At 46.4% G+C, this 138047-nt stretch overlaps 4 protein-coding genes and 1 long non-coding RNA gene across 14 annotated transcripts in view; all 5 read left to right on the top strand.

Annotated features, from left to right (window-relative positions):
• The window catches only part of LOC135921852 (zinc finger protein 555-like), a 108493-nt gene extending 100419 nt beyond the window's left edge, over positions 1–8074 (top strand). Inside the window, exons 9-10 of the transcript XR_011508763.1 lie at positions 3388–3530; positions 6949–8074. The gene's annotated coding sequence lies outside the window, so the exon portion shown is untranslated. The remainder of the gene's footprint in view (positions 1–3387; positions 3531–6948) is intronic.
• The window catches only part of LOC135921857 (uncharacterized), a 203794-nt gene extending 169364 nt beyond the window's left edge, over positions 1–34430 (top strand). Inside the window, exons 2-5 of one of the 3 annotated variants that reach the window (XM_065456248.2) lie at positions 12658–12841; positions 24660–24879; positions 28358–28421; positions 33793–34430. In XM_065456248.2, coding sequence (XP_065312320.1) covers positions 12738–12841; positions 24660–24879; positions 28358–28421; positions 33793–33941 — 537 coding nt within the window. In that variant the 5' untranslated portion in view covers positions 12658–12737 and the 3' untranslated portion in view covers positions 33942–34430. The remainder of the gene's footprint in view (positions 1–12657; positions 12842–24659; positions 24880–28357; positions 28422–33792) is intronic. The other 2 variants (XM_065456250.2, XM_065456249.2) reach the window with 2 other exon arrangements.
• On the top strand, positions 15705–20126 carry LOC135921861 (uncharacterized). Its single transcript, XR_010570657.2, has 3 exons — positions 15705–17588; positions 19000–19209; positions 20029–20126. It is a non-coding gene; the product is annotated as an uncharacterized lncRNA (long non-coding RNA).
• Positions 34431–40140: 5710 nt separating the features above from the next.
• LOC135921856 (zinc finger protein 2-like) lies at positions 40141–51765 on the top strand. Of its 2 annotated transcripts, XR_010570651.1 has the most exons (4): positions 40141–40409; positions 43100–43243; positions 49695–49795; positions 50669–51765. XR_010570651.1 is itself a non-coding variant. In XM_065456247.2 (3 exons), the coding sequence occupies exons 1-3, from the start codon at positions 40306–40308 to the stop codon at positions 50985–50987; spliced, it is 567 nt and encodes a 188-aa protein (XP_065312319.1). In that variant the 5' UTR covers positions 40146–40305; the 3' UTR covers positions 50988–51765. The 2 variants fall into 2 exon arrangements, 1 of the variants encoding a protein (XP_065312319.1); XM_065456247.2 differs by lacking the exon at positions 49695–49795 and having other exon boundaries at positions 40146–40409.
• A 6720-nt stretch (positions 51766–58485) lies between these two features.
• LOC135921853 (oocyte zinc finger protein XlCOF6.1-like) lies at positions 58486–133655 on the top strand. 7 transcript variants are annotated; one of them, XM_065456235.1, is made up of 5 exons: positions 58486–58687; positions 63317–63454; positions 121940–122080; positions 124730–124870; positions 132586–133655. In XM_065456235.1, the coding sequence occupies exons 1-5, from the start codon at positions 58584–58586 to the stop codon at positions 132983–132985; spliced, it is 924 nt and encodes a 307-aa protein (XP_065312307.1). In that variant the 5' UTR covers positions 58486–58583; the 3' UTR covers positions 132986–133655. The 7 variants fall into 7 exon arrangements, with proteins under 7 accessions (XP_065312307.1, XP_065312306.1, XP_065312311.1 ...); XM_065456234.1 differs by having other exon boundaries at positions 58490–58687; positions 124727–124870; XM_065456240.2 differs by lacking the exons at positions 58486–58687; positions 63317–63454 and adding exons at positions 93301–93459; positions 97217–97398 and having other exon boundaries at positions 124727–124870.
• Positions 133656–138047: the final 4392 nt, after the last annotated feature.

The raw sequence follows: 138047 nt of genomic DNA, 5'->3' as shown, positions 1-138047 counted from the left end.
TGACCGGATGTGACTGAGTGGACGGGACGAGCTGTAGTCAGTAAAGTAGAGTTCTTTATAGCGAAGTTGAGAAAAGGGCCGCCCTAATATTCTTGAGCCTGGCTGGTGACATTATCAACAGTTGTGGCGCCCTGTATTGTAAAAAACTGTTAAAATGGTACACATTTGTTCGATGGTGGAAGCTTAAGACTCTGCCAGGAAACACGTGATGCTCCAAGCGGAAAAACAGCTACACTTGTTGGCTTATCTCATGCATGTAACTAATGATCAAAGAAGACATTGCTGTGGCTAATTTACTTTATTGATGATGCTTCATTGGCATCCCCTTCATAACGATGTGGAGACAGTCACCTAGTGTGCTTGGTTTGCTCAGGTGTACTGTACGTGCTTTCATTCTAGTCTCATTGTATAAGTCTCGAAAATAATTTTTTTTCTCAAAGCTTCTCCATCTGTCTTATCGCCACGTAGACATGCAACGAATCAGGTCGCATCAATTTCCTTTCTGCTTCCACGTAAACTCTTAACGTCTCTTGGTTATCGCCATTGTGGGGGGGGGGGGGGGGGGATTGATGCTTCCAGCCATATTTTTGTTGAATATCCATTTACACTGAGAGCATGCCTTGATTTTTTTTCGCTTAGGCACTCTGTTAATCACTTGGTTTGTGGATGGCAGGCGGCTGCCTTCCGATCAGCCGTTCTCCTTCGAAGCAAGACGTGATCTAACAGTGCAGCCGTGAATGGGGTTGCTCGGCCCGCTATTACGACGGTTGGTGCGTCATGTCGCAGCACAAAGTGCTCAATGAAAAAGTGCCCCACCTCGGCTGCTGTTTTCTGTGGATCGGCTTTGTTTTAGAGTAACGTGTGGGATAGTCGGTTGGGACAATAACAAAGGGATTCCCCACAGCGTAAGTAGGAAGCGGGCCCAAAATGTTCATTCCCATTGCATGAAATGTTCTTCGAGGAAACTGGACGGGCCGTAGGAAGACGGCTGGTTTCGAGGGAGGCGACGTATGCCCACGGCAGTGTTATTTTATGGCTTCACGTTCTCTGGGAGTACATGATAAGGATTTGGCGAATTGGCCTAGCCGTATGCTCTGTGATCATTCGGTGCTCGGTTGGAGGCCTCCGACCGACGCTAGACGTCGGCGCAAAGAAGTAGTTGAACTTGGCCGATACCGTAAGAATCCGTTCTCGTTCATGCTGCGACAAAGCAGTGCTTACGTCAAGTACAGGAGCTGGGGCTTGCGTAGGCGCTTCTTCGAGTAGCGAACAGCAGCCGTTACAGATTCACGGCAGCAGCTTTGAATGTATAAACATCCCCAACACGATCAAAATAAGCAACAGCCGTGCCCTATGCACGGTGCCGTTACTCTGTGCTAAAGTTTCTTAGCGACAGGTTCATGCACTTGTTGGTGACATTCACGATTCCTCATGCGACTGGGATACCATGAGTAAACAACGTGGGTATTGGCCGGCAACTCCTTCGTAATAAAACGGTGCGTTACATGCTGCCGAAAGATGTGCATATTCGAGCTGGGATGACGACGTCGTCTTCTGTTAGACGAAAGGAGCTGTGTGGCGGCGATAAGCAATGGACTGCCAGGGCTCTTGAAAAACGTCACCATGTGGTCTGGGATGATAATTACGGTGTGATATACTTTTAGGAAATTAATTTCAATATTCAAATCTTTACAGGACACAGGAAGAACGAGGAAAGGGGTCGTGAAAGAAGAATGCCCGATGGTAATTCTTGCAGTAGATATTCCAGTAGGCATAAGTAATTGGCCGCCTGCCGTCCTTATGTGAGTCCATGGAGTCTTTCCTCATTCCTCAAGGCGGCACCAGTGTCGACTAACGCTGTCACCAGCTAGCCGCCCATCCGCGAAAACATCAATGTTGGCCCTCACAATTTCTTGGGTGTCGGTGTTTATCGGCTTCACGGCTTTCTGCAGGGTGAGTGTTGGGGGCATTTTACTGTCTTGCGGAGGGCCTTCTACCTTACCCCTTATTTGTTCAACGAAAGCACGCTATAGAGCAGCAGGATCTCACTGCGCAAGCGCTCCGTCCCGTGAACACTTCCAAGCACCAACCTTGACTATGGTTTTTCTAAAGCAATTGCATGTCACGCAAGCATTATACCTGCAAGTTTCCAGGTCACCAACATCCCCGAGACACCACCATGGACATTGCCAAGGCTACTAGTGAGGCTTCAGATACCCGGAATTATGAAGCAATCCCAAGTTTCCTCCATTGGGTCGAAACAGCTCACCCTGTCCCATATATTTACATAGATAGTGGGACTGTACATGTGTATACCTATTGTTTGGTCACGCCGTCTGCCACAATGGCCGCATTTGTCATTCCACAACTTGGAATTGCTCGACGATCTCGATGAGACCACAAATTTACAGCTACGGCTTCGGAACTTGCGGGAATACGGGAGGCTTTCCGTTTTATGATAACGCAGACACCTCAAAAAAGGACGATATTGTGCGATGCTAAATTAGCTCTACAGACCCCAAAATGCTTTTTAAACAAAGGACCATACCATCTGATCGTGCTGGAAATCGCCGAAATTCATCACAGTGCCGAGTGAAGCGGCCACGATATCACCTTTCAATGGGTGCCTACTCATTGTGGTGTGATTGGCAATGAACTCGCAGACAGTGAGGCAAGATTGGCCTTCTCTTCCTCTGAAGAAGTACGGATTGCCTACTCGCGACCTGACACCAACTCCATGATCAAGGCCCTCATGCAGGATCTTACAGAGGCATACACAGCCCACGATGACAACACTCACAGACGCCTACATATGAGCGACCCAGACGGTAAATTCTGTTTGCCCCCGAACCTTCCAAGAAGCAAAGTGTCATTGCTCTGTGGAATAATGGAACCTCTGTGGAATACAAGCATAAGTATTGCATAAATAACACGCTGCAGAGTCCGAAATAAAGCAAATGTGTAGGCATCGCGGTCAGTTATAGAGTATTCATTGACCGCTTTGAAAATACTTCGTTTCACTTTAACTAGAACATGTGCTTTGGATTTGAATATTTATATGTCACAAATAGGTGCAGCTTGTACACCAGGTCTCTTAGCCTTTCATCAGCCACCCCTGCATACTTCGCTCGAGCACTATGAAACATGGCTACACAGGTCGTGATGAAAACATAGTGAAATCTGGGAACACGTACCAAGCTGCGTTTTATCACCTTCTGATACGGCAAGAAACTTGTCGTGTTAGGCGCAAAAGCTAGAAAGGACGCGCATGCGCCGTACATGTCTCTACACCAGGCGGAATTTAGGGCAGAGGGTGCAGGAATGTGTCTTGCAACGCCCCTCGTAGATTGCGTCAAATTTGACCGCGCCTGCCCATCCGTGCCCTAGGAAGTCATCCTCTGCACCGTCTGCACGGGACACTCGATTATGGCCGGGAAAGAAACGGTTCGACCCTACTTGACGATGTCGGGCGGCAGCTGCAACGTGGACCAGGGTGCAAGGAGTGCAGCGCCTGATCTGGACTTTGGCAGGTGAGCGTCCATTTAGCATTTACTTCGAATAATGTCAAACCTAGAAAATCTGTTACATGCTGACTGCCAAAGACTTAGCTTCTTTTACGGTAAACCTTTCTACGCGTGCTCTTAGTGCTTTGCTCGCCGTGGATGCTGCTGCTGTCTCGGGGAATACGGCTCACAAAAGAGTCATTTGCAATGTGGAATTGGCCAGCACGTAGCCCCTGCATACCGGCCGTTATACCGGCTTTAGCGCCTACGAAATTACTCAGTCAACGACCGCTCCGTACCCAATTCTTTTAATGAAACGAAGCTTTCTACGCGTTATGGTTTCATGCGCTTCCGGTCAATTTATTGACAAGTATGATGGGCCAGTCCAGCAGGTATGGCAATACTAAACCTACACTAAAGTTAAACTCTGGGGGTTTACGTGTCAAAACTACGAAGTGATTATCAGGCACGTCGTAGTGGGAGACTAGGGATCACTTTTGACCACAAGGGGTTATTAACGTGAACCCCCCGAAACACGGGTTTTAATCAGGTCCTCATCGAAATGCGGCCGCAGCAGCCGTTATTTGATCACGCCACCTCTGGCTTAACAGCGCAGCACCAAAGCCACTAGGCCTCCACGGTGAGCGATATTCCATTTGGCTGATCGTGGGAAAGGCGTGCTGTAAAGTTGGCCAATTTCGGTTACAATAAAATTTACGTGTCGTGTGGTTAGGTTGTTCGTGTTCTAGTGTTTTTGTCAAGGACGTGCAAAATTGTTGTGTTGCTAGAAGCTTTGCAGAAGAAGTCTTATAGCCCGCCGTGAATGCTTACCTTCATATAGGCTTGAAAGAGCTTGCTGGTGCCCTATGCATCTTTGTTTAAATAGAAAAAGGCCCAGTTGCTATTTTGCACCTCATACATGCGCATCTGCGCGGGCAGACAAAACGTTCGCGTTCATAATCGTCAAGTTGCTTACGCCCCTTTGAGGGCGACGTTAGATACATTTATCTGGATTGGATAAATGGGTCTCCGTTCGAGGTGTTTAACTACATAAAGCGGCAAGAAGGGCGTTCTAATATGTGATGACACATCACACATTGCACTGCATTCGAGGTATGCAGCGTAAACTTGCGGTAAAAAGGCATTGTTAAAAATATTGGTGTTAGTCACTAAAGGAGAAATGCAATTGGTACGAAAATGTATTCGATCGCAAACTTCGCATATCATTATCTCGGACCTGGTGACAGTCTGAAAATTCGTTCGAAGTTGATACGCCTTCACAACTCACCGGATAGAATTCGTGCATTGCAATACGTGCCGTCAAATAATTATGAAGTTAATTAGAACTTTTTCTTTATAAGTCATATATACACAATAATTTCTAGTGCAAGTGATGTTTACCTCTTGGAGTAACTGAGATTAATGAATAAAGTTATGCTATGGGACATAACTGATTTTCTTTATGTGATTTTAAGAAAGACGGGGTACATGGCAGGCTTAGAAATCTTCAGAACAGCAGTTTCTGATTGTTCCCCTTTTTACCGGTCTTCATCCTAGCGTGCGGCAAAAGTGTTCCGGATAATTTCTAGCATAGATTTGTCTCTCAGTGACTAGGCAGCGGGCGAGAGATTTTCATCTGTATACAAATACAAGCGAAGTTTGTCTCTTTAAGCTTTGCAAGCCAAATGCCAGTGCAGTTTTAATGAGCACCGAAATCAAAGGTAAAATCATAGGCTGTGGCTTGTTCAATTGCGGCAGAATGCTTATAAGGGCAGCATCCGCTACATTCGTGAAAGAAACATAGGCTAAATTTATGATTTGATGACGAATGTATGATGCCCGGCGATGATATTTGCTGAAGGTGTACTGAAATGACATTTTTAGTGTGTATTTGTTGCACTGAATTATAATGCTAGACCTCTAAATCCTTATAAAAATGGTGAGAAGGCTATTTTTTAGAGCTCCGAGAGGTTTCAAGCTCTAGGACCTTGAAAGGAAGAAAATGAATTGTCGAGAAGATGTCAGTACCTCTTTAAAGGTCTAGACGTGTATGGAAATGTTGTTCTAGACGCTTTGCTTCAAAACAACTTTTTCTTGAACCTTGTATGTACAGGAGTGTGGAAATATCGGAAACGCAGATGTCTTGCCCTGCTGGTTCTGGCGTTGCGCCGCTAAGCGTGAGGACTCGATTTCGAATACAGGCCGTGGCGGCCACACTTTGCCGGAGGCGTAATGAAAAAACTCCCGTGCTCTCAGTACACGATAAAAAACTCCAGCTTGTCAAAATTAATGCTCTACGGTGTGGCCCGTATGTATATCGCCGTTTAAGCACAAAAACACCACAGTATGTTAATACATACCGACGCGAGAAGACGGAAACAGCTGACGTTTCATGCGCACATAGTTTCTTGCTAATCCGGAGCCAAGTTTCAGTTTCCTAGCAAAAACATGATAGTATCTCGTGCGGCATAATCTAGAAGGATTTTTCTTCTGATTTCAGGCTGAGAAGGGATCACGCCGCCAGTAGGTGGAAATTTCAGTTAGTAGCACCATAACTGCTGTGATTAAACGGATTATATATTGTTTTGCCGAATTAGGAAAACAGAAGGAACATATAGCCTGTTTCCAGACATTTACGTTGCCGGTAGATCAGTTTCTCAAAAATTGTACTGATCTTGAGCACGCTTTATGGCCAGCAATTTTCGCCAGACTTCCTATAAACACCACGTATGCATTTCCTCCGTGTTGGCTTCAGTGGACGCTCTTTTGCGGGGAGGGTGCGAGGCCGAGTTAGTGATGGGAAAAGAAAGTTGTAGAACTCGCTTAATGTATACTCTCAAATCGCAGATACAAAAAGATGAGATAGCACTGTATTGAAACGCACACTCTCTTTATCGCTAGTTTATGCCTTTTGCAGGTGACGCGTAATGTGACACCTATGCCTAAGGGTGAAGCTCATCCCTCGATGTTCCCTTATCTTTGATTCGTAGACTATGTGGCAATATATATATATATATATATATATATATATATATATATATATATATATATATATATAATGTGTGTGTGTGTGTGTGTGTGTGTGTGTGTGTGTGTGTGTGTGTGTGTGTGTATGTATACACAATGAAAGGCCTACAGCCATACCACTGGCTTTCCTTCGCCTCGTTGCGTTTTAGCATCGTTCAAAACTGCTCGATAGCTCCAAGTAAGAAGGTGGTTTTGGAATTTTCACGAATCCTAATTTTCGATGAACAAGCCGATTGTTCCTTTGTGCGAAATCCATGATCGGAAAGCGTCGGCACTGTCAAATACAAGTGTCCGTTGCAAAGACGGCAGCACTCGAGAGGAGTAGGTTTCTCCTGCAACCAGCTACACGATCCCAAATTTGGGCTCCTTACAACAAAATTTTGCTAATGAAGTGCCCTCCCTATGTGTTCTCTCGCAGAGTTCCCGAAAAAACCAGAGAAGCAGCGTGGCAGCAGCGAGAGAACCAGGCTGCCAACAGAATCCTACAGTGCCATGTGTGCCAGTTCGCTTTCACCGACATGGAGGCCTTCAAAAACCACGCCTACGACCACTCGCTTGGGAAAATCCAAAACTGCTCGGATTGTGGGAAACTTTATAAGAGGCATTACGACCTCACGAAACATTTGCTTACGCACGGCGAACCATCCTTTCAGTGCGGCGTGTGCGGCAAAACATTTTGTACCAAAGTTGGCCACCAGAACCACATGTTTGTATTCCACGTAGGCACACAGGATTGAGAAGCCGTTGAAGGGTCTGTTTAACACGGGTAGCACAAACCACGAAATTGGTCCGGCACGTCGAGAAGCACCATCGCAGGTCTCGCATCTGCGTCGGTGTAGCCGGATGTTCGTCCGCGAGGAGTGACTTCTCTGGATGTCACCCTGGCGCCAAGACGTGTCGTGTGCCTTCGCAGAAAAAACTTGCGATCTGCGCCTCAACTGTTCTAGCTGTGCGCTGACTTCTTGACAAACGAAAGGGGGCTAATCTTATTCCTTCTGACTACAGCTGTAGAACGGCTGTGAATAAAATTCTTAGTGATTATCTCCAGGAACAATGTACGCAGCTCTGTAGTTTTTTTCGAAGAACGCACCCGTTCTTCGCAATATTGTAGCCATGGTTAAAATAGCTTTATATGCCTCCAGGATTGAACAAGGTAGTGAGATATCTTTTTTGAAAAAATAATAGTACCGATATTGATAGTACAGTTCTTAATAGTGAAGTTGAGTAATGTGCCGCCTTAATATTCTTGAGCCCTGCGTGTAACGCTATCAATAATTTTGGCGCCCTCAATTGTAAAAAAAAAAGTTGTTAAAAATGGTACACATTTGTTCAACGGGGGAAGCTCAAGGCTCTGCCTGGTAAAACGTGATGGTTATAGCGGAACACCAGCTACACACGTCGGCTTGGCTGGTGAATCTAACAGATGATCAAATAAAACATTGCTTCGGCATATAATTGACTTTAATGATGATGATGCCTAATTGGCATTCCGTGAAGAATGCCTGCGAATAAAATTATTACAGTGGTTATCTCGAGCAACACTGTATGACAGCTCTGTGATTGGTTTCTTTGAAGAACACACCTGTTCTTCGCTTTACCAGTCGCACCAGCTTTGCCAGTCGGCTTGGCTGGTGCGTAGTATTATCAAATACAGCTGTGCTTCGTATATGTAATGGACTTTATTGATTATGTGGTGTTGGCAATCCTTGTCAAGGAGAGATGGTTGGCCTAGGTGGTCGAGTTTTCCAGTGGATTTCCCATTACCTTTTCAGGAGATCGTTTGCGTGTATCGGCGATGGTCAAACCGTACGACACTACACCTACCGAGGTGTTCATGGCGGTGTACTAAGTCCTACCGTATTCACCCTCACACTCATTGGTCTCGTTGATCATCTGCCAGCTGCGATCAAGATATCAATGTACGCAAACGACATATTTATATGGACTTCAGGTGTCACATGTCCTCAGATAGGCGCAAGACTTCAAAAAGCTGATACTTATGCACACTGCATGAGTATCATGCAGCGTGCTTCATGCAGCGTGCGTCCGCAACCAAGGTCTTGACATCTCGTCAGACAACTGTGCACTGATGGCATTCACTCGCAAACGAATGACACCCTACGGCCATCTCAATAAATGACCACATAATTTCTTATGAGAAGACGGACAGAGTTCTTGGCATAATCATTCATAGAGATCTCGCATGGAGCCCGCACATGACCTACTTCAAACAGCGTCTGACAGGAATCTCCCGGGTTTTCAAGTTTCTGGGCGGAAAGAGTTGGGGAATGTCAGTGCATGCAATGTTGGAATTGTATAGTGCCCTTTTTTTGGCTTCTTGAGATACAGTTTGCCTGTACTGACCAACACTTTCCAGACAAAACTTCATCCTCTACAGGCAAATAAAGCTCGGACTCTCAGGGTTTGTCTTGGTTTGCCTAAATGCACATCGACAGTAGCGACTATTGCGATCGCGTGGCGCCAACCCATACAAACACACATTGCGGGGGAAGTGTTGATAGTGCACATTGGGCACTTTGCCCGTGCCCGTTCCCACCATCTGGCAGCACTACCGTCAGAAAGGCCACAGGCTTCATTTTGTACTACGATTTCGCAATATTACACCTGCTTTCCATCAGGCTTCGCCCCCGCAACTAAGCTATCGATTCCTCCGTGGAGCTTGGCTCAGCATGCAGAGCACCTCACCCTACCAGGAATCAGGAAAAAATCTGAGCTGTCATCACCTCCTCTTAAACAACTAAATCTGCTCCTTTTGCATGAGAGGTACGCCTACCACGTACACAATTATACTGACGGATCGGCAGCTCTCCAGTGTTCCTCTGGAGCCTTAGTTTTCCCAGCGAAAGTCACCACCATCAGTTTCAAGACATGTGACCCAACGACACCGATGGCTGCGATCTTGCAGCTCTTCGCTCTGCACTTCGACTCGTCAGCAACGAACTACCTCGAAGATGATCAATATTCAGTGACTCGAATGCAGAACTGCAGTCGTTGCTATCATCCCTGCGGCGTGGACCACACTAACAGCTGGTATTCGAGATTAGAGAACTAATCGATACCTTGACTAAGGAAGGATACCACGCAACATTTCAGTGGCTTCCAAGTCACTGCGGCGTCATAGGAAACGAACACGCCGATAACGCTGCTCGGTAGGCTCTTCAGGGATACGAAGAGGAGCCGATACTCTTATCAAGGACAGATGCCGCTAGAAAACTTCGAATGCTCAGCCGCGATATCACGTTCTCTTTGTGGGACGCAAGAATTTTTCAAAACAGCCCGTTGCACAACCTAGACTTGTCTCTATGCCTTTGCATTCCTGCTGCAGTCTTCCGTCGCGAAGCTCCCCTGCTTTGTCGAATATGGCTAGGAGTAGCCTTCACCAAGTCTTTCGCTTTCCGAATCGACTTGGCCAACGACGCCTCGTGGGATGACTTGTCTGTGACTGCCCTCACTACAATTTACAGAGACCATCACTCGCAATCGCAATAGCGCGCTTGTACCGAAGACCTCTAAATGAGGAACTAATTTTAAAATGCCACCATCACAAGCCATCACAGCGGAGGAGGACGAGGGTGCTTTTGCAGTATTTTAAGGCAACAGAATCGGACAAGCGGCTGTAGCCGAAGAGGTGTTTATAGTGCTGCAGGGGCCACTGTGCTGTGTGTTGACACTATGCGGCGACAGCGACCGACTGTGATTGTATGCCTATGCTCCTTTCTTTCTTTATCACTACTTTGTTATCACTTTACCTCCCCTTCACTCTCTACCCAGCGTAGGGCAGCAAACCGGATCTTACCCTCTAATTAACCTCCGTGCCTTTCCCCTTTCCTATCTCTCTCCGCCGCGTGTCGGCCTAGCATTGCACTGTCTTCGGGATCAGAGCTCGTATGGGGAATGCTTAACGCCTGCTTCCCCTCTGCCGCCGGTCGGACCAGTATTGCACTATATTTCGATCGGCCAACGTACGATGAGGGCTTAACACTTGCTTCACGTCAGCCATGGGTCGGGTCGGTATTGCACTGTCTTCTGGACCAGTCAACATATGGGGTGCGCTCAACGCCTACTTAACCTCCGCCGCTGGTCGGCCGGCATGGCACTATATTCGGGATCGGGCCATGTGTGGGGAATGCTTAACGCCTGCTTCTCCTCGGACGCGGGTCGGGCTGATATTGCACAATATTTGGGATAGGCCCACATAAGGCGAGGGCTTAACACCTGCTTCACCTCGGCCGCGGGTTGGACCCATATTGCACTATCTCAAGGATCGGCCCGGGTATGGGGAGTTTTTTGCTTACTACAGCAAAATTTTCTTGGAGGCTAGAGGTATACAGCCTCACTCTAAAAATGCCCTTGTACCGTGCATGAGGTGTACAATATTGAATCCCAGGCGGTCAACGCTATATTTCTGCTGTGCAGCAGCAGCTGCCTCACGTGCAGCGTCAATACATTACGTCATACCCACCTGTTATTACCACGTCGTCTTCAGGCATTGCACCAGTTCAGCAACTGCAGCGTTGCGGAGCTGGATTACGCTGGTGCTATCCCGACCAAGGCTACCGCTTTGAGAAGAAGGCGGAATGCAAAAAGGCTTGTGTAGTGCGTAGACTGAGCTACACGCTAAGAATTCTTAGTGGTGAAAAGTGTGCTGGAAATATGCCGTGGCTGATAAGCAGATTACGGTTCTGGCACGTAAACCCTTCAAATTTGGGAATGCCTCTTAAGGGGTTTCGAAAAACAAAGGTCATCCTTCTGGCGCCGCTTCCATAATTTTTTTTTTATCCAGCAAACGGGTGCTTGCACGATTTGAGCAATCCAGCAAAGTTTCAATTAGCTGGATTGCGGAAACCGGAAACCGGAAACCGCGGAAAGTTCGGTAATTTAACCTAATAATGTTTTATGGGGAGAAATTGTCTTAGTTACTAAAGGCTATTGCTTAAAGTATGCGTTCGGTTCAATTCGCTTACGACGTGACTTTCATATTTAAATTCCTGGCTCAACCTATGTGGAACATCCTGTATACGGCGGCTCAAAGGCGTCTATATAGGACACTGACCTGTTAATATAGAAGTGAATTAGAGTGAACAGATTCTATAATATACGTCATTTGCGTAGGTTTAGCCACTGGTTGTTTGCTTGTTTATGGCTAATCCTCCTGAATGGCTATAGGGACACAAGAGGTGCAGATTACTTGAACGTTAAATGATACGCGTCCTACCTTTCGGTGCACGCACGTGTCATAAACATTCTCCTCTCCACAAGTATCACACATTACCTTCGTCATCGTGACATCACTGAGACGTTTCGCACTCGGCATAGGCCTAATTCGCAGTTGGCATTTCGGCATAGCTTGCGAGTGGTTTATTGCATAAACAAAGAAATTGCTAGAGAATGATGCGGGAACCCCTGTGGCTGAAAAGCATAAATACTGCATAAATACCTAACACATTGCACAGGACGAAAGAAAGCAAAAGGTAAATATTATGGGCTTTTACGTGCCAAAACCACTATCTGATTATGAGGCGCGCCTTAGTGAATGACTCCGGAAATTCCGACCACCTGGGGTTGTTTAACTTGCACCTAAATCTGAGCGCGCGAGTGTTGACGCATTTTGCCCCCACCGAAATGCGGCAGCGGGGACCGGGATTCGATCCCACGACCTCGTGCTCAGCAGTCCAACATCATAGCCACTGAGCAACCACGGTGGGCAGAAAGGCAAAAGGGTTCGCATCGCGGTTAGTTAGGGAGTATTTAAAAACCTCTTTCGACATGCTTTGTTTCGCTTTAATGCTACCATGTGTGTTTGATTTGCATATTTATTATTTGACAAAAAGGTGCGGATTGTACACGAGGTCGCTTAGCCTTTCATCAGCCACCACTGCATGCTACGCTCGAGCAATGCGAAATATGGGTATGCAGGTCGTGATGAAAATTTGGTGGCATCTGCGAACACGCGCCATACTGCGCTTTATCGCCTTCTGATGAAGCGAGAGATACGTATTGTTAGGCACGCAAGCTAGAATGGACGCGCATGCGCGGTGACATGTTTCGACACCAGGTGCTGGTTTGGGTAGAGGGCTTAGTAATGCGCCTTGGCACGCCCTCGTAGATTGCGTGAAGCATGACCGCCCCTGCGCTGTCCTGTCCTGGGAAATAACCGGCTGCACTGACCGTACGAGGCAGGCGACCATGGCCGGGAAAGAAACAGCTGGACCCCACTTTACGATGTCGAGTGGCAGTTGCAACGTGGACCAGGGTACAAGCAGTGCAGCCACTGATCTAATTCATGGGAGGTGAGTTTCCATTGAGCATTTACTTCGAATAATGTCAAACTTAGAGATGTTGTTACATGCAGATTGACAAACATTTAGCTTGTTTTTCGGTACACATTTGTAGACGAGCTCTTATGGGTTTTACTCACCGTGACTGCTGCTCTATTGGTGAATGCGGCTCACAAAAGAGACATTTGAAATGTGGAATTTGTTTGCACATAGCCCCAGCACATCGGCAGTCAAAACGGAGCTTGCGCCCGAGAAATTACCCAGTCAACGAACACGCCCTACCTAATATGCTCTACGGATCAAGCGCAGGCTCTAGAGTGTCTTATTCTTTTGATGAAACGAAGCTGTCTAGGCCTTAGGGTTCCGTGCGCTTACGCGGTTAATTTATTGACACGTATGGTTGGCCACTCCTGCACTTACGCCAATACTAAACCTACCCTTCAGTTAAAGTTTGGGGCTTTACGCGCCGAAAGCACGATATGATTATTAGGCTCGTCGTGGTGGGGGACTTTGGATCACTTTCGACCACAAGGAGTTCTTAACGTGAACCCCACGGAACACGGGTTCTATCAGGCCCCAATCTAAATGCGGCCGCAGCAGCCATTTGATCACGCCACCTCTGTATTAGCATTAGCAACGCAGCGGCAAATTCATAAAGCCGCCACGACGAGCAATATTAACTTTGTCTCATCGCGGAATAGTCGTGCAGTGAGCCTGGCCAATCTCGGTTACAACGTAATCTACGTGTTGTGTGGTTGGGGTGTCCATGTCTTTCTGATTTTGTGAAGCAGTTGCATAATTATTGCGCTCCTAGAAGCTTTGCAGAAGATATCTTATATCCCCGCCGTGAAATCTAAGCTTCATATAGGCTTGAAAAAGCTCGCTGGTGCTCCATGCATTTTTGTTTAAATAAAAAAAAGGCCCAGTCGTATTGTTCCATGCGCTTGCATGCAAAATACATGCGCTTGCACATGTACATGCGCTTACACGCGAAACGAAACAATCTTCGCCTACCTAAGCGTCAATTTCTTGCGCTCTTCTTGGTGCGACGTTAGACAGAAATTCACCTGTAAAGGAAAAATGGCTGTCACTTCCAGGGTTTTTGATTAGGTAAAGCGGCAAGATGGCCGTTCTAAAATGTGATCACATATCACTGATAGCACGGCATTCGGTGTATGCAGTGCGATATTTGCGGTAAAAACGCACTGTTGCGTTTACTTTTTTAAAGAAAATTGTTGTTATTCACTGAAGTACAAAGATAACTGGGACAAAAATGTATTTCACGGACAATCTCGCAAATGCATATCTCGAGTCCGGTGACATCCTGAAAGTTCGTTCGAAGTGGATAGGGCTTGATAACGCACCGGATAGAATTCCTGCATTGCAATATATGCCGTCAAGTAATAATGAAAAATAATTATAACTTTTTGTTAAATTGTCACATACATTTTGATTGCTTCTGCAGAGACACAGAGAGAGGAAGCCCAAGGAAAGACGGGTGGGTTAACCTGAGATTATAATCGGTTGGTTACCCTGTGCCGGAGGAGGGGCGAAGGGATGCCATTGGTAAGAGCGAGAAAAAGAGTTGAAAAAGACACACATATACATTCGACATAGAATTGTTTATGTGGGCACAGTGAAACAGTTTGAGAAGGTTCCTATTGTTACGCAGTGTCGCCGTCAATCCAAGTTTCAATTTATCTCAAAGTCCAATCTCTTTTAAGCAACTCAGCAGACGCATTTATGGTGGATCGGGCTGATAATCGCGTAGGCTAATTTCCAAGGATTTTGTCTTGTGTTATTCGGCGCTTGTCCAGTTGGTCTACGGTGGCTGAGAGGGCTGCTCTTTGAAGGATGAAACGAGGGCACTCACAAAGGTGTTCGATTGTGTCGTTGCACCCACCGAAGTCACAGAGTGGGCCGTCGTCCATCCCGATGAGAAAGGAGTACGCATTTCAATATGCTACTCGAAGCTATAAACTGATTTGCAGGGTGGAGTTACGTCGTGGAAGGTCGGGCGGAACACGGAACTGAAAATTAGGGTCCAGGGTATGAAGGCGTGCACTTGGGAATTTGAATGAATTCCCTTGAGCTAATGTTATTTCACGCACAAGAACGAAAGTTTTTCGCTGCGTCGGCTCTCGTAGACGGCTCGTGAAATTTACGTTAGCATCTGGCAGTAACCCAGCTCAATGAATGAAGCTATGCTATGTGACATAAGTGATCTTTTTTAGAACTCTGTGATTTAAAAGAAAGACAACGTAAATGCCAGGCTTAGAAATCCCATACAAAAATGCTTCCTTACTTTCTTTAGAACTCTTATCAACATCCTATCAACTTTAGTAACATCCTATTGACTTTTACTTTTTAGTAACGTTTGTCAAAAGAAAGTTGGTTACTTCTTTTCTAACTTCAGTATGTAAAAAGAAAGTTACTAGAAAGTTAAGACACACTATTTTAACTTTTTAAAAACACGATTCAATAGGAAGGTAATAAAAATAATTATGTTCTTAAAGTACATAACCCAAGTTACAAAACATGCATGAATATTATTCAATAAGGTTATAATTATTCAGTGAACATAGCTGGTGCAAGACAGTGTTGTTTCATGGACAGGTGTAACTTTCCACAATTTGCAATCAACTTTCTAGTAACACTGGTTACTACAAAGTTGTTAAAAATGATTTAGTGAAAAATGAACATATAACAGCATCTGAACTATAAATGAATATGCAAAGACTGGCTGCATTAAAAAAAATGTTTTTTTTGCACAGTAACTGTTTTCCTAATTTTTAATCAACTTCCTAGTAACAGATGATAGCAGAATGTTCATAGAAAAAAAATGCTTCTAATACCGGACGCTAAGAGAAAATATGGTCTCACCAATTCAAGATGTGGGCACGTATTCTCGAAAACACGAGAGCTAGTGCCATGGGAAGCGTGTATATGAGCGGTGATCATGAATTTGTGCTCAGTAGGTGTCAAAGAAGCCCGTAGGCCATGCACCACCGCACTAGACGGCGCGCTGATCGGCTCGTGTTCGCCAACTAAAGCGGGAGACACACGGTCCGATTTGGTGTCCGATCCGGCGTCTGACGCGCCGAAACTGCAGCCCGAATCGAGGTGTTTTGCCGTGCCGAAGCGCCGGATCGGACGTCCGGCGTGCGACAAACCGGGCAGATTTTCATCGTTCGACGTGTCCGACAACTGCACCGTCGTCTGGCCGCAGCCATTGGCAGCGCGGCTGGCATGTGACGTTCTCTGACGTTCCCTCCACGGAGGCGGTGCTGGCTTTCCGGTTTCTCGCAGTTATTCTTTTTCCTTGCCTGCTGCAGTTTGTTTCTGACATGAAATAGTTACCAGTTCAGTAAAATTATCTCGAACGTGTGCCTGTTACGCAAACCAGCGCCTTGTACACTAGCGCTAAGCTACTGGTGAGATCGGGAGCTGCGACGCGAGGGCATTTCGCGAGCAGACATCACACACCGACCGTCTGAGCGAGGCCGCTTGCACGTTTGCCCTTCGCAACGACTGCGTCGAGTAAACCAATTGTATTTAATTACGGCCGACCTAAGTGTACAGTGTTCATTGTTTTGGCAAAAATAAGCACTCTTCGACGAGCTCGGACTGGATCGCAAGCGCCGTCGGCTGCAGCGTCCGCCTAGCTATGCCTACCGGCCCTATCGCTGGCTTTAGCGGAGCCGTCAGTGGACAACGCGCCGTCGTGAAGTGTTCTGTCACTCACAGGGGCATAAGTTTATCGACAGCCTTCGCGTAAAGCGAAGCAGTGTGGTGCAGAGTTGTTTATATTGCGTTTCTCGACGTGGATATCAACTCAAGCTGGGGAGTTGGATGTGGGCGGAGCTTACGCGCCGCTCATGCCGTAGCATGCAGCGCCGCACGTCGGATCGGACACCGAATCGTACCGCGTGCGTCTGTATAGCTCGCTCATGGTTCGGCTGAAGTCCCCGTATACACTTTATAAATAAGGAAGCCTACCTAGGCACTGTAAACCCAATTATTGGGGCCTAAATGCCTCTCCGCCTCCTACTACGGCTTCCTTTGAGTGACAGTCTGATCTCGAAGGCCATGCTTTTGCAACCTGCATGCACCTGAAGCAATTGCGAATCTTGAAGGCAACATCCGCTTAGTTTTTATTATATATACATTTCCTTAAACTTCGTATCACAAAGTACAAAGTACACACTTCTGGACCAAATAAATTTATTAAAAGACTCTATCAAATGTTATTAGGAAAAAACACGCAATTTTTTCATTTAAGATACATTTTTCTAAAAAACCGCAGAGTGGCGCTACTGTAGTATTTGTTTGGTCGACACACCACGTTGGTTGTCGTAAGTGCTCCCTGCAGTAAGGTGGTATTTGAGGTAAATTTTAGAAGTGCCTAGACAAAACGTGCTGCTTGTTGTGTGCAGTGACCATCCCAAACCCTCCGGACTCGTGTAACGCCATTAGTTCGCCGTGTGTTTCGAGCGATCCACCAGTGTCGTCAGTGAGTGCCCTAGTACAGCTCCCGTCCGAACTGCCTTTGTTCTGCCGAGCTGCTGCCGGCGCTGTTCTGCCGGCGCTCTCGTCAAAAGTCTGGTACTGGGGCTTCGAATTGTAGTGTTTGGAAGACTGTTGAAGGTTGTGCTTTTGTGTAGCTGGAGTTCATCGGCAGTTCTACAGTGCTTGCGCCAGAGAAACGTCGGTGCTTCTGTACCTGTTAGACGAAGGAGCGTTTGCCAAGTCTTGAAAGGTAAGCAAGTTTGGCGCTTGCGCGCATTCTTGAAGCTTATGATTTGCGTAATGAGCGTTGTGTAACTAGCTAGAGCAAAGCGCTTTCCTATCGTATGTTAGCCATGTTGCTGTGCACATTTAGCAAGCAATTTCGCGAAAGCTTCCTCTGATGTTACAGCGTACTTGCATTCTGCTACCCGCCTTGATTGCTATGCCTGAATGGGCACACAATTATGAAAACACATTGAAAGTTTGTGTTCGTTCGGCAGTGCGTAATAATTTGAAGACTGCGATTTTGTAGCAATACTTACCCCTCGATTCTATATCACTCTTCTCGCCCACCGCTAACGGCCGGCAGCTGCAGTACGTAGCACGGGCCGGGGCGTCGGTCAGCCTACTAACGAATAGCGCAAAGGAATACCATCGCTACAAAATCGCGGTCTTTAAATTATTACGCAAATTTTGTGCACAATGAGATGTTATAAACACACCTTGCATGTACATGAAAAAAAGGTTTACAACAGAGATGACATATATGCATGGGCACATATATGTGTCAATAAAATACTCGAGCCTCTTTCTGCCTACAGAAAAAGAAGTTATGTCTTACTCGAGGGCATGGCTGCTTGTAATAATGAACCTCTAAGGGAAGGTTTTCTCTAATCCCTATTTTTGATATCTAAATGCTTATGTGGCATGTACAAACTGCTTGCATCCATTTCTCATTGGGATGAGCTGTCTGAAATTTATTTTCAGTAATAATTGCAATAATTAACTACTTTCACCTGTCTTCTAATGACTAAAGTTCTATGCTTCTACCTTGACAAACCTTTTGTGAAATTAGTTTGATGAGGCCCAATATACAGCGCTTTCTAAATTGAAGGTATCAGTACCTATTAAAGACTACGCTAACTATGAAAATGCTGCTTGCGTATATTGTTTATTCACTCTGTCAGACAAAATCTTTACACCCAAGTGCAGTCAGTAAATTTAAAAGTGCATGCCTGCAAGGGGAAGTCAGAATTGTATTTGAAGACAATTGCATCTTGTTTGATAGTTCTTGAGCACTTGTGCGCCACTAATCGAGCACAGCTTGGCCCTATACTCGATGAGGCTTGAAGCTTTCAATGTCTGCTAATCACTAAAACAGCACCAGATCTCACTCTGTGTCAAGGGGTGGCACACATTTGCTTAGTTCTAGGCAGATGCATGTCTTTCTTTCGCATTGAAGTTCCCAATACTTTCTAGTCTTACGTAAAAGTACACAGCTCAGTACAATGCATGTATGGTATACGTAAGGCTGCTTTGTTCTTTAAACCGAATCAACAAGAAGCAGCGACTTCCGTTTTTGCAAACCTTACCCTACTTCCTAACCATTCCTTGATCAAATGCGTATAAAATGAATCTTTGGTTGTTGTATTCTTTCACAGGTAGACATCGGTGACGGTGTATACGTTGAAAAGGGCCTGCTGAAGAGGCCGGTCCTGGATGCTAACAACTCAGGCTTTCACTTCGCAGAGGGCCTCCTTAAAGCTCCTTTTTCAATAGAAGACGTTGAAGGGAGGTCCTTCTTTGGGCGGCTGTCAAATGCCTTCCACAGAAGGATCTGTTGGATTCCAAGAAGGTCAACACCATAGTAGGTATGTGTCACAAAGAAGCATCTTAATATTCTTTGTGCAGTTTTCAACAAAACTCCTTTCATGCTAATTTCAATGCTATCTTAGGGTATACTCCTTTCTTTCCTGCTAAAATAGCTATTAACCTGATTATAATAGCATATTGTAATGCAAGCTTTGCCACCATAACTAGAAAATTGTCATTACTGTTGGCATGTGTATTTTTGTGATAGAGGCCCTGGTCATGTGAATGCACTGATAATATAATATCCTGTCTTGTGGAAAGCTAACATGTTTAGTAACAAGCTCACTTTGACAATGTCTGCCTGCACAACAAAGGCATTTTGTAATCTTGCTGTAGAACGTCCGTAATGCCTGTTCAACTGCTTACATGTTGCTTGTATCATTTCGTGTTTCTTAAGTGCAACATAAAAATCAACTCTTCTATGTACCTGTGCCCAAGCAAAGCTGCAGCATAGTTATGACTGACACCTTGCCTTTCCTAAGATAATTCACACATGAAACTTCCATGTACTAGTCACAATACGAATATCGAAGTTCATTAAACTGAAGTTGATTTACAGGTTTTGTTTGTAGATGACAATTGGTACGATAGAGTTTATGTGTCGTGCATCTGTTGGTGTTATGCACATCCATCACGCTCCCAGCTTTAATGCACGAATTCAGTCATTTCATGCATTTTTAGGACTTTGCACAAAACAGCTGGAGATGTTTATAGCTCACAGGATTGAAAGCTTGTCTCTTGTGCACTTCTCATGGCATTTCTTGTCTCATGTCACTGTAGCAAAACTAATATATTGCCTTTTTTCTTCTCGTTTCTAGACTACACAACGCAACATTTCAGCCTACTTCCAGGGCAGCTGGAGAACTCGTCCCCCTTACTAGCCCGGGGATATTAAATGGATGTGTTCAAGCACAAATGGAAACCCGTCTCCTTCTGTTGCATGCCACACCTAGCCACTTGGCAATCACTATTCGCCAAAGACAGATAGTTGACAGGATGTTACTAGCAAGTCGTTAGGATATATAAAGGTGGTTAATAGTCATTGCACAGTTTTTAGGAAGCAAATAAAAATTTTATTCAGAGATAATCAAAGCTTACTTTTGCAATATATAATTGCAAAAGTAATTACCTCTGGATAAAATTTTTATGTACTTTCTAAAAACTGTGAAGCGACTATTTATTAACCACCTTTATACATCCTAACGACTATCTAGTAATATCCTGTCAACTATCTGTGGCGAATAGTCGACAGGATGTTACTAGCAAGTAGTTAGGATGTATAAAGGTGGTCAATAAATAGTCGCTTCACAGTTGACACTTTCTAACGACATAAGATAATAAGCAGTCGGTAAGAATTCTATCGACATTTTATATCTATACTTTCAATTCAATATCGGTGGCCAATAGTCGGCAGGAGGTTACTAGGAAGTTGTTACGGTGTCTAAAGACGTTTTATAGAATGTCGATAGGTTTTAGTAACATTTGTCTAAAGACGGTTTATAAAATGTTACTAAAATTTTTTGTAAGGGATATTAAGAAGCGTAGTTTGTGATCGTAGCACATGTTACCTGTCTTCCTCTGAGCGTGCAGCAAACGTGTTCCCGTTAAAGGGAAGCTGAAACGGTTTCAAATTTCCATGAATTGCTGGGATTGGGAAGAACAGACCTAATAATTTACGGTTCCGAAATTTTTTCTTCGTTTTTTTAATATAAGGGGCGGAAAACGCTTTCTAAATCACCCCCGCGAACACGCCCCCATCGCTTCCCGGAGCACCGGGTGAGTTGGTTGCCAGATGAGAGAACCGGCGAGAGTGACGTCATTCGCGGGGACCGAGCTGCCGGACCGGCGTGCTGGCATGCCTCTTTCCGTCCTGCGCTTTGCTGAACGACGCTACGAGAGATCTGCCGCCGCCGCCACCGCTCACGTTTGTTTTCTTTTGCGATTTTCGTAAACTGTTCATTCCTTCTGTGCTGCGTGAGTGCCTACAGCCAAGGGCGCCCAACATGCCCTCGTTCTGTGCAGCATTCGGCTGCGCGAACACAGGCGGGCGAGACGATGTGGTGTTGCACAGGTTCCCGAAGTACAAGAAGCTTGCAGCGCAGTGGGTCCGTGCGGTGAGGAGATAAGTTTGTGCCGACGAAATCAACTGTGCTGTGCTCGGACCATTTCCGCGACATTGAGTCTCATCGGAGGTTGACAACGATGCGGGCAATCGGTATTCCAATTAAATCGGCGCGACTGAAGCCCAGCGTTGTTCCGTTGTTCCGCTTGAGATACTTCTTGCAGTGGCTGCGTTCGCACTTAAGAAAAAGTTCGATGTTTCCTGACCCGATTTTTGAGAAAATAATCCATATATAGGCTCAGTTCTGAATGAAAAAAAAAGAATTTAATCATGGAAACAAAGCATGTACTTATACGTCTGCTAACACGTTCTTTTAAATCAATTTTCTTGTCGGTATTTTTTCATTGCAGCCCGTCGCGGCAGCTTCACGTGCATGCTCGCGCGAGCAAACGCCGCTGGCACGCTGCGAAGCATAGACGGAAACGCGCGCAGTACTAAATTTTGGTGACCGGACTTCGTGCGTATCTTCCACAGCGTTGCACCTGAGGTATGAAATGGTGTATAGGCTTGCCTACTGACATTCGACGTACGGTTGCAGTTATCGTGTTTGCCACACGGCGGTGCTAAAACTGCCTAATATCTTTATGTCAACACTAGCATGGAGCACGCATACCGATTCTTCATGGAGCCACAATCGCAACGTCGTCGAACCATAGTATGAATATTGCACATATAATACCTCTGGCCATCTCTGGATGTGTATGATAAGCAACTTCCATGACTGTACCTCGCAGCACTGCATGTGCGCGCTTTGAAACGCGGCACTTAGTTCGCGCTCGTGTATCAACACTCAAAAAAACGACGGGACTTTAGACAAGCAGCGAGAAGGTGCTTGAAATCGCGGAACTGCACTCGCGTTCACAATCTAATGAGAAGTTAGTGCTTCGGCATTCTTCCAGCAGCAAGTTCCCAGTGACACTTTAGCGCATTTTTTCTCCCGTCATTGGAACGTGCAGCTACATGAAAAAAATCATACGTACCAGCTAAAATTTCCAACGTGCGAGAAGGTGCACACATCGCTCTCGCTTTTGGCACACTCAACATCGTCGTTGCCGCCGTTGCCGCCATCATTTTCCGTATCAGCTGTCGGTTCGAACATGTACTGCGAAAATACAAGCTTTCTGAGACCGCGAGAACGTTCCGTAATGCTTACAACTCAGCTATGAAGCCAGAACAGAACAGCGTGCTACAGTGCTACGCTCTGAAACGGCGGTGACGACCGGCGACTGCCGCGAATGACGTCACAGCGGCCCCGACCAATCACGGGCAACAGCGGCGTTCGCGCGATGCCCTGAGGCGCCGGTGCGTGTTTTCTTGAATAAACAGCCGCTTGCGTTTGTTTCCAGCCTTTTTTAACCAGATATTTGCGTTCAGGGGACTCGAAACTGCAGAATGCCGGAGAACACTCATTTTTTTTGAAAAGTGTTTCAGGTTCCCTTTAATGTCTAGCACAGCGTTGGTCTGCCTACGGCTACGCAGCGGGCGAAAGATTTCGTCTTGCATATAAATGCGAATCAATGTTATCGCTTTATACTTTGCAAGAAGAATACCTGTGCTGTTTTATTGAGCACACAAGCAAAAGGGTAAAGTAGCAGGCTGTGGCTTGTTCCATTGCTAAAGCTTGCTTAAAAGGGCAGCATCCACACATTTGCTACGTCGCGAGATGTTTATGGTTTAGCTACGCTCGTGAAACAAAGGCTAAAGGTATGACTTGACGAATGTATGGTGCCCATCAATGATATTTGTTTGAAAGTTGTACCTGGGAGGACATTTTTGAGTGTTTACTCTTTGCGGTAAATCATAATGCTGTACCTATAAATCTCAATAAAAGTGGTGACAAGCCTATCTTCTAGGATTCTGACAAGTCTGTTTTGTAACACTTCAATCTACAGGGCCTGAAAAGCAAGAAAACGAACTGTGAAAGATCTTGTCGGTACCACGTTAAAGGTCTAAACGTGTACGGCGCTTGTGTCTTAGATGCTTTGCTTCAAGAGGACTTCTTTCTTGAACTTTATGCAGACAAAAATCTGCAAATATCGGAATCACAGATGGCTCCTGCTCTTGGTTCACGCGTTCCCCGCTAAGCTCGAGGGCTCGGGTTCGAATACCTTCGGCGGCGACCACTTTCCGACGGAGGCGTAATGGAAAAATGGCCGTGCACTCGGTACGAGGTTGAGGGCTCCAGGTTGTCGAACTTAATCCGGAGGCTGTCAGAATTATTACACTAAGGCGCGGTCATAATCACGTCGTCGTTTTGGCTTTTAAATACCTCAGAGTTCTAATAAACGCAAACGCGAGAACACGGAAACAGCTGACGTTTCATACGCGCGTGGTTTCTTGTTCATCAGAAGCCAAGTTTCAATCTCTTAGCAACAACACGAGACATTCTCTTGCGGCATAATACAGGGGAAGGATATTTGTGTGATGGATTTTCAGCTGAGAGGAGATCACGGAGCCAACCAAGAGAAATGTCGCTGTCAGTGGCAGCTTAAGTGAACTGATTAGGCCGATTATTTATTGTTTTACCAAATTAACTAAGAAAACACACACATAACCTGTTTCCCGACGTCTGCCGTTGCCGGTACATCTGTTTCTTAAAAATCGTGCTTATCTTGAGCACGCTATATTTCCAGAAATTTCGGCCAGAGTCCCCAAAAACACCATGTATGTATTTATCTGCCTGTAGACTTTAGTGGCTCCTCTTTTGCACGGAGAGCGCAAGGCTGATATATTGCGGGAAAACGAAAGTTGAAGAGCTCGCTCAATGTATACTCTCCAATCAGAGGTACAGAAAAATGGGAAAACGCTCTTTATGGCCAATTGATGCCTTTTCCGGGCGACGCTTTCCGCCCCACTAACCACTTGAGAGTGTCGCTCAGCGCAAAGCGTGCCTGCATGCATGGGGACTTTCTTGAATATTATCGTATACTCTGTCTGTAGTGTGTTGTCACTCTGTGTGCATATATATTGTCACAGTCGGTAATGTGGAAAGAAGACGACGCTGATGGTGGTCTTGGAGACGACGAAGAAGTGTTTAGCAGTATCGATGCTAAAAAAAAAAAAAGAAGTACGATCACGTAGCGCGTCGCGTTCCTGGTTCCTGCTTGCCTCGACAGAGCGACCGTTTCGTGGAACTGCAGTGGCGTTTTGGCTGAGTATCGGGTGGTTTAAGGTGTCTCAATAAGCGTTTTTTAGTCCCTGGTTGATTGGCATTCCTTGCGTCAGCCGTCTTGAGCTGATGTCGACCAGTTCTCCTGGCCAGGCGCGATCCGCCTGGTCAGCATCCCTGCCACCTAATGAATTGCCCATAGATTTATTTTTTCGCAGTGGCGTCAGCACCATTCCTGTGGCTCTTGTGCCTACCAATGGAGGTTCCATCAGGATCACAAATCCACAGGCTGTCCAGAAGGCACTCAAGGCCACGTCTAACCACTTCCAGACCATCACTGATGTGCGAGCGTTCGGACGGGGAGGTATAGTGTGTCGTTCACCCGACCAGACCTGTGTAGAAGACCTCTTGAAATGCACTTCATTCGCTTCCACCCCGGTGAGTGCTTTTATTCCGCCTCACCTTGCGTGCACCAAGGGTCTTGTACGGGGCGTAGACTCCCGATTAAGTCCTACTGAAACCCTGGACAAGCTATCCGCAGCAGGCGTCATTGCCATCTACCGTTGCAATCGACTGGCCAATAACGAGAGGGTTCCGACAGAATCTGTTATTGCAACGTTTGTGGGCACATCATGTCCATCTGAAATAAAGGTGTGGCCTCTTGTGTTCCGTGTAGAGCCGCTTGCGTCAGGTCCAATCCAGTGTAAGAATTGTTGGAGATTCGGGCACAGCGCAGGAGGCTGTAAATCTAGCTTGCGTTGCCGCACCTGTGGGGATGGTCATTCTTCAAGTGAATGCTCTACTCAATCTCCAAAGTGCTGCCTCTGTGGGGGAGAACACCCAGCGGACTATTCGCACTGCTCAGCTCGCGCTCAAGAAATACAAATTCTTGAAATAATCGACCGCCGTCGTTGCTCCCGAAGAGATGCAATTTCAGTGATCAAAGACAGGGCCTTCGGATACTCTGGTGTTACAGCGCGCAACACTCCAAGCATAGATCTTAACCTCTCAGAAGCAATTGACTCTGCTGTGGAAAAAGCAATGGCTAAAGCGATGGATAAATTGATATCCAGTCTCTCTGATTGCTTAGCCGAAATAATTTCCAGTCACATGATGCAAATAATGCAGCCCACTGGGACACAAATGCAGGGCCCAGAATCTAACGCCACATCTCGAACGCCTAGCAACGAGGTAGAGACGCCTTCCACAGTTGCAGAATATTCTACAGACGCTACTCTGCTAGTCCGAACACGCGAGGATGAGCCCTCTTATTCAGACACTGCTATTGTCACAGACATGGAACTTGACACTCGAGCTCCCAAACGAATGGGGTCCCCAATTTCAAAAACTATGAAACCAAAATAAAAAAAGAGTCAACCAACTCCTGTGCTTACAGAAAGTATTCTAAAGGCGGCAGTTGCCGCTCCTCTGCGTTCAACACCATTGGACAGTTGAAAGTGCTGCAGTGGAACTGTCGCTCTATATTTTCAGCTTCAACAGATTTATCTTGCCTATCTATTCAATTCAATCCAGATATCTTACTTCTTCAAGAAACGTGGCTTTCGCCAGAGAAAAATTTTCATTTAAAAGGTTTTCGATCCTTCCGATTAGATAGAGACTCGCGAGGTGGAGGATTAATGATACTTGTTTCCAGTAAAATTTGTCACAAAGCAAAAATTTCTTTTCAAATCATGGACTGCGACTGTGAAATTTTGGCCATAGATTTATGTCTCCCAGGATACCATCCATTTTCAATTATAAATGCTTATTTCCCCAGCGGTGTGCAAAGTACGCGTCAACTTGATAGGGCTGTGGCTGCATGTAGAAAAGAAATTTTGTTTGTAGGGGATTTCAATTCTCATCATGTGTCGTGGGGACACAAAACAGATTTGTGTGGTAAGCGACTTTGGGAGTGGACTATTGATAGTCACCTTTCATGTCAGAACACAGGACAAGTAACGTTCGTTAGAGGACCCTTCCGTTCAGTGTTAGATTTGACATTTTGTAGCGCTGGCATCAAGGTTTTGTCGTGGGTAGCGGTTGAATCAGCAACCAACAGTGATCATCTTCCTGTGTCTTTTGAAATCAATTGTCAAATAACATCTTTAGATTACCAGGCATGCACATTTATGGACCATACGAAATTTAAGACTTTCTTGCGTTCTGCCGTTTCGAAACTTGCCAATGCCAATGATAAGGAAATCGCTTCTACCATTTGCTCAATTCTAGAGGATTCCCGGAAGCAAGCTGAATTTGTCATCCCTTCGGCTAAAGGCAACGCTTGTCGTTGGTGGAATAATGAGTGTACGCGGGACTACAGAAAAAGAAAGGCAGCTTGGAAAACGCTTCTACATAATCAGTGCCCGACCAATTGGAAAAATTATCAGTTTCATGCTGGTGTATTTAGGCGTACTGTTATTCGAGCCAAAGAGGAATACGATATTAGACATTACGATTATCTATCTAATTCAAAAAATAAGCGTGCTTTATTTTCATTCCTTCGTGCTAGAAAGGTGCTACCAACACCCTTAACATTAAATTCAATTGTCTTGACCCCGCAGGAACTGAGCGCCTCCCTAGAAGGGATTGCCGAAGGCTTAGAAAATCGATTTACGGCCAGGCTTCCGGCTATTCATTCTACATTAGGTCCTTGGGATGACTTTACTCCAATTTCCTTAGCTGAACTAAATGAGACTGCAATATGTTTACCGAATTCAACCCCTGGCCCTGATGGCGTCACAAATGCAATGTTAAAAATATTGTTACATGAATCGCCTAACGTTCTTTTAGACTTGGTGAATTATTCACTTAAATATGCATGGATTCCGTTGCACTGGAAGCTTGCCAAGGTAATATTGATGCTTAAGAAACAAGAAGGAAGGTATGTATTGGACAACATTAGGCCCATTGCGCTTACATCAAACGTAGTAAAATTTATTGAGAGGCTTCTTCACCGTCGCATCATGAAATTTATTAATGATAATTCCATTCTTAGTCCCTGTCAGATTGGTTTCAGGGCCGGCTGCTCCATCTGGCATGCCCACGTCGACTTAGAAAGCCGAATACAACTCGCTCGACGTCATAAGCAATACGCTGCCTTAGTGACGCTCGATATCGCTAAAGCATACGACACTGTGGAGCACACTATATTGATCAATCGGTTAACTTCTTGTGGTGTTCCTGGGTATATAGTAGCGTGGATTCGGTCATTCTTAGGTGAAAGAGAATTCTATTGCTACGAAAGCGGCGTTTCTTCTTCTAGACACAAACAAACGAGAGGCGTACCGCAAGGCTCAGTTCTTTCCCCGGTACTTTTTAATATTCTCATGAGCACACTACCTTGTCATCAAGAAATAACTACTTATGTTTATGCAGACGATATTGCGTTTTTTGCATCTGCAAACGACATCCACACGCTATACCAACGACTGCAAACTTACCTTTATGATCTGGAGAGGTGGTTAGATGCTAGTCACTTCACCCTCAATGCCACCAAATGTGCTGTTCTCGTATTTCCGATACGTGACATAGTGCACATTTCATTGTCTTACCACCTTCAAGACATACCACAGGTGGAATCTGTTAAATACCTCGGAATTATTTATAACGCCTCTCTCAACTGGCGCTCACACATAGATCATTTGACAGGGAAAGGTACCCGTGCAATTGGCATATTGCGTAGGCTGAGCAGTCGTCGAATAGGATTGAGAAGAGATACACTCCTAATGATATATCGTATGTATGTTCGCCCTGTATTAGAATTTGGTTGCGTGCTCTTCTCTGGAGCTCCAGCCTACATGTCCCATCCTCTAATCCTCTTAGAAAGAGAAGCATTACGTCTGTGCTTAGGTCTTCCTAAATTTGTTGCAAATTCTATTCTTTATCTTGAATCCCGTGTTCCGCCACTTTCGTGCAGGTTCCGGCTTTTGACGGTGCAGACGTTCTTAAGGATTTACGAATCACCACTGCGTCATTCCCAAGTAATCTTTATTTCACAACCTGCGTTGTTTTTCGGTGTCATCTGGCCGCGACTACATAACCCGCAAATTATATTCGTGCAAAAATTACTTGACTCTTTGGGCGTGCGCATATGCGATGTTCTTCCTATTACCGACAAAGCTGTTGCCACGGATATTCAATTTGATGACATCTTTCCTAATAATGCAAAATTACTTCCACACCGTATTCTGGACGGTATATTACAAGATCACCTGAAAAACCTTCAAACAAACGTTGTAATTGCTACAGATGCTTCAAACTGTGAAGAAAAGTCAGGTGTAGGAATATTTTCCCCGATTCTCGATTGGACATTTTCTCTTCGGCTGCCAGATTTCATCCCGATTTTTTTAGCCGAATTCATGGCCGTGGTGCTGGCATTACGCAAATTAGGACCATCAATTACGTCAGCCATGATAGTCACTGATTCTTTATCATTGTGCTCATCCCTTACTGCTTCTAGTGATTCTCGCGTGATGCGGACATTTCAATCATTGGTACCTGATTACTTGAGAAGCGTGCGTTTGATTTGGGTGCCCGGCCATAAAGGACTAATCATTAATGAAATTGCAGACTCTCTAGCCAAGGCATCGATAAGTGGCCCGATTCTTCCTTGCTGCCCTTTGACTGCTTATGTAACTGCGGCTAGATTTCGCAGGAGTATCATTATACAGTCAATATCAGGCTCCGCAATTACTAACTCTGTGGATTACGGACATCTCCTGCACCCTTGGAACAGAAATTTTTGCCGAACACGGAAAATGGAAGTGTCCATCACGAAGCTGCGCTGCCGTATACCTGCATTGAACTTCTACCTCCACAGGTCTGGTCTGGTCCCCTCACCATTATGCTCATTCTGTGGCGAAGCGGAGACAATCGATCATTTTTTGTTGTCTTGCAGACGTTTTTCTATTATAAGAAAACGACTACTCGAAATCCCGCTTCGCTCTATTGGTCTGACTTTATCAGTGCCTGTGATCCTATCTTTTGGAGCCTCCATTGTTGGGTTCAGCCACAGAAACCTTTGCTTGGCGATCCAAAATTACCTCATCGAAACTAATCGATTTCCATGTTAGATTGATCGTTTTCCCTCCCAACCATAGCTTTCTTTTATTTCTTATCTTTTATTAATTGTTATTGTTATTATTATTATTATCTTATACCCGGTTTTCATCTGATTATTTCCTTTTTTCTCCAAACACAAAACGCTTCCTTTTAAACTCACACGCCCAAATTGTTAACTCCCTTGTTATTATTATTATTTTAGGCACCTAATTAAACCGCCCGATTCTTGGCCAATCCCCCACTGTGGGTATGTGCCACTGCCACTCAGGACAACAACAACAACAACAACAACAACAACATCGATGCTCTACGCTTGTTGGCTCAGCCATTAAAAGCCACCTGTACATAGACGAACGCTTCTTCTTTCGCGTAACATCATTGGTGGACGTGCGGGTAATCACTTGAGCAAGACGGAGCTCCACAGTGGGCGTAACCTGGCCGCCATGTCATCCGAAGGAGAGAGTTCAACCTCGGCCCCGTCGTCGCCACCGACGGTCACCCTCGCCCAGCCTCGCGACCCTGGCATGTTTTCCGGGATTGACAACGTTGACGTCGATGACTGCTTACAGAATTACGAATGGGTCAGCACACACAACAGGTGGGATGGCACGCTTATGCTGGTTAATATAATATTCTACCTCAAGAAAACAGCAGGGGTCTGGTTCGCAACGCATGAAGAAGAGATTACGAGTTGGGACCAATGTAAACAGAAGCTTAGAGATTTGTTCGACAAACCCGTCGGCCGCCAACGTGCTGCGAAGAAGGACCTTGGGACCCATGTACAGACGTCCACTGAATCTTACGTGGCGTATATCCAGGACGTCCTCGTTCTTTGCCGCAAAGTTTCATCCCGTCGATGTACCGGACGGTTCAGTGGATGTCGCACCGATCTGCGTTCTTTCATTCTCAGCCTTGCAAGACATTGGTGCTGAACAACGACGCGATGAGTCGTTACGCCCCATTATCGAACGCCTGCTCTCTGCTCCGTCTGACCCATCCCTTCACATGTTTGTACTACAAAATGGCATCCTGTATCGCCGCAACATGCACCCCGACGGGCCCGAGTTCGTAACCATCATTCCGTCTCATCTGCAACAGATTGTACTGCAGCAACTGCACGACGTTCCTACCGCTGGACACCTTGGCGTCACGCGGACCTATGACTGAATTCGGTGACGGTTTTTCTGGCCCCGTCTCAACCGCTCCGACCGGCGCTATGTGGCCGCGTGTGAGTCGTGTCAACGCCGAAAAAGACCAGCTGTGCCTCCTGCCGGTCTGCTGCAGCCTTTGGATATACCGGCCGACCCCTTTTTTCTCATTTGCCTTGATCTCCTCGGACCATTCCCTATATCCAAGGACGCAAATAGGTGGATTGCCGTCGCTACGGACTATACAACTCGCTATGCCATTACTAGAGCCCTACCGACCAACTGCGCTACAGACGTCACTGATTTCTTGCTTCACGACGTTATCTTGCACCACGGTGCACCTCGTCAACTTCTCACCGATCGCGGCAGATACTTTCTTGCCAAAGTCATAGACGACCTGCTTCGATCATGTGCTACTAAACACAAACTTACTACCGCTCACCATCCTCAAACTAACGGTCTTACCGAACGCCTCAACCGAACAATAACTGACATGTTAGCAATGTATATTTCCTCCAATCATCGCAACTGGGACATTGCTCTACAATTTCTCACGTTCGCCAACAATTCCTCGCGCCACGACACAGATGGCTATTCACCCTTCTATCTCCTGTTCGGCCGTGAGCCGACTTTGCCTTTTAAGACTCTCCTTTAGACCACACTCGACTCGCCAACAGAGTACACTGGGGATGTAAGAGCCACAGCGAGCCAAGCACGCCAGATTGCCCGCATTCGTCTTCCTGCTTCACAGACGCGCCAGAAGTGCCGTTACGACCAGCGCCATCATGACGTGAACTACGAACCAGGTGCTCTTATGCTAGTTTGGTATCCAACTCGGCATGTTGGTCTTTCCGAGAAATTCCTCTCGCGATACTATGGCGCTTACCGCATCCTTCACCAGGTGACCCCAGTCACATATGAAGTGTCTCCGCTGAATGCCACGGTGCCTTCACCTCTCTCTGACATCATCCACGCCAGCCGTCTCAAACCTTACCTTTCTCAGACCGATGAACCGCACCAATCAGGTGCTTTTTCCTACGGGGGTGATGGCACAGTCGGTAATGTGGAAAGAAGACGACGAAGAAGTGTTTAGCAGTATCGATGCTCTACGCTTGTTGGCTCAGCTATTAAAAGCCACCTGTACATAGACGAATGCTTCTTCCTTCCCGTAATAATAATATATATATATATATATATATATATATAATTTATTTATTTATTTATTTGATACATACTGCCGGCCTGAGTGTCAGGCCTTGGGCAGGAGTGGGTATATATGAAACAATACAGAATAAAGGAATACATTGGTACAAACACTGCTTATCAGCACCATGCTAACATTGCGCGTAACAGCACTTGGGACTGCGCATAACGAAGTGAGCATTCGATATCACAGCTCCCATATATAAAGCAAGGAAGAATACAAGTGAAACAATACAAAAAAAAATCCCGCATAAACAGCATCCCAACGTCGCGCATGACAGCACTCGGCACTGCGCATAACAAAGAGTATTCGATGTTACAGCTCAAAACGAACGCACATAAAAAACGCACAAAAGATGCTTGATAAACAATGCAATTACTTATCGCAATTGGTCAAGCGCGCACATGAAAGACGAAATAGTGGGGCTTTCGACCACCTCAGCGGGCAGGTCGTTCCAATTACGGATTGTACGTGGAAAGAACGAGTATTTGAAAGCATTCGTTTTGGCAAAATATTCACAGACTTTCCTGGAGTGAAACGATCGAGTTTGCCGGCGCTGTAATGGTTGAAAGTATAAATTCTTATCTATTCCTAATTTATCATGATACAATAAATAGAAGAGTTTTAGTCTATCACGATACCGCCTTGCCTCCAAGCTCTCCAAATTGGCTGTCTGTAAGAGGGCTGTAGGGGATGTTGTCCAACTATAGGAGTTATAAATAAATCTGACCGATTTCCTCTGTACTTTCTCGAGTTTGTGAATGTTAGTTTTTGTATGGGGGTCCCACACTACTGCGGCGTATTCGAGGATCGGTCTTACATAAGTTTTGTAGGCCAAGAGTTTAATTTCTGTCGTTGATGTACCTAGAGATCTGCATAAATATCCTAAGCGTTTCATAGCTTTCCTGGTTATGTAAGTAACGTGATTATTCCAACGAAGATCATGATTAATTAATAGTCCTAGGTACTTGAAACTCGATACTTCAGATAGACTGGTGCCATTGAGAACGTAAGTAAACTTAAAAGATTGAACCTTGCGTGTTACCTGCATTGCCACTGTTTTCTTGATAATACTCATTTGCCACGTCAAACACCATGTCTCTACGCAATTTAACGCATTGTTTAACAATTCCTGATCTGCCGGAGTGCGGATTTCTTTATAAATAATGCAGTCATCTGCGAAAAGCCGTGCCACTACAGGAAGATCCCTAATCAAATCATTTATAAAAATCAAGCACAATAAAGAACAAGAACAATATATATATATATATATATATATATTTATATATATATATATATATATATATATATATATATATATATATATGCTTGGAATAGTGTTCTACATTCTGGAAGGCACGCGAGCAAGAAGGATTTCGGTGGACCCTCCAAGAGTGATGTACCTCTATAAGCAGCTGACGCGCCCGACCACAGCAACAGATTTCGAGGATCCATCCATGTGCACGTCCCTTAACGTATTACTGTGGACACAAGTTCACCGCATAAGGAGTCAGTTTTATGACTCGCCGATGTGGCCACCGGCCTCTCTCATCACCGTCAAGGCAACAGACGAAAATAAAGTAAATTTCCGAGCTTTGCAATTTCAGCGGTTGTGAAGCACACACAATGAAACATCATATCACTGGGATTCTCTCGCCTCGTTGTTTTTAGCATCGTGCAACACGGCTCGATTTCGCCGAAGGAGAACGCAGTTTTGGAACTTTCTTCATTCTTAAAGTTTCAGTGAACACGGCGATTGTTCATTGGCGCCAAATCCATTATCGGAAAGCGTCTGCACTGTCAAATAAGTGTCCTTTGCAAGGGCGGTAGCACTCGAGAGCAGTGGGTTTTTCTTGAACCAACTGCACGATACGGAGTTTGGGCTCCTTATGGCAAAGTTTAACTAATGAAGTGCCCTACCGATCTGTTCTCTCGCAGAGTTCCCGAAGAAACCAGAGAAGCAGCGTGGCACCAGCGAGAGAACCAGGCGGCCAACAGAATGCAAGAGTGCCGTGTTTGCCGGTTCGGTTTCACCGACACGGAGACCTTCCAAAAGCACGTCGCTGACCACTTGCTTTGGAAAATGAACAACTGCTTCAAGTGTGGTAAACTGTTCATGTGGCCTTCGGGCCTCACGAGGCATTTCCGTACGCACGGAGAACCATCCTTTGAGTGCTGCGTGTGCGCCAAGAAATTTTATAGAAAAGATGTCCGCAAGAGGCATATGATTACATGCCACATAGGCGCACAGCACTGAGAAGCCGTTGTAGGGTCTCCTTAACACGGCAGCGCAGACCACGAAATTCGACGAGACGTGGTAAAGGACCGTCGCACTTGGAACTGGCACCGGCATCGGTGCAGACGGAAGTTCGCCTCGGAAGAGGTAATTCTCTGGATGTCACCCTGTCGCCAAGACGTGTCGTGTGCTTTCGCAGAAGAATTTGCGGTCTGGGCCTCAATTGTTCTAGTTCTGTGCTAACTTCTCGACAAACAAAATTGGGCTAATCTTATTCCTTCTGACTACGGCTGAAGAATGCCTGTGAATAAAGTTCTTACATTGGTTATCTCAAGCAACAGTGTGCGTCAGCTCTGTGGTTTTCTTCGAAGATCGCACCCGTTTTTCGCACTCCTCTAGCCACGGTTAAAATAAATTTGTCTCCTGGATTGAACAAAATAGGGAGATAACTTTCTTGGAAAAAAAATAGTAGTAAGAATTTTTGTAGTAGCGTTCTTAATAGTGAAGTTGGGTAAAGTGCTGTTCCAATATTCTCGAGCCTTGCTGGTAACGTTATCAATAGATGAAGTGCCTTCATTGTACAAACAAAACTGTCAAAATTGGTACGCATTTGTGATTGTAGTGTAGTGATTGTATTTGTACGTTACATGCCAGGTTGAAAGCAAATCTCTTTGTCGAAATGTTTTCTGAAGAGCCACACTACTTCGTCGAATACTTTACATCACCCGCCGCGGTTGCTCAGTGGCTATGGTGTTAGGCTGCTGAGCACGAGGTCGCGGGATCGAGTCCCGGCCACGGCGGCCGCATTTCGATGGGGGCGAAATGCGAAAACACCCGTGTACTTAGATTTAGGTGCACGTTAAAGAACCCCAGGTGGTCGAAATTTCCAGAGTCCTCCACTACGGCGTGCCTCATAATCAGAAAGTAGTTTTGGCACGTAAAACCCCATAATTTTTTACTTCGCCTAGTGCATCCGACTTCCTGGGAACGTTTGTCTTGTTTGAAATGTTTTAGCTTCGTACTTACTCTCCGTTCTGCTCAGTTCGCTGCATACACACGGCAGCTCCGCAGTAATATTGCCCTCGCGTGGTTATTAAGTGGCTAGGGCGTAGTGCTGCTAACCACAAGGTCGCGGGATAAAATCCCCGCCATGGTGACATGCAAAAAACTTATTGCCCTTGCACTGTGTAAAGAAAGATGACCAGCGAAGCTGCGTACGTGGGCCCCTTAATGACGTACTACACAGCCGCCACGGCTGCGCCTGGCATTGCACTATCTTCGGGCTCGGCCCACGTATGGGATGTGCTTAACGCCTGGATCACCTCCGCCGATAGTCGGGCCGGTACTGCACTATCTTCGGCATCGGAACAGGCATGGGGTGCGCTTGCGCCCGCTTCACCTCCACCGTGGATCGGCCCAGCATTGCACAATCTTTGCGATCAGCCCACGTATGGGGAAAGCTTAACGCCTGCTTCACCTCCGCCATGGGTAGGCCCGGCATTGCACTATCTTGCACGTAGAGTGAGCTGCACGCTAAAAAGTTTTGGTGCTGAAAATTATGGTGGAAGTGTGCCGTGGGAGATAGTCAAATCATTCTTCTGGCACGCAAACTTATCCAATTGGGGAAAGCCCTTCCGCGAGCTGTACAGCACAAAACTCAGCCTGTGCGCACAGCTTAAAGAATTTTTTAACGAGCAAACCGGCGCGTGCATGATATCAGCAAACCAAGCAATTTTAAATTTTGGTGGGCAGTCTCATCAGATGGTCAGCTTAACCAAGGCCGAAATTCTATCCATTCCATTAAAAGCAAATTAAGTCTTATATTTTGAATAACTGGAAACTGTTTTTGACAAGAAACATTAAGCTAGAGCTGCGCTAGACGACACAGTTGTCCCAACACTTTGGGCAGTTTATTCCGAAAGGTGAAAGATAGGACGTGTATGAATGATTCTAGCGGTGCCATGATGCTCCTCAAATAGTAATCAATAAATATACGGGGACATCATTATGGCGCGACTAGACACGTGAAAGTGCAGCTGAGCCGAATAAACGCCCCGCTGGCAGCTATTAGCCATCTGACTATGCTGACCTAAGGCGCCTTGACAGTGCCGCTTCGTATCCATTGCAAAATAAATTACACCCTTAAAATTGAGTAAGATTGCCAGTCAGTCTCACTCGCCCCTGTTCTTGGCGTAAGGATGCCAGCTACACCTTTAATCAGAATTCAGAGTGTATTTTCTCTTTAATATGTGTAAATTAGTTTGCACTGCATGCTGCCCTGCTGAGGAGCCCCCGCCACCATGCTTGCAGATATTACTCCTCATTCAAGCAGGCAATGAGGCTGAAGAGAAATCACCTTCGTATGTAGATTGAAAAATATTGTCCGTTTCACTAGGACCGGTTTATGTGAGGCTTATGTTAGGTTACTGGAAACATCTGGTGATGTTGACGATGTGTGGGGCATTAATGTCGCAATAGCCAAATATGGCCAAAGAACGCAATCAGAAATGCTAGTTCTTTGTAGCATGCCTAGTTATCCTGCGTGTTGCAGGACGTCATAAGACGATAGAAGCTCACCAGGTCGAAGCGACGTGTACTAAGTGAAGATGCGTTAACATTCTTCAACAAAACGGAATACCTCCATTGCTGCTGGTATCTCAATGACATAAGATGCATTCTTTAAATCTTTGACAGCCATATAGAGAGCCTACTTCTACTTCGCAGATTTCTGAATGACCTGAATAATGACAGAGATGTGATCCAATGTAGGACGCACTTTCTGAAAGCAAGCCGTTTGAAGTGTTGCCACGATTCTGTTAGACATTACATTGGTGAATATTTTCCGCATTACTGAATGTTAGTTAATGGGCGTACAATTCTTTAGTTATTTAACGCCTTGCGCTTTAGTATAATATCAGCATTTTTGAATGTCTGTGGTATATACACCACAAGTTGTTAGACATTGCGTATAAGGACTCATAACCTTTTCAAGCGCACTAATTTTTCCTATTATTGAATAGGCTGTTATTCATTATTCACCTCCACAGCGGGACAAGCCTTGCAAGGCTTTTCTAACTTCATCGACAGTTGTTGAAGGAGGCTCTGTATGGTTTTATTCATTACCTTCAATTAAAGTTGCGTGCTGCTGGGCAAGGTGCAGAAGTATATAATTCTTCTGCTGCCCTTACTATGTCATCGAAATTGTTGACGACGGAACCCTGGTTGTCTATGCATCTTGCCCTGTCCTATGCCATGTTTTATTGTGAATGATGTCGTATTGCAGCAATTTTTTCTCACGGTAGACTTGCGATTATCCCTGACTTTCACATTTTACATCATCTGTTGATCTTAGCCTCAGTCAAGGCTCATCGTGAGTTCCTTTATATATATATATATATATATATATATATATATATATATATATATATATATATATATATATATATATATATATATATATATATATATATATGGGAAGGCCACGTATATACTTGCACCAAACAGCAGTACCAGTGCACGGGCTTATATGGCCCCGTTGTGCTATCAGGAAAGCAGTGGCATGAAATCAATGGTACGACTGCAAACCGTCTGGTCGGGAAAACTTATGGCTGTAAAAATCGAGCGTAAACCAATAGTTGAAATCAAAATGAAAAAAAAAGCAGTTTTGACCGAAATGCCAAGCATCGATTCCGAGAGCAAATAAATGGACGGCTATACGAAGCAAATATTTGAGTTTGAATGGTCATAAAAAGTTGTACACATTGGCACTATATCACCAAACTTGGTGTCACGCGCGCAGGGGAAAATATGAACACATCTCACTCGATGACCGCGGAAACTCGCTATCAGAACGCTGGCTTGAGGAAACCCGGCTGAAGCGGTGAGCGAAGTGAAATTTGCGCTTTCCATCGCTTCAACGAAAAGTTAGCTCCGGGAACACACAGCACGCACGAATCTACGAGCTGCCGACGCACGAAGTGAAGCCGCCACATGCGATGTTGCAGCCGGAGTATAACGCAGCCCACGTGTCACCCACCTCCCTCTCCCTCCCCTTCGTCGAGTGCCTCGCAACATTGGGTGCCTCGCGCACGTCTGCAGCTGCCCCCCGCTTTCGTCTGTTCTCTCGCGGGTGAGATTGACCCGTGATCGTCTGCTCCTTAGGGCGGGTGGCGAAAGTTTTATCTCCCTTGGACTTCCCACGGAATCTCTCCGTGACGGCGACACTGACGGCGGAAATGGGCTTGGAGTATCCATATCATTGCTATCCCCATAAAAGGCATTTCAGTTCCACTAAGAGAGCCTCGTTCACAATGAAGGGAATGATGCGATATTTGGGTATTTACGCTTCATAATTTGACGTATGCATCAGGTGCATATCGGGGGCCGATTGCCTGAGTTGCGACTGAACGTCTCAGCCTTAATCTGGATATGAGTGGATTCAGGTAAAGGCTTGCGGTCTTGTTCTTTTCTTTTGAAGTTATTGTCGCTCTTTCCTAGTCGATGCCATGGCGCGTAGACACTGAGTGTTCAACTAACACGTTTGTTGCCATACGCTTGATGCTGACATCGTAGTTGTGCTGTTCCATTCTTTTTCGAAATTGCCCATTTCTCCGATGTACACGTGTTCACAACCAGTGCAAAGAATCCTTTACAACACACCCGCGAACTTCTCTTACGCAAGTTTGTCTTTGACCGTTAACCACTGCGTGTCGGAGCTTGCGCGTAGTGCAACTGAACAGTATAAAAGTAAGCAGCAGACGTAGTGTGACTTAACGCACTACGTCTACGCACTATATATTTGGGCTCACAAGCTTCTATATAGGGTGTTGAACTGTTAATGTAAAGAAATGAAATTATGGGGTTTTACGTGCCAAAAGCACTATCTGATTATGAGGCACGCTGTAGTGGGGGACTCCGGAAATTTAGACCACATGGGCTTTTTAACGTTCACCTAAAGCTAAGTACACGGGTGTTTTCGCATTTCGCCCTCATCGAAATGCGGCCGCCGTGGCCGGATTTAATCCCGTGACCTCGTGCGTGCTTAACAGGCCATTGCTAATGTAGAAGTTGATTAGAGTGAACAGATTCTATGATGTACATTATTTTCGTAATTTTAGCCACTCGGTGTGTGCCTGTTCTTGGCAAATCCTCCAGGATGACCATCTGCTATCGGGACACAAGAGGTGGCAGATTACATAAACATGAAATTGTATGCGTCGTACTTTTCGGTGCATATACGTGTCATCACCATTCTCTAGACACGTATTATACGTCACCTTCGTCATCGTGACATCACTGCGGAGACGTCTCGCACTCAGCATCGGCCCGATTTGGAGTTTGTATTTCGGCATAGCTTGTGAGCGATGTGGTGCATAAACAAAGCAATTGCTAGACAATAATGCGGTCACCTTTATGAAGGACAAGCATAAATATTACCCGCCGTGGTTCCTCAGTGGCTATGGTGTTGGGCTACTGAGCACGAGGTCGCGGCATCGAATCCCTACCATGGCGGCCTCTGTTCGGTGGGGGCGATGTGCTAAAACAGCCGCGTATTTAAATTTAGGTGGATGTAAAAGAACCGTAGGAGGTCAAAATTTCCGCAGTCCTCCCCTACGGCATGCCTCACAATCGCAACGCGGTTTTAGCGCGTAATATACCCCATAATTTTTATTGTATGAATGTTGCATAAATGAGACGTTGTATAAGACGAATGAGAGCAAAAATGTACGGATCGCGGTTAGTTAGAGCTTTACCAACCGCTTTCGTAGTGCTTCGTTTAACTTTTATTCGAACATATGTGTTCAATTTGTATATTTATTGTTTGGCAAAATGTATAGGTGGCCCTGCAGGACTCTTATTCTTTCATCATTTGCGTGCGGTTTTGTTAAACGTGACAAGCCTCCGCTGCACGCTACGCTCGAGCACTATGAAATGTGGGTATACAGGTCGTGATATAGATATGACGGGATCTGCGATCACGTGCCAAACTCCTTTTTATCAACTTCTGATAAAGCAAGAGACTTGTACTGTTAGGAGCACAAGCTAGAAAGGACGCGCATGTGTAGTGCCATGTCTCGACACCAGGTGCTAGTTCCGGCACAAGTAGCAGGAATTCGCCGTGGCGCGCCCTCCAAGATTGCGCGGAATTTGACCGCACCTGCATTACCGCGCCCTAGGAAGTCACCCGCTCCACTCTCCGTACGGGACGGGCGACTATGGCCGGGAAAGAAACAGCTCGACCCTACTTGACGATGTCGGGCGGCAGCTGCAACGTCGGCCAGGGTAGAAGCAGTGCAGCCTCTGATCTGAACGAAAGCAGGTGAGCTTCCGTTGAACATTTACTTTGAATAATGTCAAACCTAGACACGCGGTCGCATGCTGATCGTCAAATATTTAGGCTCTTTTTACGCTGAACATTTCTAGGCGAGCACTGAAGCGCTTTGCTCATCGTGGCTGCTGCTGCTGCCTTTGTGAATAGGGGTGACACAAGAGGCATTTTCAATATTAAATTGGCTTGCACGTAGCTCCAGCACATGCGCCGATATACCGGCACTAGCGCCTACAATATTATTCAGTGAACACGCCCCACTTAATATCCTCTGCGGTTTGAACGCAGGCTCTACAGTGTCTAATTCGTTTAATGAAGTGAAGCTTTCTACGCCTTAGGGTTTCGTGCGCTTACCCGGTGAACTTATTGCACAGTGTCGGGGCCCAGTCCTGTAGGTACGGCAATACTAAAGCTAAGTGAAATTCTGGGGGTTCAAGTGCCAAAACGACGATGTGATTATCAGGCAGGTCGTATAGTGGGGGACTCCAGTTGAATTGTGACCACCAGGAAGTTAACGTGTGCCCCACAGTCGGCATTGGTTTTATCAGGTCGGCATCGAAATACGGCCGCAGCAGCCGGTATTTGATCACACTAACTCTGGCTTTGCAACGCAGTACCAAATTCACTATGCCGCTACGGCGAGCGATATTAACTTTGTCTGACAGCGGAAAAGGCGTCCTGGAAATTTGACCAATCTCTGTTACAAAGTATTCTACGTGTCCTTTGGATGGGGAGTCCATGTCTAGCTGAGTTTCTCAAGCGGGTGCATAAAAGCTATGCTGCAATAAGCTTTGCTGAAGATGTTTTATTGCCGCGCCGTGAAAGCTTAGCTCGATATGTGCTTGAAAAAAAACTCGCGGTTGATGTGTGCATTTTCGTTTAATTAGAAAGAGGCGCACTAGTTATTTGCCACCCAATAAATGCGCGCCCACGGTGGCCGACAAAGCGTTCGCGTTCAAAAATCCATTTAGTTATGCTCTTCCGGGTGCGACGTTAGATGAGGTACCTTCTGGATTGGCAAAATGGCTTTCAATTCCAGACTATTTGAATATATGAAGCAGCAAGGTGGACTTTAAAAATGTGATTACATATCACACATAGCAGTGCATTCGAAGTATGCAGCGTCAAACTTGCGCTATAAACACACTGTTGTTGTTTGCTTTTCTAAGGAAGATTGTTGTTAGTCAATGAAGCACAAACGTCACAAGGATGAAAATTTATTTCATCGCCAATTTCGCAAATCAATATCTCGGATCTGGTGCCACCCTGAACCTTCGTTCGTATAGGATACGCCTTGATAACCCACTGGACACAATTCGCGCCTTGCTATGGGTGCTGTCAAAACACCCGTGTGCTTAGATTTAGGTGCACGTTAAAGAACCCCAGGTTGTCGAAATTTCTGGAGTCCTCCAAAACGCCATGCCCCATAAAGAAAACGTGGTTTTGGCACGTAAGACCCCATAATCTTGCCATCTTGTTCTTTTCTTTTCAAATTATTTTCACGCTATCCCAGTCGATGTCATGGCGCCGTTCAGGTAACGTGTTTATTGCCATATGCTTGATGCTAAAGTCAAAGTTGTGCTGTTTCATTTGTTTTCAAAATTTGCCCGTTTCACCTATGTGCACGTGTTCCCAACCAGCGCAAGGAATCCTGTGCAATACACCCGGGAAATTCCCTTTCGCGAGCTTGTGTTTCCCCGTTAACCATTGTTGTCTGAGCTTGCGTGTAGTGCAATCGAACAATGCAAATGTAAGTAGCCGACGTAGTGCGACTTAGCGCACCTCCCTCTGTATATCCACTCAAACTAGCGCATATTTCGGCTCACAAGCATCTCTATAGGGCGCCCATCTGTTAACATAGCAGTGGAATAAAGTAAACACACGCTAGCACATACATTAATTTCGTAGGATGTGCTACAGGCTGTGTGCCTGTTTGTGGCGAATTATCGAGAATGGCCATCTGCTATCGGGACACAAGAGGTGCAGATTACTTAAACGTTGAATGATTCTCCTCCCGACAAGTATTTTACATCACTTTCGTCATCGTCACATCACTGGGACGTCTCGCACTCGGCATCGGCCTGATTCAGAGTTCGTATTTCGGCATAGCTTGTGAGCGGTGCGGTGCACAGAGAAATTGCTAGAGAATCATGCGTTGGCCTTTGTGACGGACGCGCATAAATATTGCATAAATAACATGTTGCAGAAGCCGAAAGTAACAAAAGTGTGCGCATAGCGGTCAGTTATAGAGCATTCATTAACCGCTTTCATAGTGCTTACTTTCACTTTTTTTGAACATGCGCGTTGGATTTGTATATTTGTTACGTGATAAAAGGTATACGTTGCACATGAGATATCTTGGCCTTTCATCAGTAGTTTGTGGTTCTCTTGAAACTGACAAGCCTCCACTGTATGCTACGTTGAAGCGCTATGAAAGATGGGTATACAGGTCGTGATGACAATTTATTGGGATCAGAGAACACATGCCAAACTGCGTGATATCGCCTTCTGAAGAAGCAAGAGAGTTGTGTTGTTAGGCACACGAGCTAGAAAGAATGCGCATGCGCAGTGCCATGTCTTCATATTAGGAGCTAGTTTGGGCAGAGGGTGCAGGAATGCGTGATGGCACCCCCTCCTAGATTGCGTGACATTTGACCACGCCTGTCACTGTCCTGCTCTAGGAAGTCGCCGCCTCCACGGTCCGTACGGGACGAGGTGACTGTGGCCCGGAAAGAAACAGCTCGACCCTACTTTACGATGTCGAGCGGCCACTACAACTTGGCCCCGGGTACAAGCAGTGCACCCTCTGATCTGGACGGAAGCAAGTGAGCCTCTATTCAACATTTACTTTGAACCATGTCAAACCTAGACACGCCACTACATGCAGATTGTCAAACATTCAGGGTCGTTTCCGGTGAACATTTCTCAACGAGATCTGATAAGCTTTGCTCACCGTGGCTGCTGCTGCTGTCTTCGCGAATACGGCTCACACGAGACATTTGCAATGGGTAATATGATTGCATGTAGACAAAGCACATGGGCTGATACACCACATCTAGCGCCTACTAAATTACTCAGTCAACAACACGCTCTACCTAATACGGATAAAAACGCAGGCTCTACATTGTTATTCCTTTAATAAAACGAAGCTTTCTATGCCTTCGGTTCCCATGCGCTTTCCCAATCAATTGATTGCAAAGTATTGTGGCCTAGTCCAGTTAGGGCAATACTAAACTACACCTAAGTTAAACTCTGGGGGTTTACGAGCCGAAACCACGACTCCAGATCCAGACTCCAGATCTCTTTTGACCACCAGGGGTTCTTAAGGTGCACGCCACGGAAGACGGGTTTATCAGGCCCCCATCGAAATAAGCCTGCAGCAGCCGGTATTTGGTCACGCTTTCCCGGCTTGGCAGCGCAACACCAGATTCCCGAAGGTGCCATGGCGAGCATTATTAACTTTGTGGGATAGTGGAGAAAGGCGTAGTGTAAAGTTCGTCAGTTTTGGTTACAATGTAATCCATGTGTCGTGTAGTTGGGATGTCCGAGTCCTGCTGATTTTGTCAAGAAGATACATAATTGTTGGGCTGGTAAAATCTTGCAGAAGACGTCCTATAACCCGCCGTGAAAGCTTACCTTCATATAGGTTTTGCATATAGGCGTGAGAAAGCTAGCTGGTGGTCTATGCATTTTTCCTTAAATATAAAAAAGGCCCAGTCCTCTTTTTCCACCTCATGCATGCGCATTCTCGTGGGCCGACAAAATGTTCGCGATCATAAGCGTCAATTTGCTTACGCTCTTCTGTGTGCGGCGTCAGATAGAAATTTATCTGTATTGATTAAATGGCTATCAGTTCCAGCTTATTTGATTACATGAAGCGGCAAGATGGCTGTTCTAATATGTGCTCACCCATCACATACAGCACTGCATTCGAGGTATGCAGCGTCAAACTTGCGGTAAAAGCGCTCTTGTTGTGTATATGTGTATATCGTGTTGTGTATAAGTGTATACGCCTTGACAACTCACCGGATAGAATAAGTGCTTTGCAATTTGTGCCGTCAAGTAATAATGAAAAGATATTTAGAACTTATTCTTAATAAGTCAAATATACGTTTCGATTTCTCGTGGAAGTGATATTTTCTTCTAGGAGTAACCGAACTTTAAGAATAAAACTGTGCTATGTGACGTAAGTAATTTTAAAAAAAAATTGTTTGATTTAAGCTCTTATATATACCACAATTTCCCAGAAACTTAATTTCTTCACAGGGTAACCAAGGTTGAAATTGCTGTTATAATTAACTCCTAAAAGTAATGTCTCGTGTGGTTTCGATGGTATCAACGCAGCCCCAATTAAAGCAGTCTCAGATTTGCTATCCGGCGTAGTTTGGCACCTAATGAATACTATTTTGTTGACAGGAACATTTTCTGATAAAACGAAAGTTGCTGGGGTTCTGCATAAAGGTTGTCCTCGTGACTTTTTCCAAATACAGACCAATATTAGTGTTTCCGCTATTTTCCGAGATACCAGAGCAAGTTACGAATTCCAGAATTTCTCAGCATTTCTCTAAGCACAACGTAATATCCGATGTCAGCACTATGAAACCTCGGAGAAAAAATTGTAACTAACATAGAAAATCAACTGTACACAACAGGTATTTTCCTAGATTTTCACAAGGCCTTAGATTCAATTAAAATACAATAGTGTTTGCAAAGTTACCGTATTATGAAATAAGAGGATTTCCACTTAAAATACTGCGTAGTTACTTGACTAACCGTACTCGGTTCGTTGTTATTAATAATGTACCTTCGGATTCGGAATTCATAAATAATGGAGTTTCGCAAGTACCTGTATTAGCACCAAGAATATTCTTGCTTTATATAAGATATTTTGACTTGCGATCTTGAACTCTTGTTCCTTTGCCAGGTTATTTATCATTATCTTTGTCTTCTGCATATTAATCTTCAGCCCTACTTTTGCACTCTCCTTGTTAAGGCCCGCATTCACTTGTTGTAACGCGTCTGCACTGTTGGTGAATAAAGCAATTTTATCGGCAAACCGAAGGCTGTTGAGATATTCGCCGTCGATCTTTACTCCTAAGCTTTTCCAGTTTAATAGCGTGAATACCTCTAAGCACGCAGTGAATAGCATTGAAGTAATTGTGTCTCCTTGCCTGACCTCTTTCTTTATAGGTATCTTCCTACTTTTCTTCTGTAGCATTAAGGTGGCTGTGGAATCTCTGTAGATATGTTCCACGCTATTTATGTAAGCGGTCTGTACTCTTTGATTACGCAATGCCTCTATGTCTGCTGGTATCTTTACTGAATCAAGTGCTTTTTCGTAATCTATGAAAGCCATATGGAGAGGCTTATTGTACTCTGGGGATATCTCGATGAGCTGGTTAATGACATGGATGTGATCCATTGTAGAGTAACCTTTCCTCAAGTCAGCCTGCTCCCTTGTGTTGTCCAGTGTTGTCATTATTCCATTGGAGATTATTTTGATAAATATTTTATATAATACTGGGAGTAAGCTAATGGGCCTATAATTTTTTAGTTCTTTAACGTCGCCCTTTTTGTGGATTAGTATAATGTTTGCATTCTTCCAGTTTTCTGGCCTTGCAGTCGACAGACACTTCGTATGGAGAGCCGCTAGCTTTCCTAGCAATATGTATCCTCCACCTTTCATTAAATTTGCAGTTATTCCATCCTCTCGTGCCGCTTTTCCCCGTTTCATGCCTTTCAAGGCCTTTGTGACCTCATCTAGATTATAAGAAGAGTTTCTGTATACTGATCATTTCTGTTTCGAAAAGAGTGCTCCTGAGTCCTCTGGGCACTGTAAAAGTCCGTATAGAATTCTTCCGCTGCTTTAATTATATCTTTCAGATTGCTGATGATATTACGCTGCTTATGTTTCAGTGCATAAATCTTGGTTTGCCCTATCCCAAGTTTGCTTCTCACTGATTTTATGCTGCGTTCACCTTTAACGTCTTCTTCAGTCTTTCTGACGTTATAATAACTAATATCACTTATTTTCGCTTTTTCGAAAATTTTTAACATCTTCGTGAATTCTATCTTATCTCTTGAGTTGGACACTTTCATTCTTTGTCGTTTCTTTATTAGGTCCTTTGTTACTAGGGAGAGCTTGCCTACTGGTTGCCTTGGCGCCTTGCCTCCCCCTTCAATCGCTGCATCTGAAGCCAGCCTCGTTACGGTTTCATTCATTGCCTCTATGTCGTCATCCTGATCATCTCTCTGTTCTAAGGCTGCATACTTATTTGAAAGTACCACCCTAAATTTTTCGACTTTACCCTTACTTCCTCTAAGCTGACCCATTTTTCGTGACCAATTTTACTCTTTCTCTGTTCAAACTGAGGTGCATACTGGTCGTCACTAACCTATGATCACTACACTTTACCTTACCGATTTCTTGTACACCCTGCACTATGCTGGGATCGGCAGAAATTATGAAATAAATTTTTTGTCTTGTTTCAGCATTAGGGCTTTTCCAGGTCCAACCTATGTTGCTACGTTTCCTGAAAATGCTGTTCGTTATTCTCAGCTTATTCCTTTTTGCGAATTGTGCCAGTACCTCTCATCTAGTGTTTCTAGAATCGACACCGTAGTTGGCGATTGCCTGTTCACCCGCCTGGCCTTTCCCCACTTTTGGATTGAAGTCCCAATTATTGCTGTATAGCGTGTTTACACTTTTCTCATCGCTAATTCAACATCTTCATAAAACTGATCTGCTTCCTCATCGTCATGACTGGACGTTGGAGCGTAGGCTTGTACTACCTTTATTCTATACCTCTTATTGAGTTTGATTACCACTGCTACCCTCTCGTAAATTCTGTAGAATTCCTTAATGTTGCCCGCTATGTCCTTATGGATTTAGAATATTACCCCGTACTGCTTCTTATCAGGGAGACCTCTATAGCAGAAGACATGGCCGTTATTCTGCAATGTGCAAGCCTCACCAGTTCTTCTTATCTCACTAAGGCCGATAATATCCCAAACAATGTGTGATAGTTCTTCGAAGAATCCTGCTAAGATAGCCTCACCCGAGAGGGTTCAGGTGTTAAACGTTGTAAGGGTCAGTTTCCATTGACGGCCTGTCCGGACCCAGGGATTCTTAGCATCTTCTGCTGCGTTGCAAGTCTGGCCACCGCCTTGGTTAAATGCTCCGCAACGGCTGGGGACTGAGGGCCATTGGGTCATTGAGGAGATCATTCAGGAGGTTGTGGCCGAATACTGCAAGAACGAGGCCTATTCCTGTTCTGCTGAGGGAGTGTCTTTGTTCAAGCTTAGTGGGCCTTCCTAATTTGATTGTACCTGGATTAGTATAGCGTTACTCGCTCTCGGCATGTTTTGCCAGTGTCAGGAGCAACTCCAAGCCTGCAAGACAGAACTAGATAATCGAAGTCAGAGCTAGATACGGTATGCAATTAATAAAATGGCAAATTCCGAACATTCTGAATTGTTATTCATGGTTTTTTATATACAATGGAGAGTTCTCCCTCTTTGCTTACTTTGAGAAACTAACTAAAATGTGTTTTTTAAACACTTGTAAATTTGATGTGCATTTGTTTTGGTCTCTTCAGTCCAATTGTAGTCCATTGGTCTTAATAGTTATGTGTCATGTTGATGATGAATATGTTGATGGCTAATTTTGTCATTCTTCCTTATTTGTCTTTATTCCTATCGTATTTGATACTGTGTACGTGCATTTTAATTTCTGTGTTCGTCATAATTTGCAATGTGTTTTGAAGCATGTTACACTCCTGTTGTCTACTCCGCGTGCTGTCTGCTGTCAAAGGCCTAGTCAGGTGGCTTTTAGTGCCGCCTTTTGCTTTGGCACCAAGGCAAACCGCTGTTGAGCGTTGGTTTGTATATAAACCGATAAACAAACAAACAAACCAACAAAAAACACAGGCGGTACATCACAGGCTTAGAAATTTTTAGAACAGCAGTTTGTGATTGTTGCACTTTTTACCGGTCTTTTTCTGAGCGTGCGGCAAAAGTGTTCGGGATAATTTCTAGGATAGCTTGGGCTGTCAGTGACTACGCAGAGGGCAAAAGGTTTCCGCCTGTATATATATAGAAAGCATGTTTGTCTCTTTAAGCTTCGCTAGCAGAATGGCCGTAAATATTTATTGAGCACCGAAGTCAAAGGTAAAGTCATATGCTGTGGCTTGTTCGATGGCAGCAGAATGCTTATGAGGGCAGCATCGGCACATCTGCTACCCCATATTACGTTTCTGGTTGAGCTACATTATTGAAAGAAACAAAGGCTCCATTTATGATTTCATCACGAATGCATGATGCCCGTCGATGGTATTTGCCTGGGAAGGGTACTGACATGACATTTTTAGTGTGTATTTATTGCGGTGAGTGAAAATGCTAGACCTCTAAATTCTAATAAAAATGGTGAGAAGGCTATTTTCTAGAGGTCAGACAAGACACTTTGAAAGGCTCCAAGTTCTAGGCCCTTCAAAGCAAGAAAATGATTTTTCGAAAAGATCTTGTCAGTATCTTCTTATAGGTCTAGACGTGTGGGGCACTGTTGTTCTAGACGCTTTCCTTGAAAACGACTTTTTCTTGAGCCCGATATGTACAGGGGTGTGGAAATTTCGGAAACGCAGGTGTCTGTTGCTCTTGGGTCACGCGTTCCACCGCTTACTTCGAGGACGGGGGATGGACTACCTTCTGCGGCGGCCACTTTTTGACGTTAGGCGTAATGGAAAAGTGCCCGTCCGCTTTGTAGAGGGTCAAGAACTCCAGGTCGTCAAAATTAATCCGGAATCCCCGACTATGGCATGGCCCATAATCATATCGTCGTTTCGTTTCGTGAACACAACAGAATTTGAATAAACGCAGACGCGAGAAGACGCAAACAACTCGCGTTTCATGCGCGCGTCGTCTCTTGCTCATCAGGAGCAAAGTTTCGATTTCCTAGCAAAACCGTGACACAGTATCTCGTGTTGCAGGATCTAGGAGAAGGGGTTTTCTTCTGATTTTAGGCTGAAGAGCGATAACGCAACCCGTTGCTAGTACTTTCACTGTCAGTAGCAGCATAATATCTGCTCTGATTAAACCGAATATTTATTGTTTTACCGAATTAGCTAAACAAAAGGAACATATAATCTGTTTCCCGACATTTGCATTGCCGGTACATCTGTTTCTCAAAAATTGTACTCATCTTGAGCACGCTATATGCCTAGCACTTTCGCCCGAATTCGAAAAAACACAGCGTATGCATTTCCTCCGTGTTGTCTTTAGTGGCCGCTGTTTGGTGGGGAGAGCGCAAGGCTGAGATATAGATGGAAAAGGAAAGTTGCAAAGCTGGCTTGACGCATACTGCCACATCGCAGCATAAAAAGGTGAGATAGCACTGTATTGAAACGCGCACTGTTTATCGCTAGTTTATGCCTTTACCGGGCGGTGCTTCGCAGTGCAGTAGCCACCACCCTGGCTCTGGCTCATCCCTCGAGCCGCCCCCTCATGCATGGGGACTTTCTCGAATATTATCGTTAATTGTGCGTGCGTATGTGCGTGCGTGCGTATGTGCGTGCGTGCGTGTGTGCGCGTGTGCGCGTGTGCGCGTGTGCGTATGTGCGTGTGTGCGTGCGCGTGTGTGTGTGTGTGTAATGGTATTGTACATTTTGGAAGGCACGCGAGCAAGATAGATTTCGGTGGACTCTCCAAGACTCATGTACCTGTATAAGCAGCCAACGCGCCTGACTACTGCACCAGATTTCCAGGATCCATGCAAGTGCACATCCCTTAACTTATTACTGTGGACATAAGTACACCCCATAAGGATTCAGTATTGTGACTACCCGATGTGGCCACCAGCCTCTCTCATCCCCGCCAAGGCAACAGACGACAATAAGGTAAATTTCGGGGCTTTGCCATTGCTGCTGTGGTCCAGCTAACACAACGAAACATCATACCAATGGGACTCTCTCGCCTCGTTGTTTTTTTAGCATCGCGCAACACGGCTCGATGCCGCCGAAGGAGAACGCAGTTTTGGAACTTTCTTTATTCCTAAAGTTTCAGTGAACACGGCGATTGTTCTTTGGCGCCAAATCCATCATCGGAAAGCGTGGGCACTGTCCAATAAGTGTCCGTTGCAAAGGCGCTAGCACTCGATAGCAGTAGGTTGTCCTTCAATGATCCGCGCGATACGAAGTTTGGGCTCTTTACGGCAAAGCTTAACTAATGAAGTGCCCTCCTGATCTTTTCTCTCGTAGTGTTCCCGCCGAAACCAGAGAAGCAGCGGGGCACCAGCGAGACAACCAGGCTGCCTACAGAAAGCAAGAGTGCGACGTGTGCCGGTTCGCTTTCACCGACGCGGAGGCCTTCGAAAAGCACGCCGCTGACCACGTGCTTGGGAAAAAACACAACTGTCCCGAGTGTGGTAAACTGTTTCCGACGCCTTCGAAGCTCACGAGACATTTAGCTACACACGGCGAACCATCCTTTGAGTGCGCCGTCTGCGGCAAAAAATATTATACCATAGGTGGGCACAGGAACCATATGCTGTCATGCCACCTAGGCGCACACGACTGAGAAGCCGTCGAAGCGTCTCGTTCACACCACAGCACACACAGCGAAATTGGACGAGCCCGTCGGGAAGCACCGTCGCACCTGACAGGGGCATCGGCATCGGTGTAGCCGGATATTCGCCTGGCAGGAGTGACCTCTCTGGATGTCACTCTGGCGCCAAGACGTGTCGTGTGCCTTCGCAGAAGAACTTGCGGTCTAGGCCTCAACTGTTATAGCTGTGCGCTAACATTTTGACAAACAAAATTGGGCTAATCTTATTCCTTCTGACTACGGCTGACAAATGCCTGCCAATAAAGTTCTTACAATAAAGTTATCGCGAGGAGTACTGTGCGCCACCTGTTTGATTTTCTTCGAAGAACGCGTCCGTTCTTCGCAGTCCTCTTGCCATGGTTAAAATAAATTTATATGCCTCCTGGATTGAACAAAAGAGTGAGATAACATTCTTCGAAAATATAGTAGTAAAGATATCTATAGTAGCATTCTTAATAGTGAAGTTGAGTAAAGTGCCGTCCTAATATTCTCGAGTTTTCTGGTAAAGTTATGAATAGGTTTAGCGCCCTGCATTGTACAAACAACATAGTACGCATTTTTTTTTCAATGGAGGAAGCTCAAGACTGCCCGGAAAAACGCGATGCTCATAGCGGAAAAAACAGCTTCACTAGTCGGCTTAGCTGGTGCATGTAAACATTGCGGAGGCTAATAAATGGACTTTAATGATGATGCTTTGCTCCCATTCCCTGAAAAATGCCTGCGAATAAATTGATTGCACTGGTTATCTTGAGCTTTGTGGTTCGTTTCTTCTATCTCCCAATTCCACTCGTTTTTTTTATCCCCCTTAACCCTTCCCCTGTACAGGGTAGCCAACCGGAACTACATCTGGTTAACCTCCCTGCCTTTCGCTGCGTTATCTTATCTCTTTCTCTTTGAAGAATGTACCCGTTCTTCGATTTAGCTGTCGCACCAGCTTTACCAATCGGCTTGGCTGGGGCATGTTAATAATGATGGCTTATAATGGACATTAAGGATAATGCGGTATTGGCATCCCCTATAAAACGGCGTCAAGACAGTCACATAACCTGCTTGATCGGATCAGGTGTACTGTACGTGCTATAATTCCAGCGTTTCTATATCAATCTCTATAATCCTTTTTTTATCAAAGATTCTCTATCTGCCTTGTATCGCTACCTAGACTTGCAATGAATTGGGTCGTATGAAGTTTTTTCCTGCTTTTCATACACAAATACTCTTAATTTCTCTGGCTTATCGCGATTGCTGAGCGGTTGGTGTTTCCAGCCACATTAAATTGAAGAGCTTTTGGAACGTTTACGCTACCTCTGCGTTTCATTGGATAAATCCTTTCGGATGCCATTAGGAGTTGGCGAATGGTCTCTGAAATTGTGCTGCAGCATTCACATGCCTAATCTTGTTGCGAATATTTATTCCGGAATGCTTTTATTCCTAGGCAACCAGCTAGAGCCTCAAATATAGCAAGCCCCTACCCTTTTTGTTACCCTACAGGTTTTTCTTCAAAATTTCATTCTTCCCGTTCCTGTAAATGTGTCTTTTCTTTTTTTTATTCTTTACAGCCAATTCGGTGACTATTTCTCTCTTGAGCGACTACGGTGTTGAGCTGCTAGGCGTCAGGTTGCGTGAGCGATCGTACCCCGGCCACGGCGGCCGTATTTTGATGGAGGCGAAATGCGACAACACCCGTGTACTTAGATTAATGTGCACGTTAAGGAAACCCAGGTGGACTAAATTTTCAGAGTCCCTCATTACGGCGTGCCGCGTAATCATTTAGTGGTTATTGCACGTAAAACTGCATTATTTTCTTTGTTTCTTTCCTTTCCGATGACTCCCGCTTGTCTATTGTTTTATTACCCGTTACTTGGTTGCCAACTTTCTGAACCTGTTTCTCCATTCAGTGTCTATGCATTTTTGAATACAGATAGTTGTGCATACTTTAACAGTGCACTCCGCGGTTGCGGAGAGGAGAGCGCCATTTCGAGACTTTGTGATTGGTCCGCCTATTGGGAAAGTGAATAGCCAGGCTGCAACTTTGGATCACGATACGGGGCGAGGTTAGCAAAGAAAACAGCTTGGCACAAAAAAAAATGAAAAGTAGGTATTATACTCGGCAAAATCAGACAAGGAACTCGGTGGCACAATTAAACCCCGCCCGCATTTCAAAGCGCACGCTGATAGCATCGATCCATCCATCCATCCATCGATACAGCCCACTATACCTGCGGAGCACGTCTGAGTATTTCTGAAAGAAATACCAGGTGAGAGTTGAGAATTTTTTCAACAAGCAGAGCTCGACATAAGGTGACATCCTTTAGCCTTCTACCCTGCTCAAAGGCGACGGAACTGGAGGAAAGGAAAAGGTTAAATAATGATGAGAATAGGTACAGTAGGTTCGATTATGACAGTATACGACTTCGTACCCATATGGCCCTTTCAGAATCTCCAATAGAGGCTGTGTTAGTAAAAAATTCTGAAACAGCTTTGATGCCTCGGCAAGTGTGACCGCGGGTGGCAGGCATAGGCGTCTACCTTGGCACCGTTTAATAGCAGGTCGTTGAGTAAATATGCACTGCTGAAATAAAAAGCACGGAAGGAAATGAGGGGATCGTAGTCATCGGAAGCGCAGATATATCGGTATAATATGGGGATAGAGGTTTTAAATACGAAAGGAAGATGGAGATCGAAGGTTCGAAATTGTAGATGCCGATTAATGTAATAAAACCCGAATAAATAAAGCAGACTAGGTGACAATTTCTCTCCAGCGTGTTTCAGAGGAAATGTTAACATCCTTAACATTATTATTAGCATTGCTCGCGTCCTGTTTGCGTTCAGAGAAATATTAGTGATAGCGCTCTTATGTTTCCCTTCTTTTCTGTCGTCCCAACTTTTTGGTTGTTTTTTATTTTATTTTCATTTCAAATGACGCTAAACCACGGTACAGCACTCGGATAGTTCGAGTTCGAGTCACAAAGTAAAGAATATCTGCTTTTCGCCGCCATTCTCATCATAAGCTAAGCATTCGCCTGACGCTTAAGTATGGCGATATGTCGATTTGCTTATATATCATCCGCCTCACGTGCCAGTGGACCATGGTTCGAATCCCGGTGCCACGCAATTTTCCACCGGATTAAAAAAAATGCACGTGTCGATAAAATTGCATAAACAGGCCTGGATGGCGGCCTAATCCGGTGACCAGAACCGGTAATGCCCTCCGTCACCAGAGGAGGACTGGCCACCTTGGTGCAGTACTTGGCCTCAACCTCCTATATGAACACAACAATCAAAACCCGGCCCTCAGTACCCAGCAGCTGCGAAGCAACTGACCATGGTGGTGGTCAGACCTGTGACGCTGCAGAAGGTGCTAAGAATCCCTGATTTTAGACAGGCCGCCATTGGAATCTGAACCTGGCAACGTTTAACGCTAGAACGTTATCTAGTGAGGCGAGTCTAGTAGTCCTATTGGAGGAATTAGAGGGCAGTTAATGGGATATAATAAAGGTCAGTGAAGTTAGGAGGACGAAAGAAGCATATACAGTGCTAAAATGCGGCCATGTCTTGTGCTACCGGGGCTTAGCGGAGAGACGAGAACTAGGAGTCGGATTGCTGATTAATAAGAATATAGTTGGTAACATACAGGAGTTCTATAGCATTAACGAGAGGGTGGCAGCTCTTGTTGTGAAACTTAACAGGTACAAATTGAAGGTAGTACAGGTCTACTCCCCTACATCCAGTCATGATGACCAGGAAGCCGAAAGCTTCTATGAAGACGTGGAATCGGCGATGGGTAAAGTCAAAACAAAATACACGATAGTGATGGGCGATTTCAGTGCCAGGGTAGGCAAGAAGCAGGCTGGAGAGAAGTCAGGGGGGAATAACAGGGGAGAGTTATTAGTAGAGTATGCAGAACAGAATAATATGCGGATAATGAATACCTTCTTCCGCAAGCGGGATAGCCGAATGTGGACGTTGAGGAGCCCAAATGGCGAGACTAGAAATGAAATAGACTTTAAACTCTGCGCTGACCCTGGCTTCATAGAATATGTGGACGTGCTCGGCAAGGTGCGCTGCCGTGACCATAGGATGGTAAGAACTTGAATTAGCCTAGACTTGAGGAGGGAACGGAAGAAACTGGTACATAAGAAGCCGATCAATGAGTTAGCGGTAAGAGGGAAAATCGAGGAATTCCGGATCAAGCTACAAAGCAGGTCTTCGGCTTTAACTCAGAAAGAGGAGCTTATTCTTGCAGCAATGAACGACACTCTTACGGGCATCATCAAGGAGTGTGCAATAGAAGTGAGTGGTATCTCCATTAGACGGGATGCAAGTAAGCTATCGCAGGAGACGAAAGATCTGATCAAGAAACACCAATGTATCAAAGCCTCTAATCCTACAGGTAGAATAGGCTTTACAGAACTTCCCAAGTTAATCAACAAGCGTTAGATAGCTGACATAAGGAAGTACAGTGAAAGCTCGTTAATTCGAACTTCAATAATTCGAATTTATGGATAATTCAAACTGTACGATTTGGTCCGGCCAAGCTCCACAGAAATCTATGTACAAAAAATCCGTTAATTCGAACGCGAGAAGGTTCCCTCACGGATAATTCGAACTACGCTCGCCTGACACACGGCCAGAGAAGCGCGCCTACTGCCTACACACAAGGCTGTATTGCCTCCGAAACGGAGAGAACGGCGAGAGAAGGCAAAATCGGAAAAAAATCTAACCGACGCAGGGTCAGCCAGAAGGCAGCGGCGGCTGCCGCCTCTCCGTTCTACGTAACCCCCGAGACTTCTTGCCCGTTGCGAATCTCGGAGGCTTTGCAAATCTTGTACAGCTGCTAATGTTGTGTGGAGATGGCACGGCAAGCTCCAAAACACAGCGAATCAAGTACGTCGCAGCTGCGCTTGCAATCAAGAACCAACGAATGAGGGCCTTCGCCACCTTCACATGTTGAGCGTCTTTGTCTCGGCAGTCTTCATCGGTTGTGCACCTCTGTTTTCAGCTTAGGAGGTATCGGCCGTCGCGATTCATTGTGATCGTGTTAAGCCTCGGCTAACGTTCGTTTCGGTGGACATCGGTGGTGTGGCACAGTCGGACCCAGAGCTTCGACTTGAAGATGGCGTGTGCCCGCGGCACACGCCATCACTTTCTTACGCGCCAAATTTCTGACATGCCCTACTGCTTCCAAATCGCAGTGTACTGTTGCCCTCCTTCACTTTCGTTAGTTCGAACTTTCGTTAATTCGAACTGAAGCGTCTTCCCCTTGCGGTTCGAATTAACGAGCTTTTACTGTATAACACGGATAGAATTGAACATGCTCTCAGGAACGAAGGAAGCCTAAAAGCAGTGAACAAGAAACTAGGAGGGAGGTGGGCGCCCACGTTGTGCCCACCTCCCTCTCCCTCTCCTTCCTCCAGTGCCCCGCAACATTTGGTGCCTCGCGTACGACGGCAGCTGCCCGCTTTATTCTCTTTTTTTTTCGCGGGCGAAATTCACCTGTGATCGTCTGCTCCTCTCGTACGCTTTCACTCGCACATACAGCGTAGGGGGCGCGGAGACGCTATTATCTCCCGTAGATTTTCTACGGGATCCCTCAGTGACAGTGACACTGACGGCAGAAATGGGCTTGGAGTGTTCATATCATTGCTATCGCAATAAAAGGCGTTTCAGTCCCACTACGGGAGCCTCGTTCACAATGAATTGAATGATGCGAAATTTCGTTATGTACGCTTCATATTTTGACGTGTCCATCGGGTGCATATCGGGGGCAGATTGCCTGATTTGCGACTGAGCGTCTATGCCATAGTCTGGATATGAATTGATTCGGGTAAAGGCCTGCCACATTGTTCTTTTCTTTTGAAATTATTGTCGCTCTGTCCTAGTCGATTCCATGGCGCGTAGACACTGAGTGTTCAACCAACACGATTTTCGCCATATACCTGATGCTGACAACATAGTGGTGCCGTTCCACCCATTTTCGGAATTGCCTGTTTCACCGATGTACACGTGTTAACAACCAGCGCAAAGAACCCTTTACAACACACGCGGGAACTTCTCTTACGCGAGCTTGTCTGACCGGTAACCATTGCTGTCGGAGTTTGCGCGTACAACAACTGAACAGGGTAAATGTGAGCAGCAGACGTAGTGCGAAGGAACGCACTACGTCTACGCAATATATATTTGGGCTCACAAGCTTCTGTGCTGATCAGTTAATATAAAAAAAATGAAATTATGGGGTTTCACGTGCCAAAACTATTATTTGATTATGAGGCACGCCGTAGTGGGGGACTCCGGAAATTCCGACCACATGGGGTTCTTTAACGTGCACCTAAATCTAAGTACACGGGTGCTTTCGCATTTCGCTCCCATCGAAATGCAGCCGCCATGGCCGGGACTCGATTCCGCGACCTCGTGCTTCGCAGCCCATTGTTAATGTAGAAGTTGATCAGAGGGAACAGATGCTATGATGTACATTATTTTCGTAGTTTTAGCCACTCTGTGTGGGCCTGTTCTTGGCCAATCTTCCAGATTGGCCATCTGCTATCGAAATACAAGAGGTGGCAGATTACTTAAACGTGGAATTGTACGCGTCGTACTTTTCGGTGCATACACGTGTAATCCACATTTTCGCAACACGTATTATACGTCACCTTCGTCATCATCCCGTCACTGCGGAGACGTCTCGCACTCAGCACCGGCCTCATTCGGAGTTTGCAGTTCGGCATAGGTTGCGAGCGGTGTGGTGCATAAACAAATAAATTGATAAAGAATAATGCGGGAACCTTTATGGCTGACAAGCTTAAATATTACCCGCCGTGGTTGCGCAGTGGCTAGTGTATTCGGCTACTGAGCACGAGGTCGCGATATCGTATCCAGTCGACGGCGGCCGCTGTTCGTTGGGGATGAAGTGCTTAAACAGCCATGTAGTTAGATTTAGGAGGACGTTAAAGAACCCCAGGTGGTTGAAACTTCCGGAGTCCTCCACTATGGCGCGTCTCATAATAAGAACTTGGTTTCGGCCCGGAATATCCCATATTGTTTTTAATATAAATATTGCATGACTGACACGTTGCATAACACGAATGAAAGCAAAAATGTACGAATCGCGGTTTGTTCGAGCTTCATTAACCGCTTTCGTAGTGCTTTATCTCACTTTAAGTCGAACATGTGCGTTCAATTTATAGACTTACTGTGTGACAAAAAGTACAGCTGGCCTTGGAGGACTCTTATAAGCTCTTTCATCATTTGCGTGCGGTTTTGGTAAACGTGACAAGCCTCCACTGCACGCTATGCTCGAGCACTATGAAATGTGGGTATACAGGTCGTGATATACATATGACGGAATCTGCGATCACGTGCAAAACTGTGGTTTATCTACTTCTGATAAAGCAAGAGACTTGTATTGTTAGGCGTCCAAGCTAGAAAGTACGCGCATGCGCAGTGCCATGACGCGACTCACGGTGGAGGAATTCGCCGTGGCACGCCCTCCAAGATTGCGCGAAATTCGACCGCGGCTGCACTATCCTGTCCTAGGAAGTCAGCGGCTGCACGGTCCGTACGGGACAGCCGACTATGGCCGGGAAAGAAACAGCTCGACCCTATTTTGCTATGTCGGGCGGCAGTTGCAACATCGCAGAGGGTACAAGCAGTGCAGCCTCTGATCTGGACGAAAGCAGGTGAGCTTCCGTTGAACGTTTACTTTGAATAATGTCAAACTTAGACATGCCGTCATATGCTGATGGCCAAATATTTAGGCTCTTTTACGATGAACATTTCTAGGCGAGCTCTGATGGGCTTTGCTCACCTTGGCTGCCGCGGCTGTCTTTGTGAACAGGGGACACAGAAGAGGAATTTTCAGTATCAAATTGGCTTGCACGTAGCCCCAGCACATGCGCCGGTATACCGGCACTGGCGCCTACAAAATTATTCAGCGAACAAACATGCCCCACTTAATATCCTCTGCGGTTTAAACGCAGGCTCTACAGTGTCTTATCCTTTTAATGAAGCGAAGCTTTCTACCACTTAGGGTTTCATGCGCTTCCGGTCAACTTATTGCACAGTATCGGGGTCCATTACTGCAGGTATGGTAATACTAAAGCTAAGTGAAATTCTGGGGGTTCAAGTGCCAAAACCACGATGTGATTATTAGGCAGGTCATATAGTGGGAGATTCCAGTTGAATTTTGACCACCAGGAAGTTCGTGTGCCCAACGGAAGATGGGTTTTGTCAGGTCGGCATGGAAATACGGCCGCAGCAGCCGGTATTTGATCATGCTACCTCTGGCTTTGGAACGCAGCACCAAATTCACTAGGCCGCTATGGCGAGCGATATTAACTTCGTCAGATAGCGGAAAAAGCGTGCTGGAAATTTGGCCAGTCTCGGTTACAATTAATCTACGTGTCCTATGGTTGGGGAAGCCGTGTCTTGCTGGTATTGTTAAGCGTGTGCTCAAACGCTATGCTGCAAAAAGCTTTGCTGAGGATGAAGTTTTATAGCCGCGTCGTGAGAGCTTAGCTTGATATGTGCATGAAAAAGCTCGCTGGTGATGTGTGCATTTTTGTTTAATTAGAAAAGGGCGCACGATTTATTTGCCACTCAATAAGTGCGCGCCCACGCAGGCTGAGAAAACGTTCGTGTTCATAAGTCCATTCGCTTATGCTCTTCCGGGTGCGACGTTAGATAAGATACTTTCTGGATTGGCAAAATGGCTGCCAGTTCCAGATTATTAGATTATGAGAAGCATCAAGATGGCCTTTATAAAATGTGATTACACATACAAAGCAGTGCATTCGAGGTATGCACGGACAAACTTGCGCTATAAACACACTGTTGTTCCGTTTACTTTTCTAAGGAAGATTGTTGTTAGTCAATGAAGCACAAACGTCACTAGGACAAAAATTTATTTCATCGCCAATTTCGCAAATCAATATCTCGGGTCTGGTGCCATCCTGAAAATTCATTCGTAGAGGATACGCCTTGATTACCCACTGGGAACAATTCATGCCTTGCAATGTGTGCCGTCATGTTTTATTTAAAAATGTGTTCTTAACTTTTTGTTAATAAGTCGTATATACTTTTTGATTTCTCGTGCAAGTGACGTTTCCGTCTGGGATAACCCAGCTCATTTACTAAAGCTATGCAATGTGACATATATGATTTTTTAAAGGAATTGTGATTTAAAAAAAATGGCTGTGACTTAGCTAAGGTTAAGCCCAGGATGCGAAGCATACTAGCCTTTATTTTAGTTGTTAAACCACTGTTTAGCCTGGTGAACTGCTGTTGCTTAGCTATATTTGGTTCGGCTAGACGAAGAAACAACTCATGCGTTACTCTGCTTCGCCTTCAAGAGTGGAACGCGACAGCGTTCCTGTCGACCCGCCAAGGGGTGTAAGACAATGGGCTACGGCGCAGCGACTATGCGCCCCGCATTGGACGCGGTGAGCGTCGAGCAACGCAGCGTTCGGCGCGGCAACGAAATGTGCGCCTGAGCAAGCGACGCACGAGAACAGCTCGTTTCTAAGGTAACACCGCATTCACTAGAGGCGCTTTTGTACCGCTTTGAAGCATCGTACTCGTGGCTCAGTGGTAGCGTCTCCGTCTCACACTCCGGAGACCCTGGTTCGATTCCCACCCAGCCCATCTTGCAAGAGTAGAGCCAAAGCCACCTAGAAATTTCGTTGTCGCGCCGAACGCTGCGTTGCTCGACGCTCACCGCGTCCGATCAAAGCCACCTAGAAAATGTCTAGCAGAGGCAAGCGCAGCTGCTTATATACCGCCGCGACGCCGCGAGCGACGGCGCGAGTTGGAGCCCCGTTTCTCCTCTGTCGTGACGTCACGGTGTCACGTGGTATGGCATGGGTTCTAAGGTCATTGAAGGCAACACCGCCGCGCCTGAGGAGCTGGGTTGTGCTCTCGTAATATGCTTCGCATAAAATAATTCTTTGTTCCTCCCAAAAAGCATAGAGGCGATTGCAATAGCAAATTAGTAGATATATCTGCGAAGTAAGGATACTTTTATCAGCCGTGTAAACTTTTAAACGTCGACCTGCAAACTCAATTACCAATCACAGAATATGTAAGCGCGACTCAACGAGGACGTAGAAACACACACCGAGACAGCGCTGTCTTTGTGTGTCTGCTTCTTTGTACGGCTTTGTTCAGTCGCGCTTGCACATTCCATCATGGATTCAAAGCAACTAGCCCATCAATATATTTTAACCAAATTAACCAGCACAGTGTCATGCGCGCGCAGGCATACATGAACACAACTTTCTCAATAATCGCAGAAATTTGCTGTGAAAATTCTGGAGTGAGGAACCCCAGCAGTCATAAGCGAATTGACTTTCATGCATGTCTCGCTTCAGCGCGAATGATACGTCGAAAGCACAGCGCATACGAAGCTACCGGCACAATCCGCCTCCTCCAACTTCGCAGATCACTTTGAAGAAGACGCCCGCGTGGGCGCGTACTTTAGCCACATAGCAGACCGCTTTCAAGACATATGAGCGCAGGCATCGCGTCCTTACGGCGTCCCTCAATGGCGTCTACTACGGCGTCCGCGATGCGTATGGACAATGCCGTAGTAGACGCCGAGGTTGTCTCCACTCTGTAGCAGGGGGGGGGGGGGATGACATCGAGGCACCGTAGCAGCCGCCGGATAAGAACGCCCCTCCTCCCTCGCCTCAACGCCTTCCTCACGCGCCAGAGGAGAGGGCACCCATCTATGTAGCATTCCTTGGTCGCGCACCGGAGATGGAACCGTGTTTGCCGGCTCCTCTTCACACGTTTTCACTCATACGGAACCTAACGGCGATGGGGACGCCAACAGCATAAGTGTGCCTGGAGTGCCCATTTAATTGCTATCGCAATAAAAGACGTTTCGGCCTCACTTTTTGAGCCCCTTTCCCAGTGAAGGAAATTGAAGGTCGGTTATATACCTCATATTGTGACGTGAGTACACGGTGTGTATCGGGGGCAGATTGCATGAGCTGCGATTTAGCGTCTGTGCAGTCACCTTGTTATGAAGCGATTCCAGGAAAAGCCTTGCCGTCTTGTTCATTTCCTTTCAAATTATTTTCGCGCTATCCCAGTCGATGTCATAGCGCTTGGACACGGCGTGTTCAGGTAACGTGTTTATTGCCATATGCTTGATGGTGCCATCATAGTTGTGCTGCTTTAATTGTTTTCAAAATTTGCCCGTTTCACCAATGTGCACGTGTTCACAACCAGCGCAAGGAATTCTGTACAATACACCCGGGAACTTCTCTTTGGCGAGCTTGTGTTTGACGGGTAACCGTCTTTGTCCGAGCTTGCGTGTAGTACAAATGAACACTGCAAGTGTAAGTAGCAGACGTAGTGCGACTTAGCGCAACTCCCTCTGTATATCCACCCAAACTAGCGTATTTTTCGGCTCACAAGCATCTACATTGGACGCAGATCTCTCAATACAGAAGTGGTTCAGACTAAACAGATGCTATGATGTACATTATTTTCGTAGGTTTAGCCACTCGGTGTGTGCCTGTTCATGGCAAATCTTGCAGAATGCCATCTGCGATCGGGAGACAAGAGGTGCAGATTACTTAAACGTTGAATGATACGCATCGTACTTTTTGGTGCATACACGTGTCGTAACCGTTCTCTTCTCGACAAGTATTTCCCATTACCTTCGCCATCGTGACATCACTGCGACGTCTCGCGCTCGGCATCGGCCTGATTCGGAGTTCGTATTTCGGCATAGTTTGTGAGCGGTGCGCTGCACAAAGAAATTGCTAGAGAATGATTCGGGAACCTTACTGTCGGACGCGCATAAATATTGCATAAATAACACGTTGCAGAAGACGAAGAAACAAACGTGTCCGCATCGCGGTCAGTTATAGAGCATTTATAACCGCTTTCATAATGCTTCGTTTCACTTTATTTGAACATGCGCGTTGGATTTGTATATTTATTATATTACAAAAGGCATACCTTGCAATGAGATCTTTTAGCCTTTCATGGGTACCTTGCGGTTCTCTTGAAACTGGCAAGAGTCCACTGTACGCTACGCTGGTGCGTTATGAAATGTGGGTATACAGGTCGTGGTGATAATTTGGCGGGATCTGTGAACACATGCCAAACTGCGTTGTATCGCCTTCTGATGAAGCAAGAGACTTGTGTAGTTGGCATACAAGCTAGAATGAACGCGAATGCGCAGTGCCATGTCTCCATACTATGTGCTATTTTGGGGAGAGGCTGCAGGAACGCGTCATGGTACCCCTTCCTAGATTGCGTGACATTTGACTCCGCCTGGCCCTATCCTGCTCTAGGAATTCTCCACCGTCCGTAGGGGACGAGGCGACTGTGGCCCAGAAAGAAACGGCTCGACCATACTTTACGATGTCGAGCGGCCACTGCCACTTGGCCCAGGGTACAAGCAGTGCACCCTCTGATCTGGACGAAAGCAGGTGAGCTTCTATTGAACATTTACTTTGAACCATGTCAAACCTAGACCCGCCACTACGTGCAGATTGTTAAACATTCAGGTTCTTTTCCGGTGAACATTTCTCTGGGAGACATGTGCTTTGCTCACCGTGGCTGCTGCTGCTGTCTTGGCGAATACGGATCACACGAGACATTTGCAATGGGTAATTGGATTGCATGTAGACAAAGCAAATGGGCTGATATACCGCATCTAGTTCCTACGAAATTACTCAGTCAACACGCCCTACGTAATACGGACAAAACGCAGGCTCTACATTGTTATTCCTTTAATAAAACGAAGCTTTCTACGCCTTCGAGTCTCATGCGCTTTCCCAATCAATTTATTGCAAATATTGTGAGCCAGTCGTGCAGGTAGGGCAATACTAAACCTACACTTAAGGTAAACTCTGGGGGTTTACGTGCTAAAACAACGAAGTGATTATAAGATGCCTGATACTGCGACTCCGGATCCCTTTTGACCACCAAGGGTTCTTAAGGTGCCCCCCACGGAAGACGGGTTTATCAGGCCCCCATCGAAATGTGGCCGCAGTAGCCGGTATTTGATCACGCTACCTCTGGATTGGCAGCGCAGCACTAAATTCACGAAGGCGGAATGGTGAGCAATATTAACTTTGTCGGATCGTGGAAAAGGGATGCTATGAAGTTGGTAAATTTCGGTTGCAATGTAATCCATGTGTCGTGTAGTTGGGGTGTCTGAGTCCTGCTTATTTTGTCAAGTAGATGCATAATTGTTGTGCTGCTAAAAGCTTGCAGAAGATGTCTTAAAGCCCCGCCGTGAAAGCTTACCTTCATATAGGCTTTGCATATAGGCTTGAGAAAGCTCGCTCGTGCTCTATGCATTTTTTCTAAGTAGAAAAAGGACCACTCCTTATTTTCTACCTCATACATGCGCATCTACGCGGGCCGACATAATTTTCGCGCTCATAAGCGTCAATTTGCTCACGCGCTTCTGAGTGCGCCGTCAGATAGAAATTTCTGTATTGGTAAAATGGCTTTCAGTTCCAGCTTTTGATTACATCATGCAGCAAGATGGCTGTTCTAATATGTGATCACCCATAACACATAGCACTGTATTCGAGGTATGCATCGTCAAACTTGCTCGTCCAGTTACAACATAATTGCATTGACGATGCAAAGGTTGTAATTGCTGTTATACTTAACAGCCATTTTTTTCTCTTGCTGTCAATTAAAATATTGTTTATACCAGTTTGCTGTCTGATCCAAACCGCTCTCTGTCTGACTCTTAAAAGTTATGCCTAGCATTCTTCGTTCCATCGCTCTTTGCGCGGTCGTTACCTTGTTCTCAAGCTTCCTTGTGAGCCTCCAAGTCTCTGCACCGTATGTGAGCACCAGTAAACTGCACTGATTGTATACTTTCGTTTATGATAACGATGAGCTCCCAGTCAGGAGCTCATGTCTGCCGTATGAGATCTAACCCATTTTTATTCTTCTGTAAATTTCCTTCTCAAGGTCAGGGTTCCCTGTCATTAGTTGACCTAGGTAAACGTACTCCTCCACAGACTTTGGAGGCTGACTTGCGATCTTGAGCTCTTGTTGCCTTGCCAGGTTATTTATCATTATCTTTGCCTTCCGCATATTAATCTTCAGCCCCCCTCTTACACTCTCCGTGTTAAGGCCCTCAATCGTTTGTTGTAACTCGTCTGCATTGTTGCTGAATAAAACAACAGCATAGGCAAATCGAAGGTTGTTTAGATATTCGCCGTCCATCTTTACTCCTTAGCCTTGCCAGTTTAATAGCTTGAATACTTCTTCTAAGCAAGCAGTTAATAGCATTGGAGAGATGATGATGATGATGAAAAGCTTTATTTATCCTACTTTAAACGGAAGGGGGCAATGGAATAGAGGGTGGGGGGAGGAACTACTTGAAGCAGGCCTCCTTTATCCTCTCAGCCCACTCCACGATGGCCTCCTGAAGATCGGGCCTGGAGCTGCGCAAGGCAGCCTCCCAGTGCTCCTCACTAGATATTAAATGCTTTAAACCCCCCATGATGTGGTTTAAGTCTGCTTTGGGAGAGACATATAATTTACAAGAGGGAGAAAGGTAAATGGTGGGATGAATGCGGTGGAGGAGGTAAGGGGACGGGAAGGTGCGAGTCTGCAGCTGTCGCCACAGAACTTCACACCTACGCGGGGATTTGCCCATGAGTGGCGGAAAGGTTAAGCGGTCTAATCGGTAGTCTGTACAGATGTCGGGGTAAGTAATAAGTCGATCCAGCGCTGTAAACGGCGCCTGCTCCGTGGCGAGTTCCGTCACAACTGATGCCTGAGTCCGGACTGTAAATCCTCGGGCACTGGCATGAGCTGCCTCGTTTCCGGCAAGGCCCGCATGCGCGGGAGTCCAGATTAATGCCACAGTTTGATGGAAAGGATGGGCAGAGGAAGGGCTGGCTTAGAGACCCTACCCGCTCCGAAGTTATGTATGGCTGCTTTAGAGTCGCTAACGATAACTGATGAATTTGGGATTGGGAGGGCCAGGGCTATGGCCACTTCCTCCGCCTCCTCAGAGGAAGAGCCAGGAATGGAGGCGGCCACAGTGACCAGGCTGTGAGAGTCAATGACTGATATTGCGTAATAATTTCTGTTCGCATATTCGGCGGCATCAACATGGAGCACATCTTTAGAGGTGGAGAATTGTTTTTGGAGAGCCCTTGCTCGCTGCCTGCTGCGCTGCTTGTGATGCACAGGGTGCATGTTTTTACGGAGTGGGGGAAGATTGTGTCTCCTTGCCTGACCCCTTTTTTTATAGGTATCTTGCTACTTCTGTAGAATTAGGGTAGCTCTGGAATCTCTGTACATATTTTTCACGGTATTTATGTAAGCGGTCTGTACTCCTTGATTACGCAATGTCTCTATGAGTGCTGGTATCTCTACTGAATCAAATGCTTTTTCGTAATATATGAAAGCCATATAGAGAGGCTTATTTTACTCTGTGGATTTCTCGATAAGCTGGTTAATGACATTGATGTGATCCATTGTAGCGTAATCTTTCCTGAAGCCAGCTTGTTCCCTTGGTTGACCAAATGCCAGTGTTGTCATTATTCTATTGGAATTTCTTTTGGTAAATATTTTATATAATACTGGGAGTAAGCTAATGGACTAATAATTTTTTTATTTCTTTACCGTCCTGCTTTTTGTGAATTAGTATTATGTTTGCATTCTTCCCGGTTTCTGGCCTTGCAGTCGATAGACACTTCCTATTGAGAGCCACCGTTTTCCTAGCAATATGTATCCTCCATCTTTGAATTAATCGACTGTTATTCCGTCCTCTTCTGCCGCTTTTCCCCGTTTCATGCCTTGGAAGACTTTTCTAACCTCGTCTCTAGTTATAGGAGGAGTTTCTGTATACTGTTCAATATTGTTTCGAATACTGCTCCTGAGTCCTATGGGTACTGTAAAGGTCAGTATAGAATTCTTCCGCTGCTTTTATTATACCTTCGAGATTGCTGATATTACCCTGCTTATCTTTCAGTGCATATATCTTGGTTTGTCCTTTGCCGAGTTTCCTTCTTATTTCAGGCTGCGTCCATTTTTAACGGCTTCTCCATTCTTTGTCACGTTATAATTTCTAATATCACCTACTTTCGATTTGTTGATCACCTTTGACAGCTCCGCAAATTCTATCTTATCTCTTGTGTTGGACACTTTCAGTCTTTGTCGTTTCCTTATTAGGTACTTTGCTACTAGGGAGAGCTTGCCTACTGGTTGCCTTGGTGCCTTGCCTCCCACTTCAATTGCTGCCTCTGAATGCAGCCTCATTTCGGTTTTATTCATTGGCTCTGGCACCATCATCATCTCTTTGTTCTAAGGCTGCATATTTGTTGGCAAGTACCAGACTAAATTTGTCTGCTCTTACCCTTACTGCCTCTCAGTTGACCTGTTCTTCTTGACCAATTTTACTCTTTCTGTGTTCAAATTGAGGTGAATCCTGGCCCTCACATACCTATGATCACTGCACATTATCCTACCTATTACTTCTACATCCTGCACTATGGTGGGATCGGCAGAAAGTATGACATCAATTTCATTTCTCGTTTTGCCATTAGGGCTTTTCCAGGTCCATTTTCTGTTGGTACGTTTCCTGACAAGGGTGTTCGTTATTCTCAGCTTATTCCTTTCGGCGAATTCTACCAGTATATCTGCTCTAGTGTTTCTAGAATCCACACCGTAGTTGTCAATTGCCTGTTCATCCACCTGCCTTTTGCTCTTTTTTGGATTGAAGTCCCCATTACTACTGTATACCGTGTTTGCACTTTTCTCATAGCTAATTCAACATATTCATAAAACTAATCTACTTCCTCATCGTCGTGACTGGACGTTGGACTGTAGGTTTGTACTACCTTTAATCCGAACCTGTTATTGAGTTTGATTACTACTGCTACCCTCTCGTTAATGCTGTATAATTCCTGAATATTGCCCGCTATGTCCTTATGGATCTAGAATCCTATCACGTACTGCTTCTTATCAGGCAGACCTCTATAGGAGGACATGGCCGTTATTCAGCAATGTGTAAGCCTCACTGGTTATAATCTCACTAAGGCTGATATTATCCCAAACAATGTCTGATAGTTCTTTGAAGAGTTCTGCTAAGCTAGCCTCACCCGAGAGGGTTTGGGTGTTAAACGTTGCAAGGGTCAGTTTATATCGGCGGCCTGTACGGACCCAGACATTCTTAGCACCCTCTGCTCCGTTGCAAGTTTGACCACCGCCTTGGTCAGGTGATCCGCAACCACTGGGGACTGAGATACATTGTTTTATTGAGCAGATCATTAGGAAGGTTGTGGCCAATTACTGCACCAGGGAGGCCAATTCCTGTTCTGGTGGGGGAGTGTTTTCGTTCAAGCTGAGTGGGTGTTCTAAATTTAGTTGTACCTGGTTAGTATAGCGCCATTCGCTCTCGGCATCTTTCGCCGGTGTCAGGCGCCACTCCAAGCCAGCAAGCCAGAACTAGATCATCCAAGCCAGAACTAGATACCGTATGCAATTATTAAAATGGCAAATTCCGAACATTCTGAATTGTTATTGGTTTTTAGATACAATGGAGGGTTGTCCCTCTTTGCTTGCTTTCAGAAAAGTAACTAAAATGTATTCGCTCCGACAGTTGTGATTTTGTTGTAAATTTTTCTGTTCTCTTCAGTCCAATTGTAGTCCTATGGTCTTAATAGCTGTGTCATGTTGATGATGAATGTGTTGACGACTAATTCTGTCATTCTTCCTTATTTGTGTTTCGTCTTGTCGTATTTGATACTGTGTACGTGCATATTAATTTCTGTGTGTTTAATATTTTGCAATGTGTTTTGAAGTATCTTGCACTCCTGTTGTCTACTGCTCGTGCTGTCTGGTGTCAAAGGCCTAGTCAGGTGGCTTTTAGTGCCGCCTTTTGCTTTGGCACCAAGACAAACCGCTCTTGAGCGTTGGTTTGTCGATAAAGAAAGAAACAAAAAAAAAGGCAAGTGGTACATCACAGGCTTTGAAATCTTCAGAACAGCAGTGTGTGATTGGTGCCCTTTGCCGGTCTTCCTCTGAGCGTGGGGCAAAAGTGTTCCGCATACTTTTTAGAATAGCTTGACCTGTTAGTTACTACGCAGGGGGCCAAATAGTTCCGCCTGTGTGTGTGTGTGTGTGTGTGTGTGTGTATATATATATATATATATATATATGTATGTATATATATATATATATGTATATATATATATATGTATATATATATATATGTATATATATATAATCTGGGTGTGTATGTGTATTCTGATTGCATGCGAGACGCGAATTCTGGAAAAGCATGCGAGCACCAACGATTTCGGTGGATCTTTCCATGAGTCATGCACCTGCATAAATAGCGTTAGCGCTTCACAATGACACCATATTTGGACGATCTATCTGTTCTCATGTCCCTAACTCTTTATTGTGGGCACAGGTTCACACCATAGTCAGTTTTGAGGCTCGTCGATGTGACACAGACCTCTATCATCACCGTCAAGGCAACACGACAATAAGCCAAATTACGGGGCTTTGCCATTTCTAATGTCGTGTAGCAGACACAATGAAAGGCGTACAGCCATACCACTGGCTTTCTTTCACCTCGTTGCGTTTTAGCACCGTTCAAAACTGCTCGATGGCTCCAAGTGAGAACGCGGTTTTGAAACTTTCAACTTCGGTGAACAAGGCGAGTCCCTTGGCGCCAAATACATCATCGGAAAGCGCCGGCACTGTCAAATAATTGTCCGTTTCAAAGGGGGTAGCACTCGACAGGAGTAGGTTTTCCTGCAACCGACTCCACGATCCCAAATTTCCGCTCTTCACGGCGAAGTTTCACTAATGAAGTGCCCTCCCGATTTGTTCTCTCGCAGAGTTCCCGAAGAAACCGGAGAAGCAGCGTGGCAGCAAGGAGAGAACGAGGCTGCCAACAGAATGCAAATGTGCCACGCTTGCCGGTTCACCTTCACCGACACGGAGGCCTTTCAAAAGCACACCGCTGACCACTCGCTTGGGAAAACGAACAACTGTTCCGAGTGTGGTACGCTGTTTAAGAAGCCTTGGAACCTCAAGAGGCATTTACGTTCACACGGCGAACCATCCTTAGAGTGCGGCGTGTGCGGCATGAGATATCGTAGAAAAGATGACCTCGAGAAGCACACGCTTGCTCGGCACGTCGCTTCACAGAACTGGGAAGGCTTCGATGGGACTCCTTAACGGGGCAGCACGCGCCATGAAATTGGACGAGCATGTCGGGAAGCACCGTCGAACGCGATGGTGGCATCGGCTTCGGTGCAGGTGGATATTCACCCGGGAGCAGTGACTTCCCTGGATTTCACCCTGGCGCCAAGACGTGTCGTGTGGCTTTGCAGAAGAACTTGCGGTCTGGGCCTGAACTGCTCCACCTGTGCGCGAACTTCATGACAAACAAAAGTGGGCTAATCTTATCCCTTCTGACTACGGCCGAAGAAGGCCTGCGAATAAAATTTTTACAGTGGTTATATCGAGGAACACTGCGCGCCATCTGTAGTTTTCTTCGAAGAACGCACCCGTTCTTCGCAGTTCTGTAGCCATGGTTAAAACAAATTTAAATGCCTCCTGGAATGAACAAATGAGTGAGACATCTTTCTCGGGAAAGATAGCTGTAAGTATATTCAGAGTAGAGTTCCTTATAGTGGAGTTGAGTAAAGTGCCGCCCTAATATTCTCGAGCCTTGCTGGTAACGTTATCAATAGTTTTAGCGCCCAGCAATATAAAAACAAAACTGTTAAAAATGGTACACATTTGTTCAATTGCGGAAGCTCAAGACACTGCCCCGGAAAAACGTGATGCTCAAAGTTGAAGAACAGCTACACTAGTTGGCTTAGCTCGTGCATATAACTAATGATCAAACAAAACATTGCTGTGGCGAAATAATGGACTTTAACGATGATGCTTTACTGGCATCGCCTTCATAACGGCTGGAGACAGTCACCCAGCCTGCTTGATTTGACCAGGTGTACTATACATGCTTTCTCTCCAGTCGTTTTATATAAATGTCTATAGCCCTTTTCTTTTTCGCAATGCTTCTCTATCTGCCTTTGATCGCTACGCAGACTTGCAACGAATCAGGTCATATAATTTCTTTCCTGCTTTTCTTACGCCAATACTCTTAACGTCTCTTCGTTATCGCGATTGCTGAGCGGTTGATGCCGCCAGCCATCTTAAGTTGAAGCGCTTTTGGAAGCTTCATATTAGCTCCAGGTCTCACTGGGTAAATCCCTTCGCATGCCATTAGGTGGTGCCGAGTGGTCTCTCAAATTATGTTGCAGCATTCACCTGCGTCATCTTGTTGCGAATATTTGCTCCGGTACGTTTTTGTCCCAAGCCAATCAGCTCAAGCCTCAAATATAGCAGTCCACTACTCTCTTTGCTATGCAACAGGTTTTTCTTCCCCATTCTTCCCGTTCCTGTAAATGTCCCCGGTCTATTTTTTTTTTCATTCTTTACAGCCAATTGGTGTCCCTCTTTCTCGCTTCAGCTGCCATGCTTGCTTAGTGGCTGCGGGGTTACGCTGCTAGGTGTCAGGTCGTGGGATGCCGCATTTGGAAAGAGGGGAAATGCGATAGCACACGTGCATTTAGGTGCACGTTACGGAAACCCAGGTGGTCTGTTTCCAGAGTCCCTCATTAAGGCGTGCCTCATAATCAGACAGTGGTTTCGGCATGCAAAAATATTTTTTTATTGTATCCGTTTCTTGCTCATGACTCCCGCTTGTCTATTTACGCTTTAAATTACCCGTTACTTGGTTGCCAACCTTCTCTTTCTCCATTTTGTCTCCACGTATTTTTCAGTACAGATAGTTGCGCATACATTTACAGAGCACTCCACGGTGGCGCTGAGGCGAGCGCCATTTCGAGGCGTTGTGATTGGTCCACCTATTGGGAAAGGTATTAGCCAAGCTGCAGCCTTGGGTCACGAAACCAGGCGAGGTTGGCAAAGAAAAAAGCTTCGCATAAAAAAACAAACATAAGTAGACAATACACTCGGCTAAATCACAAAAGGAACTCGGTGGTGCAATTTACCCCTTCCCCCCGTTTCAAAGCGCATGCGCATACCATAATCCATCGATCCAACCATACTGTACCTGCAGAGGCACGTCTGAGTATTTCTGAAAGAATGAGATACCGGGTGAGAGTTGAGAATTATTTCGACAAACAGTTCGATCTAGGGTAATATTCTTTAGCCTTCTACACTTATCAAAGGCGTGGGAACCGGAGAAAAGAACAATAAGGGTATAAGTAATGATGATGAGAATAGGTACAGTAAGGTGCGATTATGAGAGTATACAAGATCGTGTCCATAGGGCCCTTTTAGAGTCTCGAAAATAGGCCGTCTTATTAAAAAATTATAAAACAGCCCTGATGGCTCGTAAAATGTGACCGTGAATGGCAAGCGTTGGCGTCTTCCTTGGCACCGCTTAATAGCAGGTCATTCAGTAAATATGTATTGCAGAAATAAAAAAAGCAGGGAAGGAATTGAGGGGGTCGGAGTCATTGGAAGCGTAGATATATCGGTATAATAGTGGGATAGAGGGATTAAATACGAAAGGAAGATCGAGATCAAACTGTCGAAAGGGTGGATGCCAATGAACGTAATAAAATGCGAATAAATAAAGCAGACTAGGTGAGAATTTCTCACCAGCCGGTTACAGAGGAGATATTAAGAAACATCCTCACTATTATTAGCATTGTTCGCGTCCTGTTTGCGTTCAGAGAAATATTAGTGATAGTGGTGTTCTCGTTCCTTTTTCTGTCATCCCAACTTTGTGGTTGATTTGTATTTTTTTTCATTCAAATTACGCTACTGTTATGTTAGAGCGCTCAGAAGGTTACGAGTTTTTCGAAGAATTGATTTGGTACACAGTGGTCACAAATGTAGGAATTTTTACCTTTCGCGGCCATTTTCATCATAAGCTAAGCATTAGCGTGACGCATTCGTATGGCGATATGTCGATCTTTTTCAATAGAAAATAAGATGAAATAAATAATTACATAATAATCGAAAACATATGAATATTTGGCATGCCTTACGTAAAGCTCATAGCCAGTTTGGCGATGGTATAGGTGGCGCGCATGATAGAAGAGAAGCTTCCTTTGCGTGCACACCAGGGTTAGGCTTAGTTGGTTCTCTGTTGTCCGCTCGTACGGCGATTATCTCGGCGAACATATTTGTGCATTGACGTACGAAGGTAATATCAGTGCCCAATAAAACTGCCAAGGAATAAAGTGACCAGGAAAGGTAAATATTGCTCAGCTTGCATCACTGTGTAACAACTGGCGACTCTTGCGATGTTTTATTCTACACTTGTCTATCTTATACGACGCGCCTACTACACGAGCCACATCATGGTCTTGAATTATTTCAAGAAAAATACATAAATAAACAAAAATTATTAATTATTGAGCACGCTTTTATAAGCTTTCTATGCTGACTGACAAAGTAGTTAGGGCAAGCACATCTCTGCTCCGCGTATATGTATATTTGCGTGCATATGACCTGTACAAATAATGGCGGCTTAACCACCTGTTAATGAAATATCGAAATTAATTTAGTGGGTTCATTGATTTGATCAATCGTTCACTGAAATTGACACGGTTCGTCGTATATCTCATGGGTTCTCATGGGTTCAACGATCCCCTCGCTACAATCACGCGATTTCTATGTTCTAGTTCCTATAAAAAAAACCCTACTAGCTTCCTATCAGCGTCCAAGGAGGACGAGTAAAACGCATCGGTGATGCACGCACGTATGCACGAACGCACTCCCATGCACCGAAATGGCAGCACGTCTAAGGACAAACGCATAGAAAAAGATCAAAGAAATCTATCCTCCGTAGTACCAAGGGGAAGTCAGTCAAGAAGCAAATGCCCTACCACTATCTCTCTCGCACCCGCTTGTACTCGCGCGTGCGCACAAGCGTCGGGCAATTCCTGAAATGGCCGTCTCGTGTGGTGTTCCAGCACGCGTTGCTATTGGGGCTGCTCGAGGTGGGGTTTAGGCCAGGAATCCTTGAGCCACAGCGATGAGTACATCCGGGAGTAGGAGCCATTTTAGGTCCATTTAGGTCCATTTTACGCTATCTGTACTGGCTCCAGATACGGAAGCCAACGTAGTGCATGTAAGAGCGCATTAAGTGTCTGAGCTCACATCAGGACACGTGAGGCCAACCCACTGCACCAAACTTGTCCCCTTTTAAAACAGTCGCCTTCCTTAGAACACTGTGCTAGGGAGTCCGATGACTGCATTGGGGCCAATCACAATTGTCGAATCGCTCCCAATCTCTCTCCCATGTTGTCGCTCCGTTTCGCCAGACTTCGCTTCCTGTTTTGCACCATCACCACTGATTAGGAGACGACTGCTCATAATCTGGGAAACTCGCGTCGACACAGTTCCCATGGAAGCCCTCGACGTCGGGCGCTTCCATCATTTTGTAGGCTTTCAGTGACGATCAGCTTGCAAATGCCCTTTGTGGTTTTTAACTTTTATACCGAATCAAGTGGTCGTTCTCACCTTGGGGAGAGCTTCGTTCTTGCCCCGTCCACGGTCGGTGTCAGGCTGCGTCGATGTCTGGAAGGGCGCATATTAAAGGGGTGTGATGTTGGGTGGGGAGTGCCTCGTGGGAGAGACCAAAGGAATTTCCTTTGCCATCTTGAGACGTAACAACCTCGACGGCGAACGAGGTGAGATTGACGTGAAACGTTTGTATCGCCACTGTAAATGTTTGTAAGCGCCACTGTAAATAATGGATAACGATACGTTGAAGTGACGAGTAGTGGAACACGGAATGCCACCGGAGCGAGCATTTCAACAAGAGTGGTTCTCTTTATACGTTACAGCCAGGTCTAAAGCAAATCTCCAAGCCAAAAGGTTCCCTAAAACCCCACTACTTGGTCGTCTACTTTAGATCGCCTTGCGAGTCTAACTTCCTGGGAACGTTTCTCTTGTTTGAATTGTTTTATCTTGATATTTACTCTCTCTTCTGATGAGTCCGGTGCATACACACAGCAGCGTAGCAGAAATGTTCCCCCGGCGTTTTTGCTTAGTGGCTAGGGCGTAGTGCTGCTATGCATGCGGTCGCAGGATCGCATCCCTGGCCCGGCGAAATGCAAAAAAAAAGAACGCTCTTGTCCCGGGCATCGGGTGCACGTTAAAGAACCCCATCTGGTCAACGCACTCGTTCTGCTGTGCAGCAGCAGCTGCCTCACGTGCAGCGTCACTACAACACGTCTTACACAACTGTTATTACCACACCTTCTTCAGGCACTGCAGCAGTTCAGCATCTGTGGTGCTGCGGAGCTCGATTACGCGTGTGCTATCTCGACCAAGGCGACCGCATTGAGAAGACGGGAGAATGCAAGAAAGGCTCGTGACGGAGATGCAAGCTAAAAAGCCTTGGTGGTGAAAACTGTGCTGGAAGTATGGTGTAGCTGATTCCCAAATCATGGTTCGGTCACGTAGACCCCTTGAATTTGCGAACGCCCTTCCAGGAGTTTTGCAGCAGAAAGCTTAGCCTTTGTGCCCAGCTTCCAACATTTTTTTTTACCCAGCAAATCGCCGCGTGCACGAAATGAGCAAGCCAAGTAATAATTTTAAGGGCGTAGTCTCACCAGATTGTTGGCTTAACAAAGACACAAATGCTATCCATTCCATTAAAATAAAAATAAAATTGAGTGTTATATTTTGAAATAATTCGAAACTGTTTTTTACAAGAAACGTTATCTAAAGCTGCGCTTGACGGCACAGTTGTCCAAATAGTTGGTTGCAGTTTATTTCAAAAGCAGAAGCATAGAAAGGGTATGAAAAATTCTATACCGGAGCCATGAAGCTCTTGACAGAGTATTCAATAAACAGATGGGGACATCGCTATGGCACGACTAGACACGTGAAAATGCAGCTGTGCCGAATAAACACCACCCAGGCAGCTATTAGCCATCCCACTACGCTGGTCTAAGGTGCCTCGACAGTGCAGCTTCGTATGCGTTGTAAAATAAATGACACCTTTAAAATTCAGTAAGGGTTGAAGTCAGTCTAACTCACACCTTTTCTGGGTGTAAGGAAGCCAGCTACACCTTTATTCACAATTTATAGTGTATTCTCTTTATCATATGTGTAAATTATGTTGCACTGCTCGCTGGCCTGCCGAGGAGCACCGCCACCGTGGTTGCAGATATCACACCTCAATGAAGCAGGAAATGAGGCTGAAAAGAAATCACCTGCATATGTAGATTGAACAGTAATGTCCGTTTCACTCGTACCGGTTTATGTAGCAATCTTTGCAATAATCTTCTTGTGATGATGACGATGGCTGGAGCTTTATTGGCGCAATGACCAGATGTGGCCAATGAGCGCAAGCAGAAACGCAAGTTTTTTGCAGCACGCCTAGTTACCCTGTGCGTCCCACGACGTCAGAAAGCCGTAGAAACTCACCATTATGCTGTGAAGAGGCGTTATCAGACAGTTTTAGTTACACGTACGTAGAGGCTTCACGTACGCAAACGTGAAAAGCCTACGTATGTACCTTACGTGCACGCCATCTGAAACTCTTTTAGCTACACGTACGCGATGCACGCCAAGAGGGACCCCGTAGCTACATCTATCAGGAAATGTGAAAACGGCGGTAGCCAATTCAATCCTGTCGCCTTGTTTCGATGCAAGGAATCTGCGCGCGCGAGGCCCGCTATCGCTTGTTTGTGATCTCGCGGAACTCCCGCGCGAAGCTGTCTACGTGGGCAAGAAACGCACGCAAGGAATTGAATCTCACGTACGTCGGTGAGACGCGCGCGCGCGCGCCCGCTACGTTCTACGCATGCGCACTGCTGACACGTAGAAGCTCTACGTACGCAAAGCTTCTACGTACGTGTAACTAAAACTGCCTAATATGCTAAACAAAGCGCAGTAGCATCATGACTGCTGGTATCTCTACCATATCAAATGCATTTTCTTAATCTATGACATCCATATAGAGAAACTAATTCTACTGCGCAGATTTCTCACTGACCTGATTATTGACAAAGACGTGACCCACTGCGGAATGTCCCTTCCTGAAGCAAGCCTGTTCTCTTGGTTGATTGAAGTGAGGCGTTGCCACAACTCTAAAAGAAATCAAATTGGTGAATATATTATAAAATACTGAAAGCTAGCTAATGGGCCTATAGTGCTTCAATTATTTAACGTCTCCCGCTTTAGTATAATATCTGCATTTTTGGAGGTCTTTCGTATATACACCTGAAGTTGTTAGACATTGTGTATAAACAGCCGTAAGCTTTTCAAGCGCTTCATTTTCTCTATTTTAAATGATTTGATTTGATTTTGAATGAATGAAGAGAGATTTGTGCTGTGTATTGCTTCAACTAAAAATGAGCTCCGAGAACACGCAGCACCCACAGAGCTACGAGCAACTGACGCACCTAGACTCTGCGCCCGAGGGGGGAAATACCACTCTAGGTACGGCCTGCGACCGCGTGCAGACGCCACATGTGCAGTTGCAGCCGGAGTAGAAGGCCACGTTGCACCCAGCTCCCTCCCTCATTCTTTCCTTCCTCCAGTGCCTCGCAGCACTGGATGCTTCGCGCACGACAGCAGCCGCCCGCTTACGTCTGTTCTTTCGCGGGCGAGATTGACCCGTGATCGTCTGCTCCTCTCGTACGATTTCACTCGCACATACAGGGTAGGAGGCGCGGAGACGGTGTTATCTCTCTTGGACTTTCTGCGGAACCTCTCGCTGACGACGACACCGACGACGGAAATGCGCTTGGAGTGTCCAGACAACTTCTATCACAATAAAAGGCGTTTCGGCCCCACTACGGAAGCCCCGTTCACAATGAAGGGAATGATGCATGCGAAGTTTAGTTATGTAGGCTACGTAATGTGACGTGAGCATCCAGTGCATACCGGGGCTAAATTGTCGGAGTTGCGACTGAGCGTCTGTGCCGCAGTCCGGATATGAATGGACTCAGGTAAAGCCTTGCCGTCTTGTTCTTGTCTTTTGAAATTATTGCCGCACTATCCCAGTACATTGCCACAGCCCGTGGACACTGAGTGTTCAACCAACACGTTTGTTGCCATATGCTTGATCCTGCATCATGGTTGGGCTGTTATATCCTTTTTCGAAATTTCCCCTTTCACCTATGTACACGTGTTCATAACCAGCGCAAGGAATCCCTCTGCAACACACCCGGGAACTTCTGTTTCGCGAGCTTGTCTTTGACCGTTAACCATTGCGTGTCTGAGCTTATGTGTAGTGCAACTTAACAGTACAAATGTAAGTAGCAGACGTAGTGCGAGTAAACGCACTTCCCTCCGTATATCAAATCAGATATGTATATATGTCGGCTCATAGGCATCTATATAGGGCGCCGATCCGTAAATATACAAGCGTATCAGAGTGAACAGATGCTAGGATATACATCATTTTCGTAGGTTGAGCAACTGGCTGGGTTTGTGCCTGTATGGCGAATCTTCCATTATGGCTATCTGCGATCGGGACACAATAGGTGCAGATTACTTGAACATTCAATGATAGGCGTCGCACTCATTCGTGCGTACACGTTTCGTCACCATTCTCTCGACACGTATTATACATCCCCTTTGTCATCGTGACGTCACTGCGGAGGCGTCTCGCACTCGGCCTCGGCCTGATTCGGAGTTTGTATGTCGGCATAGCTTGTGAGCGGTGCGGTGCATAAACAAAGAAATTGCCAGAGAATTACGCTGTAACCTCTGCGGCGGGCAAGCTCGAACAAAGCAAGAATAACACGCTGCACAGGACGAATGAAAGCACAAATGTACGGATCACGGTTGGTTATACTGTATTTGTTGCTGGTCAAGCTCCCACGAGTAGCATTTTTTTTTCAAACTTTACCACCGCAAGGCTGTATTTAGTTTTTGTGGAAATAAAGCATACGTACACACATACATCTAATAAACGCTTTGGTAGTGCTTCGTTTCTCTTTATTAGGAACCTGTGCGCTGAATTTGTATACTTATCATGTGAGAAAAGGTACAGCTGGCAAAGGAGGCATCTTATCCTCTCATCAGTTGCATGTGGTTTGCTAAACGTGACATGCCTCCACTGCACGCTACGCTCGAGCACTATGATATCTGGATGTACAGGTCGTGATATAGATATGACGGGATCTGCAATCACGTGCCAAACTGCGTTTTGTCAACTTCTGATGAAGCAAGAGACTTGTATTGTTAGGCGCACAAGCTAGAAGGGACGCGCATGCGTAGTGCCATGTCTCGGCACCAGGTGCTAGTTTCGGCATACCCGCCGCGGTTGCTCAGTGGCTATGGTGTTAGGCTGCTGAGCACGAGGTCGCGGGATCGAATCCCGGCCACGGCGGCCGCATTTCGATGGGGGCGAAATGCGAAAACACCCGTGTACTTAGATTTAGGTGCACGTTAAAGAACCCCAGGTGGTCAAAATTTCCGGAGTCCCCCACTACGGCGTGCCTCATGATCAGAAAGTGGTTTTGGCACGTAAAACCCCATATATTATTATTATTATTAGTTTCGGCAGAAAGTGCAGGAATTCGCCTTGGCATGCCTTCCAAGATTGCTTGAAATTTAACCGCGCCTGCACTATCCTGCCCTAGAAACCGGCCCCTCGGTCTGTACGGGACAGGAGACCATGGCCGGGAAAGAAAAAGCTCGATCCTACTTTACGATGTCGGGTGGCAGCTGCAACTTGGCCCAGGGTACAAGCAGTGCAGCCTCTCATCTGGACAATAGCGGGTGAGCTTCCGTTGAACATTTCCTTTGAATAATATCAAACGTAGACGTGCCGTCACATGCTGATTGCCAAATATTTAGGCTATATCACGATGGACATGTCTAGGCTAACTCTCGTAGGGTTTGCTCACCGTGGCGGCTGCTGCTGTCTTGGTGAATAGGGCTCCCACACGAGGCATTTCCAGTGTGGAGTGGGCTTGCACGTAGACCAAAACATTGGCCGTTGTGCCATTTCTAGCGCCGACGAAATTACTCAGTCAACGAACACGCACTACCTAATACCCTGTACGGATCAAGCGCAAGCTCTAGATTGTCTTTCTTTTATTAAAACGAAGCTTTCTACACCTTAGTGTTTCATCCGCATACCTGGTCGCTTTATTGCAAAGTATGGTGGGCCAGACCTGCTAGTAGGGAAATAGTAAACGTAAACTTAGTGAAATTCTGTGTGTTTCAGTGCCAAAACCCCGATGTGATTATCAGGCAGGTCGTAGTGGGGGACAACCAGGCCAATTTTGACCACCACGAGTTCTTATCGTGCGCCCCAGGGATCACGGGTTTTATCAAGTCCCCATCGAAATACGGCCGCAGAAGCCGGGAGTTGATGACGCTGCCTCTGGTTTAGGAGCGCAGCAGCGAATTAACGAGGCCGCCACGAGGAGCAATATTAAATTCGTCTCATAGCGGAAAAGGCTTTCTGTAAAGTTTGCCATCTCGGTCACAGAGTAACCTACGTGTCATGTGGTTGGCGTGTCCCTGTCTTGCTGATTTTGTCAAGCCGGTGTACAAATGGTATGCTGCGAAAAGCTTTGCAGAAGATGAAGTTTTATTGCCGCGTCGGAAAATCTTGACTTCATATGGGCTGGAAAAAGCTCGCTGGTGGTGTGTGCATTTTTGTTACGTTAGAAAAAGTCCCAGTAGTTATTTGCTACCAAACGCGTTCCCGCTCAAGCTGGCCGATGAAATGTTCGCTTTCATCAGAGTCTACTTGCTTATGCTCTTCTGGGTGCGACGTTAAATAAAATACTTTCTGGATTGGCAAAATGGCTGTCAGCTCCAGAATATTTGAGTATATGAAGCAGCAAGATGGCCGTCATAAAATGTGGTTACACACCACACATAACACTGTATTCGAGGCATGCGCCGTCAAACTTGCGGTAAAAATGCACCGTTGTTCTGTTTGCGTTTCTAAGGAAGATTGTTGTTAGTCGATGAAGCGCAGATGACACTGGGAAGAAAATGTATTTCATCGCAAGTTTCGCAAATCAATATCTCGGATGTGGTGATGTTCTGAAAATTCGTCCGAAGTCGATACGCCTTAAAAACCCACTGGATACAATTCATGCCTTGAATGTGTGCCGTGAAGTAATATTTAAAGATTACGTTCAACTATTTGTTAATTCCTATACATTAATAGTTCAACATTGTTAATTCCTAGCCTTGATTGCTGGTGCAAGTGACGTTTCCATCTGGGATAACCCAGCTCAATGAATAAAGCTATTCTATGCGGCATGTGGGCTTTTTTTAATTATGAGATTTAAAAAGAATTCGCCGTTCCGCCCGAAAGGCGAAGCACCGATTGCGATAGCATATTAGTAGATAGCTGTACTAAGTAAGGATAGTAGTTTTATCAGCCGCATACGCTTGTAAAGATTAACTTAAAAACTAAATTAACAATGATAGAATATGTCGGCGTGACTCAATGAGGACCTAGAAAGACACACAGAGACAGTGCTGTCTTTGCGTGTCTGCTTTTTTATACGTCCTTGTTCAGAAGCGCTTAGTCATTGTACCATGGATTCAAACCAACTAGCCCGTCAACGTGTTTCAATTATATGGACCAGCACGGTGTCACGCGCGCACCGGTAAACATGCACACATCTCACTCGATGAGCGCGCAAACTCGCTGCGAAAATTCTGGTTGGAGGGATCGCGGCAGCAGCAAGAGAATCGACTTCCATACATGTCTTGCGTCAGCGTGAACGGAACGTAGAGAGCACAGCCCATACGATGCTACCGACACAACGAACGCTCTGCAAACTTCGCTGATCGCTTTGAAGATGATGCCCGCACGGGCGCGCACTTTAGCCAAGTCGCAGACCGCTTTCAAGACACACGAGCGCGGGCAACGCGTCCTTACGGCATCCGTCAAGGGCGTCTACTACGGCGTCCGGGACTCGCGTGTACAACGCCGTAGTAGACGCCGCGGTTGCCTCCACTCTGTAGGAGGGAGGACATCGCGGCACCGCAGCAGCCGCCGAATAAGAACGCCCCTCCTCCCTCGACTGACGCCCCTCCCTCACGCGCCAGGGGAGAGGGCACGCATCCGGGCCGCGTTCCTCGCTGGCGCACGCGAGATTGAACCGCGTTTGTCGGCCCCACTTCACACGTTTTCAATCATACAGAACCTCACGGCGACGACAACGCCAACAGCAGAAGTGCGCCTGGAGTGTCCATGTATTTGCTATCGCAATAAAAGGCACGCAGTGCATGGCAGGCTTGCAAATCTTTAGAATCATTGCACTTTTATGCGTTGCATATTGCAATCACTCAGTTCAGCCCTTGGGCGCGGCCGGGCAGCCACCATTGAGGGTATGAGCCATTGTTCATTGCTGCGCGTCTCATATGTGGGTCTATTCTCTTTTAAGTTTGCTATGTTTGTTATTAAGTTGCTTCTATTTTTATGCGTTGCATATTGCAATCACTCAGTTCAGCCCTTGGGCGCGGCCGGGCAGCCACCATTGACCTTTAGCGCAACCACGTGACGTGACGTCACGACAGCCGGAGGAAAAGCTGGGCCCCAACTCGCGCAAAATGCAACGCATTCTTGGCTTAACCAAGCTAAGCCTGGCCATTTTTTACCGGTATTGCTCTGAACGTGCGGCAAAAATGTTCCCATTAATGTCTAGCACAGCTTGGTCTGTCTATGGCCACGCAGCGGGCGAAAGATTTCCGCTTGTATATAAATGCAAAACAATTTTCTGTCTTTAAGCCTCGCAAGCAGAATGCCTGAGCAGTTTTATCGAGCACCGGAATCAGATGCACAAGCTGTGGCTTGCTCGATTGCTGCAGTCTGCTTACAAGGGCAGCATCCACACATATGCTGCCCCACGTGACGTTTCTGGTTTAGCTACATTCATGAAAACAAAGGCTTGATTTGATGATGAATTTGATGACGAAAAAATTGATGCCGAATGTAAGATGCCTATACATATTTGCTTGCAAGGGGTTACTGACATGAAATTTTTGAGTGTTTATTTCTTGCGGTAAATCGAAATGCTATACCTCAAAACCCAATCAAAATGATGACAAGCGGATTTTTTAGGGTTACGACAAGACTGTTTTCTACCGTTTCAAGCTCTAGGACCTTCAAAGCGATAAAATGAATTGTCAGTAATCTTGTCAGTACCTCGGTAAAGGTAAATGTGTACGGTGCTTGCGTTCTATACACTTTATTTCAAAACAACTTTTCTTTAGCCGTAATGGGCAGAGATGTGCATATACCGGAAACGCAGATGTCTCTTATTGTTGGCTTTGTCTTCGCGACGCTAATCTCGAGGACGGATGGCCTAATACCGGCCGTGGCGGCCACAGTTCGACGGAGGCGTAATAGAAAAAACGACCGTTGTCAAGAATGGCGAGCTGTAATGCAAGATCGCCACCCAGTAAGGACCGGGGAACAAGACACGCATCCCCCAAACTCTGTCGCTTCAGCTAGGATGCGTTCGATGAAGCGGGCTTTGTGCTGACACCACCGCCATCCTCTAGTCTAAACGCCGTTGTGACGGAACGAGTTCGGCGGGCGAACTATTGTGCCCGAGCTCCCCAGCGCGGAGTTGATCTGCTACGCCTGAGCGAGCTGCCGCGGGAAAGCCGTTTTTTGTTGCTTCCCACGCACCGACCGGGACGCAAGACAACGAGCTACCCAGAATGGCTCCGAGCTTCCCGGAACGGCGCCCCTCTGACGTCGGCTGCGGACATCGGAATGTGTGTGCCTTTGTGTGCGTAAACTGTACTGCGGGGCGGCGGCCAGTGGACAATGAGTAAACGAACGTTCGCGTCACCTTGTATCGCGGGAGGACCGAGTGTTTAAAAACTGCTGTGGTGCGAATGCTCGAGACACTTCTCTCGTGCAGTCATGTTGGACTGACACTCTTTCTCAAGCAGTCATGTTAGACTGATTTAAATACTGTAAATAAACCCATATTCCTCGTTCTCGATGAGAAGCAGTTCTTCCCTTCATCAACGTCCTCAGCGTGAATAAGTTGGACGACGGCATGGGCCAGCTCCCTTCGAATTCATGCCGGACTCCAATCTGACAATCCTGACACCATCCACCGAGTACAGGGTCAAAAACTCCAGGATGTCAAAATTAATCTGGCGTCCCCTACTACGGCGTGACCCATAATCATATCGTCGTTCTGGCACGTGAACACCGCGTACTTTTAATAAACGCGGACGCGGGAAGACAGAAACAGCTGACGTTTTTTGCGCACGCAGTTTCTTGCTCATCAAGAGCCAAGTTTCAGTTCCCTAGCAAAAAAGGCGCACTATATCGTGCGGCATGATCTAGAAGAATTTTTCGTCGGATTTTAAGCTGACAAGAGATCACGCCGCCACTAACTAGAGATGCCGCTGCCAGTAGCAGCGTAATTGCTTTGATTAAACCGACTATTTAAAGTTTTAAGGAATTAGCGAAACAAAAGGAACGCATAATCTGTTATCAGACGAATGCCGTTACCGATACATCTGTTTCTTAAAGATCGTACTGATCTTGTGCGCGCTATAATCCCAGAAATTTTCGCCAGCCTTCCAAAAGACACCGTTTATTCATTTTCTTTGCGTTGGCTTTAGTGGGTACTCTTATGTGAGGACAGCTCCAGGCTGAGGTACATCAAGCAGAGGGAAGTTGTAGAACTGGCTTGACGTATACTACCACGTCGCAGGTCCAAAAAGATGAGATAGCACTATATTGAAACGCACACTCTTCCTCGCTAGTTTATGCATCTTCCGGCCCACGCTTTCGGCCCCGCTAACAAATTAAGGCTATAACTCACTGCGAGGCACGCCTACATGCATGGCGACTTTTTATAATGTTATCGTTGATTCTATGTGTAGTCTATGTTGTCACTATGTATATACACATTGTGTAATTTGATTGCATGCGTGACGCGAATGGTGTTGCACATTCTGGACGGCACTACCCGTCTATATACCCTCTCTGCCTTCTCCCTCTTTCCCTTCTCCCTTCCCTCAGCGTAGTGTAGCCAACCACACTATTGACTGGTTAACACCCCTGCCTTCCTTATAATCCTCTATCTCTCTTTCAGGAAGGCACGCGACCACCAACAATATCGGTGGACATTTCCAAGAGTCATGTAGCTCTAGAAGCAGCCGACACGCTTGACCATGGCATCAGATTTCCATGATCCATGCATCTGCACGTCCGAAACTTGCTTGGTGAACCGTTGCTCACAATAAGAGTCAGTTTTGTGACTCGCCAATGTGGAGGAATCACTGTGATGGCAACATGAAAATAAGGTAAATTACGGGGCTTCGTAATTTTTGCTGTTGAGCAGCACAGAGGACGAACAGCTTACAGGCCTACCACTTGGTTGCTCTCGCCCAGTTGCTTTTTAGCATCGTGCAACACGGCTAGATGCCACCAAGGGAGAACGCACTTTTGGGACTTTTTTCGATTCTTAAGTTTCGTCGAACAAGGGGATTGTTCCTTGGTGCCAAATACATAATCGGGAAGCATAGGTACTGTCAAATAAAAGTGTGCGTTGCAAAGGCGGTCGCACTCGAGAGGATTAGGTTTTTCTGCGACCAGCTCCACGATCTCAAATCGGGGCTCTCTACGGCAAAGTTCAACTAATGAAGTTCCGTCCCGATCTGTCCACTCGCAGAGTTCCCGAAGAAACCGGAGAAGCGGCGTGGAACCAACGAGAGAACCAGGCTGCCAACAGAAAGCAAGTGTGCAGTTTGTGCCGGTTCCTTTTCGCCCACATGGGGGCCTTCCAAGAGCACACCGCCGACCACTTGCTTGGAAAAAAACAGATCTGCCCCGTCTGTAGTAAACTGTTTATGCTTGAGTACCTCCTCAAGCGCCACATACCTACGCATGGCCTAGAGTCCTTGGCGTGTAGCATGTGCGGCAAAAAAATTTACGACAAAGGAATCCTCACGAAGCATACGCTTCCATGCGACGTAGGCACACAAGATCGCGAAGCCGTCGAAGGGTATCCTTAGCATGGCAGCACGCGCGACAAAACTGGACGAGCATGTCGTGAAGAACCGTCGCACGTGACCATGGCATCGACATCGGTGCAGCCGGATGTTCACAAGGCGAGGACTGACTTCTCTGGATGTCACCGTGGCCCCAAGCCGTGTCGTGTGCCTTCGCAGAACTTGCGGTCTCGGCCCCAGCTTTGCCAGCTATGCACTAACTTCTTGACAAAAGAAGCAGGGCTAATCTCATTCTTACTGACTACAGCTGAAGAATGCCCGCGAATAAAGTTCTTAGTGGTTTTCTCGAGGAAAACTGTGCACCAGCGTTGTGGTTGGTTTCTTTGAAGCACGCGCCCATTCTTCGCAATCATCTAGCCAAAGGGCAGCTGCATATCGATGGGGGCCAAGTGTGAAAACACACGTGTGCTTATATTTAGGTGCACGTTAAATAACCCCAGGTGATCGAAATTTCCGCAGTCTTCCACTACAGCGTGCCTAATAATCAGGAAGTGGCTTTGGCACGCAATGCCCCATAATTTATTTTTCATGTAGCCATGATAAAAACGAACTATATGTGCCTCCTTAATAAAGAAAAAATATCGAGATACCTTCAAAAATACTAGTAAAGATATTATTATAAAAGATATTATTATAGTAAAGATGTTAAATTATTTATAGCACAGTTCCTAATATTGCACTTGAGTTAAGTGGCACACTAATATTCCAGAGCCATGCTGGTAACGATATCAATGGTTTTAGTACCCTTCCATGTACGAACAAAACTGCTAGAATTGGTAAATACTTGTGTATGGACTGAGCTCAAGATGCTGCGAGTGACATTTTAATAATGAATTATAAATTTGCTTCGCCTAAACAATGGCAGTGATGCTGAAGAAAGCAAAACGGTGAATGGCGAAACAAGCGTTTTAATGGGTGAACTTGTGCCCACAAAAGCAAGTTACACTGAAAGTCCAACGATAGCGGCGAACAGAGTCAGTGGTTGTCGGAAATCTGGGGTGCGATCTTGTACGCGTTCCAAACTCGAACGGAGGCGGTCCGTTCTTTCCGTCGCGAAATTGGCGGTCCGTTCCGTTGCGTTCGTCCGATAGCGGACAACACGGAATGATTGACAGCAGATATCACTTCACAATTGACGTCATGGTGTTCTTCACCGTTCAAACTGACCAACCGTGTGCGGCTCGGTGGAACGGACCGCCTCCGTTCTATATTGGAACGCGTACAAGATCGCACCCCTGATCAGCGGGTCAGGCGCGTCGGCTTTTATCCATCAGTTGTCGAATGTTGCAGCGTAATCACTGGGACCCGCGTGTCTTCCACAAAGTTCTACGCCATTCACGCCACGCATGCATGCGATCAGATTACACAAGGTTCGGTGACAGACAGTTGATGGAACCATCGATATCATTCCAGAAACTTCCCATACATGCAGGCGGGTCCTGCGCTGTGCCATAACATTTGTTAGCGGCGAAATGGGGATTCGGCAGCGTGCGTAAACGGCTTAACACGGACCACGTGGACCACTTAAGATCGTGCGCGGCGCCGCTGTGAATGCGCAATGACGTCTGGAATGACCTCGTGGTCAAGTTCACCAATACGCTAGATGATCTTACAGGATCCCAAATAGCGTCGCAATAGTTTCTCACTGAGTCCTCCTCTGCGTATCGGGGTATAGGCACGAACATGACCTCCGGGCTGGTACTCGAAGTAGCGTCGTTGGTTGTAGTCTCGGCTATCGGTACGCTACTGGTTCTTGGTCCCTAGCGTGCGAGCTGCCTGGCTTCTTCGGCGCGCTGGAGATAGATGGCGATGTCAAGTTTCTCTTCGTTGGTGACGTGCGGCAGCATGGCGTCGAGAATCGTCGTCGGGTTCCTGCCGTAAGCCAGCTTGAATGGCGCGATCTGTGTTGCTTCGTGTAGCACCGTGTTGTAAGCGAAGGTTACGTACGGCAGGACGCCATCCCAAGTCTCGTGATCGACATCGACGTACACTGGTAGCATGTCGGCGAGGGTCTTATTCAGGCGCTCCGTAAGACCATTCGTTTGTGGGATGTAGGCAGTTGTCTTTCAGTGGATTGTATGACTGCACTGCAGAATGGCTTGGGTGAGCTCCCCTCTAAAGGTCGTTCTTTTGTCGGTGATAAGGACTTCTGTGGCACCATGCCGCAGCAGGATGTTCTCGACGAAGAATTTCGCCGCTTTGGCTGCGCTAGCTTTCGGCAGAGCTTTCGTTTCAGCGAAGCGGGTGAAATAGTAGAGAGTTTTAGCACAGCGGGTTTACGGCCAGCGGAGCGGAGCGGTTTCCACCGTTGCGCCAGCGGAGCGGCTCGCGAAAAAAGAATTTTAGCCAAGCGGATCACCCGCTCGAGCGGGGTAAAGAGCGGGGCGCTCTGCTGCCCCACCTAGTGGTCCGAATAGGAGTTACTGAGAAATGAAATTGAATTACGCTGGCTTTTATTATGCAAGAAATGTTGAATAAAGATATATTACATGTTCTCAGTGCATTATTTGTTAATAATGTACTGAGTACTAATGTACGGGTAAGCGCGGCAGTCGCCGTCTTCGATGCAGAGCTGCCGGCGTTCATGTTCGCGGCTGCCGTCTTGCATTTCCCATACACGCCCGCGCGCCCTTACGCACGCTCGCGCGCTGCGTATACCCTCCACTGGGGAGTGCTTTCCAGCGGGCGTAACCGCTACTCCGTAAAACCGCTGGCCGCCTCAGCGTGGTGCGCATGCGCAGTCGCGTCTCCGCTCGCCCGCTCCGCTCCGCTGGCCGTAAACCCGCTGGGCTAAAACTCTCTAGTCCGTCGCCACGACGATCCATTTATTTGCGGGTGTTGACGTCCGAAAGGGTCCCAACATATCCATCGGGATCTGCTGAAATGGCCGGCGATGAGGCGCGATCGGCTGTAGTTATCCCGCTAGCCTTGTCGGTGGTGTCTTGCGTCGCTGACAGTCGCGGCATGTCTTGACGTAGCAGGTGACGTCCGCGGTCAGGCGCGGCAAGTAGTACCTTTCCTGTACCCTCGATAGCTTCCGGGAGAATCCGTAGTGACCAGTGGTCGGATCGTCATGCAGGGCGTGGAGTACTTCTGGACGCAGCGCTGAGGGAACAACATGAAGGTAGTTGGCGCGGACTGGTGAGAAGTTCGTTACGAGTAGGCTGTTTTGAAGCGAGAACGAAGACAATCCTCGCCTAAATGCCCTAGGGACAACGTCGGTGTTCTCTTCCATATACTCGACGAGGATTTTTAGCTCCGGATCTGCTCGTTGCTGTTCAGCGAATTCTTCCGCGCTTATTATTTCAAGAAAGATTACGCCATCCTCGTCATCTTGCGACGGTGAGTCAATGGGGGCGCGTGATAGGCAATCGGCGTCAGAGTGATTTTTTCCGGACTTGTAGGTTACAGTGATGTCATATTCTTGAAGTCTGAAGCTCCACAGAGCCAGCCGTCCTGAAGGATCCTTTAATTTCGCTAGCCAACAAAACGTGTGATGGTCGCTGTCGAATTTCAATGGCCTGCCATATAGGTAAGGGTGTAATTCTCTGTAGCCCAAACCGTGTTGAGGCATTCCTTTTCGGTCGTACAATAATTGCCTTCCGCTTTTGACAGTGATCGGCTAGCGTAAGCTATCACCTGTTCAAGTCCTTGCTTCCTCTGGACTAGAACGGCACCGAGGCCTATAGGCTACTGGCGTCAGTGTGGATTTCTGTAACGTTGTACTCGTCGAAGTGCGCAAGCACCGCTGGTGACTGCATATGTCGCTTGAGTTCCCACGGAAACATCCTGCGATGTAACCACCTGTTTCACCGGGCCGGCAGCCAGCGTGAGAACTTAAACAAGCTATTCCGCAATGCCGGCACGCCGAAAGACAAACGCCTAGAAGACGCGCTAAGAATCTCCTCCGTAGGGCCTAGGCTCCACATTTCCTCTATCGCAACCGGTCTTTCTCGCGCATGCGCGCAAACGTCGGGCGCCTCCGCTTGTGCCACGCCTCACTGTACTTACTAGGAATCATAATGTCGCCGGTGCCTTTCGCACGGCGGGAGACGGTATGCTTTTTGCCCACTTTCGTGTATAGCGCGCGGGTCAGGTTAAGCCGGGATCGTGGGCTCCCCACGCACGCGTTATCTTGCAAATACAGCTTAGGCTGCGTGGCGACGGTGTTATCTCTCTTGTGCTTTATGCGGGACCTCACGGCGACCGCGACACCGACGGAAGAAAGGCGCTTCTAGTGTCCATTTAATTGCCATCGCAATAAAAGACGTTTCAGCCCCTCTTTGGGAGCCCCTTTCACACTGAAGGAAACGAAGACAATGTTGGTCATATACGCCTCATAATGTGACGTGAGCATCGGTTCTATATCGGGGGCAGATTGCCTGAGTTGCGATTGAGCGTCTGCGCCGTCACTTGGACATGAAGCGATTCCAGGGCTGCTATTTTGTAGCGATGCCATATGCCTTATTCCATGCTATTCTTATCATCCACCACACACGGCCACCTGATCGCGTTCATAATGTGGGCAGACCGTCGCTCTGACCAGTGGCCATGCGCGAAAAGGCTGAAAAAGCATAGAATCGGAAAAGGCATCGCTACAAAATACCGGCCCAGGTAAAGCCTTGCCGTCTTTTTCTTTCCTTTTCAAATTATTTTCGCGCTATTCCAGTCAATGAAAGTGCGCGTAGACATGGCGTGTTCAACTAACGCGTCTGTTTCCATATACGTGATGTTGACAACATAGTTGTGCTGTTTTAATCTATGTCGCATTTGCCTGTTTCACCTATGTACACACGTTCACAACCAGCGCAAGGAATGCTGTACAACACCACCAGGAACTTCACCTTCGCGAGCGTATCTTTGACCGTTAGCCATTGTTTTCCAAGCTTGCGTGTTGTACAACTGAACAGTGCATATGTAAGTAGCAGACGGGGTGCGACTTAAACCGCCTCCTTCTTTATATCAAATCAAATTAGTATATATTTAGGCTCACAAACATCTATATACGGCGCCGATATATTAAAGAGACACTAAAGGTTACTATGAAGTCAAGTTAAAGTGATAAGACAATGCACTAGAACGTCTAAGGCGTCAATATAATCGCGAACAGAGCTTTAGTAACCGAGAAATTGAGGTAATTGCATGACACGATTTCAGACCCCCCAGCGACATTCCGGGACTAGACTGATGACGAAGGCTCTCCTCATCCTAATTTATGTCACTAGTACTCAACTACTCGTATTAAAAAGATCACTTCATTAGGTTATAAGACGGAAGAAAATGCTACTCGTCTACTTCTGTTCGATTCTAAGAAAAAAATAACATTTTGACGTTACCCTTCAGTAGTATGGGTGGTCGAAAGGTTTCGTTTTCGCTCGACTCTGCGCGCTCGACTATGCGCCCCGGGCACTTTGGAGTTTCAGTTGTTTCGTTATCTCGTCGTTCTGCGCTGGTTCTGCTGGCTTGCGAAACTTGCATTTGGAACAAGCAGCGAGAATGCCACGTCCATGTGATGTCGTGGGATGCGCGAACGGACCGCGGAACTTGGCCAAGGGCAGATGCAGCAGCGAATCCAACGTTACTTATCACTGTGTGCCAACGAGTGAGCCTGTCCGTTCGAAGTGGTCAAGTGCCGTACCTCTGCCACATCGCGTTGGCAAAGAGCCAAAAAATTGCACACTGTGCTCACTGCCTTTTCGTCCAGAGGATTACGAATTAAACGCCGACTTACTGAACTCGTGTGGAGAGCCTTTCAAAGCAATGCTTTCCCGTAGCGCGGTTACTTCGGTCTTGCCTGCATTCTCTGAAGCGCAAGAACAACTGCAGGTCGGTGACTGGGTGGTGAGTGCGGCATTTGGTTTTCACGAAGGAAAAGCTACAAGTGTGCTAATATGTACAGCCATGACATACAATGGCCGTTGTATAGTAATACGCAACGACGCCGGCAGCGCGAGCCCTCAGCAGCGAATCACGTTCATCAGTGCTCAAATTGCTGAAGTCGAGCCCAGAATTGCATGCCAATGTGGCGTTGTCGTCCATTGTAACCAGCGTCAAAATTGGCGTCATAATATAAAGAACCAGCTTATCGTCGCGGTGCATTCTCTTCCGCTAGCCACCATAGTTGCGCTTTTGGGCTGCTGTCGGCTCTGTCTTGGCTCTATTTCTGGCCGCACGTTTGCATTTTTTGCAGAAAAGCCATAGCGCCGTCTGCGGGCGCCGTTTTACTCACCGACGGCGCAACGTCACTATGAGACCGTGACGTCACCACTCCTCAATCGGAGGGCGATCGGGTTGAACTGCGCCTGAGGTGCGCGGACGCTTCAGGATGAATTTTCTCTTAAATTAAGTCTCTTCTTCGCAGTAAACAAGCGTTTCGAGGTTTCTGGGATGGTATTTCAACAGTCCACGTTGACGTAATGTGAACCTTTAGTGTCCCTTTAATATAGAATTGGATTAGAGTAAACAGATGCTATGATATACATTATTTTCGTAGGTTTAGCTACTGGCTGCGTGTCAGTTTATCGCTAATCTTCCAGAATGGCCATCGGCGATCGGGACACAAGAGGTGCAGATTAGGTAAACGTTGAATGATACGCGTCGTACTCTTCTGTGCACACACGTGCCATAACCATTGTCCGCCTCTCGACAAGTGTTTTACATCACCTTTGTCATCGTGACATCACTGCGGAGACGTCTCGCACTCGGACTCGGTATGCTTCGGAGTTTGTACTTCGGCATAGTTGGGTGAGTGGTGTGGTGCATAAACGAAGAAATTGCTAGAGAATAATGCGTTAACCTTTGCGGCGGACAAGCACAAATATTGCACAAATAAGACGCTGCAGAGGACGAAAGAAAAGTGTACCGGTTCGCGGTTAGTTATTGAGTATTAACCGCTTTCATAATGCTTCGTTGAACTTTAGTTCGCACAATTGCGTTAGATTTGTATATTTATTGTGTTCCAAAAGGTATAGCTGGCGCAGGAGGACTCTCATCCTTTCATCAGTTTCGTTTGGTTTTGGCAATGGTGACAAGACTCCACTGCATGCTACGTTCCAGCGCTGTGAAATGTGGGTATACAGGTCGTGGTAAAAATATGACAGGACCTGCGGACTCGTGTAAAACTGCGTTCTATCACTTTCCGATAAAGCAAGAGACTTGTATTGTTATGCGCGCAAGCTCTAAAGGACGCGCATGCGCCGTGCTGTGTCTCGACACCAGGTGCTAGTTTGGGCAGAGGGTGTAGGAATGCGCATGGGCGTGCCCTCCTCGACTGCGTGAAATTTGACGGTGCCTGCACTAGCGTTCCCTGGGAGGCAACCAGTTGCACTTACCGTACGCGACAGGCGACCATGGGCGGGAAAGAAATAGCTGGACCCCACTTTACGATGTCGAGTGGCAGTTGGAACGTGGACCAGGGTGTAAGCAGTGCAACCTGTGATCTGGATAATAGCGGGTGAGCTTTCATTGAACACGTCCTTGGAATTATGTCAAAACCTAGACAAGCTGTTACGTATGGATTGCCAAACATTTAGGTTCTTTTTCGGTAAACCATTCTAGGCGAGGTCTTATGTGCTTTCGCCATGGTGGCAGCGGCTGCTGCTGCTGCTGCTGCTGCTGTATTGGTGAATACGGCTCACACAAGAGACGCTTGCAATGTGGAATTGGGTTGCACGTAGCCCCAGCACATCGGCCGTTATACCGGCTCTAGCGCCTACGAAATTACTCAGTCAACGAACACGCCCTACCTAATATCCCATACGGATGAAGCGCAGGCGCTAGAGTGTATTATTCTTTTAATGAAACGAAGCTTTCTACGTGTTATGATTTCATGTGTCAATTTATTGACAAGTATGGTGGGCCAGACCTGCAGCAATAGTAAACCTTAACGTAAGTTAATTTCTGCCCATTTACGTGCCAAAAGCACGATCTAACTATCAGGCACGTCATAGTGGGAGACTACGGATCACTTTTGACCACAAGGGGTTCTGAACGGGTACCCCACGGAACACGGGTTTTAATCAGGCCCCCATCGAAATGCGGCCGCAGCAACCGGTATTTGATCACGCCACCTCTGGCTTAGCAACGCAGCCCCAAATAAACTAGGCCTCCACGGTGAGTGACATCACATTTGTCTGATCGCGGGAAAGGCGTGCTGTAACGGTGGCCCATTTCGGTTACAAAGTAATCTACGTGTCGTGTGGTTGGGTGTTCATGTCCTGCTGATTTTCTCAAGGAGGAGCATAATTGTTGTGCTGCAAAAAGCTTTGCAAAAGATGTTTTATTGCCGCATCATGAAGGCTTAGCTTCATATGGGCTTGGAAAAGCTCGCTGGTGCTCTATGCACTCTTTTGTTCATTAGAAAAAGGCCCTGTAGTTCAACGAGATGTTCAGGATCATAAGAGTATTTGCTTACGCTCTTCTGGGTGCGACGTTCGATAAAGTTTTTCTGGATTTAAGAATTCTCTCAATTATAGGTCACTTGTTCTTATAAAGCAGCAGAATGGCCTTTGTAATCTGTGATCACACATAGCACTGCCTTCGATGTATGCACTGTTACACTTGTGGCAAGAACGCACTGATGTTCCGTTTATTTTTAAAATGAAATTATCGCTAGTCAATGAAACACAAGCGCAGCTAGGACGAAAGTGCGCGTGATCGCCATTTTCGCGAATCAGTATCTCTGGTCTGGAGACATCCTGAAATTTTGCTTGAAGTGGACGCGCCTTGAGAACTTAGCGGGTGGAATTCGTGCGTTGCAATATGTGCGGTCAAGTAATTATTAAAATCTCATTTAGAACATTTTGCTAACAAGTGTACACCTTTTCATTTCTCGTGCAAGTTACTTTCGCCTCTCGGGTAACGTAGCTCAATAAATAAAGCTGTGCTTTCTGCTATAGCTGATTTTCTTCATATTCTAGGATTATGGCCTAGAAATCTTCAAAAAAAAAAACAGCAGTTAGTGATCGTTGCACTTTTTACCGGTCTTCCTCTGGGCGTGCGGCAAAAGTGTTCTCGATAATGTATTGCATAGCTTGGTCTGTCTAAGACTACGCAGCGGGCGTATGATTTCCGCCTGTATATTAATAGAAAGCAATTTTATCTTGATAGGATTTGCAAGTTTATTTTCTGCGTAGTTTTATTGAGCAGTGAATTGCAACGTATACACATACGCTGTGGATTGTTCAATTGCTTGAGTATGCTTTAAAAAAGGCGGCACCCACACATCAGCAACCCCATGTGACGTTTATGGTTTAACTAGCTACATTCATGACAGAAACAAAGGCTATATGCATGATTTGATGACCAAAGTATGATGGCCATCGACGATATTTGCTTTAAAGGGGTACTGACATGATATTTTTGAGTGTTAATTTCGTGCGGTAAATCAAAATGCTAGACCTTGAAATCCTGATAAAAATGATGACAAGCCTTCTTTAGCACGTTTTGACATGACCGTCTTGTAAGGTTTAAAGCTCTAGGACTTCAAAAGCGAGAAAATTAGTAGTCGGAAAGATCTTGTGAGTAGCTCGTTAAACGTAGAGACGTGTATTGCGATGGTGTTCTCGACGCTTTGCTTCAAAACGACTTTTTTCTTGAACCTCGTGTATGTGCTGGTGCGTGAAAATACTGGAAACCCAGGTGTCTCCTACTCTTGGCTTTGTCTTTGCGCCGCTAAGCCCGACGACGCGCGATCAAATACGGGCGTGGGTGCCACAACTCGACGGAAGCGTATTGAAAAAACGCCCGTCCACTGTGTACAGGGTCAAGGACCCCACGTTGTCAAAATTAATACCGAGTCCCTCACTTACGCATGATACCATAATCACATCGTGGTTTTGGCACGTAAACACCGCAGAATTTCGATAAACGCAGACGCGAGAAGACGCAAACAACTGACGTTTCATGCGCACGTGGTTTCTTGCCCATCAGGAATCAAGTTTCAGTTTCCTAGCAAGAACGTGAGAATACCTCATGCGGCAAGATTAGGAGCAGGATTTTGCGTGGGATTTTAAGCTGCGAAGAGACCACTTCACCCACAGTTATAAATTTCACTGTCAGTAGCAGCGTAACTTCTTTGATTAAACCGGTCATTTATTGCTCTAACGAATTAGCGAAACAAAAAGAACACATAGCCTGTTTCCAGACGTCTGCCGTTACCGATAAATGTGTTATTTTTTAAATCGTATTGACTTTGAGCACGCTACATTCCCAGAAAATTTCGCGAGACTTCCATAAAACACCGTTAATGTATTTTCAACCTTTTGGCTTCAGTGGCTACTCTTTTGCTGGGAGAGTGCAAGGATGAGATATTGCCGGAGAAGGAAACTTGCAGAAGTGGCTTTACGTCTACTCCCACATCGCAGTTGCAGAAAGATGAGATAGCACTGTATTGAAACGCACACACGCTTTTTCGTTCTTTGTGCCCTTTTTGTGCGACGCTTTCCAACCCACTAACCACGCACTTAAGGGTATCGCTCACCACAAGGCGCGTCTGCATGCATGCAGACTTTCTCGAATGTTATCGCTGACCCTAGCTGTAGTCTATTTTGTTAGTGCATATATGTATATATATAACTTGTGTAATATGAATGGGTGCATGGTGTTGTACATTGAGGAAGGCACGCGAGCGCCAACGACTTGGGCGGACCCTTCCAAGCGTCATGTATTTGTATAAGCAGACGACGCGCTTGAACACGGCAGCATATTTCGAGGATCAGTGTATGTGCGCGACCCTAACGTATTACTGTGGGCACTGGTTTACCCGATAATGAGTCAGTTTTGTGAGTCGCCGATGTGGGCACGGGCCCTTTTTATCCCCGTCAAGGCAACAGACGACAATAAAGTGAATTACGAGCTTTGCAATTTCAATCGTTGTGCCGCACACACGAACAAATGGCTTACGTACATGCCTACCACTGGGTTTTTCTCGTCTCATTGCGTTTTAGCATCGTTGAACAGGGCTCGATGCCGCCAAGCGAGAATGTGGTTTCGAAACTTTCTCGATTCTTAAGTGTCGGTGAACAAGGCGATATTTCCTTGCCCTCCAAATCCGTCATCGGAACGCGTCGGCACTGTCAAAGTGCTCGTTGCAATAGCGGTAGCACGCTATAGCAGCAGTTTCTCTTGCAGCCAACTCTACGATCTCACATTTGGGCTGTTCATGGCAAAGTTTTGCTAAGGAAGCGCCATCCCGATCTGTTCTCTCGCAGAGTTACCGAAGGAACCAAAGAAACAGCGTGGCAGCAGCGAGAGAACCAACAGAATCCAAGAGAATCCAAGAGTGCCGTGTGTGCCGGTTCCCTTTCACCGACATGGAAGCCTTAGAACAGCACGTCGCCGACCACGTGCTCGGGAAAAAGAACTGCTGCTACGAGTGTGGTAAACTGTTCAGGTACGATTGCCGCCTCAGGCGCCATTTAAGTATGCACGGCGAACCGCCCTTCAAGTGTAGCTTATGCGGCAAAAGATATCATGACAACGGAAGCCTCAAGATTCATATGCTTGTATGGCACCTAGACGAAGACGTCGAAGGGTATCCTTAGCGTGGCAGCGCCCACCATGAAACTGGACGACCACGTCGTGAAGAACCGTCGCACCCGAGCGTGGCACCGGCATCGGTGAAGCCGGATATTCACACGGAAGGAGTGATTTCTCTGGATGTCGCGTGGGCACAAAGACGTGTCGTGCGCCTTCGCAGAGGAACTTTGAGGTCTGGGCCCCAGCTTTTCTAGCTATCCGCTAACATCTTGACAAACACCAAAGGTGGCGCATCTTATTCCTTCTGACTACGGCTGAAGAATGCCTGCGACTAAAATTTTTACAGTGGTTATCTCGTGGAAGACTGTGTGCTAGCTCCTTGGCTGGTTTCTCTGACGAACAAAGCCGTTCTTCTGAATACTTTAGTCATGATTAAAGTGAACTTTATGTGCCTCCTTGATCAAACAAGATATGGACATAAGGTTGTTGAAAAAGCAGCAATGAGGAGATTGCTTATAACAGGGTTCCTATTACTGACGTCTTGTGAAGTGCCGAGTAGTTATTGTGGCTCTTTTCCTAACGTTGTCAATGGTTTCCATGCTATGCGTTGTAGAAACGATGCTAAAACTGGAAAGTTATTCGACTGAGGCAGGAAATAACGCTCACCGAGGAAGAGTGGCTTCGCCAGTCGGCTTGGCTGGCGTATAATAATAATGGCCCATAATAACTCTTCCGCGTCTGCACATTGGACTTGGATGAGGATTATGATTTAGTGTCATCCCCTTTAAAATGGAGCGATGACACATAGTCCCCATATAGGCTGCGTGGCTTAAGCAGGTATACAGGACATGTTTTTCATTCTAGCGTTTTTGTACAAATCCCCGTAATGTTACCCTTTTCCTCAAAACTTCACAATTTATTATATATCGCCACCTGCGCTTGTGACGGGTCCGTTCATAACGATTTCTCCTCATGCTACCAATATTCTAAGCGTCTCTTGCTTCGCTGAACTGCTGACAGGTGCATGCGTTCGTGCACTTTATATCGAAGCCCTTCTGGAAGATGTACGTTGCCCACGGGTATCACTGGGATAATCTCTTCGCATTGCATTGGGCACATGCTCGGAATGAGAAAAGGCCCACTTCCCGGCGGCATCGAGCGCCCTGCTCATCGGGAGACAGATGCCCTCACTAAGCATCGAGCACCCTGCTGATCGGGAGTCAGATACTCTATCACTGAGCATCGAGCGCCCTGCTGATCGGGAGTCAGATACCCTCACTGAGCATCGAGCACCCTGCTGATCGGGAGTCAGATACTCTATCACTGAGCATCGAGCGCCCTGCTGATCGGGAGTCAGATACTATATCACTGAGCATCGAGCGCCCTGCTGATCGGGAGTCAGATACTATATCATTGAGCATCGAGCACCCTGCTGATCGGGAGTCAGATACTCTATCACTGAACATTGAGCACCCTGCTGATCGGGAGTCAGATACTCTATCACTGAGCCACGTCATCACTTGCTAGCTCGCAGCGGAAAGGAGACACGCGATGTGACATGCGAACGGCGTAGCGACGATACGTGCAGACTTTACAATGCAGTCGCATATGATTACGCCAGGTGGCGCGGCATGTAGCAGTTGCATAGGTAATGGTACGAGGCACGAGGTAGGTTCCAGGAAGAAAAAGATTAAGGAGATGCCTACAAAAAAATGCTAGAATGATAAAAAACGCGCATTGTGTACCCGAATGAATTACGCTGGCCTGGTGACTACGTCACCACGCCGTTTCAAAGAGAGTGTCACAATATCACTATCATCCTCGTCAGTACCGTGGTTAAGCACGCTCTAGAGGGCAAGAGAACGTGCGTCACCTTCGCTAGTCGTAGGCGGGCCACATCCGGTATTTTGGAAGTTGTCACCTGCGAGGCTGGGCGAGCCGAGATATTTGTGGTCCTCTAGCGCGCTTTTCTCCACTGTACGGAGTCCAGCAAATAGGTGCGCCCGCGGCCGGAGTGCTGCGAAGAGTAGACCCCTCTGATTGGCCGCACCAAGGTCATCGAATTCCCTTGCGTAGGGAACTAGGGAGAAAAAGGCTGCTTAAAAAGGGCCTCGTGGGGGCACGCTGACGTATGTGCTCAATCAGACATGTACAGCTCAGAAGTCTAAAGCGCTCGGACATGGAGTGGGCTCCCACATGCGGAGCCCGTTGTGCAAGTACGCAAAATAAACCAGTTTCTCGTATCCTTCAACCTACCGACCTCATCTTCTCACCAAGAGGCAACTCTCGGCAATCGATACGGGTGACGGCGTGGGTACGCTTCGCCAGCTTAGTGCGACGCCCCTGTGTCGCTCAGGCCAGCTACCATGTTTTTGGCTCCCCAGCGGCTTATGCAAGCGACCCTGTCAGTGATGCCCGAGCTCGAGTCACCTGCTCTTGGGCCGCATGACCGCAGCAGCGTTCACAGGGACGCTATCGTTCCCTTGAACCTACTCAAACCGTATTAGGGGAAGCCTGATACTGTCCTAGAACCAGTGCTGCCTCAGTGACTTTGCCTCCGGATAGCGTTGCCCCGACTATATAATGTCATTCTTTAATCATTTGCTAATGCCATGCCGTTAGCGCCGTGTCATACACGTCATAAGACATATTCCATGTGAATCATATTGTTACGCGAACGAACAAGGCATATTTGCAAAAGCAACTGAAGCGCTGTCACGTTCAGCCGACGGCTCAAGACCTGCAGGAGCAGTTCTTCGTCGAGGCGCCCGCGCGCATCGTCCAAAAGAAATACGCAATACGAATGTAGCTATGTCATGCATGTCATGTCTTTCATCTCATGCATGCACAACCGGATACATATCTAGTTGACGAAAGTTGCGAATTAGGAAATGAGCAAGCCAGCCCGATTCCGCGCCGCTGTTATAACTTGTCGACCTAAAGAAAGGCGACACCGCCGGCGCTAGAACATCGCGAGAGAAGAGAGCCGTTGCAACCGCACATAAGGCAAATCGTATGCTTGATGTGTATTCCTCTGAAGCGCTCTATAGGACAAACAAAACTTGTGTGAGTTACGGCTTGCTGGCTAAAGTACTGACAGGTAAACTGAAGAAGCGGTTTTTGGGCTCATTCAAGCGGAGACGCACATTTCACCTGTGTCTTATGAAAACCATGCGCACTTTGAGGTTAAGTGCATTGTACCTGTGTCACGCATCTATTTATAAAGACGCTGCTGCTCTCATTATGAGACTCGCAGTTGAAACTGGCTTCCTGAGGTCTCCGCTCTCCGTAACTAGGAATCTTCTGATGAACGATATTTACCTGCCGCATTTCTTAGGAGCACTGCCTTTTCTATGCCGTAGAGCATGTGCTTCAACGAAGTCTCTGAACTAAAATCAGAGAATTAGCGTATGCCTCCACTTTCAGGTAAATCTTTCCACTGCGGCATCTTCTCAACGCTGGACGTCTTCGTTAACTCAATCTTTTCTATTGCTGACAGGCCCGCGTTTGGAACGACTGCAGATTTCATGTTTCTTCCCGTCGCTGCTCCTGCCGATTGTTTGAGACGTCTTGTTTTGTTGTTGTTTTCAAAACCATCTGCGTATTCCTCGTCATCATTGTCGCTGACACGCCTGCCATCATTCTCGCCTTGACGTGAAAAACATGTCCTCGGCCAACTGGATCCATCAAAAGAATGTGAATCTATTTATATGCGACAAGCGCAGCACCCTCCGATTATTTGACATCCTCTTCCGAACCCTGCATCCTAGCCGAAAAGCAAACAACACAGGTGAGCGTAAAACATAGCCGTATGCCCAGTGTTCCATGGTGAAAGACACAACGAAACTGAAAATTCCAAGCATCGCCAGTGCCTTGGTAAATGTCGACTTTCTGACTGCCCTTACCTTTATTTTGCCTGCACAGACCTCACATACGCCTCACCATCCCAGGAATAATGAAGAAAGCCAACATGCCATCGTTTGCCCTTAAGCAGGCCACGTTAGAACATTTACATGAGGTGCACAGTGGCCGCGTACACGTTTACATCGACAGTTCAGTCACATCTGCAAGCGCAGCTGCCGCTGTGGTGATACCAAGACGATCCGTCAAGATACAGCTAAAGACGTCACATGTATCATCAACGACAGCTGCTGAACTGGTAGCCCTGCGTGCGGCTCTTCATTTCATTAAGAAGGAACCATCCCACGCATGGTCAATCTTCTGTGATTCCAAGGCAGCCCTACAGAGTGTACTCTCAGCACTGCGCCATGGATCACATGAGCAGCTCGTCGCAGAGATCAGAGAAGTCCACCATCGACTAGTTGACGAAGGACACGATATAATATATCAGTGGTTGCCTAGTCACTGTGGCATACATGGCAATGATCGAGCAGACGCAGCTGCCCGATCTGCCCATGACGGCGTCAACTGCGTTGCCATTCCTCTTTCGAGAGCCGACGCAGCGAAAAAACTTACCGCGCTTGCGCGTGACCTGACATTAGCCCAGTGTAATTCATCCGATTTCACAAGTGCACGCTTCCATACTCTGGACCCTAATTTACAGCTCCATATTCCGCCCGAGCTTCCACGACGTGATTGCACCCTTCTTGTCCGTCTATGGCTTGGAGTAGCATATTCAAATGCCTACTCTTTCCTTATCGGAATGGCCAACAGCCCACTGTGTGACTTCTGCGGGTGCAACGAAACGATCGAACATCTTCCTTGTCAGTGCTCTCGTTTTAACCCACAAAGAACTGTCCTCTCAGCCACCTTAGACAAACTGGACAAGCGCCCAATCACAGAAAACAAGATCCTTGGAACCTGGCCTACACGAACATCAGCGCGATCCGCTATGAAGGTGTTGCTGCGATACTTGAAAGACACGGGACTTTCTGACAAATTGTGACAGTACACTGTGTGGCGCAGGACTGTACGGTGACACTGCGTAAGACTAGGAATGCCTTTGCGGGCTGCGTGACAGTGCCCACAGAAATAGTTCGTGTGTACGTGCGTGTGTGTGCTTAGGTTTTTTTTTATCCTTCTTTCTTCAACTACTGCATCCCCTTTCCCCTCCCCCAGTACAAGGTAGCCAACCGGAGATAATCTCTGGTTAACCTGCCTGTCTTTGCTTTTCTCTCTCTCTCTGACTGCCCGCCTCACTTCACCAGTGCTGCTAAATAAAGTCCTTACAATAGTTGTTGGTCACTCGGTATGTCGCGAAAACGCGACGCTGGAGTCGAGGTGCTAGGCTCTGAAGCATAAAGAATGAATGTGAAGTTAACTTAAAATATAGCTAACCATTTTGGTATGAAAAAAGAGTGGCAGTCTGGTCCAAGGTATAAACATTGAAACCTTGGCTCAACTGTAAGGCGTTTGGCATCTCAACGCGTTAATCTCGGAATGGTGCAATGTCCCCAACATGCACAAATGCTTCGCTTGCATCTACTTTTTCTTCGACCTTGTAATGTACAGTCGGCGTCACTCTTGCGTAGAGCGCGGGAACGGCGGCCAGCGGGCCGCTCCGGCGGCAGCCAGCGACGTCTAACGGTAGCTACTGGGCTCGAGGTAAGAAGTGTCTGGGCATGCGTGGCCGACGCATTTAATCTCGGACCCAGCGACTACCGTTAGACGTCGCTGGCTGACTGCAGAGTGCCCCGCCGGCCGCCGTAATTCTAGCGCTCTACGCAAGGGGGACACCGACTGTATACTCTTTCATGAGTATTCCAACCAGCATTAAACCACAAGCGAGCTCAGCAAAGTACAGAAAAAGATTCGGTGTAAATTCAATGCTGTATACTTCGGGCAATACCAACACTGAGTAACGCATCATCATCCATGTGCATTCTTTATATCAGGAGCTGGGAAACGCGTTATCGCACAATCTACAGAAGTTACGTGCTAATGTCGTTGAGTGAAAGCAGACGTCACATGTGACACGTGAACATCGAGCCCATTGTTCACCGCTTGGCGTCGCAGTTCGGAAACTGGGCTCGGCCACTGCAGGCAAGTGTGGAAATATCTTTGCGGCGGCCGCTCGCATTCTGTCAGCGTCAAAAGTAACTCGCAGCCCGCTTTGCAGTTTCACGCGCTTCTAGACATGAAAGAGCTTCTCTCGGTGAAGTTTCTCGTGAAATATTGGTCCCAAACATAGGCCGTGCTGTTTCTTAGAAGCATCCGCGAATGGCCGACGAGAACGCAACCGCCTTCGGCTCTCCGGCGCCCGAAACCACCGGAACCGAGAATACAAGCCTTGCTAGTGCTGAGGCACTTCCAGTCATCGCCGAAGAAAATGTAAGGTGAGCATGCTTCCACTTTATAATTCGGATGTAAAATGATGTTGAATCAAATATGAGTTTCGTAGAAAGGCGTATGCTTACTTTTTTTTATGTTTATCGCACCCTATTTCCGGTCTTTTTCCACTTGCATTTGTCACGCGTGTAGGCCACTGAGACGTTCCAAATTCTTGCCGAACTTTCTTTTTTTCTTTTGAAGACTGTCTCCTGCTTTTCTAGACTTTACTGTTAAAACAAATAGTATAACCGGCAGGCTTGACCAATTCCTGCAGTGTTAAGCTAACTTATTTAGACAGAAGAAGGCTGTCGCAGAAAGCAGCACCACGCTTCGAAGAAGAAAAAGAAAAAACACTTCATGGCGGGGCGCACGACGCCTCTTTCAGCTATGACAGTGAAATAACTGCGCAGCCATCACCACTCTGAAAGTTCACGTGGACCGTGAAACCCTGCCAAAATTTCCAAGCCTCAATGTCTGTCAGTAGCAGCGTGGTGAGAGCATTCGGCTCCAGATTGCACAATGTCACGGGGACGTGAGTCCCAATCCTAGTGACCGTGGTAAGACAAGTTTTGTCGTGAGCGGGAAAGCGTATATTAGTCTGCCCTTCCGAGAAGTTTGGCGACGTTGCTACGCGCCGCCTAAATATTTCACTCTTTTATCAGTTTATGTGATTTAAAGATAGCCATTGAATCACGAGTGTTTTGTGTGTAAAGTGCCAGCCTACAGCAGAGACCAGTAAAAGAAAACACCATGACGTATTCGTTTTTTTTCTGTACACACACAAACACACACGCACACACACACACACACGCGCGCACACACAAAACCTACCCGCAGACGAGTGGGCTCATAAGATGGCCTCAGTTAAAACACTCGCCGACCTGTTTACGCCGACGTCGGCCAGAGGACCCGGAATGTCGTCCAGTCGTACGTAAATTTCGCTTACAACGTGGCAGTACCGGAAACAACGCAGGTGGTGCCGTTCGAGATCGTTTTCTGAAGGAATCCGGCCGCGACGGTTTACGCCTTGCCGCCCCACATCAGCGAGGAAGACGATTTTGACAACGTCACCTTCTCCCAGCGAGACTAAGAAAGGCAACTCATCCGCCTGCGCACCAAGAACCACGACAGAACTGACAGCCGACACTGCAGTCTACGGGGACGCAACGAGGAATTAAACTGATGAAGAACGCCAGAACAGCGCTGTGTGTGCCATCCTCTATACTGTTGTCCGGTGTACGTCTATGCGCCGTTTTCTAAAAATTGAAGAATAAAAGCCCCGCGACTGTGTTTCGGCTTGGACCCACACATGCCGACAGGTACCCAATGGAAAAAGTTACGCGACTCTTATTTTTCGGGACACACAAGATAACCCAACTTCTCGGTGCACTAAACTACGAGGTTGCGTCCGACAATGTCGGGCATTAGCCGCGACCCTATGCATGACTCGAGGTTATCCTCGTAGTACGTCCGATGCAATTTACATGCGCTAACCATTTGTTAAGCGCTTAATTATTCCTTGCTTTGCTAGTCTGCTTGTTTACGTATATTTCTTTTTTTTTCTGTTCGAAACAACGGGACGACACATTTTAAGAGGGGTCTTGGGCACCGGTTCTTGTTTCTTTTCTTCTTCTTTTTTTGTTGCGGTGACCATTACTGGTCGGTTGCAAACTGTTAAGCCTAATCACTCGGTGTAGCACGCGCACTAGTGTATTGGAAATTTCCCTGCTGTTGCCAGTTCCATATCGAGGGGACGTTGCCTAATCAGATAATACAGATAGTTGTGCTACAGGGTCTCTCACTCTTCGATGGATCACACACGCGTGCGGAAAGCCTCGCCTGATACAGGCATGATAGCTTTGCTTGCAGCGCAGTACAAGAACGCCTGTCTTTCGTGTAAACCTTCGCGAAGCTCGGAGTGCTTTATGGCACACGGCAGAACTAACTCCTTGAAGTGGCGAACAAATAGTTCGAGAATATCAGTTCTTTCATAGAGGCGTTATTTTCTTCGCTATTTCACAGTGCGCCGTGTGCACGACGGCTGTGTCTGCGTGCCACTCGTCTTAATTGACCTAATGAATTCAGCACCGCTCAATCTAACTTTCTCAAACCAATCTACTCAGTTCAATTAGTAGCGCTATGCGCCGAGTGAAAAAAAAGAAACAAAAAAAAGCGATTCAGTCGATGGTTTCTGCTAACGACTACTTGTGCTTTTACGTTCGGTCATTTTGCCGCTGAGCACAACTCGGCCATCCGTTGATTAGGATGGGCTAGCTGCTTTCGTATAGAAGCCGAGTAATGCGTTTTTACAGTTTGTGATTTACAATAACTGTATTAGCTGAGTAGGGAAAATATACTAAGCTAAGGAAGTCAGCGGGAGATACCGAACATGCAAGGAAAAGCACGGACGAAACCATCGTACGAGTCACTCATGTTCTAAATATGCGCCTCAGCTCTTCTGACTTTCAACGTGTTAAAGGCAGTCTCGAAAAATGGCCGAAGTCCCTCCTAAACGCACAACGCGCAAGAAAACAGGTACTCTGCGAGCATTCATTTACGCTTTTGAGCGGTTTGTTTTGCGATGGGCGATAACACCCAGCTTTTACGTACGGTGATATGACCGGCTTTCATTCACGCAGGCTGCGTCGCGATGCAAGCAAATCTACGGCGCCAGCATAAGGCGAGGTTTCGCGTGCACTGGCACAGTAGCAGACGACACACCTTTGGCTCTCTCTGCGCATGTGCATGGAGTTCATCTAGCGGCTGCACGCTCGCGTGTTTCTCCCAAGAGTGGACGACCGTGTACATTCTGGAATGGACGCGAGCAGCAACTGCTACGCCAGAATTTACGACCGGTGACGTAGAACCAGCCTAAAGCGGTTTCAGCAAGTGTGCTCGCCGCTATCGTTGTTCTTGCGCATTACTTTTCTAGGCACAAGCTCGAGCAAGAAAAAAGTTAGTTGTCTCAGTTGTGCCACAGTCTTGTTTTTCACCGTCCCCACAACGTGGCAACAGTAATAATGTGGGAAGGGTATTAAGCCCTGATTGAAAGCACACATTGCGTGACTTCTTCGGAACTGCGCATAGAAGCAAATTAGACATGACAAACAAGGGCACAGCTACTGTGCGCAGCAAATAAGCAACCTGCACCGAAACTATACTATGACCATCGCTTGAAAAACCGCTTTTGGGAACACGCTTGGACAGTTGAACTTCAGACAAGTATTCTTGCCGTCTTTGACTACCCTGTTTTAGAATACCGGCCGCAACCAGCTGCAGACCTTTGCGTTCGTTAGGTTCCGTACGTGGTGTGTTCGCATTTTAGGCTGCGCTATTGCGGCTTCTCACTCGACTGCGCCATGGTGACAGAAGCATGCCATCGCACAGCCGAGTAAGGCTGTACCTCGTTAGGCGTGTCTGTACAAAGACCGGTGGTGTTAAAACTGAGATAGCCCGATTACTTGTCCGCAGTGTATTGAAGCCAACCCTTGTTAATCAAGACGAATTTCTATATGTCTGTTGAGGACTGGGACCATTTAGAGGAGGCGAAGAGAAATGTCACGCGAACCATCAGCTGTATTTCATGCGTCATCCTTACTTCCATTCTTCAAGGGGAAGCAGGCCACAACATGTTAGATTAAGATGAATTACTTCATGACTCGTCCCGTCTTCTCGAGCTTTCAGCTTGTCCAGCAGTTGAAGCCTTAAACGGTTAGTGGGGACAACATGCGCCAGTCCTGCATCGCAGGGCTACATCAATCTCCCATCATGGTCGTGCAAGTAAAGAACAAATTTCGTGCCTCTTGGTCGCATACGTAGCTCGAACCAGCAACTGATTCCACACTTGCTATCTGCCAGTGAAGACGTCGTTCTCCTGACTTTTGCCAATTTCACCGACCGCGTAGTTGCTACTGACCTAAAATGGCTTGCCTTAATCCTGTCTCAAACATGTCCCTCCTATTACGTTATACTTGCGCCGCCTTCAGTATTTGCCGAGCTGCAGGCTATGTATGTTCCATTGACCACGTTGCGATCAAAACTACCACAGAATACATCACAACTATTTAGACACACAGGCTCGGCCCAATTGGCGAAAGATCTTTGCAGGGATCGCTTTTCGCCAAAAAACGGTCATCTGAAGTCTCGATGTTCCCTTTCACGGTGCGAATTGCTTGGATACCCCGTTCATCTTCCCCAGGGAACTTCAAGGCACACGCAGTCAATTACCCAATTTCAAGTGAATGCCGCTGTTCCCACAAAACCACGCGCTCTCATGGCTACCAAGAAAGAAGATATTTCGATCCTCCACACGAGTATTATAACTCCTTTAATTAAATTCCCTCCACCCTGCGGGTTTCCGCGGAACTATGCCGTGAAACTCCGTGTTGATCAGAGCTGCCGCTCGGTCTCTCCCGCTGCGAGGAGGTAGAATTTAGAATGGTACACGTTGGTGCTGCGCTGACGCCAGCTGCAACCTGTCTATGGGCCTATCTACGGCACGACTAAGAAAAAAAGACGGCAATCTGTTTCCACAGTCTACGGTTGCAGTAAGCCTCTTCACGTACGCGTATTCTTAAATTCACTCACCTGACGAATTGTCTCTGGTCCGCCAATTTGAGTCAAAGGCCACGGGGCGCACAATACGGGATGCCGTCGATTACTTCACACCAACCACATCGCCTGACATCACTGGAAAACTGCCCGTTGCTAAAGAAACTGCACCGCAACGACCGCTTGCAGGAACGCGGTCGCTGCCACGCTGCGTCGATTACGTGGCTGAAGGAACTGTCGTAGAAAGTCGCCGACGAAAGCGATGCGATTACGATCGAAGCAAGAGCATCTTAAGGGCCGTTTACAGTCCGACGTAACGCCCGCCCGCCCGCGCGCGCACGCTACTTCACGTCGGCGAAAACTCCCGACGCGCCCCGATGGGCCCGGCCAGCTTGGTGCCGATATGGCTCCTGAGCCATTCGCACGTCGAAGTCGGCGGAACTCTCGCACCACACTGCATTGCGAGCGAAGAAAAAGGCGCCAACTCCGCAGACGGCTTTTGCGGACGGCGCGCGACTTGGCGAACCTTCTGCGCATGCTCCGAAGATATATCAGCCGACTACGCGCGCGCGTTGAAGTATATAGGAGATGGCATCTCGGCTGGTGCGGCGCAGCCGACGTAGCGTGACTGACCGCGAACGACGCTCGCCCGCGCGCCGATAACGTCGGACTCTAAACGTGCCTTTAGAAGCTGCTCATCGCCGAGCACGTCTAGCGGGTTCGCACGGTCTCCAGACGAATGCGCGGCGCTCGAGAAGAAGCGGCAGCCATATGTCTGACAGATTTCCAGCCAACACGCTCGCATCGGGTCAGGAAGACAAAAATTCCCTGCTTATGGTCACGTTTTTTCCCCATGCCAGAGAGTGAGCCGCGAGCGGGTGTGCCGCGTCCTGCGCCCGGCGAGCGCTCGCCTCGGGAGCTGTCAGACGCAGCGCGGCGTCAACCGAGCGGAGTAAAGTACCTTCTTGTACAAGTATGAATTGATCACGAACCAAAATTCCTTGTGCAAGCTGCCCCTAGTCTGTTTTGCGACATCACGGAAGGCAGTAGTGGTATATATTGCTTGACTATCGATCAAGCGTCCTTCATTCGTAGGAAATAATACCTAGTGTACTTTGTAAGAAACGATCATACTAGGCGTTCCTGACTATTAACAAAGTGCATGAACACTGAACTCGCAATTTTTCTGAGGGATGGAGCATTCACAGTGATGAGGAGCTTTGGCGTTCTGCTTGGACGCTTCGGACGGTGTTCAAAGTACACGCGGGTGGGACATATTGGCGCGAAGTAGCCCGCAAGGCAACTCTTGCCGGGTAGAAGGAACAGCGTAACAGATTTGATGACCGGCGATTTACAGAAGCGAACGTCTTGGGAGCCTGGCCTCACAGATCATCAGGTGACAAAGCCACTCGAACTCTTCTGGAGTACCTGAAGGTGGCAGACTTGAGGGCTGGATGTTAGATACGATGCCCATCCCTTTGCACATGTGAAAGTGTGGTCGAGACTCCTGACGAAGATAGGTCCTCCGATCGAAACCTTGTCGAACCTTTCTAACGCACTTCATCCCTGTTTATAACGTTTATGCTACAGTGTGCTACTCCATCTGTCAGCCCCATTCTTAATTAAGGAATAAAGAAGTGGTATGTAGTAGTACTAGATTGCGCGACGTGGAAGGTCTCCGAGATTGTAGAATACATGCTCACGGAGGTCCCACTAATCACTAACTAGCTTTAGGCTTGTGATGCTGTGAATGAAGCCACGTTTTAAAGCTGAATGTGCTCGGTGACTATTCCGCGGCTTTCATTGAGAAACGTAGCGCCTTCTCTGTCTGCTCGTAGCTCTGTGCTCATGTCGGTATACAGGGGAGGAAGAGCTTGCAGTCCAGCCTCGCTTAAAACTGCGAGGAGGTAGCGAATTGATCAGCAGGCGTTTGGTGTGTTGCGACACCACGTACCCGAGCACCCGTTGGATGGACGCGCCCGCGTTTAACCATGCGTGGCTTAGCCGTGTCCGGGGAAAAGGGGATCCTGGGGGTTGAGCCGACGCTGAGTGTCAGGACCTTTAAGGCCTCTCGGTGGAGGCAACACACCCCTTTGGCCTCGGCTTCACGTAGACGGCACCCCCGGACTGACCCACGCAGGGAAAATTGTTAGTTGCCTTTCCCTGTCTCTCTCTCCCTCCAGCTTTCATCTTTCTCTCACTTTCCATCTTTCCTGTTTTCTTCTGGCTTCCCTTTACTTTTAAGTTTTCCAGGCAGCTTGGGTCAACCTTGTGCGAATAGACAACCTAGGTTATTTCATACTCCGTTATAGTGGTAACGCACAGCTGGCGTTTGCAGGACCTGTTTTTACAGTCCCTGTAGCGTCCCCTTGTAGGGCTCCACGGTGAGTGGCTGGCGTTACTGCAGAAAATTACATTCCTCTATGGCAAGCTACTTTTCTCCCCTCCCGCTCTAAACTCTAGAACATTGATAGAGCGCAACACCAGATCCGCATTTGAAAGCTAACGGCCAGATACCTCCGATGTGCGGTTAGTTTCTTTCAATGCAAGAAGCATTGTGAACAAAAAAGATAAACTGGAAGATTGTTTGCACTCTGGATCCGCACGTGTGTGTCATAACTGAAACCTGGCTACACGACTAAATAAGTGACGATGACATAGTCCCACCAGGTTATCGGTCATATCGGCGGGACCAAGGATCTAGAGGGGGTGGTGTTGCTGTGGTTGTTAAATCCTTTGTTGATGTTGACGTAGAAAGCCAGATTGCTGAGCATGAAAGGCTTTTTTTGAATATCAAAGTGAAGGAAACGGCGTTTTATTTATGTGCAGTTTATCGTGCTCCAGACACTGATGAAAGCTTTTTGAGTAAATTGTATGACCGTTTGTTGTTGTGACGAAATAAGAATGTTATTGTAAAGGGTGACTTTAATTTGCCTTTATTAAATTGGAACAATCTGTCTTTTGGATTATCGCATACGAGCGATAGAATACTTGATGTTATGCTTGCTCTTGGTCTTGACCAAATAGTTACTGAATGTACTCGCGGAACATCAATTCTTGACTTGCTGTTCATTAGTGAAGGATTTAGACAAGGAACTGTTACAATTGAACCCGGCATATCTGACCATAAGTTAATTTCTTTTTCCTGGAAGGTCGAAAAATCAAAAACACGTGCGCTTTGTCGCTACAGTTAAGGAATTTAGTAGAGCTGACGATGTGGCGATTATTGACTATATTGAAGAAAATGTTGGGATTACATGTGATGATGTGGAAAGCTCTTGGCAAAGGTTCGCTAATGTGCCTAGGCATTGCATTAAAAAATACCTTCCAAACAGAAAAATACTTAAAAAGCGGAAACATCCATGGATTACTCGTGAAATTATACACATTAGGCGTAGACTTAAGAGACATCGTAAGAAGCAGGGCACGTCAACGCCACTGTTTATAGAAATCAAACGTGACCTATTATCAAAGGTGAGCTGCGCCAGGAGTAAATATTTTACACACACATTAGCAGAGTTTCTAAAGACTGATCCGCAGAAATTTTGGCAGCATTTGAGTAAACCCAAAGACGCACTTACTAAAATAAAAGTTAGGGACAAGATTATCACTGATGCTGCCGAAATAGCTGAGAATTTTAACCAGTATTTCTACGAGGTGTTTTCAGAATTAGATGAATATGAAATAAAAGCAGTGGCTGCACCAGAGTATGGCATTGAAGTAACTCGTGAGGGTGTTCTAACGATGCTCATGAAACTGGGCACTAAAAAATCCGCTGGACCCGATGGTCTTCCGAATGTATTTTTGTGGCGTTACGCAGAACAAATATCAGGCTGCCTCACAGACATCTTTAAACTCTCATTAGCAAACGGAAAAATTCCTTCACAATGGAAAATAGCACGAGTGGTTCCAGTATGTAAAAAAAGTGCTCGATTGTCTGTTTCAAATTATCGGCCTGTTTCCATAACATCCAGTTGCTGTAAGATGTTGGAGCATATTGTAGCCGGTTACCTGTGAAAGTTCCTGAGCGATCATAATCTTTTGTCGGATAATCAGCACGGGTTTCGGCAGGGGTTATCCACAGTTACTCAGACTGTTTTGTCTGTACATGAATTTGCGCGGGTGCTTGATATGTCCGGGCAAACGGACGTGGTTTTCTTTGATTTTAGCAAGGCCTTCGATAAGGTGCCACATGGCAAACTTCTCTATAAGATGGAATGTATGGGTATACCATTTTTTATTATTCGATGGATTCAAGACTACATTAGAGACAGACGGCAATATGTGGAAATTAATAAGACCGCTTCTAGTGTTGTTAATGTTCATTCAGGAGTTCCTCAGGGAAGTGTGCTGGGACCTTTGTTGTGTTTAATATATGTAAATGATTTAGTTGCGGTTGTTCCTAAAGATGTCTCTGTTAAGTTGTTTGCAGACGACTGTGTTGTGTTTAAACAAATTTCATCTGAACATGACCACATCTCTGTTCAAAAAGCAGTTTTTGCTATTGAAGAAAGGTGTCTGAAATGGGCTATGGAACTTAATAGTGAAAAAACTGTTCTCTTACGTATAACTAGAAAAAAGTCTCCCATTTTGCTTCCTTACTTTCTTCGCGGCAACATGATTTTGGAAGTTGACAAATACAAATATTTAGGCATAACACTCCAAAATAAGTTAAAATGGTCGGCTCACATTACTAACATTTCTACATCTGCGTTTCGAAAGCTATGGGTTTTACGAAGAAAGCTAAAAACTGCCCCTGCACACATAAAAAAATTGGCTTATGAAAAGTGTGTGCGGTCTTTACTTGAATATGCTTCAGTAGTGTGGGACCCATACACAAAAAAAAGATATAATGATCTTTGAAAAAGTCAATAGGAAAACGGTTAGGTTTATATACAGAAAATACAAAAGGGAAGACTCTCCTTCGCAGTTAATGATCTCAAATAACATTCATACACTAGAAACCTGCAGAAAGATTAATAGATTGATATTCTTGAACAATAGTTTAACAGGAAAAAATAAGCTCCAGCTTCCAGAGTGCATTAAGCGTCCTCTAGTGAGAAGGACTCGGAGCGTTCATGAGCATTCACTTGCTCCCATCTTCGCCAACACAAACAGCTTTGAGTACAGTTTTTTTCCCTAGAACAGTACAAGATTGGAATTCATTACCGGCATCTGTTTTTTCCTCACAAACTTTTTCTGATGCGTTACATCGTCTACTTACCTGATATGTATGTTTTGTATCCTTGTGCTGCTAAGATTGTATAAATTTTATTCTCTTGGTTATGTAACAATGTAAATTCATTCCTGCTTGGGCCAAGCAATGGCCTGCAGTATTCTGAAATAAATAAATAAATAAATAAATAAATAAATAAATAAATAAATAAATAAATAAATAAATAAATAAATCGAGTCTTTCAGACGCCAAGTCCACAACTTCCCACGTTTCCATGTAATTCGCTCAGAAAAACGCGACAAATCAGTGCGCACCATTTCACCGTTCCTTGTATCAGTCTTTGACTGACTTTTTTGGTCCTGGCTATAAGGCGGCGAGGATGCCAAGTGGAGCTCCTCGATACGGAGCAATATGCGAAACTGCCGAAACTAGTTTCATTTAGGGAGTTACTAACAGTAACTCCGCACCGTACTATGAACACCGCCCGCAGCGTTTTGTCGGGCGATGACTTGCTGGAGCTCCCAGAGGCTGAACTCTTGGAGGGCTTCAGTGAAGAGAATGTCGTTAACGTTAAACGAATTAAGATGAGGCGGGATGGCAAAGCGATCCAGGCCAAGCACCTTATACTCACCTTCGGCTCAAGTAGCCTTCCCGAGCCAATCGAGGCCGGTTATATCAAACTTCGTGTTCGGCCATATGTGGCAAATCCCCTCCGATGTTTCAAATGCCAGCGTTTCGGCCACAGTTCGCAGAGCTGCCGAGGCCGCCAAGCTTGTGCGATATTCACTGCCCATGAACGCACCTACGAATCTTGCGACAACACTATCCACTGTGTAAACTGTGACGGTGAGCATGCCGCGTACTCGCGGTCGTGCCCATCCTGGAAAAAAAGAAAAAGAAATTGCTACAATTAAAGTAAAAGAAAGCATAAGTTTTAAGGAGGCACGCAGGCGAGTTTCATACCAGCCCAAGGACACCTTTGCCGATGTGACGCGTCAGGGGGCAGCGACACAACGGCTTCCGGAGGCTGTCCGGCCCACACGCAATGAGTTGGCAGTTAGGCCATTTGCCCCCGTGGCGGTTGCAGCTAGTGCTGCTCCGCCAACCCAGCAGAAGGGGCCATCCACCTCCGGGCACGTGGCCTCTAAGGTCTCGTCTAACGTGCCGAGGTTTTCACGTCGGATAAAGCACTCGGAAGAGCGCGTGTCGCAAGGCGATGAACACAACGACCAGCCAGACGGCGCCACCAGCGCCTAAGGAGCGGCGAGCCTCTATCAACCGCTCCAAAAAAGAAAACTCGCGTCACGGCGAATCCAAAGGGCCCGAGAGCTAATCCTTGTCTCTTAAACACACAGTACACCACACATTTTTTTTTATAATGAAAGACACAAATACTACAATGGAATGTACGAGGACTTCTACATAACCTCGACGACATTAAAGAACTCCTACTTGTATATAGTCCAAAAGGACTGTAGGTTCAAGAAACACGCCTCAAACGTACTCAAACTAATTTTCTCCGACCATACGCTATTTCTTGTAAAGTCCGTGATGACACTGTCGTGTCGTCCGGAGGTGTGGCTATTATAGTTGACAAAGGTGTTACCTGCCGTGAATTAAAACTCCGTGCGCCCCTAGAGGCAGTTGCTGTCCAAGGTGTGTTGTTTAACAAGCTAGTCACTATTAGCTCTATATACATTCCTACAAATTATCAACTTCACAAAACAGAATTTCTATATAGATGAACTTCCGGTGCCTTACATAGTTGTCGGCGACTTAAGCGCACATAACACTTTGTGGGGAGACTATTGTTGCGATTTGAGAGGTCGCCTAATTGAAAACTTTCTCTGCTCCTCAGGAGCATGTATAATTAATAAGAAAGAGCCAACTTACTATAGTGTGGCACATAAATCGTGCTCATCCATAGACTTAAGTATGATATCGAGTACACTAATTCCGTATCTTGAGTGGACTGTTCAGAAGAACTACTTTGGGAGCGACCACTATCCAATTATTTTAAACCTAACGAAACAGAATGGATGCTCGCCACATTTTCCGCGATGGAACATGAACTCGGGCAACTGATAAGTGTTCCGAGAGCTGACGTATTTAGGCAGAGATAACATTGCTGGTTTTATTGTAGACGACGCTGTGGCATATCAAACAGGTTTTATTATTGACGCTGCAACTAAATGTATCAAGCAAACTAATGGACTAGCAGCTAAACGTTGCATCCCATGGTCGAACGACGAATGTCGGTAAGCACGACAAAATCCAAATAAAGCCTGGAGATTGCTTCGAAATTGTCCAACCACCGGAAACCTTAATAATCTCGAACAAGTCAAGTCACAAGGCCAGACAACACGTCCATGTGCAAATAGAGAAAGCTGGGATATGTACGTCTCTAGTATAAATTCGCACACTGATGAAGCAAGAGTATGGAATAGGGTAAACAAGCTAAAAGGGTGGGAGTCACATACCCTACCATTAGTAAGTAGCCAAGGTAACAGCCTAGAAAATCTGGCGCATTCCCTAGGCGAACACTTTCAATATATCTCGAGTGCATCACACAATACAGAAACATTTCTAAGACACAAAGAACGCGAGGAGCGGCATCGCCTAAACCGCAAAGAGTCATCGAGTGATGCTTACAATTGCTCATTTACTTTGGCGGAACTTGAGGCGTCTCTCGCTTCTTGCAACAACTCGGCGCCAGGTGGCTATCGTATCATATACGAAATGATTAGGCACCTACACCCTGACGCACTGGAAACACTCCTATTTTCAATTACCATGGGGGTGGCGGGGTATAATCTATCGTCCTCAAAAGAAGCTAATATCATCGCCGGACTTAAACAAGGGAAATACCCGGCCTTAGCCAGCATCTACAGGCCAATAGTGCTAACAAACTGTCTGTGCAATGTTTCTGAAAAAAAATATGGTAAACCGGAGCTTAATCAGCTTCCTAGAAAGTAACAACAAACTAGACCCCCTTCAATGCGGTTCTTGAGGGAAGGTCGAAAATAGACCACCTTGTCCGCAATAAGGCAAACATTAGAGATGCATTCATTGATAAGCGGTTTTTAGTTTCAGAGTTTCTAGACCTGGAGAAAGCATACGACACGACATCGCGATACGGGATCCTCCGCGATCTTTCCGCGATGGGTGTCCGTGGGAACATCTTAAACACCATCGAAAGCTATCAGTCTAACCGCACTTTTCGCGTAAAAGTTGGCAATGTTTTATTTAAACCATCTACAAAAAAAATCGTGTTCCGCAAGGGGGCGTACTTAGTGTCACATGGTTTATTATAAAAATGAACTGCCTGCATACAGTCGTTCCACGTGCAATGTTTTATTCCGTTTATGTTGATGATGTCCAAGTAAGTTTCAAATCATGCAATAATACTAACTGCGAACGACAAGTGCAGCTTCGGATAAACAAATTGTCTAAATGAGCGGATTAGAACGCCTTCAAATTCAACCCAAAAAAGTACCTGCGTACTCGTGTCAAACAAGAGAGGAGTAGCCCCACTGTCTAGTATTAGGATCAAGGGAGACCAACTCTTGGTGAGCAGCCAACATAAATTCCTGGGAATCACTTCGGACTCAAAGCTCACGTTTATTCCGCATATTCAAAATCTGAATATAGAATGTCTGAAAATAATTAACCTCCTCAAGCTTCTGTCACACATTTCATGGGGTAGTGATCGAAAGTGCCTTCTGAACTTACATAAGTCTTTTCCCCTCACGCCTGGATTACGGAGCAATAATTTATGATCTTGCAACACCAAGTACATTAAAAATCGTAGACCCCATCCACCATCTGAGTATCCGTCTCGCGACCGGTGCTTTCAGGACAGGTTCAATCCAGAGCCTCTACGTGAAGTCAAATCAGTGGTCACTTCATCTGCAGCGGTCATACAGCAGTTTTACATATTTTCTGAGAGTACAAGCGAACAGTCAACATCCTTGTCATTCAACCATAAACAATACTGCCGCTGCTACGCTCTTCCAGAACCGACCTGCAGTGAGGAATCTATTTGCTTTACGTGTGAGGTACCTCATTGACGAAATCGGCGTTCCACTTCTTGAACATTGTCCTATAACTCAAGCGAAAGTGTTACCGCCATGGCAGTGGCAGCTCATAGACTGTGATATGCCGTTCATAGATGTCACGAAACATGCGCCAGAGGCACATATTAAAATGCATTTTTTAGAACTCCCTTATAAGAACTCTTGCACTGAGTTTTACACGGACGCTTCCAAGTTAGATGCAGGGGTTTCTTACGCAGCCATCGGCCCATCCTTTTCAGAATCCGGCGCATTGCAACCGGAAGCTAGTATATTTACGGCAGAAGCCCATGCACTATGGTTCATAGTGAAGCATATAATGAAATCAAAACTTCGAAAAACAGTCATATTTACAGGCTCTCTAAGAGTAATAAAAGCCCGGAGGTCACTCAGTAAACACAAAAACCCTGTTCTTATTGAGCTCTACTCCGTTCTGTGTAAAGCATACTTATCTAAGCAGCATATTACATGCTGGGTACCTGGCCATAGAGGCATTGAGGGAAATGTTCTAGCAGACCAAATGGCCAGATCAATTACATCGCAAGCTACTCTTGTCGCGGTGGTCCCTGCTACTCATATAAGGCCACTCTTACGAAGGAAACTGCGGAACCACTAGCAAAGCTTGTGCGACGCGGAAACAAATAAGCTGCATGTGATAACGCCACAGTTAGGTTTCTGGCCCTCCGTAACAAAATTTTGGCGAGCAGATGTGCTATTCTGTCGAGTCAGAATTGGACACACATTTGGGACTCATAATTTTCTACTTTCTGGAAATGAACCTCGAACCTGTGGTTGATGTGTTGAGAGGCCGACCGCCCTCCACGCGGTCCTGGAGTGCCGGGAATCCGAAGCTGAGAGAAACATTTTCCTCTTGCATACCGTTATTAAATCCCTCTTCACTCGGCCATGTTTCTTGGTAAGGAACCGCTTCTTAACACCAAGGCAGTCCGCGGTTTCTTAAATATTGTCCCTACCTGTTATAAGTCCATAAATTCGTAGAGCATCCTCGTTCTAGAGGATTCCATTGCGATAATTGTTTTGCATAGCACATGCCTCCAGGCCCTTGTGTTTCAAAGGCTCAAGGAGGCAGTAGTGCTCTAGCCATTCTTAGAATCTGATATATTTTATACATCATATCATTCTTTTGAAATGCGTCTTAATGTTCATAGTACACGTCATATGCCATCACCATAATCTTATTATACAGATTTTGCTCACTTTGGAGCCGCTATATTTAAGGCCTCTTTACAGGCATGTCACACGGACTTTACAGAACTCATAACTACACTGCGAACTCATTACCATGGACATGGCGCTCTTTGGCCATACTTGACCCTTGCACCATTAAACATCAAATATTCATTCATTCTGAAGTGACTGCAAATTTTTTGTAGGTTAATAAACGTGAAGGAATTTGCTCGCTGTTCTTCTGCCGCGGCTTTCTGGCGATGGCAGGGTCGGACAACGAGCGATGTAATGCTATCGCATTAACAATGAGTCTAAGGAGAAAGGTTGCGGTTTCGTGGCGTCGAAATTTGCGAGAGAGCTGCGTTTTGCAGAAATAATATTCGTGGATAAAGACAGTTTCTTTCATAATAACGTATGAAATTGCCAATGAAGGTCACCAAAGGCCATCAGTATTCAAAGAGAGAAAAAGGCGATGCCGAACGATGGGCAGTTAAACCTAGTATTGGAAGTAGGGGTTTCTTCGAAGTGGTCCAATGGTTTCGTTTGGAAATATAACCACGCGAGTGCGTTCGCCACAGGGACGGCTTTGCAGAAGGTCCAATACTTTTTTAGCGCTATAGAAAATGTTTTCATTAAAATAGCAATACCAAAGTATTGCTCACCCATACAAGACGTAAAGCTGAATTGAATTGAAATAAAGATAAACATTCGCTTACAAATTAAGTAAACAGGCATGTATTTAGGTGCACATAGGCAAACATGAAGAGCTATCACCCGATAACCACTAACACTCGCGTTTATAACGCTGGCGTGATGACTACCAAAACATGTCTGATTTTCCATTTATTCATTACTTCTTTCCACCTTGCGGGTTTCCGCAGAACTACTATGTCAATCACTTGCTTTTGCTTCGTGTTGTCGACAAATTCGACTTCGCCCTGCCGTCTGCTAGCCGCCTGGTTAGCTCAGAAGTTAGCGCGGCTGCCCCGGAAAGGCGGTGGTGCCAGGTTCGAGTCCCCGACCAGGACGAATTTTTCTTCAACTCTGAGGCTTTTCTTTCGAGGAACATGTATGGCTTTCCTTTGTAGCAATTGCTACGAACGGCTAGATGTCTGATTTCGCCTTTATTAGTTGGCTACATAGTCAGTAGGGCACATCCACTACGATCCGATCCTGAGGAAGAGCCGTAAGGTGGTTTCGCCACAGCAAGGCTATATTTGCGGCAGTGCATCCTCTACAGGGGTATAATGCAAAGTGTAATTTTCGACGTTATTTTCTCTAGTCTGGGCAGGCATAACGTAAAACTATTCCAATATGATTTTATTCGAAATCCGCCATTAGCCCTCCCTGATTGGTCAAAATGGCTTGGGCTCTGCTCATAAGGTCGTTGCTCCCGCCCCTATGGGCTGGAGCCGAATCACCAGGACTAATGGTGGATTTGGAATGAAATTAAATTGGAATAATTTTAGGTTATACCGGCCTATTTGGTCCCATTCAGCCCTACATTCTTATGCCGTTTGCGACTCGCTGCGATGCTCTAGAAACATGAAAAGGGCGTGTTATTTTATATGAATGTGGTTTAAGTATACACTGATCCCAGATATGCCAAACGCATCGGAAATCAGCTACGAAGACTGTGTCTTCCGAAGAAGACGTGCAGTTCTTTGGCAGTCGATGTGCCCTTGCGTGCGCGGTCCGAATAATATGGCCTGCACATAGTCGTGTATTGCATTGCGCTTTTCTGGGAGCGGCGTTCGATGGTAGTGTCTCTGTATTGGAAAAATGATGTTAAGAAAATAATTAAAATAATAAAAATGAGAAATTACTCCAACTGGTATACCTTTTTCTATATTTTGTTTATTGCTTTGCTCAAACGTTCACACGTAGGTCTTCCTTTCCCTGTTTCGTATATCTGTACTGAGCGGGATTACTATAATTTCTCTGTTTAATGGTTTTAATTTTCTCATATTGCATTCTTCTACAGAGTGATATGTGAAATATACCAACAACGAATGCATCTTTTGTTCGCACTTCCTCTTTAAATGTACAGTCGCGCTCATTAGTTTGGAGGCCGGGGGAGCGCTTGCAAATTGTCACGTGCGCACTACCTTCGGACGTGATGCCTTCTGTCGAGAGTGTAGCAGTGCGCATGCGCATCCCTCCCCCCCCCCCCCCCCCTACTCCTCGCTGTTTCGATCGTTAGTTTGCTCCGCACATACGTGCGTGCCATCCATCAGAATTTTGTGGTGCTCTCCGCGCCACAGCCACGCGCTGTTTCTTAATTATGCAAGCGCCCGTTCACACTGCTCGTGCTTTTTCCATGTCCTTGCGGGCGTTAAACACCGCTCGCGCTTTCGGCGGAACGGCACGCACCTAAAGCAAACCGCGGTTTGCCACACAAAGAAAGCTGTCGTTCAGTTATCACGCGTGTAGACTTTTCATTTTGGATTTGGTGTCATGCTTAGAAGCACTGGAGCTTCGGAAGAGAAGTATTCAGCGGTTCTTTATGATTATGGCGGACTTCGGCCAGCGGCCGCGATTTTTGCAGGCAGCGGGGCCGCTATGCAGAGCGTGCGGCAGACAGCCACATCGGAAACATGTATAGGAACGAAATACACGTGTTTATGCCTAATAGTAACGTTAAAGTGTCACTGTTCGAAAGCCGCTAGCATTGGAGATGTGACCAGGTGTTTCTATAACTTTGAAACGTTGCCGAGCTCGGGACTTGGTAACTGTTGTTGCTGTTGTTGCAAACGTTTACTTGGCTCTCTGCGGATTCGTCGTCACCGCTATACTGGTGGTGGCGATCGCAAATTTGCCTGAACGGCACGTGCATAGGCGGGATTCGAGAGAACGAGCTGGCCAGCGAGTAATGAAACACGCGCATGCGTGCTGCGGCACTCTCGACAGCAAGCACCACGTCGCGATACAGAGCCCACATCGCATTTGCCCCGTGCTCCCATGGCCTCTGAACTCACAAGCACGGCTGTAACTTATCTCTGTTCCCCGTAAGAGCCTCTCACCGTGGTTGTAATGAATGTTGTATACTGTGACTTTGGTATAATGAAAATGTAATAAGTATATCTTGATATCTTATACCAATAAATGAACGATCTTAAATGTGGGCCCTTCCTGGCGAATTTTCTTATTTATGCTCTTTATCTGTACTCTTGCAGGAACCCAGAAGGCGCCTGGGAACTGCCGCTGGGGCAACATGGGAACCAGGCTGCTAACACAACCCTCGTATGCTTTCAGTGCCGCATTGCTTTCGATTGCGAGGAAGATTTTCACGATCATATGATCAACCACGTGACTGGGTAAAGTTCTTTTTCTGCCGCGCTACTCATTGTTAATCGGGTATTGCTTACAAATGGTTATGAGCTCAGGTCGTGTTACGGCGTACGGAGCGAACAGAAAGGAGATAAATCCTTTGGATCTGGTGTGGCGCTGTGAAATTTTCTAGGCACGCAAATCACAGCGTATTTTGCTTTGTGGTACAGGCATACTTACGATGCTCGACAATAAACTTGGACCCGGCATGAAGCCTTCTGAAGAAATTATAACGCTTAGAAACTTGATTTCTTAGACCCCGAATCTGCACTTACCTGCGCTGAAGGTGAGCACTGCGGCAGCAGCTGCTTCCAGTACAATCTGTAGGCGCATGTAATGTTCCTGTTTTATTGCACCCTAAACACCGGCACGCCTTTAACATATACGCCTACACCTGGTTAACCATCAGTCGTTCAGCATTTTCTGGCTAGCGTCGCTGGCCGACGTGACACCGAAATCGAGCCTCAAGAAGCAATGATGCCGGCATGGCGTTTCAAGCGTGCACACTATGGGACATTCTCGGATAAATATTTGGTAGAAGCCCGCATTGGCATCTGCAACAAGAAGGCGGCTCCAATGAATTCTGCCTGGATATGCTCTCGTCGTGGAATGTGGTAACGCTCTCATTTATGAATTTTACTGCTTCCTCTCGGGTCTAAGCAAATTCAGCCTCTCAACTTTCTCGCGGAGAACTAAGGGGCTTACCCACTCTGTTGGGCTGCCAACTTTCTTTAGATTATGCCGCCCCATTTCACTCACTGTCGTTCGTCAAACAGTGGTCCTTACAGCGATGAAACGTTTCTGCGCGCGGTCTGAACCTCGGGCGTGGCACCCTTCTGCCACCCAATTTGTACTCAAGGCGCAGCCATTCGCTCCCCAGAAAATACGAGGGGAATTTCTGTGCCACTGCTTCAGAGCTTGTTCTACCTTCCACTGGAGAAGGCCGGCGTTCTCGCCCGCCTTCTAGCTTGCTATCAAATCTAGAATGGCTTGTTTGTCTTCCGTTACGACGAAGAATTCGGTGCACTTTCAACGGTTGTAGTTGGCCACTGTCGCTGAAAATTAGCCTCAATGCCTGCTCGTGCCACCTACCCACAAAGACAATGCTGAGATGTTGGGTTGAAGTGAACCAACGTTTTTCTTGACGTAAATGGACAGGAAAACGAAGTTCGCTTGTGATCCACTGTCGACTTTGAGCATTAAGCTTTTGCCGCCTATTTTCACTTACATCAGCCAATCACGGATGTTGCGAATGCTACTGAAGGTGGGGGCCAGTACGTTAAAATTGTCCTCCATTTGGTGTACTTTAACAAGTTTAGCGCTTACTCGGCAGGAAGAAGCAAAGTCGTTGAGTTTGATGCGTGCACGACAAGTGTCGCCATACGCTGGGCCAAGTTGGGCCTCATGAACTCCGCCGCACCGATTGCACCTGGCTTGCGGATGTGGTGGCTCCAGAATATTCGCGCTCGAGGTCGCGGCCCCCACTTGACACGTTTCTCGTGGACTGGCCCATATTTAGTTCCGATGGGCTACCGTCTCCGATGCCTTGCAAAAATCGGTACCCTTCCGGAGAGTCGCGTTCTTTTCTCGCAGCATTTTCTCTCGCAAATTTCGGAAAGTTTGTTCCGAATACAACCTGGTCGTGAACCATGTCGTCCAACCCAACTACAAAGTTGCAGTGTCTAGTCACTCTTAAAATTCCGTAATACAATTGCTCAAACGCTTCACCTTCGGCTTGGACTCGTGCGCGAAGAAAGTATATCTCGTGAACTTTACTTTCCTCTTAGACAAAGTACTCTTCGAATTTGGTAACATGCTTGCACTCTTCTATGCTTTCTCCTGCCGCGAAAGTAAAGTTGATGTATACCTTAATCACGTCTTCGCAGATCACGCTGAGTAGGGCTGCTTTTGTAGATCCCGACCTTCGCGTTTCCGTATACACTCCGCCACTTGTAGAAAGGTCGCACCTCTGACAAACTAGCTTCCACGTTTTCCATCCATCTCCGCCCAAGCGTAGTGCTTCTATTAGCTTGGTGGCGTTCATGTTTTGTCGACTGCGCAAGGTGTCCTTTCCAATGGTTTCCTGTGGAGCGGCGAAATACTTTCATAGGGTGCGGCGACTGCGTCCCACTTCAGATACCACGTATCGTCCGTGGTTGCGCTGAAAGAAGTGAACGACTCGGCTGAGTACCAGCAGAGGAGAGAACTCAGTTCTTTACTAAACAAACTATTTGTACTTGTACCTAAAGGAGGAGATAGGTGATTATTCCCGATTGCTGCGGCATTCAGGAGCATTGCTAGCTGGTGCGCATTCTGCGTACTTGAAGGCGATACAAACGCAAATCTTATTTCTTTAATATGCCTTCAAGACTCCCATATTGCATTCGTAAAATAGGGGAGTATTTTAAAAAAAGCAACAAATGATACCTCTCTAGTTCGCATTACCTGTTTGAATGCACCTGAACTCTATGCCCCAAAACTGCCTCTGGATATGGGTGTAATTAGTCTTGTATAATGTGAATATTGTGTAATTAAACTGTAATAAATTAATCCCGAAGTCCTTGCCTTTGCCTTTAACAGAATGATTGTCATGGCCAGCTAAACTTTATTTGTGCTTGGTATGTGTACTCTAGTAGGATCCCTGAAGGTGCAAGGGAACTGCCGCTGGGCCAACAAAAGAACCAGGCTGCTGACACCAACCTCGTGTGCTTTAAGTGCGGGATTGCTTTCAATTCCTCGGAAGCCTTCCAAGATCACATGACCAACCACATGATCGGGTAAATTTCGTTCAGCCGTGCTTCTCATTGTTAATCGGGTACTGTGCACAAAAAGTTCACGGCCTCAGAATGCATTACCGCATACGCAAACGTGAAAAGCCCTTTGTGTGTAGAGTGTGTAGCTGTCAACTACATAGGAATGGAAACCACAATGGACAACAGCTGAAGAATGGTCATGGGCAAAAATGCTTAGCGTGGTTACCCAAAAAAATTTTCTACGTGAGCTATGCGATGGGTTACCTTGTTGAATACACGTGTTCTTCTCAATGCTCGAGCCATGGTTACGATGGTATTCATAGCCTTTCCCACAAATATATTAGATAGCTTCCTCTTCGCCACGGTCCTCGATAGAGCACAGCACACACGGGCAGTTGTCTGCGAACATGTTGGCCCGTCTTGACGACAGGCCACTTGTGGAACAGGCAATCCTGGAACGCCGACCTAAAGAGCAGTCACACCAAGTCGGTCAAGGCACTATCAAAGTGATCGCGTTCGAGTGACCTATTTTACCATTGGTATACGAGAGCGTGATAGACGCAATGCAGAGAAAGTAAAATTTCAGGACCAGCGCTCGTCCTGTGGTTTTCTTCTCCCTGTGCTTCGTATGTACCACCCTCGTATGCCGGTAGGGCCATACCAACTAGCCCAACTTTGGAGCATGCCGAGGCCATTTCACCGTGTGTCGCAGTTTAGGTTAGCCAAGCTGTTCAACTAAAATAAAGAAAAATGTAAAAACACGGTGCAACAAAGAATTCCTAAACCCACTGGTGTTTAGGGCTAGAGTTCGGACAACCAAACACCATTCATCTTAAAGTTGCATCTCGCTATGTTCTTGCGATGTTTTTTAATTTCTTTTCTTCGTTAAACATCTTAGTTAAAGTTAGCTGTGACACCCTATGGACCTAGATCTCTTAGTTGTCGACCTCCTCTACCCTTATCGGGCATTTCGTTTATTTCTCTGCTCTTATTTTTGTTTTCTTCTTTTCCCCTTTACCCTTGCCGCACCGCAGGCTAACAAACCAGAACATCTTTCTGTTTACTTCACTGCCTTTTCCATTCCATTCTCTCTCTCTCTTGATGCTTTCCGGAGGAAGGCCATTCATTCGCAAAGATTCTCGTGTATAGTAAGGACGAAGGATAATCATTTTAATGGGTTATCCTTTTAGCGCTCTTGGGAAAGCCGTGCCGATATGGGATAAAAAAGATCACCGATTATTACAATACTCCCAATGCTGAATTTGTGCGCCGCCGTATACGTACTTTCATTTCGCCATATGGGCTGGCACGGACAATCCGTCTTCCGCGGCCCGCTGCCAACGGAGAAGTGCGGCGCAACTACCTCGCTTATCTGGGGACCGCAAGAGGCAGTGCGTAGGTGACGTGTGGGCACGATTCAGAGCAGCAGCCGCAGATGGATCTCATGCAGCGCTCATGCAGGGCTTTGTTCCCATGCACAAGGGGTGTGTTACTCTGGCGCCATCTTGCAGCCACTGTCACCGCAGAGCCTGTCTAGCGCGGCACTGCGCTTTTCTTCTCACGCTTTCGCCCATACCCTCCTGCTCCACTCCCCACCTCGTAGTTCCGCTGAACCATCCTCCTCCACGTTCCTTCTCGCGCTCTCTTAGCTCTGGCCACTTTTTATTCTGCCGCTACGCTCCGCGTGTGCTTGCATTTGTCGCTGTGCTTGTTTACTCGGTCACGAGGCAGGATGCCGACGGTCGCCGCAGGAACGTACGTATAGTATTGCCGAGTAACCAGTCTTACTACTTTCATTAGGCATTAATGAGAGCGTGAGGTTTCGAAGACGCACGAAGATCCCCAAGACAAATGTCTTGCACAGTTCACCAAACGTGCCACTTTAAGCCGAAGCAGCTAAAGCCTGCAGACAAAGAGAGAGAAAGATTGCTCCAGGAAGGGCGTCTCCGTAAGCAGGCATTTAAGCTGTTGTGACTCCATGGTCCCGAGCATAGTGGGATGGGATCGCCCGCGTGTAGCCGTGCGTGGCTCAGCCATATTCGAGGAAAAAGGTATTCAGGGGGTTGAGAAGAGACGGGTTTTCGGACCTTGAAGTCCCCACGGCGGAGACAACACGCCCCTTTGGCGCCAGTTTCACGTAGAAACCACCTCCAAGCGGACCCATCTGGGTGGAAATTGGTATCTGCATTTTCCTGGACCCTTCTCTCCAATTTTCGTCTTCTCCACTCAGTTTCAATGTTCTGTCTTCTACTCACTCTTTTATCACTTCCGATGCCAGTTAGTTACCCAGCAAAGCGTCTTGAACACCATCCCTAGCGTGACGTGAACCCCGTACAGCCAACTACACAGCCACCTCGTCTTATGCATAAATATATGCAGAAAATCGCAACTAAAGAAGTAAGTTCGCTTTCGGAAATGAGCGGGCGCACTTCAAACACGCAGCGCACACTACCCCTAACGGACGCCCCATTCGTTTCAAATATGGCGTTGCTGGCACCCTTTCGTCTCTCAGCTGAGCGGAAAGAACTTTGAAAGCTGTCAAAGTAACGGCTTTTTAACAGGAAAAAAAGAAAGCAACCGTTTTGAATTTCCCAATAAACAACCCCCAATAGTCTAGGGGAATTCGAAATCCCACAGGTAACGCCGGAAAACGTAAAAGCCTTGCGAGTTATTCAAAGGGGGAATGCAACTGGGGAGGTCAAACCAAACCGTCATGACATAATAATGACCAAACCGTCATGACATTAGTCGGGCAGCGGACTCGGGCGGGCGTCTCAGTGCGCGTTTTCAGAACATCGCAGACCGGGCGCCGTAGCAGAAATCTTCCTCGCGTCTGTGCTTGCCGCATATCCGAGTTGTAGCCGATGACTGTTTGCCGGTTTTATGTTTCGCGAGCCAAGCTTCACGCAGCTTCTTGTCCTGTGGCTACGTGTGAATAAGGCTCACACCGGCCTCCGTTACGTGCGTCCGGCCCTGCGGCAGTAGCCTACCATGTTGCGCGCCTTCAAAGGCAGCCACTACCTACTGTAGTCCGGCCTGTCCGGAGGCCGCCGGACAGGCCGCAATTGGAATATGAACCTGGCAACGTTTAGCGCTAGAACGTTATCTAGTGAGGCGAGTCTAGCAGTGCTATTGGAGGAATTAGAGGGCAGTAAGTGGAATATAATAGGGCTCAGTGAAGTTAGGAGGCCGAAAGAAGCATATACAGTGCTAAAAAGCGGGCACGTCCTGTGCTACCGGGGCTTAGCGGAGAGCAGAGAACTAGGTGTCGGATTCCTGATTAACAAGAATATAGCTGGTAACATACAGCAATTCTATAGCATTAACGAGAGGGTGGCAGGTCTTGTTCTGAAATTTGGTAATAGGTACAAAATGAAGATTGTACAGCCCTACGCCCCTACATCAAGTCATGATGACCAGGAAGTCGAAAGCTTCTATGAAGACGTGGAATCGGCGAAGGGTAGAGTGAAAACTGAATACACCATACTAATGGGCGCCTTTAATGCCAAGGTAGGTAAGAAGCAGGCTGGAGACAAGGCAGTGGGGGAATATGGCATAGGCACTAGGAATAGCAGGGGAGAGTTATTAGTAGAGTTTGCGGAACAGGATAATATGAGGATAATGAATACCTTCTTCCGCAAGCGGGATAGCCGAAAGTGGACGTGGAGGAGCCCGAACGATGAGACTAGAAATGAAATAGACTTCATACTCTGCGCTAACCCTGGCATCATACAAGATGTGGACGTGCTCGGCAAGGTGCGCTGCAGTGACCACAGGATGGTAAGAACTCGAATTAGCCTAGACCTGTGGAGGGAATGGAAGAAACTGGTACATAAGAAGCCGATTAATGAGTTAGCGGTACGAGGGAAAATAGAGGAATTCCAGATCAAGCTACAGAACAGGTATTCGGCTTTAACTCAGGAAGAGGACCTTAGTATTGAAGCAATGAACGACAATCTTGTGGGCATCATTAAGGAGTGTGCAATGGAAGTCGGTGGTAACTCCGTTAGGCAGGATACCAGCAAACTATCGCAGGAGACGAAAGATCTGATCAAGAAACGCCAATGTTTGAAAGCATCTAACCCTACAGCTAGAATAGAACTGACAGAACTTTCGAAGTTAATCAACAAGCGTAAGACAGCTGACATAAGGAAGTATAATATGGATAGAATTGAACATGCTCTCAGGAACGGAGGAAGTCTAAAAACAGTGAAGAAGAAACTAGGAATTGGCAAGAATCAGATGTATGCGTTAATAGACAAAGCCGGCAATATCATTACTAATATGGATGAGATAGTTCAAGTGGCTGAGGAGTTCTATAGAGATTTATACAGTACCAGTGGCACCCACGACGATAATGGAAGAGAAAATAGTCTAGACGAATTCGAAATCGAAAAGGTAACGCCGGAAGAAGCAAAGAAAGCCTTGGGAGATATGCAAAGGGGGAAGGCAGCTGGGGAGGATCAGGTAACAGCAGATTTGTTGAAGGATGGTGGACAGATTGTTCTAGAGAAACTAGCCACCCTGTATACGCAATGCCTCATGACTTCGAGCGTACCGGAATCTTGGAAGAATGCTAACATAATCCTAATCCATAAGAAAGGGGACGCCAAAGACTTGAAAAATTATAGACCGATCAGCTTACTGTCCGTTGCGTACAAACTATTTACTAAGGTAATCGCAAATAGAATCGGGAGCACCTTAGACTTCTGTCAAGCAAAGGACCAGGCAGGATTCCGTAAAGGCTACTCAACAATAGATCATATTCACACTATCAATCAGGTGATAGAGAAATGTGCGGAATATAACCAACCCTTATATATAGCTTTCATTGATTACGAGAAAGCGTTTGATTCTGTCGAAACCTCAGCAGTCATGGAGGCATTACCGAATCAGGGTGTAGACGAGCCGTTTGTAAAAATACTGAAAGATATCTATAGCGGCTCCACAGCCACCGTAGTCCTCCATAAAGCAAGCAACAAAATCCCAATAAAGAAAGGCGTCAGGCAGGGAGATACGATATCTCCAATGCTATTCATAGCGTGTTTACAGGAGGTATTCAGAGACCTGGATTGGGAAGAATTGGGGATAAAAGTTAATGGGGAATACCTTAGTAACTTGCGATTCGCTGATGATATTGCCTTGCTTAGTAACTCAGGGGACCAATTGCAATGCATGCTCACCGACCTGGAGAGGCAAAGCAGAAGAGTGGGTCTAAAAATTAATCTGCAGAAAACTAAAGTAATGCTTAACAGTCTCGGAAGAGAACAGCAATTTACAATAGGCAGCGAGGCACTGGAAGTCGTAAGTGAATACATCTACTTAGGGCAGGTAGTGACGGCGGATCCGGATCATGAGACGGAAATAATCAGAAGAATAAGAATGGGCTGGGGTGCATTTGGTAGGCATTCACAGATCATGAACAGCAGGTTGCCATTATCCCTCAAGAGAAAAGTACATAATAGCTGTGTCTTACCAGTACTCACCTACGGGGCAGAAACCTGGAGGCTTACGAAAAGGGTTCTACTCAAATTGAGGACGACGCAACGAGCTATGGAAAGAAGAATGATAGGTGTAACGTTAAGGGATAAGAAAAGAGCAGATTAGGTGAGGGAACAAACGCGAGTTAATGACATCTTAGTTGAAATCAAGAAAAAGAAATGGGCATGGGCAGGACATGTAATGAGGAGGGAACATAACCGATGGTCATTAAGGGTTACGGACTGGATCCCAAGGGAAGGGAAGCGTAGCAGGGGACGGCAGAAAGTTAGGTGGGTGGATGAGATTAAGAAGTTTGCAGGCAGGGCATGGCCACAATTAGTACATGACCGGGGTTCTTGGAGAAGTATGGGAGAGGCCTTTGCCCTGCAGTGGGCGTAACCAGGCTGATGATGATGATGACCTATTGTAGTACTTTCAAGCGTTGTAAAGGACACTCGAAGCGGGAAAATTTCGCCACTAAATGAGGACCGCAGCGTACGAGGGAATTTGAACTCGTTTTCAGCTCGCTTCGGCGCGCCCGAAGCAGCCGATGCGGCCCCTATGTCCACGTGATCCCTCCTAGCACGTCAAGCCGACGGTGGCGCCAGCTTTTCCCGTGGTGGAGCTCGAGGCCAATACGGAATGCCTCATGACCTCGAGCGTGCCGCAATCTTGGAAGAACGCTAACATAATCCTAATACATAAGAAATTGGACGCCAAAGACTTGAACAATTGTAGACCGTTCAGCTTACTGTCCATTGCCTACAAAGTATTTACTCAGGTAATCGCAAATAGAATTAGGAACACCTTAGACTTCTGTCAGCCAAAAGACAAGGCAGGATTTCCTAAAGGCTACTCAACAATACACCATATTCACACTATCGATCAGGTGATAGAGAAATGTGCGGAATATGACCAACCCTTATATATAGCTTTCATTGATTACGAGAAAGTGTTTGATTCAGTCGAAACCTCAGCAGTCCTGAAGGCATTACGGAATCAGGGTGTAGACGAGCCGTATCTAAAAATGCTGAAATATATCTGTAGCGGCTCCACAGCCGCCGTAGTCCTCCATAAAGAAAGGAGCAAAATTCCAATAAAGAAAGGCATCAGACAGGTAGATACGACCTCTCCAATCCTATTCACATCGTGTTTACAGGAGGTATTCAGAGACCTGGATTGGGAAGAATTGGGGATAAGAGTTAACAAAGAATACCTTAGTAACTTGCGATTCGCTGATATTGCCTTGCTTCGTAACTCAGGGGACCAATTGCAATGCCTGCTCACTGACCTGGAGAGGCATAGCAGAAGGGTGGCTCTAAAAATTAATCTGCAGTAAACAAAGCAATGTTTAACATTCTCAGAAGAGAACAGCATTTTACAATATGTAGCGAGGCACTGGAAGTGGAAAGAGAATACATCTACTTAGGGCAGGTAGTGACGGCGGATCTGGATCATGAGACGGAAATAATCAGAAGAATAAGAATGGGCTGGGGTGCGTTTGGCAGGCATTCTCAGATCATGAACAGCAGGTTGCCATTATCCCTCAAGAGAAAAGTGTATAATAGCTGTGTCTTACCAGTGCTCACCTACGGGGCAGAAACCTGGAGGCTTACGGAAAGGGTTCTACTCAGATTGAGGACGACGCAACGAGCTATGGAAAGAATGATAGGTGTAACGTTAAAGTGATAAGAAGAGAGCAGATTGGGTGAGGGAACAAATGCGAGGTAATGACATCTTAGTTGAAATCAAGAAAAATAAATGGGCATGGGCAGGATATGTAATGAGGAGGGAAAATAACCGATGGTCATTAAGGGTTACGGACTGGATTCTAATGGAAGGGAAACGTAGCAGAGGGCGGCAGAAAGTTAGGTGGGCGGATGAGATTCCGTGCTTTATAGGGACAACATGACCACAATTATCACATGACCGGGGTAGTTGGAGAAGGATGCGAGAGGCATTTGCCCTGCAGTGGGCGTAACCAGGCTGATGATGATGATGTAGTAGTACAGACTCCGCGACGTGGAAGGTCTCTGATATTGTAAAATACGTGCTGACGGAGGTCCCACTAATGACTTACTAGTGCTAGGTCTGTGATGCTGTGACCAAAGCCATTTTTTAAAGCTGAATGTGCATGGAAGTAGATATAATATTCGCCTAACAGCAAGATGAAGGACATCTTATTCGTTCCGTGTCATTTTATTCGAATGGATGTAACAAGAATAAGCCATAGGAAGCTAATATTTATCTGCTTACAGGATGCCAGCCCGTACACAGAAAACCGAAGCGGAGTGCGAGGGGGACTACGCCGGCAGCTCGTCAAACACATGTGGCGCGTGTGGGAAGGTTTTCACCGGGCAGTGGAGCCTGCAGAGACACTTGCTGACGCACACGGGTGAGAGACCGCATCCGTGCCCGGCTTGCCCCAGGGAATTCAGGCAGAAGCACCACCTGGAGGAACATCTGCGAACGCATACGGGCGAGAAACCGTTCAAGTGTCATTTGTGTTCCCGTGCTTTCGCTCACAAGTCCTCGCTGGACGCGCACGTGAAGGCGCACACCGGCGAGAGGCCCCACGAGTGTCCTCTCTGCGCCCGCCGATTTATTCGAAAACATCACCTCACTCGGCATATGGGAACGCCCGGATGCAAACAGTGACGTCATCGCTTATGGTTCGGCAATGAAACGGGCTAGAAAACGCAACCTCTGTGAAACGAACGCTTCTGTGCACTGTTTACCGCACTCGGATGCGCAGTGAATGAAGCGCCGTTTGCAGTTGTGGTAGTGATCTCGAAGCACACAGTACGCAGCTTAGCCGATGTGATCAGTGAGACGTCGTGTGTGAGTGCTGCGACCAGTTCTCTCGTCAAGGAATCCTTCTGCGTTATATTCGCGGGAACACACTGCAGAGAAGCCGCCAGCCTACCCTATGTGGCAGCAGCTTTTTCTAATAATGTAGCGAAGATAAACACCTATGACATGGGTAGACAGGCGTGAAAGTGTGGAAATACGAGCGCCCAATATTTCTTTACTTTTGGTTTTCAAGTATGTATGCCTATTCACCTTAAATGCGAGACTGGATATCTGTACGATTTTTAGTAAACACGTAAAGTGCTTTTCACCTTAGGGAAATTTATTATTCATAGTGTTTTTAGTCTCGTACGTGGCCTGTCTCGCTTAGGTTGAATAAAGGTGCAGGGCGTCTCCCTATGTGCCACGATTGAGTTCCCTAATTTCACTAGCTCCGGTATATTCTACTCGATTTAGTGTATCGCCAGCAATGTTCTGGGACTTCATACATAACATAAAACTGTTGTGCACTTCGGAATAGCATTTCTTGTTTTCGTTTCTCTATTTTGTTTCACTAGGGCACTACAACGATTTCTGCACACCAGTTTTGTACATTATATAGGGTGCGTGATAGCGCGCGCGCAACAAAGTGGAGGAGTAAACCCAGTCCTCGGTGTGAACGACCCAGTGTGAAGGTAGTAGAGAAGAATAACGGCAATATCAATGAGGTTGCTTTGAGGAAAGGTATCAGAAGAAAATACGACGGAATGAAGGAAAGGGAAAGCTATAGACTTTTAATAAAAACGCTCGTGAAAAATAAACGTATGTATGTAGTACATGTATACATATGCACACGTGGGTCTCTTTTCGTTACTAACGTTGAACATATGGTGAGGGAGGATGAAAATATATTAATCCAATGTTGGTTCTACGAGGACTTTTGTAATCCTGTATGTTCCAGAATGTTTCTTTGTTGAACACTACACGGAGGAGGAGGAGGATGAAGAGGAGTAGGAGGAAACAACTTTATTAAATATATAAGAAGGAGAAGGGGGATGCCAGGCCGGGGAGGGAGTTAGGCTGGGATGTGTGGGGTCGCTACCTTGGCCACCCATTCCTCCAACCTGACTTGTTCTTCGCACCCTAGGCTCGATAACGACTTCGCCCACTCTTCGACCGAGGGGGTTCGTCGCATGAGGCTTTTTTTGAACACTACACGTCGACTCAATAAAGAGCATGACAGCTTCGCCCCCTCGTGGGACGTGGTCACTGCGCTTTGTTCACACTCCACGACATTCATTGAGAGGCGTGCTCGTGCTCGGTATAGAGGGGAGGACGAGCTCGCAGTCACGGTATCGTTTAAAACTGCGAGGAAGTGTCGAATTCAGCCAAATTGAAGCTGCTCCTCATACCACATTCGTCATCTACGCTGGTCTTGCACGCTCATCTTCAGCAATGGAACTTCTGATTCACACTCTATTATTTCATTAGATTCTCGGGATGACGTGCGTTGCGTTGGAGAGGGGGGGGGGGGGTACTCCAGATCAATTTTGACCACCTGGAGGGTTCTTTAACGTGCACCGAATGGACCGTGCAGGCTGGTTTTTTTTTGTATTTAGTCCCCTGTCAAAGTCAGAAATGTAGTCGGGATTCGAACCGGTAACCTCATACTTAGCAGCACACAGCGGCTAAGCCACCACGTCGGCTGCTTTCAGATCACGAAAGGCACGCCCACTTTCGTGTGACGTAGTACGCTTGACTAGAAAGTAGCGACTTGAGTGCACGAACTGCTGCTACTGCAGTCACTAAAATAATATAGGCAGGGGTTTATGAAGAATGGAATCGAATGGAATGGAAAACTTTATTGGTTCTTTAAGATATTAGCGAGTTGAGGACGAAGTCTTCATTCTTGAAAACTTTGGGTCCTCTTCAGCCTTGGGGGGGCTCCTAGTCCAGGGCACCACTGAGTCGGGCCACCTCGCTTGCGTGTGCTATGAGGGCCCTTTGGACCCCTAGCTCGCAGCTGGTGAGCCGGCTCTCCCATTGCTCCGCACTTGGTGTTGTATGTTTGTGGAATGTCTTGTTTCTCTCGCATTCCCATGTGATGTGATATAGTGTTGGCCTTGCTCCGCACCACGGGCATACGGTGCAATGTTGTGTGGGGAACATCCTGCTTAATATGTAAAGATTTGGAAAGGAACCCCTCTGCAGTCTACGCCATCCTGCGGCTTCCTCCTTCGCCAACGCTTTGTGTGGTGGCGGGTATTGGAATCTTCGCCCCCTATATAGGTTTAGCAGCTCTGAATAACTGTCCCCGCAAGTAATCTGAGGCTCTCCCGGGGGGACTGAGGGGCCCGCTAGTATGGTGAAGCCTCGAGCTAAGCTGTCCGCCCCTTCATTGCCCTGAATCCCTGCGTGGCTTGGTATCCAGATTATGTTGTGTGTGCGTTGTCCTTCATAGAGGGGGGCTCTGCTATGGATCTTGAGTGCCGTGCTACTTATTCTACCCCTGATATAATTTCGGCACGCCTCTTGTGAGTCTGTTAGGATGTTGAACACTTTACGAGAAGGGCAGGACAACGCGAGCATGCATCGTTGCACGTTATGTTCAAACAAACTAGCTTGCTCGGTCACTTGGCGAGTTTGGGTGTGGTGACCTACGGTACTCTAGCTAATGCAATATACGCACTACGTGTCGTTTTTTTTATGCAATTAGTTCATTTCGGCGCACGCGGCTAGATGTATGATAATGAACTCATCACGTGGCTAGCTGGGAAATTTCTTCCCATTTGAATGCTATGAATTGGGTCCAATGAGCCGTGTGCAGAGCGCTTGCGTATTGCCTGAGTCACGCAGCTTAACAACGTTTTCCGTGCACTGTGACACCACTACATCCGCCCAGCAGGAAAAGATAATTGATGGCATGGCGAATTCATAACACTTTAAATGAATCGTAGATTGAAGGAAGGGTATACTTGACTAAAGTAATTAGAAAAAAAGATCGTGAGCCATTCCACTATGCTAAGGTGGATGACCAGCGAAGCTGTGTAGCGCGCCAAGGTTTCAAAGGGAGTCTGTGGAGAAACCCACTTTTGTGTGCCCTGTGTTTTGTGTGAACGCTTGTGCTTTTCGAGTGACTTCGAAACGATTTACTGCACTGCGGGACGTCGACCAACGCACGATCTCCTTGGCTACGGTGAAGCAGTGTGTGTGCCCTCGGAGTGCGGTGAGGTGCGTGTCTGGTCTATATGTGCCGGGAACTAGTGAAAGGTGCCGTGCCTCGTTGTGCAACACTGCGCGCGTACGCATACCCCCCGGTGCCTCATCAGCTTCCGAGGCTCAGCATCGTGGAGGAGCGACTAGTCGCGCCTAGCCTTCCATGCATGTGCATACGGCGTTTGACACCTGACAATGGACAGTTGGTCATTAAGGGGTTTGGTTTGATTTGGTTTGGTGCCTGTAGTTATAGCACATCCCACTACGGGGGATTGGCCATGAATCGGGCGGCAGTGGGTCGAAAAAGAATAAATACCCAAATAGGATTTTTTTTTTGTGAAAATGAGATATCGAATGAATTCTCATCGTTAATAATAATTTTCATGCTATAGTTTGTTGAACTTAGAAGTTAATATTTTGGTTTCTTGTTGTGGAAAACAAAGCAGTAAAATTAGCATGGAAGTCTCCTTGTTTCCATTATAAAATTATATATGGCATCACATACGTTCCTATTACAGTGTCCTAGTGCCGACGCCCCCAGAGACAGAATGATAGGTGGCGTAATGGCTAATCCAAGTTGGCGCAAGGGACCTTCTAGAAGTCGTTTTCTATGCACGTTGAACTTACGACACTCTATGAAGAAATGATCCATAGTTTCGGGTTCATTGCAGTACAAACATTTAGGCCCACATGCACAGCTTCGCTGGTCTTTCACCTGCACGGAGTAAAGTTGCACTGATATTTATTTTTTTGGTGGCCAAACAGTGTAGTACCTGCGCTAGGTATTACAAGTTATCAAGAGTGTAGCGATGAATGTGCTGTTTAGTTGCTTGTGATTTCAGAGTACTCGGTAACGTATTCGTCGACAAAACTGTTTTGTTGTCAATCTTGAAAAAAGAATTTATGGCATTTAGTGATCACATCACTACATTTCGCCGCCGCAGGTGTTGTGTGAAATTTGTTAATGACTGGATAGTTCTTGAACATATTTTTGCTTCTTCTATGCTTGAGGGGGGAGAAGTGCACTTAAGATGATGATGGTGATAAAGATAATGCCTAACTATGGCAAGTATATATTCAGAATTTATCTGTTATGCTTCTATAAATGTTTTTTAAGCTGCACACTAAGCTTCTAAATATTGCCTGTGGCAGACAGCACAATTCTATCCTTTGATCTAAATTACTCGGACGCCGTCATTCGTTGTACGAGAAATCAACATTCGTACTTGAATAAGCTTAATACGCTAAATTAATTTACTACGCATATTTAAATCTACGAATCATAGCTAGTAAGTTGGTATTCGCTGGGCTGTAGCTATATCGAGATAATTTTCTATGTGGACACACCTTGAAGACTTACTAGCTAAGATTTTTAGATTGAAATATACCACAAATATACCAACGCCTTAAATGACTCATTACAAATAATTTGCATAATCAACCTAAATATTCAATTGCCAGCTTTTATTTCTCGTGAAACTAATGGCAGCCTCATCGAGTGCCTCATCAAGGGTTAGAATTATGCTATCTGCCGCAGGCAACACTTTTTAATATTTGGTGTTGCTAAAAAACCATAACTATATTGCTGTCATCTCAACCGCCTTTATTAGTGGTTCGTTCAGAATAATTCATTCGATAGACGGACTTTTCATCGTCGAGGTTCATCATAGCGAAAACTAATGCTAACATGCTAAACAAGGCAATGCTAATATTA

Source organism: Dermacentor albipictus, chromosome 9 (genome assembly GCF_038994185.2).
Source record: "Dermacentor albipictus isolate Rhodes 1998 colony chromosome 9, USDA_Dalb.pri_finalv2, whole genome shotgun sequence".
NCBI lineage: Eukaryota > Metazoa > Arthropoda > Arachnida > Ixodida > Ixodidae > Dermacentor > Dermacentor albipictus.
This window is presented reverse-complemented; position numbering and strand designations above follow the sequence as displayed.

Excerpts from the sequence above, each read along its gene's own strand:
- LOC135921853 (XM_065456234.1), top strand. The coding sequence starts at position 58,584 with ATGGCCGGGAAAGAAACAGCTCGACCCTATTTTGCTATGTCGGGCGGC. Across the intron at positions 58,688-63,316 it reads TCTGATCTGGACGAAAGCAG|GAATTCTCCACCGTCCGTAG; the intron begins GTGAGCTTCCGT and ends ATCCTGCTCTAG. Across the intron at positions 124,871-132,585 it reads ATGACCAACCACATGATCGG|GATGCCAGCCCGTACACAGA; the intron begins GTAAATTTCGTT and ends ATCTGCTTACAG.
- LOC135921856 (XM_065456247.2), top strand. The coding sequence starts at position 40,306 with ATGGCCGGGAAAGAAACAGCTCGACCCTACTTGACGATGTCGGGCGGC. Across the intron at positions 40,410-43,099 it reads TCTGATCTGAACGAAAGCAG|GAAGTCGCCGCCTCCACGGT; the intron begins GTGAGCTTCCGT and ends GTCCTGCTCTAG. Across the intron at positions 43,244-50,668 it reads TCTGATCTGGACGGAAGCAA|TGTTCCCGCCGAAACCAGAG; the intron begins GTGAGCCTCTAT and ends TTTCTCTCGTAG.